This window comes from Emydura macquarii, unplaced genomic scaffold (genome assembly GCF_026122565.2).
Source record: "Emydura macquarii macquarii isolate MOO-44397 ecotype Brisbane River unplaced genomic scaffold, CSIRO-AGI_Emac_v2 contig_1263, whole genome shotgun sequence".
Taxonomy (NCBI): Eukaryota; Metazoa; Chordata; order Testudines; family Chelidae; genus Emydura; species Emydura macquarii.
Window position 1 is genome coordinate 5,573,507 of NW_027131400.1, and position 144,179 is coordinate 5,717,685.

Below are 144,179 nucleotides of genomic sequence, written 5' to 3' on the forward strand. Positions count from 1 at the left end.
GGAACTATGCAATATATGGAAATATTTGTACACTGATTTACTTACAATGCTGTCAGCCAGAGAGCTGGTATTTCCAGAATCACTTTGCAGTTCTTTTTCTCTGAGTGTCCTGTGAGTATACAAAATTTTCTAGTGTTATAACTCCTCTCTGACTGACTCCTAGCTAGCTAGCTGTCTAGCCATTTTTAGTGCAATCTTCACCAGAACATTTAACCACTGTTACTCAGCAGTACATTTTAAAGCTATGTGCACGCAACAAAAATGCATAACACTACCAGGAAGCAGAAAAGTTCCAATATCTTCATGAAATAGAATAAACAGAGGGAAAGAAATTCTAACTCAGAAGCCACCCCAAACTTAATAGGAAATTGCAACTTTCCTGTATTTGAACCAGCTGATAGAATTTAATAGATGTGTATTGCAGGAATGTAATTCTCAATAGGATCTTTCAAACCACCTATGTGGAGTAATTTCTATAGAATCCTATTGGTTTCATCCCTTTTTACATTCGATAGCGTTTTGCCATATGGCAAACAGACAAAACGTCCGGAAAGGAATTTTGTTTAGTCCCTTTGAGTCATCTGCTCCTTTTCATTTCCTTTCCTACAGGTCAGGGTTCTTCACACTATGACAACTGTCAGGTAGCTATGTTTATGTTGCACATTTCCAGTACCTCAATTCTTCACCTCTAAAATAGGAAATGTTAACCCCTTCTCTTAACCTTTGTCTGTCTTGTCTATTTAAGCCTCGATCCTGCAAAGACCTTATGCATATGCTTCACTTTACCTGCTGCAAGTCTCCCCAGTTTAATAATTACATAAATAATTACAGTTTAATAATTACAGGTCTTCTGCAGGATTATGGGCTTTGACTGAACTTATCAGGACCTGTTTGTCTGTACATATTTGTACAAGACTCAACACAGATGGTCCCCAGTTTTCCAGGGAGGCCTCTAGGTGCTATTATATAACCACAGACTGACTGACTGACTCTCTCTCAAGTCAGTTTTGAGACACAATACAAAGGTTATTTATCATGTCTGCGTTTGCTTATGACAAGTGTCTTGCTGACCTGCAGGGAGAAGAAGAGTGGCAGTGAGGAAATGAAGTAAGCAGGGAAATACGTTGAGAGAAGGAAAGAGGAACAAGGAAAAGCGTGTTGGGGTGAGAGAACCAAATAAATATTTTTTAAAATTCTTTACTTTTAAAGAATCTGTTAAAAACATTACTCCTAATATGAATTAAAAATATGTGAACACTTCACTATATTAACTCAGTAATAGGTGGAGCTGGCAGGGAAATGGAATTTCAGTTTCATGAAAAATAAGTTTTTTTGAAAATATTTCCATCCTGAATCATGATTTGGGGAGCGTGAGGGAAAATTAAAAAAAATGATATTTTTCACAGAACTGAAATGCTGCCGAGGACCTTTTCATATTTCCAAAATGAAATATGCTTCTCACAATTGCCTGACATGTTGCCCTGCTCTCCACTGAGAGTGGAGGGATTCACAGGCTGAGTGAGGAGGCAGAGATTCTGGCATGCTGGGATCCTAACAGTTGGAAAGATGGAGAGGTGGACACCCAGGCAGTGGAGCAGATCAGTAGACTCATTATCAGGCAGAGGCATAGGAAGGTGACCTAGGGACGTGGAGTTGCCCACCAGTCTTGCAGGAGGGGGGAGGAGGAAACAACCCAGTTGGCTAGTGAGCCAGATGGCTGCAAACCAGGCAGGTCAGCCTTATTTCTGTCTGAAATTTTGATGGAATCCATGTGTTCTTGTGAAACATTTTGATTCTTTCAAATCAGTATTTACCAACTGAACAAATTATCAACTAGCTCTAGTAGTAACCATAACCTAGGCAAGAAAACTCTTTGAGTGAAATTCTATTAAGAGAATAGGAGTTCTACCTTTGACTTCAGTGCGGCCAGGATTTCACCCCTGGTCCTTACAGGGTTGTTTGCCGTTATTACTGAGATGCACTCAAACTTGTTATAATAAATAAGATTTCTTGGTATACGTTGCATGCAGTGCTGTTTGCATGATTGACTGCACACAATGTAAAACTGTATTGGATTGGCATTATGCAAACCTGTTTTATATTAATGGGAATATAGTTCTTTAAATTATGCATAAAAGCTACATAAATCTCATTCTATACAAACAGATACTGAAAGGAGAGGAGGTGCCTACTCAGTTCATTTCTAATTTGTAATGCATGTTCTGCATTAGTTTTACAGCTTATGGAGACTATCATCATCATCAGAGACATATAGCCCATATTCAGTGACACTTTTGAAAGGTGTCCAGTTCCCAAGAGCAAGATGATTAAACTATTTAATATGATGTAAGATACTGCCAGTCCAGGAGACTTCATGGACTTGGATAAAATATCTATGAGTTTGCTTCTCTGGTATCTTAACATCATGCTGTTAAGCAACATTTACTTCTGTTATCTAGCCCTATTAACATTACCCCCTTCTGGTCTGCTAATTAGACATAAATTATTAAATCAAAATGCATTTACTGTACTCACTAATGCTTAAAACATGCTTGATCATATTTAAAATTACCATCTTGTTTAGGATTACCAAGCTTTTTTTTTTTTTTTTTTTTTTTAAACAATGAAAGTTGCATTCGTGGGCAGTGGAGGGTGTCTGTTCTTCACTGTAGAGTTGGATACTAAAGGATTTACAGCCATGTATCAAAAGGAGAAACATCCCCTCAGAAATTAAAATCAGTTTTCAAAGTAATAGGGAGATCAGAATTAAAACCAAATATTAGTTCTGAATGAAGTATTTAGTACTAAGCATATACACTAGACTTCAGCAACCTAGGTCTTCTTGTATCCACATAGTAAGAATGGGGAGAGGGACAGGATGTGGGGGTAGAAAAGGAATGGTGTGCTCCTTTGCATCTGAGCTCTCAAGACAGATGATTCTGCTATTCTCTGCTGGCTTTAGAATCCCACTCAGCACACTCTCTCCAAACCTGAGGCCAGCTTCATAGACAGCACAGATCTGGGTGAGAAAGAGGGTCTTTTTAATGACCATGCAGCTACTACGACCAGTCATGGGTTGCTACAGACCTCGTTGCAAGACCTCAAGATTCAAGGACTAGAGGTATGCAGCATTCTTTATTTAACGTCACTGGCTTTTGGTGGTGATAAAGTCAATATTACAAGTGTTTTGCACATCAGTTTTGTTGTTGAATTGGTTTCTTCCTCTTGGTTTCCTTCCAGCGTCCATAGCTTGGAATAGTTCAGACCTGGAGGAAAGGCATCCCTCCAGGCCACTTTGAAAGTGCACCACAAAGAGCCCATTCTCCATGTCTTACCTGAAGCAGCAGTCCCCACCCAAGGCTATACAGGTTATTGGCAGACCGGGGCAACCAATGAGTCACAAAGAGCCACTTGGAGATTAAGTGGATTGTCATCATATATTTGATCCAGTAGATTTCAGTGACATATTATTAACAATATTCCTCATTTCACATAGTGCAGGACCTCACAGTGCTTTACAAATATTAATGAATTAATCCCTGAGAAAGCAGGTAATTATTAACTACTCTTTAGGTATGAGAAACTGAAAGCATAGCGAGATAAAGGAGTTAGACTAAATGATTTGCTCAAGGTCATACAAGAATGAAATAACCTGTCTCAGGCTTGCGCCATCATCAAGAATATTCTATGATGTTTCATCTGGTACAGAGGAAGTAAAATGTTTAAATAGGGTGAAGGAGCCTTTCAAAAATAAATACATATTTGTTTGATGGGGGGGGGGATCACCAAAACAAGTAAAAGCAAAGGCAATTCCCCCCCTCCCAAAAAAAACCCCAAACAATTCTACTTCACATCTATCATTAGGCAGTGCTTGTGAGGTATGAGTAGAGCTACTGGTTAACTGACCATAATTTACAGTGAATCAAATCTGCAGCACTTCTGCTGTCCAGAACGTGTTGCCAGCTAAAGCAGGTAAAGCTGTACAACTCCCAGAAGCAGGTGTTTAATAAAAGATCAGATGATCTCTGTTCTGCCAGGTTCTGAGCACCAGGCTCTTCAACTCCTAGATCCCAGGCTCCACCACAACCATTTTAATTACTGATAATTTACTGGAGCTCAGTTGAAGCGTTGCCATTTGGACTGCTGGTTCATGAAATTTAAAAAAAATCATTTTAGGAGGCCAAGAAAATGAAATAATTTGCTTTAAGGAAGGCTGTTCAACCCACTGCCCCTTCCCATCCTTACACCAGCTTCCCTTTAGAAGACACCAACTTAAAAAAAAATCCCAAACCCTGATCAAACTTGCCATATGTCAAGGATTTAAGATAACCTTTTCTTCCTGGGGACCATCATTCTCCTTTTTTGGCACCAATCATGCAAGCCCTTATGCATATGTAAAAATGCATGTACATGAGTAGTCCCACTGAAAATCAACAGAACTGCTCAACTGTGTAAAGTTATTGTTGCAAAATCAGGGGTTTAAGGTGTAAGTTTCTCAGGGCAAAGATGTTAGGCATGACTCTGGTCAGTTCAACGCTAGAAAGATTCCAGTTAATTACATGGAGTTATTCCAGATTTACATTGATGTGAGATCATTAATCTCCATGTATTTGTGCCAACATGGACAGCGTCAAGCATGCTGTTGGTGCTTAACGAAGGGAAAATAACTGTCATATACAGACATTTCTTGCATATTTAGAGCTTTATTATTGAAACTTATGTTTATGGTCCTTGTCAACCATGCATTTCAAACTGCTTTACAACAGATAGCTGGGTTTGTGGTGACTAGGAGAACTGCAAGAACTGTCTGCTGGTTGAGAAGGTAGCAGATCTAATGAGGTATACAGATAGCCTTATAGGTAATGCTCGGAGGGAGCCCGTGGTTGTGGTACGTATAGGTACCGATGACATAGCGCAAGTTAGGAGAGAGATTTTGGAAGACAAATTTATGCTGTGAGGTAAAAAATTCAAGTCTGAGACCTCCATGGTAGTATTCTCTGAAATGCTTTCAGTTCCAAGTGCAGGACCAGGAAGACCGGCTTAACTTAATATCTAAATGTATAGATGAGACAATGGTGCAGAGAGGAGGTATTTTGATTTATTAGGAACTGGAGAACTTTTGGGGAAAGACGACTACACAGAAAGGATGGGCTCCACCAGAACTGAAATGGAACCAGAGTGCTGGCACATAAAATTAAAAAAGGTAATAGAGGATTTTTTACACTAAGGGCTCACAGAAAGCAGACAGATGCAAAGGATCACATGATTTGGGCAGAGATATCACTTATGGAAGAATTTATTAAAGGGGGAAACTATGTCCTAGTATAGAGGACAGGAAAGAAGTTGGCAAAGTACAGGTAGGAGCTAGTAAGGAACAGGCAAACACAAAAAAGTCCAATTTAAACATAACACATGAAGGCAAGTAACTAAATATTGACAAAGATTAGTGCTTATGTACAACTGCAAAAAATCTAAATATTAAGAGGGTGAACTAGAGTGCTTGACATTAAATGAGGATATTGATATAATAGGCATCATGGAAACTTGGTGGAATAAAGATAATCAATGGGGAAAGGGAGTGAATAGTGAAATGAGAAAGCTTGCAGATGAAAAAAAAATCATTCAAGACAGATAAGTCCAAAGCTGACAACGAAGAGTTACAGGGCATCTCACAAAACTGGATGACTGGGAAGCAAAATGGTAAATGGAATTCAGTGTTGATAAGTGCAAAGTAATTTACACTGAAAAAAATAATCCCAACTATACATATACATTAATGGGTTCTAAATTACTAAATGTACAGCATTTAGTACTAAATGTACTAAAAAACCTAACTGAATGTTAGGAACTATTAGTAAAGGGATAGAAAATAAGCCAGAAAATATCATAATGCCACTATATAAATCAATGGTGTGCTAACACCCTGAATACCATGTCCAATTCTGTTCACCCCATCTCAAAAAGGATATAGTGGAACAGGGAAAAGGTTCAGAGAAGGGCAATAAAGAGGACGCATATGGAATGGATTCCTTATGAGGAGAGACTAAAAAGATTAGGGCTGTTCAACTTAGACAGGATGATTAAATGGAGGGGCTGGCGATATGACAGAGATCTATAAAATCATGAGCGGCATGGGAAAAAAGTGTTATTTAACCTTTCGCATACTACAAAAAACAGGGGTCACCTGATGAAATTAATAGGTTTAACATAAACAAGAGGAAGAACTCTTTCACTCAGTACATAATTAACTTGTGAAACTCATTGCCATGGGATGTTGAGGTGGCCAAAAGTATAACTGGGTTCAGAAAAGAACTAGTTATGTTCATAGATGATACATCCATCAATGGTTGTTAGCCAAGAGGGTCAGCTCCAACTCCATTTTCAGGGCAACTCTAAACCACTGACTGCTAGAAGCCAGGAGGGGAAGACCAAGGCAGATCGCTCCATAATTGGCCTGTTCTGTACACTCCCCTGGAAGCTCTGGCTCTAGTCACTGTTGGAGGCTAGATGTTGGGCAAGATGGACCATAGCTGACCCAGTATGCCACCTATTATATTATGTTTTTATATGCAAAGGAGGGCAACTATTAATCACAAGATGTTACAGCTCTATGCCAGGATTACTCAAACTCTATTAGGGCAGGCCACCTATTTACAAAAGATCACATAGTTAAACAGGAGAGGTGATGTCCTTGAGACAGACCCTAGCCACTCCCATGTAATCCTTCTGACAAATATCTTAATTCGTTAAATGGGAAGTTATAGTAGAAAAGTATTTAATGTATGTTTAGCATCTGTTAATGAAATTTGGCAACTGGAAGCATAGAGTAGGAACCAGATCTGTGGGCTAGAACCATCAAGGAACTTAGTGTGCAGCACTCACTATTGCAGCACCTAGCCACACAATAGAACCCATATTCCCAAGTCAGGTACCCAGGCTCCTTATACAATGCATTGAAACAGATAGGTGCCTAAGAATAGGATCCACAAAAGCCATTATGCTGAGCAGGAAGCCACCAAAGCTAGCCAGCAGGAAATGCCTAGGAGAGGGGTGTAGCCTAACCCCTACCCCTCAAAAGGCACCTACATTCTGGGCCAGAGGGAAGCACCTCAACTTTCTACTCTCCTCTTCTTCCTATATTTTAACTTTTTTTGTCGTTGTGATGCTGAGCTAGCCAGGGTTCAGAAACCAGCAGTCTAAAAGCCAACCTTAAAGACATAGTCAAAGAGTATTGAAATGGTAAACAGGGCCATTCTTTGTAGATAGTTAGCAAAGCCATGTTAACTAGACTAGAGTCCTTGAAATTTGTATTGTTAGATGATTAACAATAGACACTAATTGTATTTCTTTGTTTACCTATAGCTTGTTAGAAGTTTAACAATGTGATCTAGTTAGCTTGTAGATGCTAAACTTCTGTTCCTGTCTATAATGTTTCATTACTGTGTCTGTTGATTCAGAGATCAAAAGGGGACATATCATTTAGATGGGATGTGTGGTTTAACAATATTACTGTCTTCATTTCATTTTGAAGTATTATAGAATAATAGGAAGGGACCTCAAGAGGTCATCTAGTACAGTCCCCTGCACTCATGGCAGAACTAAATATTATCTAGACCATCCCTGACAGATGTTTGTTTAATCTGCCATTAAAAATCTCCAGTGATGGAGATTCCACAACCTCCCTAGGCAATTTATTCCAGTGCTTAACTACCCTGAAGTTCTTCCTAATGTCCAACCTAAACCACCCTTGCTGCAATTTAAGCTTCTTGTCCTATCCTCAGAAGTTGAGAACAATTTTTCTCCCTTCTCCTTGTAACAACCTTTTATGAACTTGAAAACTATTATGTTCCCTCTCAGTTTTCTCTTCTTCAGAATCAACAAACCCAATTTTTTCAATTTTCCCTCATAGATCATGTTTTCTAAACCTTTACTCATTTTTGTTATTCTTCTCTGGACTTTCTCCAATTTATCCATATCTTTCCTGAAATGTGGCACCCAGAACTGGACACAGTACTCCAATTGAGGTCTAATCAGCATGTAGTAGAACAGAAGACTTCTTGTGTTTTACTTACAACACTGCAGCTAATACACACCAGAATGATATTTGCTTTTTTTGCAACAGTGTTGCACTGTTGACTCATATTTGGCTTGTGATCCACTATGACCTCCAGATCCTTTTCCGCAGTACTCTTTCTTAGGGAGTAATTTCCCATTTTGTATGTGTGCAACTGATTATTCCTTCCTAAGTGGAGTACTTTGTGTTTGTCCTTATCAAATTTCACCCTATTTACTTCAGACCATTTCTCCAGTTTGTAGTAAACTACTACCTGTAAACTGTTTGATGATTAATTGCCTTATGCTAATGAATGCAACTAGTTACCAGTGTATGTCTAGGAAACAGATTAGCTTCAAATCAACAATGTACATTACCTGTTCCTTATCCAAGAAAGGCCCTGCTGTGACCATGAGTTGCTTCAGCTATAAAGGAAGTCAGACCTTATCCTGTTTTATCTCAGAGCTGTTTAAACTTTGTCAGAGAAAGTCTAAATTGCGAGACTGAGTTCTTCAGATTACTCCGGATCCACCTTGGAAAGTCTCACAGAAGAATTTGAACAAACTTTGCCTGTTGGACTATAACCTTTCAAACTGATCCAAAAGGATTTTACAAGTCAGGAACTTCACCATATCTGCTATGAAATGGACCTAAGACCTTTATTCATATCTGTCTGTATAATGACTTTTAACCATAGCAACTCTTCCTTTTTTCTTTTTATTAATAAATCTTAGATTTAATTAATAAGGGTTGGCTGTAAGCATGTATTTGGGTAAGATCTGAAATATTCATTGACCTGGTGGGTAATGTGCCCAATCTCTTGAGATTTGAAGAACTTTATATATGGTGAATAAAGTTTTTAGTAACTCTCACTATATCAGACTTGGTTATCTGGGTGGGAGCCAAAGGCTGGATTGTTTAAAGAGAACTGTATTTTGGCTTCTTGGTAACCAGTAAGGCATTACAAAAGCTATTTTGTTACTGGCTTGGTGAATTTAAGTATAGAATAAACCACCAGTTTTGCAGGTTGTCTGCCCTATTCTTTGCAGTTTGTCCTGATTAAGCATTCTCAGTGTGGCCCCTCCAGCCACCATAGTCAAAGTCATTTATAAGGCTTCTCTTCTGTCGTTGTTGGGTGTCTTGCTAGAACAAGGACTTCAGAAAACACTGTTTGAAGGCAGTGATTGCAACTATTTTAAGAGGGCTACTGCATTTTCACATGATCATAGTGGCTCTCCTTGCAGCACAGTATCTCAAAGTGAGCCTGCAGCACTACTGTTTGTTTTGGTACTGTGGTGGGATATACAAAGGGGTCAAGGAGTTTCTCTGGGCTCAGGCAGCTCTGTCCTGTCACACCTGCGAGACATGCATAGGCTGGAGGAGGAGCTTCAAAGACAGACCAGGGAAGAGAACAGACCTTCAGCCCTCAGCTCCTGAAGAAAGGGCTGACTGAAAGCAGGAGCTTCCCAGATAGCCACTCTCTGATGGTCCCTCCCTGAGGGAAAGGAAGGACAGATTCTGATGCACCCCTGGAGGGAATCATTCCCCACAAACTCAGTTTATTTGCATTAATTATCCTTGCTTTTCATTGATAGGCTACCCCAAAAGGGGAGGGACTTTAACGTGACATGGCTGGAGGGCCAAGTCAGAGGAAGAGGAATAACAGCTACTAGGAGGAGACTTCCCTGCTTCAGGTGGCACACTTGCACATCTTAACAAACACCTTCTCCGCAGTGTCCAGGGTAGCCTGCAGCAGACATCTTCCCTTCACTCACATTTTCTGCTGGTAGCTCTGCTGAATGAGTTGTTAAAAAGAACCACGATTTGAGGAATGTATGCAGAAGTGAAGTTTCCAGTGTAATCTGTGCCCCTTGTACCAATGGGGTTGGAGGAGCAGAAAGTCAGTATGCCTATCAAGAGAGATTTACAGGTACACAGCCATGAGGAGCAGGAGGAGGAAAAATATAATATCACTATAAATAACCTGTAATGTTTAGGTAAAATCACTGAGGAAAGTTTTATGACCAGATCCTGCAATTTGACCTGTGGCGCGGGCGGCTAGTTTAGCCCTCTCGTGGGTACTGTGCCCTCTTCGGCTACGACTATGGAGTGCCTGGGTGGGAGCGGGGTGGGGGGGTGGAGGGGGGAAGGGCCCGGTCCCGCCCTCTGCCCCGAGCCCAGACCCAGGGACCCTGTGTGTAAGAGGTCTATTAGCCCCTTACTGAAACTTAGTGGGTCTTTTTGATTGGCCAACTCTGGAGGAAGCAGGACCCTGGAACGGACAGCCCCCAGGGCCAGTGGAGAGAGGCCAACTCAGGTCAGCCTGATTGACAGGGCGGGCAGGCTAATGAGAGAGCCAGGAGGGTGGGGGGAGCCCAGCCCTCCCTGTGAGCTGGGGCTGCCTGCTGGGGCATGCAGGGGCAGAAGCCAGCAGCTGGAAGAGGTGCACAGAAAGCTGAATGGAGCCAAGCTGATCCAACCTACAGCAGCAGAGCAGAGGGGCATCCCAGAAAGCGAAGCACAGCTGCATGGAGCAGAGGGAGCTGGGGCAGGAGCCCTCTGGAGCTGGGTGTGGTGAGCAGCTGGGGAGAACAAAAGGGACTCTGGGAGTGTGTGGCTACTGCCAGAGCAGGGGGCTGACTCTGCATTCCTGCAGCATAGCCAGGGCCTGGACAGTGGGCCTGCAACGTGTGACAGACTGTGAACCCCAGAGACACTGTGTGTGGTGCCCCAGGCCAGGGGCAGTGTTGGGATGTTTTCCTTTAACCTTTTTACTCTTTTCTTAATTTTTTAATTGATTTGATTGCTGTTCGTGTAATAAATTGTATTGCTTTGTATTGTATGCACTGATCAGTGGGTCAGGGAAGTGCCCAGCACAGAGTTAGTACCCCGGAGTGGGGACACCCTAGCCCCTGCCCTAAGGGACCACGGCAAGATTGGGGGTCGAGCCCCAGAAATCCTGGGCCCAGCCTTGTTGGGGTTACGGGCACCCCACCACACAGGAGAGTGGGAGGGGAGCCCTCGAGGTCAAGTGGGGCCTCTGGGTAAAGGGAGCGGGAGCAGGGACTCGGATCCTTTTGCTAACCAAGTCTACCGGGGTATTGTACAAGCAAGGAAAGTTCCCCACAATAGCGGGCCCATTTCCCCCGCTTACATGTGTGGAGTAGTCTTCAAACTGCCCAGTCCGTGACTTACTCCCTTCCCTGGGTTGCCTTTCTTTGGCCCCACTGCTCGCAGTCTGCTTCCTGGAACTGGATGGGGAGGGGTTCTCCCTCAGGCCTGTGCCTTGGGTTCCTGGCCAAAGCCAGACAGGTACCCCCCTCGTCTCTGGTACCTTTGGGGTTGTAATATGTGGCAGTGGTTGCTCCAAGTCCTGTAGCTGAGCTGAGCTGAGCTGCGCTGCTCTGCTCCGCTCCGCTCCGCTCCTTCTCCTAACTCCCTTCCAGCTGCCCCTGTCTGCCTGACAGGGAGGCTTTTAACTGCTGGGGCAAGCTCCTTGATTGGCCTCAGCTGGCCTAATTGCCCCTGAGTAGCCCCAGCTGGATCACCCAGGGAACAGGGATTTGTTCATTCTGGGGCTAATATAGACCCCCCTCTACTACTCTCCTGTAGCCATCAGGTCTGGCCCTGTCACATACCCTATACTACAAGAACGATCTGCACGTTGACCTATATTCTTTTGCTTCGATAAGATGGAAAGGGGCTTGTAACAATCATACACAAGCTCTACGTGAAGTTGAAACACATATGGGAATCACTGCTAATAACTAAAAACTTTTCTACACCAAATTATTAAAAACAAAAATAAAACAAAAGCAGCCCTTTGGCACATGCTCATTCTCAGTGAGAAATGCATTTATCAGTTTTCTGTTTCAAGTAAATACTTAACTTCAGAACATTTCTCAAGACATGAAAACCTTTCTTCCCTGCCTCCCCCAAAATCTCAAATAAAAATGGCTCATCTGATTAACCTAAAAAAAGTGTCCAAATAAATGATACTCTGAAAAAAGCTACATATGAGAAATTCCTATATGGAAAGGAGATGATTGGGTAAATCAGCACAGAATATGGCCTGTTTTTTTAAATTGCTTTTGGAATACTCTACAATAAAGAAGTTTAAATAAGAGTAATATGCTATGTTACTTGAGTTGCACTTAGAAACAGTTTGAAAATTTTTCCTAAATGTAAATTCAAAGTTGTCATGTTTAAAAAGTGTTAAATATTTTAAATCTCTATATAATAGAAACCACATAAAACAATGTAAAAAGATTAATTTAATATCAATTAGATAGTAGATAAAAATGTAAGACGTATTAACATACTGCAAACTGTGCAAGTAAGTATTTTGATAGTTATTGCATCTTAACTATTACTACAAATATTGTTTATAGTAATAAAGTGCTTATAATAATATAACTAAGAGTTATTTACATTATGGCTGTTTTAAGGTACATCACCAATTTTTTTTTTTTTTTTTTTTTAATACACACACGGAAATCAAGTATATAGCTTAATGTATATTAACTAAATGTCCATTCCAGTATATTTAGATTACAATGTAATATTGGCATTTGTTGCATTTATTTGTTGAATTTTGTTTCCACTAGCTTTCCAAATGCCTCCTCAACAATGAAGGCCAAGGTACTGCTCTCATATATTAGAATAAGAATTCTCTTCCATCACAGTTTATTTTTTGTTTCTCTACTTTAATAAGAGATGCCAACAAACTAACAAAAAAAAAAAAAAGCAAGCATTTTACTGTCTGATGGACGTTGCCTCTGTCAATTTCAAAGGTAGTGCAGAACATCTGTCAGGAGGCAAGCAACATATAAAGTTTCCCAAAAGACACACATACACCAGTCTCCAAGCTTCACTAAATAAGGTTCACTGATAATCAAGTCATTACTAAGCTCAGACAGGATCTGAGGCTTGAGTTGAATACCATTTTCTAATGAAATATATGAAGGCTGACTGTTGAAAAACAGCATTTAATTAATAGAAAATTTCATGTTTTGCTGGCCAACAATGACTTCTCCTTCAAAAGCCATCTGAACTTTACCTTTTTTAACCTTTCAAATGTCTGGATTCTTTTCATTAACCAACTCAGACACCTTGGATCTGTGCAAATTGGGGCAAATCCTGACCCTGTTACCAATGTTGTCATGCTTCCATTGGTATGGTGCCACTACATAAGGAAGGCAGAATGCCAGAGGGAATGTTCAAGGCATGCAAATCCTTGTGCAGCATGGAACTCTGTAATGCAGCAGAATACAGGGAGCATGAGAGTCAAGGTATATGTGGATTTGGGCACAAGTTGTCAGTCACTACACACATTCTCTTGCCCTATACCCAGCATGATAAGGGAGGCAAGGTTGCAGAGCCTAATGTATAACCATAAAAAACTGAACTTCTAAATTTTACATTTAGCTGTATTAAAAACACACATTGTTTCCTTGCACCCAGTTTAACAAGCGATCTAGATTGCTCAGTATCAGTGACCTGTCCTTTTCATTATTAAATTACCATTCCTCCTATCCTTGCAAAATTTCTCAATGATGATTTTGTTTTCTTACAAAAGTGTTAAACAGCACAGGGCCAAGAACCAATCTTGAGGGACTCCACTAGAGCCACACTGCTTAATGATGATTCTCGGTTTACACTTGCATTCTAGGACCTGTCAGCCAGTTCTTAACCCATTAAATGTGTGCCATGTGCCCAACTATCTGCTAGTATTTTTAATAAAAGATGTTGTGTAGTACCAAGTCAAATGCCTTACAGAAGTCTGGGTATATTACATCAACATGATTTCCTTTATCAACCAAATTTATAATGTCCTCAAGAAATATATCAAGTTAGTTTGATAGATCTATTTTCCATAAACTCATGTTGACTGGCACTAATTACATTACTCTCCTTTAATTCTTTATTAATAGAGTCTGGTATCAGCTCTTCCGTTATTTTGCCTGGGATCTGGGTAGGATGACAGCCTTATAATTGCCTGAGTTGTCTCATTTACCTCTTTAAAATATGGGTACAACATGAGCTTTCTTACATTCTTACAGAACTTCCCCAGTGTTCCAAGATTTAATGATCAGTGAGGTTCTTGGCCAGATCTTTTCAAATTCTTGGATTCAAGTTATCTGGAACTGCTAATTTGAAAATACCTTAATGTTAGTAGCTCCATTTAACATCCTCTTGAGTTACAATTAGAATGGAAAGTATTTCATTATATTTTATGACTACATCATCTAACTTTTCCCGAGCTACAGAACAGAAATATTATTGAACACTTCTTCCTTTTCTGTATTATTATTAGCAATTCTATCATTTCCATCTAGTAATGCATCCATATCATTGTTCGGTCCCTTCTGGACCATATCATTGTTAGCATTTTTTTTTTTTTATTATGTAGTTTAAAAACTCCTCATTGTCCTTAACTCTGCTGGCCATAGATTTCTCCTTGTGTCCTTTCGCTTTCTATATACATTTTTTACAATTCCTAGCTTCTGGTTTATATTCATCATCAACTTTCCCTTTCTTCCATTTGTATTTTCATACAGAGATACACACATACACATCCCTACTCCTACACCTCTTATTTGTTATAACCGCCTTCTCTTCCCCTCTAAACCAAGTTAGTTTATTTAACCAGTGTGACCTTTCTTGAGTGTAGCTTTTTTTTAGAATCTAGTACAGTGTTTTTAAACAATTCCCAGTTATGATTCACATTTTTAATCTTTCTCAACTTATCTAGCTCAATTCAGTGTTGTGAAATTGGCTCTTTTAAAGCACCAAATGTATATACTGCTAATTTGGATTTTGTTCAGTTTGCACATTATAAATGTGATCAAATCACCATCACTTGTACCTGACCTATAACTGTGATTAGTTCCACTTTATTTGTCAAGACAAAGTCTAATGTAGAATTCTCCCATGATATGAGTCAACAGTGTGGCCTTGTTGCCAAGAAACCTAATGGCTATATAATGCTATATAATGCCACCTACTCTGGAAAAAAAAAATCAGTCCGGTGTATCTCAAGTGGCATCTCCCACAGTATTCTTAACAGCAAGTTAAAGAAGTATGAGTTGATGAATGGACTATAAGATGGATAGAAAGCTGGCTAGTTCATTGGGCTCAACAGGTAGTGATCAACAGCTCAACGTCTAGTTGGCAGCCAGTAACAAATAGAGTGCCCCGGTCAGTGCTGGGGCTGTTTTGTTCAACATCTTCATTAATGATCTGGAGGATGGGGTGAATTGAACTCTCAGCAAGTTTGAAGTTGACATTAATCTGGGAGAGTGGTAGATACGCTGGAGGGCAAGGATAGGATACAGAGTGACCTAGACAAATTAGAGGATTGGGCCAAAAGAAATCTGATGAGGTTCAACAAGGACGAATGCAGAGTCCTGCACTTAGGACGGAAGAATCCTATGCACTGTTATGGACTGGGGCCTGACTGGCTAAGCAGCAGTTCAGCAGAAAAGGACCTGGGGGTTACAGTAGACAAGAAGCTGGATATGAGTCAACAGTATGTCCTTATTGACAAGAAGGCAAAAGGCATACTGGACTACATTAGTAGGAGCATTTCCAGCAGATCCAGGGAAGTGATTATTCCCCTCTATTTGGCACTGGTGAGGCCTCATTTGGAGAGCTGTGTCCAGTTTTGCGTCCCCCACTCCAGGAAGGATATGGACAAATTGGAGAGAGTCCAGCGGAAGGCAAGGAAAATGATTAAGAAACTGGAGCACATATTTATAAGAAGAGATTGATGGAATGGTGCTTGTTTAGTCTGCAGAAGAGAAAAGTGAGGGGGGATTTGATAGCAGCCTTCAACTACCTGAAGGGGGCTTCCAGGGAGGCTGGAACTAGACTGTTCTCCATGGTGGCAGATGACCGAACAAGGAGCAATGCTTTCAAGTGGCAGTTCTGAGTTGGATATTAGGAAAAACCTTTTCACTAGGAGGGTGGTGAAGCACTGGAATGGGTTACCTAGGGAGGTGGTGGAATATCCATCCTTAGCGGTTTTTAAGGCCTGGCTTGACAAAACTCTGGCTGGGATGATTAAGTCAGGATTGATCATGCTTTGGACTTGACAACCTCCTGAGGTCCCTTCCAACCCCATTCTTCTATGTTTCTTTGTTGAATGCATCTCTTTTTGAGCTAGGAAACCATCATCTATATGTTTAGAAATTCTGAGGGTGTTTTGGTACTAGCAGCACAAGACTTCCAGCATGTGTCATTCAAATTCAAAACCACTATGATCACACAGCTTTTTTTCCTACCCATTATACATAGGTGCATAAGGAGCTGGACATCCTGTTTCTTAGTGTAACATGGTAATATGCAACAGACACCAACTCGTTCCCCATCTCGTGTTTTACCAGTTAGGACAGTAATCCACAAGCATTCAAGACCATTTTCTTCTGAGTTGGCAGTGGCTCAGAAACAGTTAATGTAATCCGACAGAGTTTCATCATGTGGCATCATTTTGACACCTACATGGCTCATCAGTAGTTTGGAATCTTTAGATCTTCCTCACAGACCTCTGGCAATTGAGCTAACAGAATAACTGATGATACAACTTCATGAAATCTCCCTTTTCAGGTTAAAAATGCTGTATGGTGTAGTGTATTAGTTTCAGATATTTTAGATTTTTAATTTTGTGTGTGCTTATGTCTGTGTTTTGAAAATGGTGGCAGCATTGTGGGCTTCATTCTTACGGTGGAAAAACCTTTTCAGAAAGGTAAGTTTTGCACCATTTCTTAAAACAGTCAGACTCTGGATTAATGTGATCTCCTCTGTACGTTTGTTTCATAGGTGGATTCCCTTATGCAGAATGCTGTTTCTCCAGCTCTCACACACTTTGTCATGTGTATTGTCCCAGAGGAGTTCAGTTGTCATAGTGGTGCATAGTTAGTTTTAGTCCGTATACTTGTGTGTAGAATACATGCAAATTTATCTGCAGCAATCCAACAGTTAATACACTGGGAGAAGATAGATATGGGATCATCAGTATCTTTCTTGACCTATCCTCTTGGTTTATTATGTGCAGAAAGAACAGCTCATTTTTTTTAAAAGTCCAATAGCCTTCTCACATGTCTTATTGATAAAAATCGTTATTAAACAGAGATCATAGTTCACTGTCCCTCTTAGGGAGAAAAAGTTAAATATTCAGATTCCTTTCTGTTGACTTGGTAAGACCTAGCAAGGGGTGACAAATTAAATATTAGATTTCTTACAGCGGTAATTGTTTGACTCCTGATGCAGTAGAGCAATCTATATAGTACAGACCACGGAATGAACTCAGCAATAGACTCACCAAGTCACTGGCTATGGGAAGAAAAGCACATCTTTCAAGATTCATTACCACTTAACGTTTCAATGTTTAGGCTCTGTTCTAATTAACAATGGAAGGAGTGGCCGTTGGTGGTGATGTCAATCATCAACAAGCATTTACTCCCTATATTTTCCTTTGGTTTTCAGTCTGGATTCACATTGTCAGAGCAACTAGTTCCAGGCAAAATCAGTGTTATTCAGGTTAATGCAATGCATTAGATTTTAAGGCCACTGTAATGTAACACTTCATTACTACCTCATTCTTTTGTTTAGTTTACGTTCCAGTGTGGATGACCCAATTGACAGTGCCCCAGATTTGTACTCTGTGATCAGTATTTTTTCTGTAAAGCCAGGAATGTGATAAAATAGTTGGGTCAATGCCATTCTGATGAGCGAGAGGAAGAGAAATTTTACAAGCAAGAAAAAGCCACCTCCGCCCACCATGCCTGTCTTTTTCAGTTTGTCTGTCAGTTAGAACCAGCTTACTTAAAATCCATCTGAATTTAATTGAACACTAAACTCCAAAGTATTATTTTAAACCAGTTAAATTTTTCCACCATTGATATGGTTTATTTACTGTCTGCTTTTGAGCCTGCTTGGACATTCCTATCCATTTGTTTCACTTATTTCTAATCAGTTTCACTTCTCAGGCTGTGGCTCTAATGCACTAGCATATAGCTGCAATGTTTGAGTTGCAAAAGATGGAAGGGAATATTTAAATTCAAACAAAATTCTCATTGGATTACTGTAAATCAAATATTTCTTTTCATTTTGGATTTTGTAAAACCTTACTTCCATAAAACTTCAAATTAAATATTAAATATGACCAGTGAGAGTCCCTGTCCTAACTTCCTGTCTTTTCCAGATCAAACCCTGATCCCTTTTTGTTCCAGAAATAAAGGTTAGTTTTCTTGTGTAGCCAGACACACAGATAGTACGTTTTTTAAAGCTTTACTCACTCTAGTTTTAAAGTGTCCCATATGGAACATCTTCCGTCACTTCCCTTCAGAAGCTATTTCACAGTCTAAAAGATTTCAGTCTTGAAGTGTTATGTCTCAGTCTCCAGTTTGAGCTTTAAAAGACTATGGGACATTTTGATCTCTTTACAGTAGGAATATCACAATACATGGACGCACACACACACACACACACACACACACACACACACACACACACACACACACACTCCACTCTTATCATTTAAACTCATTTAAATCATTTAAACTGACATAAACCCAAATCTGATCTATTCTTTCCAACTTTGAATTTTGATATCTGAGGACATCTTTGTAGGTCCTTGTCTACTCTCAGAAGGTAATATCAACATCCTCACTCTGCTATATCAACCACTACTGTTCTCCAAATAGGAGTCTTGCTGTCTGTACTTCAGACATTATCACATTTTAAATAAGCTGGGGACAAAAAGTCACATTAGCCACATTCACAGACTCCTAATACATTTGTAATCTGCCTTGCTCATAGGAGGAAGAGACTCCCTGTTCCTTTCTCTTTACACCCAACTTCAATGCATTCATGCAAGAAAGACTAAACTTTTTTCCATAATATGTCCATAGGCAAAGAGCTCTATCAGACATAAACATCCTCTTTTGAGATGAGAGAATGAAACTTTCACCACCAGGTACATGTCTAAAAGTACCACAATTACATTTTACTTTGCAAAAGGCAAGGCTTTTCAGTTATCATTGCAGCCGGTAGAAATGCAGTCAGGTAAGCAGCTACAAAAAAGATAGTCAAAGTTTGTAGGAAAATCCCAATAGAAAGAGATGGGAGGAACAGACCAAAAAGGAAAAAAAAAAAACAGCAATAGAATATTTAGCACAACAATCTTATGCAGATTGTGGGCACTGGGCACTCACCACCATCAAAGAGACTAATAAATAGCTCATCCATTCATATTACAACAGATGTGAGAAATGTAACTTGTCAAGGATTATGCAAGCATTAAAACTGACCTTCTAAAAGCAAAACCTATTTACAGCGTCTACATTTGTTGATAAGCAATGAAAATGTGAAGAGAATGTATGTTATATGAACTAACTCAGAGGATTTTTAAGTTTTGCTTTTCCTTGCAGGAAACATAATTACAAAGGTAGTATATAGAGGAAGCTGAAGCCTTTGAATGGAGCACAGATAATTCTCTTAAATTTTCAGAGTTACATGGGCTTTAGCTAATAACTCCCATTAGTGCAACTCTGAAAATTTAGAGGCTTATTTATGCTCCAGCTCCCTCTGTACAGTATCATTGCCCGCAAGGTAAATACAGTGCAAAAATATTTCTGAGCTAGTCATCATTCACACTATTATATTCATATTATCATTAATAAAAACATATTATACAATACTAGAAATGGATGGGTCAAGGGCATTGGCTACAGGGCATAGAGCTTTTCACCTGTAGTCGGTTACCAGTTTAAATGCATCCTGAAATCCAGATAATAAACTATTACCATTTGACAACTGCAAGCCTACTTAAAGTTAGTTTGATGGTCTCAGTCCAGTTCATTGGGCAGGTGTTCCCATCACAAAAGATCAACACCACTGCTAGCACTGGCTGCCACCCTTTCGGGAGTCTCAGCAGACAGGCCAAGGATTGGATTGTCATGGATTATCTTGTTTCCATTGGTGGTATGTCAAAAACAGGATATGTACAGGATATGTGGAGAAGAGAGTGGACTAACACTGACCATGACACACACACACACACACACACACACACACACACCCCTCATGGATGCGGAACTTCAATCTCCAAGTGGCTAAATCACTCTTTCCATCTGCACTTGATTTAAAAATATATAGTGTGAATTAACATATTGAACTGCGTGCTCCATATTGTATATGGAGACTACTATTTAACTTCACTCAAGATATTATATCCTTTGCAAAAAATAAACCATATGCCTCCAGCATTAATCTAGGCATCCAATATGAAATATTGCAGCTGGCAAGTTTAGAAGTCCTCTCTTTGAATATTGTCTGGTTTCAGGCAGTTTCATCAAAAGGTGAGTAGCCAAATCACACCATGCATTTGCTGCCAACAGGGCTGTCCAGAGCTGCCATAAATTAAATACCACTATCCATCATTCTTCTAATCTGTATAGTTTTAGCCCTTAGTGGCAAAGGTTTGATTTGCACATGTATTTTAACACTTTAACAGTTCCTTATGGCTATTTTGTGTCAGGGACACACAAAAAATATTGTAAATGGTTTAATAAATGTTGATCCTCCCCCATTAATAATAAGAAGAAAAGCACTGAGAGGCACATAGCAGTTCTGTTCCACACAGCTATTCCTACATGGATTGAGGGCTGTTTGAATTAATTTGCTATCACCACACGTTACCACCAGCCAGCAGCAGATTCATCACCAACCTGACATAGTGGAGGGTAGAATGGAGAGATAATGCAGAGAAAAGATAAAACAGGCCCAATGCCAGGAATTTTAATGCATGAAATATCAATTGTACTTGAGGACATTAGTAAAACAATCAGCTCTAAAAGTGGCCTGTTGAATCTGTGGCTCATATTTGTGCTAGCATCCTATGGTAGGGAGGATGGTCTAGTGGATAGGGCACTGGAGTGGGTCTCAAAAGATGGGGTTAAGGTTCTAGCTCAATCACAAACTTCTTGTATAACCAAGAACAAGTCATTTATTCTTCTCTGTGCCTCAGTAAGATTAGCAGAGCACACACAAACTCTCTGGCATCCAGTGGCTTCCTAATGAATTGACTTTAATACAGCTATAGAGTTAACTCTATGCTTGTGCCATTCAGTATCTTATGGTTCAGACAGCTCAATTTTCTGTAGCCCCTGCTTTTAGATTAATAAAATGCATGTGATGTTGCAAGAAAAAAAAAAGACGAATCAAAGCATTATTATGGTAGTATTATAATTTCAGAAATACACATCTATTGCCTCGGAGGCTGGTTTATGTCTAAAGCAGCATATGTGCACACAAGAGAACATGGTCCAAGAGATGGAGTATAAAAGATAGAAGCCAGGGCATGGGGGGGTTGAGGGGCAGAGTGCCATGGCCCCCCAAACTTTTTAACATGGGCATAGCGAGGGGGAGAGGGGGCAGGAGGCGTTGGCCTCCCGAACTACAAGCTCGGGCAGGTGTGGAGCAGCACCAGCAGGGGTTGTGCTTTGCAGTGGGGGATCCGATCATGGTGCTGCACTACTGGACAGTGGCTGGTGGCACTGGGAAAGACAGAAAGGAGGACGGGCTGCGCAGCTGCTTCCCAGCAAGTCATATGTAGCCGCTGGAGGTAGAAGGGCTGCTGAGCCAAGTGCCCAGGGACACCTGTGTGGGGAGAGGGGCTAGGGCCACAAGGCAGTGCACGGTTAGAGGAGAAGGGGGTGCAGGATCCACTTCGGCCTTGGCTGCAAAGTCGATGCCGAGTGGGGGGAGGAGCGCAAGTGGGGTCACATGCCCCCACAGATCTCTCAGGACACCTCTGGCCAGGATCCTCAGTGGACAGGAGGCAGCGGTTCCCCAGGCAACTGCACTTTCTGTGGGTCCGTGCAGAGCTAGGATAGAGGAAGCAGCAGTGCGGCTGGCTGCCGACAGATCTCTCCCTTTCCTCTCCCCCCTCCCAGCCCAACAGGGCTGCTTTGCCTTCCCTGCTGCTGGGGTCCCTGGGCTGCTGCCTGCTTTGCAGACCGCCCGCTGAAGTGAGTCGGGGGAGAGGAAGAGGCAACGCATGGGGCAGTCACATGCCCCCTCAGACCCTTTCATTTGTGCCCCCCCTACCCCCACTAGCCACAGTTACATGTTGCTTGCCCCTACCCCCTTCTACAAAGGTTCTGGCGCCCTTGAGCCAGAGACTCCACAATTCCACTCCAGGGTCTGCTAATAACTGGCTGTGCTGCCTTTGCCATGTCATTTAACCACTACATGAAGGGATAACCACTGAGGTGTTCACATCTGTAAAATGAAAATGCTGCTATTTAAATATTGGGCAGGGACTTGTGAAGATTAAGTAATGTTTGCAAAATACTTTTCAAATATAAAAATATGAAGTGCTAATCCTCAGTAATCTTAATTATCTCAAACAATAGAAGTACTGACGGCCTAGTGCCCACATTCAGACTAAGGCCTGAGAAATTCACACCTCTGAGAGATGTAGTTAAATTGACCTAAATCCCCTTACAGACACCAGGAGGTCAATAAATTATTATTCCATTGACCCAGCTGCCAGCTCTTGAGGGGCTGGATTTACTACAGCAATGGAAAACCCCCTTCCATTGCAATAGCAAGCCTCTACACTACAGCAGAGTAGCTACAGTGCTGCAATTGTGATGTTGTAGTGCATTTAGTGTAGATACAGCATAGGACTGCTTCCTTGATCCATTAATATTCTTTGGCCATTTCTTCTGCTAAATACCCTCCACACTGCCATGCACTACCAGGGCAAGAGCACGTTGCCTTGACTGCCTTTTCTGTATGCTTGAGACACACATACATGGGTGAAAGGGGTGGATTCTTTTTCAGAGCAAGCCATGCTTGTGATAAGTGTAATAATCTCAATGGAGAAGACTCCTGCCTGGACAGTCTGAAAAGGTTTTCATATCTGACAAAGCTCTTTTACTTATTTTAATGTTTCCTTAAAAGTTTGGTACATATATTAATGCAAGACAGTGGTTTTCCCAAATAATTATTGCATTTCTGAAAGCTGTAATATAGTCAAGTTTTCTTTGACTGTAACATTATCTAAGCTGCATGCTCAATTGGACTAACTTTCCAAAGAACTAGAAAATAGATTTTTATGTCTCTCAAAAGGTATTATTTGTTGAGTATAAATGTGATTCACCCGAATAGGATTACATGGATCAGAATAATTTACTCTGCTTTGGGCGGAAAAAATGTTTTTATTGAAGAGTTTTCTTCATAACATGTAATACACCTCCTTCAAATATATGTTTTCACAAGCTATGAAACATTTTGTGACAAGGTTACAAAGCATATTTTATCCATAATACTTAGGGCTATGATTTCCTCCAATCACAAAAACAAAGAAAAGTTAGACCTGGTCAAAACTCCTACAGAAACCTCAGAGCTGAAACCTTGAAAAGGCTGTAAGAAGCAAAACCAAGGTCTTTATCCTTCGGAGTCACTAAAAGATCCCATTGTAGGATTTGCACAAATAGCAATGTCATCACCAATGTCCTAGCTAATGTCTAGCTTGGGTAATTACATACAGCCTGCCTAAATTCCCCTTATAGTTCATCATCATGCTAATTCCTTCTCGCTTCCTATCCTAAATGACTGCATGTTAACCAGATGCTCTATTTCATCCCCGAGGTGACTGAATTTCAGTGCTCCAGGGAAGGAAGTATAAATAGGTATAAAAAAGTTATCATGGGACCTTTCTAGTTGAAAATCAGCACAGAGGTAACATTTATTATATTAGTACACTATAGCTATGGACAATCTCTCTTTTAAAATTAGGGCTGGACATGATATAAAAATTCTGTTTTGTAAAAGATTGAGGTTTCAAAACTTGTTTTCAACATTGGAATTAAACCAAGATCTTTCAAAGTTTTTTCTTAAAAACAAACACCCTCCCTTTTCCCTCCTCAGAGCAGCCAATAGCCCAGTGGTTATGACACCCAGGTTCAAATCCAGTCTGATTTGGAGCATAGATTTGAATCTGGGTCTCTTACACCTGAAAGGAGTGCTCTAATCTCTGGGCAATGGCTATTATAAGGTCAATTATTAGCTGAAAGATTCCCAAACAGCTTTATTTAAAATACATGTGATTAATTTCAGTTCAAATCCAGAAAAAGTGTAGAATAACATGCTTTAATCTCAGTCTACTGACATCTTCAGGTTTTCATGGTACATTAATGTGGTTTTATTACACTCTCAGTACATCAAAATGAGACTTCCACAGTTAAAATGTAGTTTCTCAATAGCCTTTGTATGATCATTCCTCTCTCCAGGCACATTCCAGAAGTTTGTACACTCTTTGCTGTAAATCCAGGAGGATTAGGAAAGAAGAGAACATATATTTGTTTAGTTTTTTATGAACAGAGGAGGATTAATAGCACACTTCCTTGTTGATCCAAAAGGATTTCATAGTGTTTGGAATGGACTTTGGAAGGAATGCCTCAAACATATTGTCTTGGGCCTTTCAGTGTTTTCAAATAGTCTTCCTTACCCATCATGTCAGCCAAGCTGCCAGTATCCTGTAGGTTTTTCCAGGACAGATTTATTTTGCCCAACTAATTGCTGCCCTTGTTTTTCCTTTTCTATATTAACTTTTAACGTTTTTTTATTCCCAGCACCGATTCACAAAAAACATGTAGGCCTGTGTTTAACTCTAAACCATATGCTAATGTCCCTTTGAAGTATATTTATGTATTATTGAAATAGAGGGTACAGTTGCATCTTCCTCTCTCTGGTTTAATTTTTGAATGAGAGAAAAAACAAAAAAAAGAATGCTGAAGCTATAAAATGGAAATTTTATTTTCTCCCAGGCTCCTAAAGAAGGTTTCTTCTATATTCCCAGCTTTTCTAACTGCTTCATTATATTCAGTAAAAAATAAAATTGATAAAATGAAATTATTTTAGATGGCACATGTTTTTAATTTAAAATGTATTTAGGTATTGGCTTTCTTCTTCCTATAGCTCTGTCACAATTGTTTTTCCAATATTAGATGCTGCTGCTCTGTTACTTCTAGGGGAACCAGAAATGAAGTCAGAAAAGCATGCTGATCGCCAAGGTCAAAGATAAACAAAAATCTGTGAAAGAATGTCTCCAAAGGACTTACAATACAATACAGCCGGTACTCAAGGCTGCTATCAACATGTTGGCTAAAACTTAAGCAAGTCTCCCCCTTGTTTCCTCCAACATCCACGCTTAAGGAAACTTATTTTGATCAAATAAAAGGTTAGACATACATTAAGACATTTTTAAATGAAACATTTCAATTTGAAACCGTTTTTCATTTTAAAATCTACTTTTGAAAAAACTATTAAAATAAATTTAAAAAAAAAGCTTTAAAAACCATTTCATTCGACCTGAAAAATTATTTTCTGCCTTTTCAGTTTGCAAAAAAGCTCAAAAAAAACCCCTAGACTATTCTTCCACTCCCCCCGTGATTTTTCAGAAAAATGACCACCTCCTTTTGTGTCCCTCCTCATATTGTTCCACACTATCCCCATATCATATCTCCCCAAACTCCAGTTCTCTCTCCATTACCCCCCATTTTTTCCTCCTCTGGTTTCCCCTTACTCCTCCTATTACCCCCAATCACCACAGTGTGAAAGAGCTGCTCTTGAAACTCCTAAATTGCTGGTCTTATCTGCAAGCTTTACTTTGCCTGAAGCACATAAGTAGAGCAGAGAGCTGAGTGTCTCTCAGAGGAGATCACCAAGTGATCTCCCCTCATCCATAACCAGTCCCTCTCTCTGGCTCTAAAAATAGTTTTGTGGCGGCTGTATGAAGAATACAGTTCACTAGTAAATGTATTCTGCTAATTAAAAAATAAATTCCTTCAGAAATCTCACTTCAGTAAGGTATTTTTCTTTAAATTACTGTCTTCAGCTACCACCTTGTTGACTGCAGTCAACCCATGCACGTTTCACGTGAAAGAGGGCTGCAATTTGTTGCTGGAATAGAGTATTGATCAGTAATCATCCTAACTTTTGCCTAACTCGTGGTAACACTTTCGTGATCGGTGTTCCATTCCCCATTCTGAGTATGTGCATTAAGAGAAGGATGCTAGTGTTAGCCAACTGAGCTGAAGAACCAATTCCCAGATGTAAGTATTATTCGACCCCTCAAGACAATCTCTAAACTTGTAAGGTGCACCACAAGAGGGCTATTTACTTTTAGTGGATGAGACATTCCCAGTAGCATACGAGCATGGTTCCTATACACCTCAAAACACAACACAAACCATATTAACTAATGAAACAAAAAAAACTCTGAAAAAACTAAATAAGTGCGCATGCATACACGCACACACATACACCCCTCTCTTAAAGCAAAGTCTATAGAAGAAGAGATGGGTTCAGCACCATAACCTGAAACCTGAAGGTCAAATGTGGTGACTGGAATTCAGTTTTTCTATTGGTGCAACAGAAGCCAACACCCTACCTTTCCACCTACAGGTATTCAAATCTAGAGATAGTTAACTCAGTGCTTGGATTGATCCCAACTTCTGCAGCAGTGCAGAGGAGATTGTCTCTCAAATAACCATAGTCTATAAAGCCCCATGTAATATCGTGGTCAGTGTCAGTGCTTAATTTGTGCAAGCAGTCTAGGCTTGACAGTTCATAGCCCCAGCACCTTTGAGCTTGCTGCATCAGTTATGAATGTCAAAAAAAAAAAAAAAAAAAAGCACTGCTCGAGTCCCAGCACCGCTTTCATTACTGGTCAGTGTTGACATTTTAAGGAACACCCAATGTAGATTTCAAAGTTTATTCAGTTTTTTGGAGATATCACAGGTTTCAAAAATGTTCCAGACATTTAAAATGGGGAATACCACTAGAACTAGCACTCTCTCTAAAACTGGAATCAACTTTTTTGGTGATCCCATCATACAGACAGAAAGCCAGTGCAGCTGTGAGTCAATTGCAGTTGGTATCTGTGTCTAATCAAATATTAAGCTAGTTAGCATTTGTATTCTATGCCAGCTGAAGCTTTCAAGTGGTCTTCAAGGATTCTTTATTTAGAGTGTATTGCAATTAAGTGATATAGACATTAAAAACAAAGTTTCAAAACTTCCATTGTCTTACGGTCTCACTGAATATTACTGTAGGATCTAACTAGAGCCAGATGTGGGGAAGTACTAGTGAATCAAAATACTACAGACAAAAAATAATACAGACAAAAAATGGACTGTAAAAGTAAACGTCTCTTTCCCAAGAGAAAATCCCCTAATACTGCTTCTAAAGTATGTTAAATATTCATTATGCTGCATTGAAAATTATATTTACATGAATGGTTATAGAATTTCAAACACTACATTACTGGATCTAGGAAGTGGTACCTACTTTCTCAAACGGCATTAAGTCTAATTTAAGAAAAGTGAAGCTAAATGTAAGACCACCACCAAAATGCTTGTATAAAAGGCTACAGGAAAAAAAAATAATAACTGGAGAAAGCATTTTACTTACATAAAGAAGCTTTTAAATCACATTTTGACTCCAATAGCATTGGCTTTTGCCTGTACCGTACACTAAATTGTCTTCTGGTTTTGAATAAGCATTTTGGCGGTATGCCAGATTAAGCTTCAGTTTCCAATGATTTACTTTTATACACTGTAATTGGGGGTATGCAGATTTAACAATGCTTACCAAAATGGTGCCAAACGTAGGTTTGTTCTTTTCTACACTTGCAGTTAGACCAAGTCAAGTACCAGTGCAGCTGAACCTATTGACACCCAATATTGGTAACGGCTAATGTTTGTAATAGAGATAAGGAACATGTGTCCAGTTTCACATATTCTGGCCTAATAACTGTTCCAATAATCCAAAGCCATGGCTCCCCCAATAGATGGTCATCCTTTTCTCTCTGCACTGAGCATGGTTTAGTCCAGATTGAGTTTGCCATTGATTCTCTCTCCCTTGTTGAGCTGCTATACATCACAAAGAGCTCACTACTCAGGCTGAGCTAAAACCCAGGTTCACTGGAGTAAGCATGTCTGGAATTTTGCATCCTGACAAAATTAATCAATTTATTGTATGCTAAAACTCACTTAAATACTCTTATTGTCTGGATTGGATGTCACTGAAGCATCCAGCCCAATTTAATCCCATCTCAGGGATTATTACAGGATTAAAATATCATTTCCTATTGTTATGGAAAAGGCAATAAAAACCACTTTTTCTTTTAAATTGGTTTTTGATGTTTAAGGATTAATCTGATATTTTAAAGATATAAACCACATGGAGATGTTAACTGAAATTAATAGCCAATTTTACAATTACAGCATTACAATGTAAATGAATAAAACACAAAGCTGTGTAGAATTTGGCAGTTTGAATTCACAGGTGTTCATACAAACTCATCTCTGGTTGTCCTTCCCCTGTGCTTCTATGAATTTCATTTCACTTTCAGACACAAAAGAACTGAAAACTACTGAAACTCAGTTCAAATTACATAGATTCATCTTGGAAGAGTTCCAGAGGGGTAGCCATGTTAGTCTGTATACAGCAAAAACAACGAGATTTCTGTAGCACTTTAAAGACTAACATTTAATTTCAGCAGGCATAAGCTTTCGTGAGCTTCAGCTCACTTCCTCAGATGCAGTTGGTAGCTTTTTTGTTAGATTTCATGCAAACCTCAAAAGCCAACTGATTCACCAAAGATTTATGATTTATTCAGAATTTGGGCAGACTGACATGCGGGAGGAAATAGTCAGCACCTCTAAATCAGTCCAGTGCAGCACTGAGTAAGGAAAACTAAAGGGACCTTCTGTGGAGCTGAAGAGGACACTCCTAACTGATAGCCTGGCAAAGATCCTATCTCCATGCAAATGGGAGGTTCAGGAAAGGAGACAACCTCCCTTTGCCAACACCTAAATCCACAACCTGCCAAAATACTGATAGATTTACATCTATACAGCCACACACGTGTTGGGGAACCATCTTTACACTTCTATCCGAACAGTCAACGGGCTTGCGGGGGCACTCTCAGAGCTACAGAAATGTTTCTGGCTCCTACATGGGAAGAGAAATGCCAAAAATGGGCAAGCATGTTATATCTCCCTGCCCTGACTATAAAGCAAATGTGCAGTTATTCTGTGCCTTCTAATCATAGCCCAACTCTCCTCAGTATTAGTTAGGACAATGTGAAGTTTATTGCAGACAAATAAGAAATTACTTTCTCCCCTGTAACCAAGGGTCATTATTTAGCCTACCAATAAAATGAATAGCCACAAATAATGCCAGGGTACAAGATACCTGCCTGTTTAAATAATAATACAACTTTTTTTTCTCCTAGCACTATTCACTTTGAATCACAACACACAGTCAACCTATGTGTAGAACTTGTTGCTAGGGATGCTTTGAATGCCAAAGCTATAACTGGTTCAAAAGAGAATGAGAAGTTCATGGAGGATAGGTCCGTCAATGGCTATTAACCAAGATGGCCACCTTGCTCTGGATGTAACTAGGCCTCTGACTGCCAGATGCTGGGACTGGATGACAGGATGCATCACTTGCTTGCCCTGTTCTGTTCATTTCCCTTGAAGCATCTAACATCCACTGTCAGAAGACAGGATGCTGGGCTAGATGAACCTTTGTTCTGACCCAATATGGTAATTCTTATGTACGCAAGATTATGTCTTATCATATTGTTGTTCCTTTGTGACCTGAGTGGCAAGTCAAAGTTTGGATTCCTGGGAACGTTCCAGATGAAAATTGAAATTAATGGACTCTGATATTTTCTTTGATGCGATCTTCTTTATTTACAAGGAACGTATAAAATTGTGCATCTCTGGAGCAGGAGGGAAATAGAACGAAAGGAGCATTTTCTTTGCTAAAGAGGCTTTGGGCTGTAAGCTAACACCAGACCCAAAAGCTCTCTCTCTAGCAAGTGGCTACAGGCTGCCGCTTGGCTGTCTTGCCTCAACCTCTCTTTCTCTCTTTTGTCTGTTCTCAGTTCGTGTGTTGTGCCACTGGTTGGAACAATACCCAGTGAAACACTCCACCCAGATGGTGTTAATGCTCAGACAGACTACAGGTCTACACTGCAACTACACTGCAACTGAAAATCCATGGCTGGCCTGTGCCAGCCGACTCAGGCTCGTGGGGCTCAGGCTAAGAGGCAGCATAGACATGAAGGTTTGGGCTGCAGCCCATGATCTGGGACCATCCCAGCTCGCAAGGTTCGAAAGCCTGTGATCAAGCCCAAGCCCAAACATCTACACCACAGTTAAACAGCTCCTCAGCCCAAGCCCGAATCAGCTGGCACAGGGCCAGCTGTGGGTATCTAATTGCAGTGTGCAGACGTGCCCTAAAAGGCCTTGTTATAGGTGTGGCCCCTTAAGTGGTTTTTACAACCATCTTAAGCAAAGGGTGCGTTCACACCCAATCCCAAAGAGGCTTGTGATCCAAGCAGTCACCAGTACACCTCTCAGACTAACGTTAAAATTTATTTTGGGTGCTGGATGGCTATCCAGAGGGCCATATTGACAGTGATATGAGTGCTGTTTCAACAGCAGTGAATTCTATTCCAAAAATGCCATTTCACTCCTATATCTTCCCTCTGCACTCAGACCCAGGTATGCCATTTGGTGGGCATTTATATAAAAGACATTCCATCTCAAGTAGATCATTTTGATAGAAACTTATTTTTGCAGTCAACTGTTGCCCTTCTTGGCAGCCTCAGAAGTGAGATAAAAGAATTGAATGGGCCACAGAGACTGAATTCTGTCCTACAGCCAATAGACACTCTCTGGAAGTGGCAGGACATTGTGGAAGCTAGCACTGCTGCTGCTCATGCTCTCCCTGTTCGGTCAATGAACAGGAGACTTCACTCTCTCAGTACCACGCTCTCAATCCTTTGTAAGTACTTTGCACAGTGTGGAATCCGAAACTCAGTCAGTTGATTTTGCTTCCTTAGAAAATCCAAGGACAATCATAATCATAGGCTCCCCTGCTCTACCTTTCTCTTCTTCAGCCATTCCTGCTGCCACAGAGACAACAGCACTTACTAGGAACTGTTCCTTTGATGAATGTTGCTGCTTGAGGGCTCTTGCACAGTGTTGTACTTTTATACTCAACAGAAGAAATTATTAAAATACAGAATGTCTTAAAGATTAACATGATAGATTAAAGGATCGACTTTTCCCCTGATAGATGCGAAATTTGCACTAGTAACTCCAATGAGCAATAATGGAAGCTAACTCTGTAAATCCCAGGTACTGGTGGGAAAACACACCTTTAGATTGCCACACTATTTCGGGAGTTCTATTGAAGGGGTAGTCCTTTCAACATCCCATCACTTCAAATATGAGTGACTATAAACAGCCCAATACAGTAGAGAAAAAAGCAAAAGAAGGGGTGACTCTGGCTAAACATCTTTTCCCATAAGTACTTAATGCTGCAGCCTGCATTTGCCTCTAGTTAAAGAATTCAATCAAAAATAATTCAAGTCATACTAACATACTAATGCAAATTCAATCCTGGCATATTAAAGTATTAGAATAACATCAACATAAAGTAGCTTCTGTGTAGCCAGTAACAATGATGGCAATTTCATTTTAATTAAATGTCTGTGTGAAAAACTCCCTCAAATTTTATCAAATTAACTGTTCAGACCACAGGGGGTTGGGGGAGCTAAACAGCTGTTTTAATATGCCATTTTCATGAAAAGGAGATTGAACCTGCTGGCTTTCGATTGGTGTTTACTCCTTTTGGCATTAAAAATACCAAGGTTAATTCTTCTCACACTGTGTAGTACGATCAGTGTTGCATATTATTAACATGGAAAGCACATCAAGGCCACTGCTTGCAAAAATAGTCTCTAGCCTAATTTCAGCTGTGCTCTCTGAAGGAGATAGAGATACAGAGCTGGGTGGCATCAGCATACTGGAAGCAATTCAGCCAGTATCTCCTCACTAAGCCTTTTAACAGCCTTAGTTCCACTTTGCTGGATTCTTCTCCATCATCCCCTTTGCACAGCACCCGATATGAGAAATCCACTGAGGCAAAAGAGCAACTGCCTGATATTAGACTTGAGGAAAATCAAAGCCTGGATTAAGCAAGCAATCTGCAAGTTAAATCTTTACCTCCACAACAGTAGAGATTATGTACAAAAAAATTTTTTTTTCTTCCAACATCGCCACAACATCAAAATTCAGTTTTGGTGGCAGAATTCTGCCATCAGCCCTCTAACCAGCTTCCCTTTCAAAGCACATCAGTATACCAGGGTGACATCTGAGAACAAAACCACAGCACATGTAAGCCCAAAGCTTGATTCTGTTATATTGATTCTATGTGAAATACCCTTATTCTTTCAGTACGTGACAAACCACCACAGCAGTCTCTGTGAGGCTTTGCATTTTGAGTATGTAGGGTGATCTGTTCATTATTGATAAGTTTGTTTGAAACCACCATCTGTTTGTCCAAAACTAACATCTGTTTGTAAAGTTACCAAAGATCATTCTCTGAAACTGTTGCTATTGTTGAAGAACATATGTTTTAAAATCACTGCTTAAAGTAACATCAGCAAACGTTCTGAAACAGAAAGATCTAATGTTAAATGAGGATGTTTTGTAATAATAGTGAATGTTTTAGATAAAGAGAAATGTTATTGTTTCTGAAGGACACTTGTATCTTCCAGTTACAACTTTTAAGTAAATGTTAAGAGATTAGGGTGTGAATAGATGAATGAGTGATGTGTGTAGGTAAGAACCAGAGAGTGACGAGAAAAGGAGCCAGCCTCCATGTTCAAGGGAGTGAAGATAACTTTTATGACCCAACAGCCAAAGACTGCTCACCCTGATGACCCTGGGATCTGCCTTGAAGGACAAAAACAAGATGAACTATGAAAAACAACAATGGTCATGCTTGCAAAACACAGGTGATTGATAATCACACCAGGATGCAGATGCAGCATGATGAAGCAGAACCCATTGAGCGGCATAAGAGCTTATTCCTATAAAAAGGAGACGAAGGAGATGAAGATCGTCCAGGAGCATCAGTGCTCACCAGCAGACCCCTGCTCCTTCTCTCGTGCTTAGCCACCTGTCCAGTGGACTAACACGAGCAACTGAGGCTGGTAATTATACACCATCTTTGTAGACCTGTGTGTGTAGGCAATTGCTTTTTGAAATTTTTATATTCACAATAAACATGGCGTATTGCCTTGTCCCCCTGAATAAGATCCTGCTGTTTATTTTATTGGTATAACACGCATATATCCAAGGAGTCTTTCAATTAATATCAGAGGACAAAAACTAATTAGATAGTCTACTTTAAAAAAAATCCACTGATGGAGTGGTCATTTGGGGAGGTGGGGGGGAATCTTGTTCTTGCCCTATATTCCAGGGTCAGAAAGGACCATTGCAATCATGTAGTGTGACCTCCTGTATAACACAGGCCAGGTTATTTACCCAAATAATTCCTAGGACAGATCTTTTAGAAAAACACACAATATTGATTTAAAAGTTGCCAAAGATGGGAAATCCACCACAACCCTTTGTACATTGTTCTAATGGTTAATTACCCTCTCAAAAATTTACACCTTATTTCCATTCTGAATTTGTCTAGTTTCAAGTTCCGGACATTGGACTGTGCTATACCTTTGTCTGTTAGATTGATATAAAATATTTGTTTCCTGTGTGGGTACTTGTAGACTAATTACATGACCCCTTAACCTTCTTTTTGTTAAGAAAAATAGATTGAACTCCTTGGGTCTAAGACATGATTTCTGATCTTTTAAATCATTCTTGTGGCTTTTCTCTGAACCCTCTCCAATTTATGAGCATCCTTCTTGAGGTGTGGACACAAGACACAGTATTACAGCAGCTGTTGCACCAGTGCCAAATACAGTTCTAACTCCTAGTTGAGATTCCCCTGCTTATGTATCCAAGGATTTCATTAGCTTTTTTGGCCAGAGCATCACACTGGGGGCACATGTTCATCTGATTATCTGCTGTGGTTCCCAAATCCTTTTCAGAGTCACTGCTTCCTAGAATAGATTCCCCATCCTGTAAGTATGGCTACATTCTTTGTTCCTAGATTAATACATTTACATTTACCTGTATTAAAACACATTTTTTGCTTGCTCCCATTTTACAAAGTAATCCAGATCACTCTGAATAAATGACCTGTCCTTTTCACTACTTATCACTTACCCATCTTTATTGTCATCTGTAAACTTTATCCGTGATGTTTTTATGTTCATCCAGGTCTTTGATAAAAATATTCAACAGTGTAGGGCCAAAAATCAAACCCTAAAGGACCCACACCTGCTTGATACGTTACCCATTTACAATCAAATTGTGTAGTCTTTCAGTTAGCCTGCTTTTAATCCATTTAATGTGTGCCCTGTTAATTTTATATTGTTCTGATGTTTTCAAAGCATCATGCGATACCAAGTCAACTGCTTTACAGAAATCTATGTATATTACATTAACAGTATTTCCTTTATAAATCAATTTCATAAAAATAAAACAAAGCACATTAGTTTGAGAGGAGCTGTTTTCATTAAATCCATGTTAATTGGCATTAATTATATTACCATCCTTTAATTCTTTATTAATAGAGTCCCACATTAGCTACTTCATTACCTTGCCTGGGGTCTATGTCAGGCTGACAGGACTCTAATTATTGGGTTATCATGTTCACCCTTTTAAAATATTGACACATTAGCTCCCCCCCCCCCACCCCATCTTCTGGAACTTCACCAGTGTTCCAAAAATTATTGAAAATCAATATTAACAGTCTAATGATTTCCTCAGACAATTCTTTTTAAACTGTTTGATGCCAGTTATCTGGACCTGCTAATTTAAAAATATCTAACTTTAGTAATTGCTTCTGAGATACTAGTGGAATAGAGAGAGTTATGATATGATAAGACTACATCATCTGTTTCCCCAAATACAGAATAGAAATATTTAATACTTTTGCCTTTTCTGAATTATTGATAATTCTACAATTTCCATCTAGTAATGGACATATATCATTGTTGGCATTCATTTTTGTTCCTGGTATACTTTAAAAAACTCTTCCTTATTGTCCTTATCTATAGCCAACAGCTGTCTTCCTGCATCCTATTGCTTCCCTTATCAATTTTCTACAGTTCTTACCTTCCTATTCATATTTGTTACTATCAACTTCTCCTTTCCTCCATTTGTTTTATTTATAGATAGATATTTTACATCATCTGCCATCAGTTCCCATTTCTCCTGCAAAGCCCTCCAAACAACAGGCTCCATTAACATCCAAGTGTTTATCATCAAAATGTATCCTTTACCCTGGCAGGAGAAGTATAACTCAACCTCAAAGCACAGGAATCAATGATCAATCTATGAAACAGTAGTAATATCAAACCCTCCAATCACTAATCCTAATCCATATTCCCAAATCAGAGCATGATTTGTAGCAAACATTGAAGCTACAGCCACTCAAGCTAAAATTATGGATGCATACTGAATACACCATTGGAATTCACATACTTATCATGGAGAGAAAGTGAACAAAGAAGGGAGGAACTACAATCAGAACCTGAAAACAAAGTCAAGATTTTCAGAAACAGGTGCCTAAAGTCAATCTCTTAATAAGTGACCTGATTTTCAAAAGTACACCCCATAGCACCTAGCGAGATTCAGGTGAATAGTGGGATTCTCAATGGTTTTGAAAATGAAGCCACTTATTTTAAAAAGTCTAGCTATGGGTTTAGGAGCCTAACCATGGATACAGATTTTAAAAAAGTTTTGGTCCAAGTCTCTTTCAGGATAACACTAAGAACAAACCACTGAACTATGAAGTCAGATTTATTACACTGACATCCCAGTGACTTTGTGGGACTAGGTCTGAGGATAAGGGAGGAAGTAAACCAACATGTTAAAGAGAAAAAGAAAGCATTAGCATTGAAAAGCATTTGTTCAAAATGCACAATTAGATACCTAGATCTTGTTGGACCTTGGGTCCCTTTTACATCTCTGAAAAAGTTTCTCCCTATATAGCTAAATTTATTAAGGTTTTTGTTTTAAAATGAAAAAAATATAACTTGATATTTTAAAAGGTTAAAAATACCCAGTTGTGTAGAGAATAATTAAGTCAGTTTTTTAATATACATCTGTACTTATCAGCTGCAAGAAATTTACACATACAAATATATTTTTAAGAAAATCAGTTAATCTTTCTGGAATAAGAGTATTAAATTTATTGTGGATCTCAAATAAGATTCTCCACCTCTAGTGCAGTTCTTGAGCATGTACTGACTATTTGCATTGCTACTGTTAATTATTTATCAAAGTAATGGAAATATTTTATCTCCCAATTAAATCATCATTAGTTTTTCATTGACTAGAGAATAATAGCCTTAATATCCGTTCAGCAAATGGTGGCGTCTGCAAAATGTAGAAAAAAATCTTTGCAGATTTAAAAACACTTTATCTTAAGAGAAATACATCAGCATTTGCTTTAAATAGTATAAAATAAAATCAAGGTTTTTTGTGAAATCCATGTAGAGAATTGTTTCACTGAAAAATGCAGGAAACCTTTCTTCAGCCCTGATCCTGCAAAAATATAAATTTTGAACTTTGAGTGAGAAGTTCCAGAAATTTTAATGTAACTACTCAGATGATTAAAATTAAGCATGTGATTAAGCACTTGCAGGATCTACACATTAAAGAAGATACAAATGGCTCTGCCTGGTTTAAAAAAAGTTATCTTCTGATGCATATTAATATATGAAAGAGTCATATCAGATTGGATCCAGTAACTCTGCCTAAAAACCTCTTTCCTCTTATTATGGTAATATTTATACCCACAGAAGTCACTGAAAAAGACACACATAGGAGTGTGCCTTGTACCATGGAATATGGTAATCTCTGTTATTTAAAATGCAGAGTGCCATTCTCCATTTTCCAGTAATCAGCTGGGAAGTACACTGCTTAAAACTCGTAAAATAAAAGATGAATGCTGAACAGGTTTTAAGAAGATTAAAATAAAATCTTCCAAAGAATAACATTATTTCTGCAGGCAAGAAAAATGTATATATATATTCTAGGTGGGGCTGATGATGCTACCTATTATAAAGGTTGGCCAACACTTCCTATTATAAGACTCTTTTCAGTTGCTTATAGCTTTGTGAAACTATAAGCATTTGGGCTGGAATTTTTCCGTGACAGAAGTTGCCTGAGACTCAATTTTTTTAAAAAAAATTCAGCAAACATGGTTCAACCCTTTCCAACAATGTGGCTAGGGAAAAATATGCTATGCGCACATCTAAAGCATTACAGCCAACTTTTCTTTAAACAGCTCTAGCACACCCATGCTTTGGAGCTGGGACCTGAAATTTGGCCTGTGTCAGAGATGCACTTTTTTTGCTATGGACTGTGAGCTCCTCCCTACCCCCCCACCCAAGTTATAAGCCCTTTGTGGGGGTAGCAGGAAGGGGTGGGAGGGGAAAGGAAATCACAACTTGTACATGCCCAATAAAAACACTTCTTTGATTTAAGTAACCAAATTCCAAAATTCCATCCACACCAAGCATGTTCCATCCTCTCAGTTCCTAGTTTTGACCGGACTGTGCACACACCATCTGCCACAGAGCAAATGAGTATTATTCTCCCTTGCACAGGGCTACAGAGGTGAAGATGGACTCTTCCCCTGTCAGTCAGACTTGCTCCAGGATGGGGTGGGCCCAGCCCCTTGAACTGAGAGCATGGAGCCGGTCACGCCTGAGCTCTAACTGACCCCCTTGCTGTCCCCCAGGCAGCATGGAGAAGGAAGCTGCCAGACTCAAATGCAGAAGGGACAAAAACTGGACCCAGGGGAGCAAAAGATGTAGATTTGGGCAAGGAGCCTGGTGCGACAGACTGGAGTGTGGAGTGGGGGGAATGGGACTGTCTGGGCAAGGAAACTAGGAGCTGGAAGGAAGGGGAGACTAGGATTAGAAGCCAGTTAGGGAAGTGAAAAGGGTAGGAGGGCTAGGGGGTCATGGGAAGAATACTAACATAAGATGAGAAGCTGGGGGCAGGAGGGGAAGACTGGCATTAGCTAGACAAGGAGACTGGAACTAAAGTGGATGTAAGAGGAGACGTGACAAGGAGCTGACTGCTTGGGCAAAGAGACTGGGCTACGGAATAAGTGATAGGATGTGCGGAGCACTGAGTTTGAATAAGGAGCTCAAGGAGGGAGAGAGATCAGATGGGGAAAAATAGGAATGGTGGGGCAAAGAGATTGGGGACAAGTTATTGGGGCTGGCTTCACAAGGAGACTGGAAGTGAGTGTGTGACTTGGACAGTGAGCCTGGGGAAGGTGAGAAGGAGACTGGAACCAACTGGATACGAACACTACAATGAGAAGTCTGAGGAGCGGAGACTGGGTAGGCAAGAAGATGGCAACCTGGACAAGAAGCCAGAGATGTAACAGAGACAGGACTGTGATGGGGCATAAGAGTTGGTGCCCACTGGAGCACACACTTTTTCAGAACATAGTCAGGAACCCAAGATTATTGAGTCTCACCATTTCTCTGCTATCAGAAACCCACTGGCAACGATCAAGTCTCATTCCACTCCAGTGCTTGTCCACATACGGGATGACAATTTAATTCTCTCAGTCCCTCCAGTAACTCACATGTCAAAGGTCTGTGTGATGGATCTGAAGGTTCCAGCCCTGCTCTCATCCCTTATGGGTGTCAGTATGATGACACACTATGTATTGTTTTTTTTCCAGATGGCTTTTTTTTGGGGTGGGGGTGGGGGGGGGGGTAAATGTCTAGGAATTTATATTCCAACTTTGTGTCTGTCTCAGAAACACTGAAGGTACAAAGGGAAGCACTCAAAAGTTAGGAAATGCTAGAATTACAGTTCCTTGTGCAATATTAATTCAGCTTCACTGTGCATATGCACTATGATACAATCCTCAATTACATGGTCACATGCTATTTTTTTCAGTAAGGACACTTGGCTCATTTAGTGTACACGACAGACACTGCTTCATTTATTGAGGCCCCCTGCCTTATTTACCACACACACTATTCAAACCCTGCTCTGACAGAATTATTAATTTCATCATGGTTTTTTTAATAGTGTTCATCACTACAGTCCATGTGCGTTTTACAAACAATTAATTTATTTTCCCAGGAGCTCTGAATCAGGCAGAGCACAGACTGGAAGCTGCGTCTCCCACAGGTGAGCATCCCAACCAGCAGGCTGTTATGGGTTACACAGCTTTCTTTCTCCCATCTCCACCAGAGCTTCTATTCTGGATCTGAGAAAACTTCCCAACCAAAGTTTCATCTGAACTGGATATTTCCACAACAAGTTTTTATTTTGACAAATTAGTTTTCTTATAAGAAATATTTCATTGGAAAATTCCCAACCAACCCTCGTCACAGCTACTGCAACTGAAGTCAATACGAACTGTGATTTGAACATATGAAGTGCTAAATGACGCCATCTCCTCTGAAAAAAAAAATAAAAAAAAATCAGGTCTTGTGAATCTCAAGTGGCACCTAAAATTAATGGGGAAACTTTTAATCTTAATCTCTGTGCCTTATTTCTTCAGCAAAATGGTGAGAAAACTCCTCAGCTTTCAGGGATGTTGTGAAAAAATAATTAATAAAATTCAGGAAGTATTCTATTCACACACTGTAGTGATAAATGCTATTAAAAGCCCATGAGAATATTATTAATTCTGCATTCAGAGCCAAGTGTGAATAGTGTGCAGTAAATAAGACATTGAGCCTCAATAAATGAGTGATGTCCATCTGTAGAGAGGGGGCGTGGCCTCCCTCAGAGATGGTCCCGCCTCTGGGTGGGTGGAGCCAGAAAAACCCTGCCTGCCCCACTGGAAGCAAGGGGGGGCAGAGCAGGAAATATAAAAGGAGAGGCCTTCTACTCAGTCAGACCCAAACTGCCGGAGAGGAAGGACGCCTTTCCACCCGCTTTGAGGACCCAGTCTGACATCCACTGAAGGACTGCTGGCAGCCTGAGCCTGAGAGGGGCTGCCGAAGCTACTGGCTACCTACAACCCTGCATAGGAGCTGCTGGAGCTGCCTAGGACCCGGAGCAACCACTGGCTGCTTGTGACCTGGAATGGGTGCCTGCTGCCTGGGACCCCGAGCAATCATTGGCCACCTGAGACCTAGAGGAGCTGCCATCCACCAGCAACCTCAAGGAGTTACCGGACCTGCCACCGGTCAATGCCGGGTAAGGTTTTTGGAACCTAATCCTAGCTGAAAACCCAGAGGAGACCAAAGGTGATCCAGGGAACCAGGTACTCCAGGGAAAGGGGAGAGGAAGTAGCCCAGAGGAGCTGGACAACAATCCAGTTGTGTTGTGGCCTACAGCCGGGTCAACAAGTTGTGGGTGGAGTCCTGCTGACTCAGTGGCAGATCAGTCTGCCACTGATAGAGACCTGGACTGGGATGCAGTGGAGTTCGGAGGGCCTGCATCCTCCTGCCCCTCTCCCCTCACCCCTGGGGTAGTCACCTCCTACCAGCCAGTGAAGCCTTGGAGACCATAAACTATTTGATCGCTCTGGCCTGCTGCAAGGGCCAAGGCTAGAGACTGCTAACTGGTCCTGCCCAGGACCATCATGTGTTTGTTTACCCTGGCCAGGGCTAGAGACCATTTACTCACCCTGACCAGGGTTATAGATTGTTTGTCTGCCCTGCCTAAGGCCTTGGACTGCTGACTTGCCCTGCCTCAGGCGGGAGCCATTTTACTTGCCCTGCCCTACTAGGGGTGTGACCCTTCCATGCCTGGGGCAGCCACCTGAAAATGCCAGGGTCAGGGCAGGCTGTAAAAAGGGAGCAGATTTTCCCAGCACTGGTGGGTGGCACTGAAGCCAGACTTCCCAACCAGCCACAAACTGTGCTTCTGATTCCCCCAAACCGGTTATCAAGAAGCCAGTACATTAATACACACATCCCCCTTTACTGCATTCCAGTTTCCGGCTCCCAATCAGCCACTAGGTCCAGTAAAGAGACCAGTTGTTTAAACTCTATGCTCTTTACTAAAAAGTTTCCTTCTGACCCCAAAAGGTCAGCCACAGTATCCAGATCAATATAAGTTTGGATCTTACCTAAAATACCACGCTGCCAGCCAATCCTTTAGTAACTAAAATTAAAGGTTTATTATAAAAAGACAGAAACAAACCATAAGAGAAATGTTAAAGGGTCAAAGCAAATCTGATACATACAAATGATTGAAAGTCCATATACATCAAGTTTCTGGGAGAATTGTGGAGTTGCAGGCTTGTACAGTTCCTCTGGCATACATCCAGTATCTGGATGGGTCTTAGTCCTTCGGTTCAGTTGCAAGTGAATTGATCCAGAGGTATGTGTCTGAAGCTGAACAGGAACAAAAGACAAAATGGTTTCCCAGGCCACCGCCTTATATACCTTCTGGCCCTGGCCATGCTGTCTTGTGGAATTTCACAGGAACCAAAATGGAGTCCAGAGTCACATGGGCAAGTAGTCCAGAGTCACATGGGCAAGTCCTGGTGACTTACCAGGTATATCCTTTGTTTCTCCCCCTGGGCCCCTTGCACCTGGGAATGTCTTAACGGGCCATTAAGCAGGCTATTCTTCTGCAGCCCTCCTGTCTGAGTTGTTACCCAGACAGCACAATTTGAAATGCTGACATAATCAAACATATCCATAACTTCCATTACATGTATCACATATGAACATAAGTATTACCATCTTACCTAATACATTTTAACCTTTTTAACAGTACCTGACATGGCATATCCCATATGGATTATTATGATTTTGACATATTGATGTTAAACAATATAACAAGTACCCCATCCCTCCCCCCCTTTCAAGGCAACCAGCATGACAGAGGGCTTGAGCCATAGATGGTTGACTCGCCCTCCATAGTGCTAGGGACTGTTTTTATTTGCCCCACCCTGCTTGAGGGCCAGGCCCAGAGACTCCTCCCTTGCCCACCCTGCCAGAGGGCCTGGGTTGGGAAGCGCTTCAGTGTTGGTGAGTGGCAGAAGGGGCTAGGATCTCGGCCCACTAGCTAATTTCCCCAGCTGGTTTTCTGCCTGCACAAGAGCGTCTGAGCGAGAGGGGGAATGGTCTCCCTCCCAGACAAACAGGGAGGGACAGCCCGCCACCTTACACCATCCTGTGCACTAAATGAGGGAAGGACCTGTGTAACATTGGTCCACCTTCCATGTGGAGAGGGGACTGAATGATTTGGATAACTTCCACCTCAGTAGAAGGGGAACCATTCTTCTCTGGGAGACGCTGGCTTGAGTAGTCAGGAAGGCATTAAACTAATAACAAAAGTGGAGGGTAAAGAGAGGGAAAGTATGAGCACTCATTTAGTAAAATATTGAGATGTAGAGAACAAATTTAATCACGGAACCAAAGGATATGAAAACAAGAAATTCTTTAAATGCCTATACAGCAATACTAGGAACATGGCTAACAAAAAAAGATAATTGATACATTGATCATTTATGTGCGTGAATGTGATCTAGTTGGTATTACTGAAACCTGGTAGGATGATTCTGATGATTGGAATGTTAAACACAGATGGTTAACTGCTTACGAAGGATCAACCGGCAAAATGGGAGAAGAAGTTGGCACTCTATAGGAAACAGGTAATGTTAATTTTGCAAGTCACTGACAACTTGGAAGAAAATATTCTTGAATACTTATGGATAAATGTCCTAACTGACAAAGCACAAGATGGAATATTAGGTTTCCTAGTGTGATTTGGTGATCTGTAGCAGACACCGTCTACCACATATAATGTGTAGGAGAATAAGCTGGGTGAATCTTGGGAGGGAGGGACTTCAGTCTGAATGGCATATGCTTGAGGTCTCATGATACCAATACTAGAACATATTTAGTATTTCTATATATTATACATGACAATTTCCTAATTCAAAAACTGTTACATCTGATATGGGGGATTCTCTCTTCTTGACAGATAAAGATGAACTGATCATAGTTTAAAAAAAAAAAAAAAAAAAGTTAGTTTAGGTGCAAGTGATCATAACTTGATCACATTTATAATTTGCCAGTAGAACAAAGTCCAAGCTACTCATATATGCTCTTGATGCTTATAAAAGGGCCAATTTAGCAAAGCTGTCAACAATTATGCGTCAAATCAGTTGAGAGAAAAACATGAATGATAACTGGGAATTATTTAAGAATATCACATGACAAAAAAGCCACAATTAAGAAAGAAGACCACACAGGTTAAAAAAAAACAAACAAACCCTAGTATTGAGGGGAAGAGAAGGCAGTTATAGCAAATAATGAATATACATACATAACAAATGGAAGAAAGGGAAGTTGATAGTAATCGATATAAATCAGAAGTTAGGAATTGTAGAAAGTTAGTAAGGGAACCAAAAGGACAAAAGGAGAAATCTATGGTCAGCAGAGTTAAGAAAAAGTAGTATATTAGGAACAATGATACAGGTCCATTACTAGATGGAAATGATGAAACTGTCAATCATGAAGAAGAGTTCAGTAAATATTTCTGCTCTATTTTGGGGGGGGGGGGGGAATGAAGTATTCATATCATTTGATTATGAAAGTCTTTCTACTCCAACATAGTTAAGGATGATGTTAAGCAGCAGCTCCTAACATTAGACATATATGTCAGCAGCTGCACATAACTTGCACCCAAGAGTTTAAAAGAGCTGACTGAGGAGATTGGACTATTAATGCTGATTTTCAATAAGTTTGGAACGTTGAGGAACTTGGCTAATGTTGTGCCAATATTTTAAAAGGGTAAATAGGAAGACCCAGGTAACTATAGACCAGTCAGCTTGACATAGATTGTAGGACAAGGTAATGGAGCAGCTGATATGGGACTTCTTTAATAAAGAACTAAAGGAATGTAATGTATTAGTAATGTAATTAATACAAATCAACATAGGCATCTGGAAAACAGATCCTGTCAAACTAACATAACTTTTTTTGATGAGATTATAATTTTGTTGATAAAGGAAATAGAGTTGATGTAATATAGTTAGACTTCTGTAAGGCATTTGACTTGGTATCACATGACACTGATTAACAAAACTAGAAGATAGAAAAATCAATCTGGCTGTGGATTCTCCATCACTGGCAAATTTTAAATAAAGATTGGATTTTTTTCTAAAAAAGATTAGCTCTGCTTTATTTTCGGAAAGTTTTATGTCCTGTATTATACAGGTGGTCAGACGGGATGATGACAATGCTCCCTTATGGCTTCGGAATCTTTAAAAATAGTATGTTATTGGTAATTAAAGATTATCAGAATGCATACACACAAAGGGGTCAAAATAAGATGTCACAGAGAATGTTTATTCTGGCATTTCTTAACTTTGCAACTTTAATAATGTTCTTTTAGTGTATTTTTGTGTTGCAATATAAAATATATTTGAATCTCAAACACACACACACCCTTCCTCAGCAGTCTCTTTCCCTTATCTCCATTGTATTATTTTTTTAGCATTGATAAAAATATATAGTCTTTTTTTTTCCTCCCTAAAGCATTCATGGAAAAAATTAAGACTGCTTGATTTGATACAGAGAACTAAACACTTTGTACAATTATTTACTGTTTTGCTTATTTCTAAGTCAAGTCAAAGCGGTTCCCATCATATCAAGTTTTAGTGTCCATGAATACCTGATAGCTCTAAAAACTGAAGTACCCTTCTCTCAGAATAGATACTCCAATAGATACTCCATGGGATACTAATGATTCTTATTCTCCTGCAATAGCTTTCACTGTCTAACTGATACTTTCTGCAGATTCCTGAAGCTATTTGAGTCAATGGTAAAACTCCTATTGATTTCAAATGATACCGGAATCTCACCTTCTGTCTTGGTTCTTTTGTTAGGGGGTTGGAGGAAAGGGTTGTTTACTTTGTTTTTATTTTAGCTCTGCCATGTTGATTTCATAGGGCAACAGAGTAGATGAATGGTTTGGTAACAAGATATAATATGAAGGATTCCTGTTTCACATGCGTGTCTTACTGATGGAGTTTTCAAAGTCTGATTTAGTTTTATGTCTAAAATTAGACTCTAACCTTCACTTTGCAACCACACCATTGTGAAAACAAGACACAGCAATTCCCGCAATGAAAGCCTGAACAATTCATAAAAGCAGAAATGCAGGAAGAGGGAAACCTATTCCTCAGTCCAGACAAAACTGTGTACCCTCTCTCACATTATCTCAATTGTGTAAGTTAAAGATTTCACACTCTGTATCTAATCAAACATCCCCATTTTACAGTTTGTGTTGATGACTAGCACACCAGCTAAACTACTGTTGATTACATATTAGCTCATGTATTTGTCTCAACATTCTGGGGCGGGGAGGGGAGGAGGGAATTCAACCCTGTGCCGAAGAACAGCTCAAGGCCCATACATCACGTATGACTTATTTCAACACCCTAAGAGGTACTAATGGGGTGCATAGGCACACTGATCTTCTTAATTTCACCCCTTTTTGCATTACTAGTATTTCAGGGCTAGATCCTGTGGGATATTGATCTCCATGAACTCAAAGTTAACAGGCATAGAGACTGCATAGTTCCTCACAGGAGCTGTTGAGCGTCTCAGAGGATCAGACCCAAATCTCTTACGTTACCTTGATTAGAGAAGTCTCTGTTTGAGAGCTGGGCCCAAAGTAAAATCCTGTACATGAACATAGATCTTTGGGCAAGTTCAGATCTGAATCCAACTTTCTGACTGTTCCTTCTCTCTCATATTAAAATTGATATACATTATATAAAATCTTAATACCCCCAAGTTTGGGATAGTCCCGAATTACATTCCAGCCTTGCAGTTTGGGCCCATTTCCGCTTTACATAAAATCCCAGTGTAAGGGAAACAAAATCAGCCTAATGAATACTTCCTAGAACTATTTTACAACCAGCTCAAGGAGCTTTACTTAGCTAGTTAGTTTTCACTCATACACTTCAGCATATATTAACCATCTCATCTGCCAGCACCACCGGAGAAGTGTGGATTTGCCAGGTACGCATTTCCTCATGTCACCAGCAGGCATCTGCACCAAAAAGCACTACAGAGACAATGGGCCTAATTGTTCCAGGGGCTGAGTGCCTCATCACCCACTGCACGATGAAGGCACTCAGTACCTTGTAGCATCATGTTTCAACTGTGGATTACTCAGGATCAAAGCTTTCTACAATATAGAAGTAATCTTTCCCCAGCCAAAGAGAGGAATAGCTAAACTGCCTATGGTATGTAGCTTCCAGTTATCTTGTTAAATACCAAGCAGCTTTTACTATGGTTTATTATGCATCTAGGAACTCCAGTAAAGGATTCCATTGCACTAGGCACTGTACAAAACTACTAACAAAGAAGACAAGCTCTCCCCCAGAGAGCTTAGGGACAAGCAACTGTGTGACCCTGGGCAAGTCCCTGAGTGTCTCTGTGCCCCAGATTCCAATCTGTAAAAGGAGATAATAGTTCAGTGATGTTGTGGGGATTCAAATATGTGAGGCATTCAAACACTATGATAATGGGTGCCAAATCCAAGTACCTCAGCCAGACACACACAGTGCTCAGCACCACACAAGAGAAAGCCCTTTATGTAGAGTCCCACCAGCTATACATTAAATGCCAAAATCAAGAAGCAATCATTAGAAAATTAGAGCTACTGACAATAGAATTATTCAGTAATGATTTTTTTCCTTTATATCTTGAGGAACAATTCAAAAAGCTCTTAGTCGTGCAGAAAGATTCTAATGGACTGAGTTATCAGGATGTACTGGAAGACTAGTTAGTTATTAATAGCTTCATTTTACTTGTTTGGATAAGAAGAGTATTATGGAAGCCTTATTTTGTGTAATTAGCGAAAACTATAGAAAAATAGGATTAATTAATTTGCTTCACTATATACTTTAAACTGTTTATTTTAAAATTGTTTCAAGTAAGTGAAATATCCTAACAAAAGAATCTCAAAAAACAGTGAGTATTAACACTGCCAATAGAATCAGTCTTTAAAATAAGCTCAGAGAAGTATTTCCCTAAGAAGTTATATAAATACAAAGCTGAAGAAATACCAAAGCTTTAAAAACTTAAAAATATATCAAATTTTCAATGTTTGAGAAACTTCCTTCAACTATTTTTTTAAATAATTAAAATTATGGAAAACAATCTTTTCCTTTCCTTTCCCAAGTGTGCATAATCAACACTGTATTATTACAGTGTAACAGGAGAATCATCATGCGAATTATATCTCAGATTTCACGAAAGAATCAGTGTGATTTCTTAATGGACTGCACTGATCATTAAACTTGGAATTAAAAAAATTGCACTTGGATTCTCTGCACATATTCACAGCAACAGGAGCTTTATGAATTAATGACGGGTCAGCTAAATTGGATTTAATACTGTTACTTCATTTGGCAACCAAAACTGCAAGGAATTAGAGCCTTTGGAATGCTACTAAGATAATAATTTTTGCCAGTTCTATTGGTATATTGATTGAATTCTGTCTCCCAAGTGTTTTAATTCCCTAAAATATAGTTAACACACTACACGTTCATATAGATGAACATGTGCTCATGTGTGAGGAGCAGTGGGCCGTTTTCTACCTTGTTTTCCATTTTATCTAATAGAGGTATCTTGCTCACCAGGAGAACGAGCAACTGAAAAACACAAGAGACCTAACTGTCCATTACCCTGAATGTTGTGTAGTCATTTACCCCAGTGCAAACTGTAAACCATCACAAAATGACAATGGTAAACCATTTTGAATTGGTGTAAATAGCTACAGAAGATGCTGGGTAATGGCAAGTCAGGCTCAAAAGTCAGTTAAAGGCAAAACCATATTCCCACAAAATCCAGCCTCCTAAACTATCCCCTAAAAACCCAGAATAAATAGATGGACCTTGCAGCATTCATTGAAGTCAAAGTCAACAAACTCAGGATCTCTTGTACAAGCAGTGTAAGTTATTTCCAGTGTTAATATTCCATCTTTGAAGAGATCCTGCTTCCCACATCCACATGTTTCCCTCTGGGGAACTGTTAATTTGAGTGCCACAGCTGAGCCTCAACTGTCAGAATTAGACAAAGACAGATGTGGTCTCTAAGGGTATGTCTTCACTGCAAAATGAAGGTCTGATGGTAACTCTGGAAGGCATATCCATCCTAGCTTTAATCTAGCTAGCACAGCTGACAATTGTACAAGTTGAGTAGCCACACGAATACAAGCTCACCAGGGACCCTGAGCATGTAGGCTGATTGCTAGCTCATGCCACCACATCTTCACTACTGTTTACCTGTGCTAGCTAACCAAGTTAGCACAGGCATTCCTCCCCACACAAGAATCGCACCTATTCTAAGGTAACCACAATCTAACCCATTTAGGCCCCACTTCAGCAAGTCACTTAAGCATGTGGTTGTGCCCCACTGAAGTCACATGCTTCAGCTTGCTGAATCAGAGTCACAGGTCTTTAAGGATCAAGAGCAGGACCTGGACTTGTGCCTACTTCAGTACAATACATTTTGATTAAATTTGTATCATATCTGTAATATTAAACAGTGCACATACTTTAATATGATACCCAGCCCATGACACAGGACCAAACCACCAGCAAAATACAAAGTCATAAAAGTCCTCAATTCCTACTGAACTGAAAGGGAGTTAAGAGAGCTCAGCACATGCAGGAATGAGCCCAGGAAGTTTTCTGTAGCTAGAGACAAGATTACTCATTATGCTATTCCAATTAATAGATATAAAGCATTTCCCCTATCTACCAAGGCTGGGGGAAAAAAAAAAAAAAACCTAACTGGTCTATTTCTAATTAAGTCTGGAATGGTGCAGTACACTCCCATTGAATGCCCATTGACTTTTCCGGTAGCAGGACTGTACCCAAAGTGAATATTTCAATTTATGTATTCCTGTGCCTCTGGTTCTCCATGAAGAAACAGCCCTTGTTTGTTCTGCAGAATGCAATAGCCTCTTATTTCCAGTTCTGTGGCATTTTCACAAATAAGCAATTTCTATGGGCATAAAAATATGCTGCTTTGGTATCTGGATCAACATTTTAATAGAAAAGCATAAAATAAGTATTCTGAAATCATTTGATTCTTCTGTTGTGGCACCACACATTTATGGAAATAATTCCTCATAAATGCTGTAGTTTTCTAGACTAATATTTTCCTCTTCTATCTGCTGTTCATCTCTCCTTTGTAATTGCATGAGTCAATTTTTGATGGAAATGAAACGTTTGTCTAGTAATAAGATTTATTTTTCTTTTAGTTTTGAATTCCTTACTTTTTCCCCTGCCTGTGGGTTACTTTCCTAATTATGTAAAAAAGGAACAAAATAAAGCAGATATCAAAATATGGTCAAGTGTAATTAAAGAGCTCCACATCACAATTTTGAAATCAGAACCCTTAAATTATATTTGTTCATCTTTGCAAGCAATGGGATTTAATTAGATTTCACACATAGATTAATATTACAGTGTCAAAAGTTAAAGTTAACAGAACAATTATTTCTTAAAAATTTGCTGTAAAGTCAAAGGTATTTTTTTTTAAATGAGAGGATTGGCAAAGAAGTTACAGATTTTGACAACCTCTCTCTTTCATGAGAAAGATATAGATCAGAAAATACTTTTTATACAGCTCATTATGATTGCTTTACTTGCTGGATAAAAATAAAATTCTGTAGTCTCAAAATATATTGTAGTCTACACCATCTGTAAACAGAAAAATGTTTTAAGTGACATATGATCCCAAGTTCATTTGTAGGATTTCTTAACAAGAGATAAGATTGTACAGATTTCCCTGGAGTACTTTTAATCTTGATCCTCATTAAAACGCAAAAAATACAGCATCTTTTAATATAGGGATTAGTACCTAGATTGAATCCTTCTCTTTTCCCATCTCTGAACATAGAAGACCTTAAATGCAGCTCCACCCACTGTGGTTCCATCATATGCATATGCACAACTGTGTGCCAGTGCAGGCAGAATGAAGACAGACAACTCTGCACTTGTACACGGGGCAGCTATCGCCATTTCTTTTAAATTGTTATGTTGAGTCCAGGGATGCAGATGAGGCCAAATGAGTATGAGATTATAAAGGTTAAATTCCTCCACATAAGAGTAGTGTATGTTTCAGGGACAGCTGGGTCACAACTGCCTGGTGGCTATAAACAGCAACTGGAAAGTGTCCTGGAAAAATAATAACTTTCCTCCTTTCCTTTCTTCAACCAATCATTTCATAGGTGACTAGAATTTAGCACATACTGCATATAGTATTGATGGATATCTTAATATTCAATATCTAAGACAAGGCAAAATGCTAGAATCTATGGGGTTTATATGATGTATAGCCCCCTTTCAAAAAAATAATATGCTGGATATCACCAAAACAGGAGAAGGATTCACAAGACTATAGTTAAACATCTGCTTGATGATGACAGCTGAACAATTTCCCAGATAATGCATGAGAAAACTAAAAAAAAAACAATTAAACAAATTCAGGAAAAACATGCAATTGCATTAGTTCATTTCATGATCTCCCACTGTAGAGCTAAATGAAGTCCTGACTCTTCACTCTAGTTTTGCTAAAAAAAATAATTGAAAATCATTTTTGCAAAAAGATGTCTTTTCTGGAAGATTGGTCCCCAACTCGCAATGACAGAGCACCTTCATCTTTTACTGAAGTAAATTGGAAGGTGAAGATGTGAAGCACCACACACAAGAGGCGCACAATACATCACAGAATTCAGTTCAGAATATCTAGCATACTGTGTGCTCTGATGTGAAAAGCACCATTTAAATAGCAATTCATTGTGTGTGTGTTTTTTTTAATTAGTATTAGAAATTCCTACAAGGAGCTAGTTTATATAGATAAAGTGTTTTTATACACAGCAACTTGAAGGACACCTAGGGTTTCCAAGATTCTCACTTTTTGCTTCTGCCCAACTGATGAAAAGCAAGTAGCAAGGACCTTCCTTATTGGGGTCAATGAAGATATAAGCATCTGTTCCAGAGTTGGGTCTAGAGAAAAAAGATTCTTTACCTCAGTGACTCTTCATTTTTATGCTTTGTACAGCACTGCACATATTAGACTGTAAAAAATAGATCGCTCTATCTGATCTATGTCCATGAAACTGAGCATCTTAAAATCAGTAGATTTATGCTAGAGTAAACACACCAAGAGACAAGTTTCACAAATCCTTCCCCCTCCTCTTCTTTTTAAACAAAATTCACAAAAATATCCATTGACAACTGTCTAGTTTTATGCTTAAAAAAAAAAAAAAAACACGTGTGGGTTTGTAACAACCAAGTTTAACACAAACCCAAAATAAAACTCATTTGAATATGAAAATGTGAGTTTTGTATGTTTTTAAAGCAAAACCATGAACTAAGTCAAGTTCTTGAACCTTTTTGCTGAATCTGAGTTGAGTTGAATTTGGAGTGGGTAAGGAAACCAGATGAGCTTCAACTGGTATCAGGAAGCATAATAAAAGTTTCATTTAGCTCTTATTGAAATCCCTCTATTATCCTTTTTCATAATTATAAGACTTGGGGAAAATCATTCTCAAAATGGAGAACAAAAAAGTTACCTAAAAACTATTGACCTTCAGAGAATATTGTTAACATCGGTGCCATTGGCACTGGGCATCTATGCAGGCAATGAGGCAAAGCAGTTTAACAGGAAGGAAAAGCTTTGAAGAAAATTATTCACAAGTAGAAAGTGTCAAGCAGTTGTTACCAGACCTCAGCAGTAATAGATAGGTAAAGAAGGAAAGAGTATTTTGAAAAAAATATTGTTAGTCTGAGTGGTGCAAAGACGTGTTTGACATTGTTGTCAGACCATTGCATATCTGAGGACAAAAGGTTACTCAACACTGGCAGCCCCAATCCCTAGGGTGACTCTGGTAAACTGTGCTTGAGAAATGCAAAATGTCACTAGCATTAACAAAGTGCAGGGAACTAAATTGACTAGGAATAATCTGAAAATTAGGTTCCCAGTAAGGCGGCAAACCACCAATAGAAAAAAAGACCAGATTCTGATAACTCGGATGCCTGTCTTTCACTGGAGTAACTCCACTCAAGCCATTTCTGATTTATACATTATAAATGCAGTCGGAATCAGTCCCACAGAGTGCTTTTACTTTGGGTATTTTGCAACTAGCTAAAAGTAGCTAATTTTTAAATGTTGTAAAGCTTCAATCAAATTTTCATTTGAATAAGCCTCACTTTAGAATTCCACACAGTTCTGCCATTATAATAGAATGTATTTGATATTGGAGTGTCAGAATAAATGGTTTTAGCGAGAATAGTCTTGCTCCTATTCAGTATCTCACTGTTGAAGAAGATGTCTCCTTCCCTCCCCCCCCCCCCTGAGAATTTTGATCCTAGGCTAATCCAATGCCTTCGGAAAAAAAATAAAGAAATGTGGGTTCAGGGAGACATTGGGTAGTTATAATAATGACAAACTGCAAAGTGTTGAATTTTTCCTGACCATATTGATCAAATTATTGTGTGCACTATTTTTTAAATCACGTCAGCAGGCGTGAGATTGTATGTTGTATTGAATTACAGAGAAAAACATACATTGTCAATTCAATTTTTTGTACAAATGGAGAAAGACAATCACATCTTCCTATTCTTCATAAGTTTTAAACACAAAACTACTTTTGCTAGAAGTAGTAAGTGAATATACACTAAAGGAGTTCTAATGTTTAGCATTCTTGCTTTGTTAATTTGCACTCAATGTATGTATTAGTGTACCTGGACAGGATTTATTGTGAAAGAGGTGTGTCCAGAGAAGCAGGGAGGTATAATGAATAGGGCACTGACTCAGGAGATCACAGTTCTGTTCACAACTCTGTCATTTACCTGCTGTGTGACTATCACGGAGCAACTGACTCTTTAGGGGTTACCAGGGACCATTCTGCCTATCACTGCCTTCCGAAGGCCATCTGGGAGTATCTGAATGCCCTGGTGGCCAATTAAGAGTTAGGAAACAAGCACTTGTACCTAACAAAGGTGACCCACACTCAGACGGCAACAAGCTAAGCAGAAGATGTATTTCTAGAAACAGGGGTGCACACCAGACTAAAGAGCCTAAAAGGGAGGTTCCTAGAAATAAGAACTACATTTGAAAGACACTCAGGAGGGCATGGCCTCAGGAGGGGGAGCCCCCATAACAGTGGCAGGAAGCCCAGCTTGCCAGGAATGAGTGGCTCTTTGACAGACCTCTACAGATCCCTGATTCCGGAGGACAACTCTATCCAGATAGTAGAAGGAGACTCCTCCAGAGATAGAGATGTAAGGGGAGAGAACCTAGGTGAAGAGCCTGGATGGAAGCAGTACTTGACTCTGATGGGGGCAGATGGACTGGTACTGACTAAGTCTTTCAACTAGAAACCTAGGATGATGGTTTTGTTATGCTTTGTGGTAGACTGTATTAAATTAAATTAAATATTTAAATAATTAAATATTAAATAAATGAGACCTGCTGAAGGGGTTGGGTTCCCCCCCTCCCCCGGTTTTTTTTTTTTTTTTTTTTTTTTTTTTTTTTTTAAATGAAGGGAAATCAAGGTAGGCCTCACTATGGCTGACCACAAATGGGCATGGTAGGGCAGTCTGCAGAGTGACCTCAGGCAAGTCACCTCCTATTTCCATGTCTCCATCTCCCCTGTCAACATTTGTCTTATCTATTTAAACTGTAGTCTGTTCAAAGCAGGGGTCATCTCTTCCTGTGTATGTATGTATATACATGTCTAGCAGAACAATCTTGCTAAGAGTCTAGTTGCTACTGTAATACACAAACTGTTTAGACAGACAACTTCTGTTGCTCTTTAAGAGTAGACTTTTCTCTTTAAAAAAATACTGTATGTTAGATGGACTTCCAGCTAGGAAGAGTTCAGTACAAGAACTATGAGCTGAAGAAGCAGCAAGCGTTTATTCTGCTCTCCCCAGGATCTGATCCAAAGCCATTCATTCAATGGAAGGACTTTCACTGACTTCATTGGACTTTGGATCAGGGTCCATGTAGCCACTAAACATCCTTCATGGAACAGCCTCCCAATTAGGGCAAGACTCCACAGCAGTGGTGTACAGATCAGACAGGCCAACTTAGGTTCAAGCGAAAAGCTAGGTAAGTAGTCACCTTTGGAAATGCTCCAATCTCATCTCTGCACAAAAGTGGCTTTGAGCTTCAAATTATTTTTCTTTAAGTGGAAGGGTGACTGGGCCAACTCTGTGCATTCCACTACACGGAGGTAGTGGACAATTGTGGAGATTTTCAGGTTGATTTGCACCGGAGGCAAGACACTGCAAGAACTGGGCTGCTAAGTAGACTTGTTTTATGTGAGCTTTACTATTCAATAAAACAACCTAAATGAAAATAAATAAAGCTTGTATGCAGAAAAGTCAGCAGAAGATCATAGTGCTACTCATGAAAAGGTAAAGACAGCTGTTCGGGAGGTGATGTCCCTTCTTTTTAAAAATAGTATTTATAGTTATCTGGATAGCTCCCATTAACTTTAAGTATACAGCTAGAATACCATTCATCACTTAAAACATTACTGAGTATGAATTCCAGGAAGGATTAAAATAATAACTACAAAATTATTGTAGTTGCAGGGGCTTTTGGTATATTTATGCTAAAATATGGAATGAGTCACATAGTTCAAGGCCAGAAGGGACAACCAGATGCTGTAGTCTGACATCCTGAATACCGCAGGCCAACCCCCCAGCACTTCCACATTAATTCCAATAACCACAATTAGACAAGTGTTGCAGCCCACAGAAGACTAGACAATTACGTACCACAGGCAGATAATAAAAGGGACTGGGGTGTACCAGTGTGTGAGGAGCCCAAATGGCAGGGAAGTGATTAACTGGGAGAGATACTCAGATAATCCTGACACGTGACCTGCATCCAGAGGCTGCAGATGAAGGCAATAACAGGGGGAGAGGGGGGAAAAACACACCCCACCAAACACCCTAATATGTCTGCTAATCTGACATGGGGAAAAATTTCTTTCTTGCTCACACACTCAGGGTCTGCTTGCTATATGTGGGATCAGGATCAGCCAGCCTGCCACCTCAGAGCCCTGTCCAGTGTCTCATCTCCAGCTGTGGACGTCTCTAATGCTTCAGAAGAAGATTTTATTTCTCGCTCTCTCAAAAGTGAGAAATTCTCCTACAATGTATGTTTCCTCCTCGTTCAATTCTTCATCCATAAGAAGACTGACTCCACTATAGCCCCTGTGTGGCTTGTGGCTCTTTATGGGGGTAAAATCATGTAGACACCCCTGCACTAATTACACTTGCTGAACAAATAAGGTAAAATGCTCTCCCAGAAGGTTGATTAATACATCTTAAATTAATATTGCCCTAAGGTAGGCATGGTTCTCTCTCTGAAGTTTGATGGGGAATTTTAAACATTTAACAAAAAAAAACCAAAAAAACAAAAACAAAAACAAAAAACAACGTTTTATACTCCACTTTTAGTTTATTTGTTTTCTTAAAACCAGGAAACCAAGAGCTCTAAAAGCTGCTGAGAGTGAAAGTGTTAAGCAGACTAGGCACCACAAATGGTACTTGAGGAATGGATTAGATACACTGGGCAAAACACACTTACATTGCTGCCCAGCATCTCTGACATAGCTTTATTAAAATGCCAATGCTCAATTTGAATATTAGTTCTTGAAATGAATGTTATTGGATGTCGTGATGCAGAGCAGCAGTGTGGAAACATTAGGTATAGAAAGTTACTGGCCACAACAGCTGCTGCAATGCAATATTCATAAGATACAGCACAACTTTTACAACGATATGGGGCAAGCTCTGCTAGAATCATCAACATGCAGGCATGGGAGTGCAAGCCTAGTAGCTCACAACCAGTAGATTGAAACAGAATGCTGAGCTGTATGGGACGTCTTTGCTCCCCAATTCAGGGACAGCATGAGGGAAAGCTTCTTCTATTTTTAGCAGATACGGGGGCAGTTGCACTAACTTCTGCTCCCCCTTATTTGACCCCTGCTCAAAGATCCTAAGAGCTCCAGATTTCTGATGTTGCTTTGTATTTATTTGGCTGTTTCTCATTTTCTAATTCTTTTTGGGCAGAGACCTCCTCAAATGTCCTGGTGTTCATCATAGTACTCAGTCCATAGCTCACTCCTACAAAATAATTCTTCTTTTCATACCAATCATCTTGTCCCCTGGTTAATCTAGGTGGTTGGCAATGCTGCACTGGAAGCTGGATTTCATATTGCCTTTCAGAAAGAATTTGGGTTTGCTTAATAGCAGCGTCTGACACAAAGAAAATTTTTTTACCATTGCTAAAGAGGACATGAAAAGTAAACATACAAATAACTAAGAGGGCAAAGTGTGATTTTTTTGTGTTTAGATACGTACAGTGCTTGAAACTTCTGATGTTTGTTACTACAAAGGAACTGAAGAAAGGTATTAATATTAGCAATCCATATGCTAGGACTGTTATTCTGATGGGGGAAATCAGAATAAGAAAAAAATCTTAATGTAGAGAGATCTTCAGAGAACATAAGGGCTGTGGTAGTTTGGAATTTATTCCTCAGTTGATGCAAAGAGTGTGGGGATGTTGAAAACTCTTTTCCCTGACTCATCTACCACTGGTGATTCCCTTCTCCACAAAACTCAATAGGATTATAGTAAGCAAGTTCAGAATTTTGAAATTCACCTGAAGTATTTGAGGCAGAGTGGAGCTTTCCCCTAACCCTGTTGAGACCCTGCATGTACAGGGCAAGCAATGCTCAGGCACAACAGTGATGACAGCAGTAAAGATAGTTCAGAGGGAGAGAGAGAGCGATCACAAAACTTTGTTTAAAACTGTGGACAGGGGCATGTCACAGTGCTACCGACTCAGCCTGGATTCAGTTTGACCCTGGAGCTAAAGGAGAACTGCCTGCCCACATTCTCCTGCCCTTCCCAGGAAGAGCTCACTGCCACATCCAGAGTCTTTCAGGCCTTTCTGGGCACTGGTTTATTAATTCAAACACACTCACAAGTTAATCAGTGCGGGCTGCTTACTCCCCCAATATCGCCAGTACACCCCCCTCCCCACCCCAACACACCAAGAAATTTGTTCTCTGCAGCCAGGAATTCAGATACCACAGAACATGCTCTGAGGAGAAAGTCGGGAATATACACCTTAACATATTCAAAACAGCCCTCAAACAAGAACGTTTCACCAGAGAAGTAGATTGCATTATGGAACAGGCCACCAAATACCTAAAAACAACCTGCTTCAATATAGAAACAAACCCCTCTGACCACTCACACCTAATTGTCACCTACCACCAGACCCTCAGTGGGTTCCAGTGTATCATCAACCCATATTCAATGGAAAGCCCATCCTGAAAAAAATCTTTCCTAAATCCCCCCAACTCTCCACAGACCAGTACATACCACCAAAGTGGCTCCAGACTACCACAACAGATGCAAAACCTAAAGACATTGCTACAATGATCAACATGATCTGAACACACACCTTTCAAGATCTTTGTATCCTACACATGCTTATGTAGGTCCTACAACATGTGGTGTACCTCATCCAGTGCACTAAATGCTCTAACGACAACTATGTGTAGACAATCACTACACTCTCAAATGAATTTGCACAAGAAAAAGATTAAAACAATTCATCACTACTGGGTGAACACTTTTCACAAAGATCACTCTATAGCTGACCTTTCAGTCCTTTTCTTCAAAGGAAACCTGCACACCATTTTCAAAAGACAAGCCTGGGACCTGAAATTCATAATTTTGCCAGACACTCAAAGTCACTAAAGACTTAAGGTTTATTACAATCTGTAACCCTCTAAAGCTTGTGTTTCTCACCAACAAAACTACGCCTTTGTATGTTCAATAATTATCATCTTTGACCAAAAAAATCTGAAAGTCAAGAGGGAAATGATAGTTTCTTTGAGCATGAGTGTTTCCCCAATTCACTTTTCATCACTTTAAATATTTCTTAAAGATGATTAAGTCTAAGAATTTCCTCCCTTACGAAAGAGAGAGCCTAAGGACTGGGAGGTTAGAAATATATTTGTCACTTATCAAGGCCTGACTTTGATCTATATATAACTGCTTGAAATATTTCTGAAATAGCTTATTAATATCATTTCAGTCTTCCCGGACAGCTTATTAATATCACAGATATGTGTGAATCTCTCCCCTGTGGTGGGTCTAACAGTAGCTATTACTGCAGATTTGATGTTGAAACTCAGCAGCTGAGCATAAGAACCTCCTCTTTGTTTTCCCTTCTAATACAAGTGGTGACACTTAATGTGATAACAATGACTTTTATATAATGGAAGGGAAAAAAATAACCTTGCATTCACAGTAATTTATCTTGGTAGACAGAATTTAGCTGATATTTGGTCACAGAAGGATTTTTATTGGCAAAAAGTGGTCTGGGAAGATTGAAATGATTAAAAATGTTTGTTATTATTTTCTCACTTGCTTCTAGCATTGTATGGTCTCATTTTGTTAATGAAAGTTTGTAAAGGAGAAGGGTGAAGAACACTACCCTGCTATACACGTGCTCTGTAGTGTTACTACATCTTATTGAAGTTGGTTGGCCAGGACCTACCTAATGTTAGACTAAGCTATTAACTAGGGTAGTCATTGAAGTAAAAAAGCAAAACCAATCAATCACCAAAACAATGACAGTGTGTGTGTGTGTGTGTGTGTGTGTGTGTGTGTGTGTGTGTGTGTGTGTGTGAGAGAGAGAGAGAGAGAGAGAGATAGCTATATAGATAAAATAAATAAAAGGAGTAAGCAGATAAGGAATAAATCATTTTGGTAACATTACTGCAAGACAATATTTATCATTACTTATGTACATATTTATTTACAAATTACACACTTACTTACTCCCAGCCCCTGCAATTTAAGCATTCAAACTCCCATAAGCACAGGGTCTGCTTTTGCAGTCATGAAGGGGCTAGGTTTGGTTCTGTAAGCAGGCTTCAGCATAATTTGGAGGGTTTTTAAATGTTTGTACATTAAGTAAACATGCGTTATCTGTGAGATATCTTGGTAACAGACACTTCATTTGTGACTCATATGTATGCCCAATAAACCCAGAAGGATACATTCATTAAAAATTATAACTTTTACCTACAACCATGAGAAAAAAGTGATAAAATCCAGGTTTCTATTGAGAGACGCCTACATGTATCTATTCCCCCACCTTCCTACTCTTGACTCTTTGAGCAGAGTAAGTATTGCCCCCTCCCAGAAGCATCGATCAAATGAGTTCTACTTACTCAAGTGAGGCAGTAACATCAAATTCTGACTGGCTAATAGTTCAAGGGCATTTCCAGCACATAATCTTGTAGAAGCAAGATGCTAAAAAGGTCTTCAGACTTTTATTTGTGTGTATAATACAGTAGTTAGCAAAACAGTGGGTAATTGCAAATAGTTAACATTTCAGCACCATGTTGGCTATGCCAGGACTTGCTTGTGGAAGGCATTGTAACTTCAGGCTCTCAGAAATAGACTGACTTCCTGTTTCTCATCTCTCCTTGGTTTAAACACCAATAATATCACTCCCAATTTACACAGAACAGAACCAGATGCTGTATACAATACTGCCAAGCTCTTCTGGTGAATTGACTTAAGTTATGATGTTTCATAGTAATAAATAGTTAGAAGCTTTGTTAATGAACTATTCTTGGTAAAAAAAAATCTCCAGTTAGGAAGTAAAATAAACTTTGTAAAACTTTGTGAAAATCTTTGTCTCAGCACATCAGTGTAAACATAGAAAGTCAAACTAGACAGTGTTTGACAAATCAAACAGCCTTGAACAGGATTTTAAAATTATTTTTCAATTTCCAATATTATAGCTAACCTACTACAGTCATCTTTCAAATAAGGAATACAAATCCTAGAGTGCTTCCGTAATCCAGGAATTTCAGAAATATATATATAGTTACATAAAAAGATTTATAAAATGGGATGCTCTGTCCATTGCCCCTAACTGTTTTATCGAAGTTTCCTGTCAGTAATGTAGATGTATAGCATTTCCAGCAGTTCCCAGTTTTGGGGATCTCAGAATTACGGATAGATTCTGTGTGTCTGAAGTCAGAAACCCTCAAGCAATGTTACTGTTGTACTTTCAAGTGGCATAAAGAAAAAAAAATACAACCATTTATAAATCTATGTATGGGGAAAGCTGAATGTAATAATAGAACATCAGGAATATCCTTGATGCCACAAGGCCATGTTGTCAGAAAATCCAACAAACTTTAGCCCAGCTAGAGCCCTCAGCCAATAACGACTGTCTGGGTTACAACTGTTGAGAGGTGACTTCACCAAATGCTCGCTCAATTCTCTTTCCCCAGGATCTTTCAAATCTCATCCTTCTGCAACCCAATTAGTGTGGAGGGGAGGGATGTGGAGAAACCCTCATCATATACAGCACAACACAATCATTTTTGTTGTAAAATGCTTTATAAATATTAACTAGCGAACCATCACAGTGCCCCAGTGAGATAGTCTCATCTTCATGTTACAGCTGTGGAACTAAGAGAGACTTTCAGTGTCACAGCCATAATAATTGCACAGGGCTTCACTTTCAGACCCAGGTTCAAGATTCAGTTCTTGGCTGCCGCTCACATACTCAGTGTGCTAGAGCCAACTTGCTTTGGACTGAGCAAAGCTCTTAGGATGATTTATTTTCTCTCCAAGGGCTCAACTGGAAAACATGGGCATGTAAAGTTAGACATCTAAATCCATACTTGGGAAACCTCAACATGTGACCTGACTTGTAGAAGTCATCTTCAAGCCATCTTCCACAGAAATCAGTTGAACTCCTGTTAGCTTCAAGTCACATATACAGGATTCAGTTTAGGCACCCAGATCTGAAAACTGGGCCCCCCAACAGCTCATACAAAAGCCCCAGAAAATCTAAGACCAAGTATTTCAAATAAAAGCTGTGGCTTAGTATATTTATTTGTGTGCTATATTCTGCATTATACACTGAAATGGATCCTTGTCTAGTGTAACATGGCAGAGCTCCACCCATATCACAGAATGTCAGTTTACATGAGCTGAGAATGTGTCCTTTGTACTGAAAACAAAGGAGGCTTAACTCTAGGATTGGGGATCTGAACTTCCCTGAAATGCAGGTCAGGGAAGGAAGGGTGGTCTTCAAATGCAGGTTTGACTCATTGTATATATGCTGTACATTTCACGTGACTGATCTACAAATCACTGCAAAGAGAACAAAGTCTTGTGGCCAGTTAGATAAGAATGTGTTCAAACTTTAAAGGTATCACTTACACCCTTAAATCTACACCCACAGCAGGTGATACAAGTTTGTCTTTGGGGCAGATATGGCTATCTATAGGAACACCTGTATTTCAATCATTTTCAACAAGCTTTCACTTTCAGTGCTGCAGCTTGATATTTAAACTGGGGATAAGCAGGAAGAAAGAAAGCACCTTGTAGTCAAAGTGATGCTTTCATCTCAATCATTCATTAGATATTAGAGCTGATCAAAATAAATTTGGACCAAAAAATACTTCACTATTTTAATTTTTCCAGTTTTCTCCCTGCAACAAGACACAATCAATTTCATTTTTTTTTTGTTTCATCAGTATTTGTTTTTCCTCTTTCTCAGTGACACAATGGAAGAGAGGGAGAAAGGATGTGGGTGGAGCAGAGGAAAAGGAAAAACTGAAAATTTAAGACTGAAAAAGTTTTGTTTTAGTAACTGTTCAAAGTGTTTGCCTTTTCCATTTTTCAAAAATTACTGCTATATGGTAGCCTTCAAATAATGCTAATTTTCTGTGCACAATAAAATGAAGGAATAAAGCAGTTTTAAAGTGCCTTAAACAGCTAGATGTTATATTAATATCAGAAGGTGATACTGCTTGTGCCTTTTTAAAAAAAAAAAGTTCTAGCCTTTGCATTGTGTGGGATAAAGTCACTTCTCATTTATTGATGTTTTTACATTAACTGCCAGCGATCAAGCATACAACTGCTAACGAACAAGTAATCCCTTCAACAGTAGCATACAACATTAAAACTGATGCATCTTTTCCTCATCTCCTACCCAATGAACATATTTATGGAAAATTTGTTGCTTAAAGACTAATAGAAGCGGTGGTCTCATCTGACCTTTATTTCCCCCATTAGGTTCCTAACACCCAGTGTGACCAGTTCAGAAGAAATTACGTTAGTTTTAAATTATTACACTGAGACAGATGTGTGGAATCCAATGAAAATGACCAATGCTCATTAGATGATCTTTTATGAGGTCAAATTTTGTTCCTCAGATTTTTTTGTATTCAGCAGCCCATAATGAATAAATGTCCCAAACTTCAAGATGCTAGTTTAACAGGAACATGCAAATTATTTGTCAGTCAGTGAGTGAGTGGCATTTTACTGATGTTTGTATTAAAGACTCTTTACCATCTGAAAATTTCAATTATGAAAATTGTGGAGATAAAAGCTTAGCTATACATTTTCTAATCATGAATATAAAAGTTGAGCTTTGGGCAAAACTCAGGTAGTTTCTCTTCCAGCTAAGATGGTTCACTTTTTCTTCAGTCCCTTGGTTTTCATGGTTGCTCATGACACAATCAACAGTTGCTGCCTAACAGCCAGACTCTCAACCAGGGTAAATCTGTACAGCTCCATTGACTTTAGAGACATATCAGTTTACATCAATTGAATACCTGATGCACAAATCTCACATTCACATGTGCATACAGACACTTCAGGACAGATTCTTGTCTCACTTATCCCACAGAAAATTAGAAGCAACTCCACTGAACTCAATTAAATTACATCAGTGTAAATGAGATTAGAATTGGTACATTAAAACAAACAGAACAATTGCCTATTTGTAAGGGCAAATTAATATTTAAAGGTGTAATTTAGACAGACAGCTGTCTAAAATGGGGCACTGCATGTAGTGTGGGCAGGGCAACAGGAATCTTCCCGAAACGTTTTACAAAAATATCCCCACCTTTCCTCCTCCCCCACACACACCCCTACTTCTTTTGTTTACCACATCTGCTCTTGTAGGAATTAAAGGACAGAATTTCAAAGATATTTATGTGACTAAGATGCAAAAAGATGCTTAACATGCTTTTGAAAGTTCCACTAGATGCCTAAATACCTTTGAAAATCTGTCCTCAGACACCTTGGGTGAAATACTGGCCCCAGTGAAGCTGATTGATAAAATTCTCATTGATTTGAAGGGGGCCAAGATTTTATCCATTGTGTTTTACTTTGATGGCCAATTACTGGAAGGTAAGACAAAATAGATACCCTCTATCTTTTAGATAAGCAAAATGGTATTTCTAACAGACTTTTTCCCTAACAATTGAATAGATAAAAGAAGTCAGAAGTACTATTTTTCCCACTCCTGGTAGATGAGGGAAAAAGCTTACTACTGGAGTAGGAAAATTAAAATGTTGGCAGAATAAGTCATAAAGACATCTTGTCTTACCAAATCAGTACATGAAAAATATGAAGTTTTAAAGAATCTCAAAAGCAAGATGTTTTGATGAAAGTATTGGATTGCTTGAAAATATTTTCATTTTTATTTCTTTGTGTGTAGATGCATATTCCTTATTATATTACAGTAATAACTTCTCTTTTCTTTGTTAACAGGATGTCCCTGAAAAAATAAGATACTGCTTTTCAGTTTATATGACATGCCTCATTTACATTTCTTTGTGAAACAGACAACATTAATCCAAGGCACTTTCAGGTGAATAGCAGACATGTTTGAAGAATATATACAGCAGAGAAGAATGACAGCAAAAGGAAAAATATACTATGTTCTAAATATACTTAGAAAAATGGTTTGTCAATAAGTACTACATTAAATTAAGATCCAATTTAAAAAATGACTTTTTCCAAGACTGGCTACAAAAAGATATGTTCACTGTTATTTCATCTAATAATGTCCATTTTCTTCATTTATGTCTCCCCCGCTCCAAAAAAAGGGTTTAGTACATTCATAAAAGCCTTGTAGATTATTTTGTATGCATCATGCTTCTCAGCTACCTTTTCATAAACCTATACATTTTATTCCTTAAAATATAGATTATAAGAATCCATATTTTAAGAAGTTAAATGTAGAGATTTATATTCATGAACTGCAAATGAATTATATACAAATCATTTTCTATTCAAATGCCTCCTGCTCCGACATCCTCATCCACTGTAAGATCCCAAATTAACATTTCTTGTTCTTTGTTTTTCTCTTTCTAAAGAAAAGTACATCATGTCTTTTGGTAAAAATAAATGGATTCTAAATCTTCTAATCTAATGGAGGGACAAGGAAATAAATTGTCACGTTTCTTTAAAAATTAAAAAAAAACAAAAAAAAAACCACCCTGAACACACATTTGTTCCGTGGAGAGTGTAATGTTAAGTTTCTAATGAAAAATTCAGCATTTTGACAGGTTTTTAAACACTTATGTGAAAACAAGAAAGGTAAATTTAAGACAGTACTGATAAGATCAAAAGATATATTAGCACCGAATAAAACAGTAGAAAGAAAAGCAAGACAGCAGATAAGAAATTAATCTCAACGTTTGTAATGATAGAAATCACAACAAACTTCTGTGTATTCATAACAGATTTTAATGAGTAGACATATTTTGCCTAATTCAGGTGGGATAAGCATTTAATAGAGATAGCAATCTGACTTCCAGTCTGTTTAAATCTGGAGCTTTTACTGAATGTCAGTGGAAAGACTTATCCTATCCAGTTAATAGGCTATGGCCAGGTGAAATGTAAATTCACTACCAAAGTCAGCTCTTTTCTAGAGACGGACTGAGGGTAGTGGTGTTCCACATTGGTCATAAGCAGCAGAGACATTTAAAAAAAATATATATCACACTCTGCTGGTCATGGTGTTACCGTGAAAACAAAACCCACAAATTTTGATAGAACTGGATTATAGTAAAGAGACATACTACTGGAAAATGACAGACAATCTAGGAATGCTGCTGGAAAAGTCCTTGAGCGGGTCTTCATAGGGTAAAGCCAACTGTTTGCCAACAGTTTGCTATTTATGATCTAAATTGAACAATAGTGATTTAATGACCACTGAAAAGGATGAACAAATAAAAGGCGAAGTGTATTTTTACCCCTGACAATTCAGCCTAGTGGTGATTCTACTCATTCTACCCAAATTCTACTCATTTTTGAGGGTACCTTCTTAGAATTCAGTTCAGGAAAGGACCCCATTTCACAGAAGCATATGCTTAAACTTTAAGCAAGCATTTAAGTCTCATTGAAGCCAGTAAGACCCAAGCATATATTTAAATGTTTTCCTGAATCGGCAGAAATCCTTTCCCCGGGCAAAATCCTAAACCTCTCTCTTATCTGAGTCATGGATTAACAATGTAGGTAATAGGGTGCTACTATTATAGCCTATGGCCTACAATAAGCACAGTTTCTGCAGAAGTTCTTTTATAAGGTGAAGGAGAAGTGATGTGCTTCTTTTAGGAGGTGAAGAACAATTTGTGTAGTTTGCTCCTACCTTGCTCCTCCAGTCAGTCCCTGCAGAGTACAAAACCATGAAATGCATGGTTGTACAGAGCCAGTTGCACTCTAGTTTTCCTGCCTTCGGGACCAAGCACCCAGGAAGATGGGCCAGAATTCAGAGTTTATATTTTGACTCATCTAATTTTTATCTCTTCATAGCCTGGCATTCTAGACTTTATATGGCTGATAAGGATGGTCCTTTTTTGAGGTTTCAAAATACCTTGAGCAATAGTTTACTATGTGAACACGTCTATTCCCTAGTACTTGTTTCTATGATCTAGATTTTTATTCATTGTTTCATCTTTGATTTAATCTTTAATCCCTCACATTTAGCACTTCCTCTGTCATCTTCCCTAGACTAAAGTTCTTCCTATCACCATCTTTGGAATGTTAGATTATAATTCCAGTGCATTTTGCATTAACTATTGCAAAACCCTTTTTGAGGCCAGACTGTGAGCCCTTTATTCCCACTGCTATTAATGTGACTACTCAGCTGAGTAACTTGTCTAAATTTAGGATGCAAAGTAATCAGACATCATTAATTCACTCCATATATAGGACAGAAAGTCACATTCTGTGCATGCGAGCCGCGTGGGGGGAAGGAAGAGGAATTAAAGAGAGGCAGACAGATCAATCCTCTATTGCTTAGGGTAGTTTCCCATGCTTCTCCAAATCTAATTCAGACTTGCCCACCTGAGTTTAAAAATAACCCTTGGACTTATCTCATGCTTGACTTCACTATTGACATGTTCATCTGCCTACACATTCAGATCTTCCATTCTTGGTCTCATTTGCATGTCTTCTCCCTCCCCTTGCAACTTCTTGCAGATACATCTCTCACTCATGCTGTCTCATATATCTGTGATTCTCTCTGACCAAACCATTTTCTCTCTGAATCCTTCCTAATCACTTGATTTTATGACTGACACTAAATCACCACTGTTCCTTCTATTATCCAGTCAAAGTAAATAGTCAGCAAGAGGACTTATTTGCATCATTACTGTTTTTGAATTTCAGGTCCTTTCATTCTGCTATCTTTGTATGTAATTTTCCATTTCTGCCTGTTAGTGTTACTGTACCTAACTCTGCAAAAATGTTATCATTCTCTCCCACATCTTCTGTAAAGTGTTTTTTGACACTTAGTATGAAGAATGATCTGTAAAAATCATCTGCCCTGTACATGTGGTAATTCACTTTGGCCTATTCTCTTTTACAGTGTTTTGTCTTGCTGCATTGTTTCTTCTACTCTGAGGTCTTTATTTTTCCATTTATACAGGTTTTGAAGTTTTATCCACCTCCACCAGATACCATCTTCCTTCTGTTCAAAGGTTATCTACTTAGCAAGGTGAGGTGAATATACAACTGGGTGGAATCCTGGCCCCACTGAAGTCAATGAGAATTTTGCCATAACTTTAATGGGGATGTCACCTCATGTTAAAATTCTTATGTTTACTTCGGACACCATATCCTATTTCTAAACACAAAATTTAACTACACTTTAGGCTTTTCCATCACAACCCATATAAAAGCCAGATCATTCTTCCAAAAATTCACTTGCACAGAGGCATTTCTCTGTGCCCACACTGAAGGATATTATCTTGTCCCTCCTGGTTCTTGTCTGGGTTGCATGAAGATGAAATTTTCACATACAAATTGTTTGAGAGATATGATAAGTTGGAGGCAAAGAGTTTTTACAGAGGGAAGGCAGGATCTTCATCCCTAGTATATATTTTGAATTGTGTCTTTACCTCCTCAGTCACATATAATAGTGTAGAATAAGTGCAAATTGTCAATTTGGCTTCGCAAATATTGTATGCGCCCAACACATTTGAGAATCTGCTTGACCATTTCTGTCACTTCTAAGGACCTCTGCCATCCTTACTGACAGAAAATTTTGGGAAAGATTCAAACACCATGCTGCTTTTTGTTTGGCTGTTTCATTATTTCTTTCAGACTTTACACATTAACATATCAAGAGCAAAGTGCTCTTAAAATTTTTAGAGAAATAAAGCATTAAGCTCTAGTTTTCTTGTTTACTGAAACATACAACATGTTGCCTTCATATAGGACATGCAGATAGAAAGTGCAAAAAGCACTTAAGTTTTGGTGGACGTTAGAGTGGCAATTACAGAATGAGTCAAATGCTGTGCAGTGTTACTGCAGCTTCCCAAACAATTTCAGAAGTAGAAACCTACTCTCGTGTGCATTTTGTTTTCTAAAACTCTGTCTCTCCAGTCATTACAACAAAACATGTTTGATAGGCTTTTTTAATGACTGAAGAGCAAAAACCTGTCTACTACAATTCGATCTTGCTTATGAATGTTGTGCCCAATCCTTCAAGATTCTCAGCACATTGTGTGTACATGCAATACATGTCCTCAACTTGAACTCCAGAAAGGAGGGTATTTTTTATCTTGCAAATAAAGGTCTTTGATATAGAAGATGAACATCCTGCAGACGTGGGAGGCTTTTTTCTTCATCTTTTAACTCCTCTGCCATATAAAATCAAATCCCACCATTTTCAGTAATAGGTTAAATATTTGGGAAATGAGTAATGCTAGCTGACAGCTGCCCCATAGCAAGTCATTGGCAGAAGAGGATAAAAACACATCAATGAACCACCAATGAAAATCAGCATGATAAGAATGCAGTGTAACCCCCACATTCTCTAGGCATTCCTCTCCCACCCCCATATGTGGGGGGGAGGGGGCAGCTAAGTAAAACAAGGGATCCTGCTATAGAAAAGGTTAAGAACCGTGATCTTGCCCCTTCCCTACCCCCATATGCCACTGCAAGTTTGTTCCTACACTATATTCTCCATTGCTGTCTCCTGAAATGTTTAAAATCCAGACAGATTTATTACTTTTCTATTGCATGCCCACATGTGCCATTTAATTTGAAATAATAGGAACTACAGTATACTTTCATATATAGCTCCAGCTTCTGTTAGACTGAAAAACTTTACTCTATGGCTTTAAAATGAGACTTCCACTAACAGATTACATACAGTCCTAGTGACATACAGCATGCTCAACGACAACATAGGCATGCACGTATGCGAATATTTGGAACATTCTTTTTATGGAAAGCAGCAGGGGTTCTTTAGGATCAGATTTCAACAACTGTGTGTCTGCAAATAACTGCAGGCTTCAACTGGTTATTTACCTCCAATTTTAACATTTGTACATACTGGCCATATACAAATATCAGATTTGCACATGATGGGACAGCATTCGGGGCACAAATGAGGCACACACCCAGCCCTGCCAACATGGTTCTGGAAAAGAAGGAGCAAGAATGTCCATGCAGAGGAGCCAAGATTAAGGTTTTGGCAAGGAGCCAAAATAAGATTTCCCCACACACAAAGATGAAGAACTAAACTGGCTCTGCCAGGGGTTGAACCTATAATCCAAAGGACTCTTGGTCTATCATATACCTTCACCATAAAATGAAAGGCCTGACTAATAAAGGAGTTTAGTTACTAATCAAAGGTCTCATCCATCTGCTATTCAAATCAAAGATGGGAGTCTTTCCAATGACTTTTCAAAGCAGTTGAATTAAGCTTCAAATGTAGCTTCTATTTGAAATACAGAAAACCTGCACCTTCCCCTTAAACAGAGCATAACTATTATGGCGTTAACAGCAAGTTGGCTGAACTGAGGCTGTCAGTAGCTGAATGCTTTTGTTTCCCATGGACATCCTGAGCAGCACTTGCTCCACTTAACATCCAACATTGCTTGATGCCACAAGCAGCCTTGAAGTATTTTAAGCTGTCCTTACTGGTGTGAACTAAACACAGTTCCATAAAATGATCTCTTAAGTTGGTTAAGAAATAATATCCATGGTTTATCACAGATGTTTATTTGCATAATGGCATGACAATGGGATGGCAGCTCTGCAAGAAGTGATTACTGCCAATATAAATGAGAATGATTTAAAACAACACTTTAGATGAGTTGTTACCCATTTTGCAGTTGATTATTTTGAAGTGATAATACTGTGCATGCATAAAATATTGAGCTGGCTTGTTTTCCTAGATACATACTAAATCTCAAGTGTGACAAATGTTAGTGGTGCTTTTTTTAAAAAAGCAATTGTGACACTTATGCTGATGTACATGGTTACTGTTTTAACTAGAGTGGAGCAGGAAATTGTTTTCCCAGCCTGTAAAAACTCAACATACCAAAAAATATTCCCCTGTCCCAAATTGAATCAAGATATCAGTTTTTGTGAAGCAGAAATCTGGAAGAAAAAAAAAAATAATTTCAGGTCAATTGAAATGTTCCATTTAGATTTTGACCCTTCCCCACAAAGACACATTGCAGTTAGAACAAAAACATTGTTTCAAAATCTAAGATAACACAGAAAATCCAAGTCTTTTATTCTGAAAACATCAAAAGTTTGTTTTGATATTTTCAATTTCAAAAACATTTTTCAATAAAAGAATTTACCAAAAAGGACCCATTCTCACAAAAAAGTTTCAATTTTGACAAATTGACAATTTTCTGACAAGTGTTTCCTATCTATTTATGATTCTTCCACTAAGTCAAATCACATGCTAATGATGGAGAGGTTAGAAATAACCTACCCACGTGCTTGGAAATACCATGAATTCTATGTACAGTTTTCCACAAACTGCTCTCCTCGGAAATGGAGTTTGTGTACCCCATTATCATGGAATTATCAGAGGATTCTGCCTCCTAAAGCAGTTTATCTTGAAACACCTGCTGCCATGTGCAGGAATATCTGCACTCAGCATTCCTGTCACAGCATGCAGGCTCACCTCTCAAACAAGTTCCCCAAGACAGCTCCAACAAGGGTTGCAGCTGCAGAGGGGAGTTTATTACTGGCTCAAACAGAATTACCTTCCAAGCATATTTCTAATTGGCAGTTGCCCAGGACCCAAGAGTGTCTGGACTAACTGTCACTGTTGAGTAAGGAGGTAGCATGTGGCTGCAGAGACCAAATGACATCCTGCTCCAGCTTGAAACAGATTTGAGCTGACAAAGCAGTTGGACGCTCAGGTTCTGAACTGTAAGAGGCAAAACACTGACTGACCAAAGCTTACAGCAGACTCATTTTTGTGTTATGTAATGTTTAAAATACATATAATTTAGCTATTCATAATAATAAGCTCTCCAAGCCTTATTAAGGCCCCACCAGAATGGGGAGAATACTGTGTGGAAAGGTTATTTCAGTTCCACCTTTCCCCCTAGTTTTGCTAATCAGAGATCCATGCACATCTAGCACAATAGCTTTAGTGGTCTCCTATGGAGGAGACAACGCCAAATAACCTCCCTCTGCAGCACTATACTAAGATCCACCCAATCTGAGTCCTCTGCATGTGGGGGGATAAAGGGTGACAAAAGCTCATTTACATGTAAAATTAGAGACAAGCAAATTCCTATAAAGATTATAAATTGTTTCTTCATCTGATACAAGAAGGATGCCTTTTGATTTTTATAATCACTTTATAATACAATAAGCAGCAAAAAAGGGGATCTATTCCTTTTTTTCCCCTCTAGAAACAGCAGAGAGGTAAGACATGCACTTTAAACACATAAAAACTTCCTTTTTGTCAACTTATTGAAGAATATAGCTTGCGCACACACTTATGGGTAGTTGAACTCTTAGGCCATCTTTTTTGTTGCCATACAGGTCTACAGCTCCCAGCACTCCTCATGGTTATGTCAAGGGGAACTAAAAAGTGTATTTGGCTTGGAGTATATTGCACTAAGGTAGGACATGCCCTAAAAAGGAATGGAAAGGTATCATTTTCGTAACCTATTTATGCAGCTGCATAGGGTGATTTATCCTCATAAATCAAGTATTGCAACATAACTAGAAGAACCAAGTAACTAAACCTGAACCAGACTCCCATGAAGCTCCGCATAATTATATTAAGAGAAATATTGAAAAATTCCTAGCGGATGAACTTTGCATTGCACATGAAACAATGTATTCAGAGATGGAAACATAGCACATGTTCCAGGGAAAACTGAACATTATACAGTCAGCCACAAAATGTAGAAAGAAGTAAACAAACAGGGTAACCAACTCGGAACAGATTTGAAGTGACTGGGCTGTTTCCCAAGTATTGGTATGCACCTCTCTGTGTTGATTTGTCTCTGACTAATAAATAGAGATTGAACAGAGTTATCTGGAGTCTCACTTGTCATTAATCTAAGTCAAACCCTAACACTTGACAGTTCCGTTTAGTGGCAACTTTCAAAATTTATTTTCGTTTTGCATTGCAATGAAAACAAGACCTTTTGAACATTTTCATGACAATTATATTGAGTTGAAATATCCATTTTCATATTGAAACTTGAGCTTTTAGATTGTGTGTCCGTATCTATAGATTAGAGGTTAAGGTGCTAGCCTGGGATGGGATAACTGCAGAGTACTAGCTTGAATCTGGATCTCCCACATCCCAGGCCAGTACCCTACACATTAAGCTACGGAGAATCTCTCTCTTACTACTAAAACAATAAGCTTCTATTAACCATTCTGGCTTTGATTAAAGTGTGGAAAACGTTCTATCCAATTCTTAGAAGTGCAAAGGAACAAGCAAACAATTAAAAAAAAAATGGAGAAACACAAATACTACCATTCTGAACCACAAATTAGGGTGTGTTCAAGTTCTGGCTCCAGGTTTGGGGACAGTTCTTAATTTGTCTGAAGAGGCTCAGCAACCCGTTCTTATAAACAAGAAATAATTTGCACAAGTCATTTTTCCCCCCTCTGGGAATATTACTGACATTTCATTTACCAGTCAGAATAAATCAAAATTTGCATTAACTTATGGATATTCATTTGAATACGTACCAGAGGAAGGTTCTAACTCAATGGTTAAAAAAACCAAGGCACTAGTTACCTTCTAAATGCCCAAAGGGGACAGGAGTTGGTGCCCTAATGTTTCTGTTGAGCACAATATTTTTTAAACATTCAGTGTTGACCAAAATTCCATAGGGAAAATAAGATTGGCAGTGTTGCGATAGCCTATTCAGAAGGAAGATTCAAAGTACTATTTATGTATTATTCCCCAAGAAAATGTTACCAAGCACTAGCAACTTCTTAAATAAAAGGTGAATTATTTATTTTCCTGGGCTTAACTTCTTTACTTAATGCAAGTTATTCAGTTCTTTTAAAAAAATATTTTAACAAGCACAAGAACCACACACTGTGTTTGTGATCCTGCAAGTTGATGCACACACCACCCCAGTGAAGTCAATTTGGGCCCATCATATACAGGGGCCATTCATGTATATCATCTTGCAGAATCAGGACATTCGTTTTTCTGAGTTTAATGAAATATTTCATCTGTAGGACTGGATCTTTTTATGGTTTTGAAATGATAGCACAACTCATCCTATTGATGTACCCTGTGGTTTGACTGACTGAAGAAGAGGTTTTAAACCCTTGTAATTAATTATTGTGTGTGTGCAGATGTCAGGATTGTAATAGCTGAAGAGGCTTTATATTACTACACCACTCCATGCACATTTCAGTGAAACTTTCATGTAAGCATTAAGAGAATCATAAAAATATATTGCATTATTTATCTAGGCTGGAAAACAGTGTAACTTCATATTAGGTCCAGGTGGGGAGAGAGATCTTCCATAATTATAAAGGGACTGTTGCACCTTGCAGCAGATGGAATGGGAGAATGGGTGATGAAATATAGGCATCTGTATACTGCCAGAATCATACACAGATCAAAAGGTCCTGTCTCTGAGATGTCTAAAATTGCTTTATTTTGGTCGAATAGCAACTTGCAAGCTACTAGCAGGACTTTTTTTTTTTTTTTTTTTAAATCCGGAAGGTAGTTTTTTTAACATTGGTCAACCTACATAGGGACAAGTTTCCCTAGCTATGCAAGTGATGTTTTAAAAGCAGATCTTTTCGTTTCCATTTCTTTAGGGTAGAAAGATACAGAATAGCAGGTCCTATTGCTTTTCTTCCAAAAACTGTGCCGCCTTCTCCCCCTCCTCCCACGCCTCCCTGCCTTGCACACACAGCTGACAAGAACATCAGGCTTGATCTCTTGATTTTTACATTAGGGACTAGCCATGGCTGACTTCAGATCCATTCCTAAATACACTTATACATCTATTGAACTTTAAGCATGAGGATTTGCAGGACTGAAGTTAGCAAATATTTTTTAACATTGACAAGTGCAGAATGTGTCTTGACATCCATATTAATAAGTGGCACAGGCTTTAGTAATGAAACTCCATCATATGCTGGGGACTCTAAGCAGTTAGTTAATACATTAATTATATTTAAATGTGCAGACATGAGGTTTTACTAAAAGCCCTGCTTTGCAGCAGCACAGAAGTATATGAATATGGACTGGTAAACTTCTACTATAACTCAAAAACCTTAACTTGTCAACAGTTAAAAAAAAAGGGGGGGGGGGGAAGGAGGGGAGAAAGATATTTCTAACAAATGTTACTCCAAAGAAAAGGAGGCATAGCGTTTCTCACTGAAGTTAAAAAGCAGTCTCTGGATGGAAATAAACATTCAATATCATCTAAGGTTTTATACTATCCAATGTTTCTCTAAAGCACTGTCACTTAGATACTTAAAGTGCTACAACAATTAAAGACAGAATGGAGTGTGCACTAAATTACAATTTTCTCAAAGCCTACATTGTTGGAGTGTTCATACAGGTTCATGTTTTGTTTTATTCTCCTTTCTCTCCTCCTATGTCCCCAGTTGTGGGCAGCTCCTGGGAAGATGCCAAGAATGGGGTAAACCCTCGTCAATGAGGCCATGTCAAACATTTATACCTGAAGACCTTGAAAGCTGACTTCCAGGTGATCTCCTTGAGCAACCCAATCCTGAGAATCCTACCTGGGCCAGCCCATTTGCAGCTGTACTCCTCAGGGTGACCATCCCGTGGTTGTGAACTGAGATGCTCTGAAGTAGTGTCACCCCTACCTGTTTCAGCCCTTGGAGACACTACTAGGACTTTTAAGTCAACTCAGAAAGAGACAAGCAGCTAGAGGAGTTCTGGTGCGATGTGTTGTGGATGTGTGACAGAACAAATAGCCACCACTCACTTATAGCCTTTTCCCCCCCATATGTGCTATCAAGCTACTGATTCTAATGAAAGGTGTTTTTTTTTTTAATTTAGTGGATGTATAATCACCATCCCCAAAGTATGCTAAATTACGTAAGTCTGCCTCAGAGTGTAATAGTTGCACATACTTTTCAATTGTAATGCTTCAGTAACAGGTCAACACTTCAGCTCTAAATTTGTGTTTGGTAATTATGACAACCCTTAACTATGAAGAATTTCTTTTTGGCTGGTTTTGTTTTTATTGAGGACCCTTCATGTTGGCAATGAGGGAATGAACATCAAATACATCAGTGTGGACAAAGCTATTTGCTATCACTTGTATAATAATTATGTGTATGAACAATGGATTTTTATGAGACCCTGTTACTTAAATATACAAAAGATATGTTCTCAAAAAATGCCATCTAATTACGCCACATGGCTTTTTCCCCCCCAGCATCTCACAGTCACTAAACAATGGGAACCCATCACTAGAGCAGACAAAACATAAATTCAATAGTAAATCTTAACTACAGTTTGCTAGGCGCTTGAGCTATGAATTTCAGCCCAGATCCAAACCCAAAATTTAGAGCAAAGAGAGGGAGTTTTAGGTACTAATTTAAAAAATAATTATGTTTTTGTATCATACCATTCAGCAATGGAAAATGGTTCTGTTTTCAGCTGCTAACCATTAAAAAAATGTGCCATCACAGTGCCATTCCTGTCTATGGTGATCATCAAGAGAAGAAAAACAAACAAGTTCGTTAACCAGTGAAGGAGAAGAATAAATTAATGATTGCTCAAAAGTAGCTGAGATACCAAACTTTAAAGACTTTTTTTTTTTTTTTTTTTTTAAACTTCTAAAGTTGTGCTGTCTGTGAGGATAATTATCACCCGAATGTGCCTGGGGCTGCTGCTATTGTGCTGTATCTATTGGTATCACAAGGAGCTTGCTCCTGCCTTTTTAACAGGTCAGTGTGAAGGTGGGGGCATATCACTGTGAGAGTTTACCTTGCTTCCACCAGCTGAGCCTGTTTGTTTTTTCAAGATTGAAAAGTGCTGAGAGGCTCCCAGCCCTGCTATTGGATCTACCACCAGCTGCATTCTTATTGGCTGAGCAAAGACTAGGCCAGTAAGGAGCGGGAGGGGGGGGAGAGGAGCAAGCAAAGTCATTGCATTGTTCTAAGTCCTGGCTGGTGAGGGAAGCCCAGGGGAGAAGAGGCAAATTATATAGCTCCCAGCTGTTGTTATATAAAAAAAAAAAATCAGACTAGGGAAATGCCATACCCTACCTTACCTAAATGGCACCACTTGCAGCAAAGTTAAAGAGGAGTGGGGAAATCAACTTTCCATTGACTTTTCAGGACTTGTTTGAGAAGATTTTCTACAAGTTTCAATTCTCACAGGAATGAACTCAATACAAAATAAAATATAAAAATATCCATGACAGTCAAAACACACCTCTAAGTAATGTTTTATATATCATGAATATCTATTTTACCATAACACTAATTAAAATGTGAAGATAAAGGCACACAAAAAGCAAAGACCCATCTAACAGAAAAACAAAAACACTCTCTTTAAAACTAGACACAAGTAATCACACTACAAGAAGAAAATAATGAACACTGTCATAACTATAAAAGAAAAAAAAAGAAAAATCATTGTTTTCAACATAGACTCAAGAGGCTTAAAAGAGAGTTAGTGCCAACACAAGGGGCTAATTTAAAGTCTCATGGGTGACAAATGTTCCATATGAATAGAATATACATAGAAGTAGTTAAGTGAAGAGAAAGCACACCTACCTTATCTTGGTTGCCTACCTGGTATAACTAAGAAGAACAGTTAAAGTAAATGATGAGTTTAACAGAAAGCAGATCCAAGTATTTCTCTGTTAAAGAGGCTTTTTTGTTTTTAAAAAAGACAGCTCCATGTTCACTGCAGGGTGCAAGTCAAGATGCAAATAGTGATTTTTAAATCTCTATACCTTCTGAGAGCCTCTTCCATCATAGTTCATCATGTAACCATCAGAATTCTTATCAAAAATACATCTCCTTGTACTCAACTGCTCTTCCCACCAACACTGAAGGATATCTGTTGCTTCTTTCCAAACCCTCAGTACTGTAAGGACTAGCTTTTAGCTGCATTCTATTTCCCAAGTTCCAATTACAGGCTCACTCAGTTACACTTGTGAATACTCAAGACTGACAAGTGGGTTCTATAGGTGTGATTAAGGGGTGGGTTTGCTCTGCAGATGTATAAGGACCCAGCCTGATACAGATCTCAAGCTGAGTTTGTAGGCTAGACAGTAGGGGAAAAAATATTTTAATTGTGAATTAAGCACATTTAATTTTGAAATTACTGAGTGCCTATAATCATGGAGTCCTGCAAAGTCATTTTTCACAGAATTTCTTCCTTGAATAGAACTATACTTCAAAATTGACATATTCCTGGGGTGAAATCCTGGCAGCACTGAAGTTAATAGTAAAACTCCCATTGACTTCAATAAGGCCAGAATTTCACTTTTTTGTGGGGGGGAAAGGAAGGAAAGAGAGAGAGAGTTTTCACACCCCCAACCCTTAAAGTTCCTGGGGCTGTGAACTCAAACTAGAAAAAAAGATTTAATATTTTAGGATTCCTACCTCTGGAACTCACTCTGGTTTGAGGTCTATTAGACTGAGAAGTGCCAGGGCATGATGGAAGACATTTATTTAATCTTTATTTTGGTGTAATTCACTTTCTTCTTGTTTGATACAGTGTTATCATGTCTTCTAATATTTCTAAAAGAAGCAATAAAAATGTAAGTAAGTGCCTAGAAATTATGATGAGAAGTGGTCTAGAAATCAATAAAACAAATGAAGTGGATTGGCAACCTTAGTGAATATGAGATTGCATATGGAATGTTTTAATTACCATTAAAACCTGACAAATTCTCATTCAGAACAGGCAACATTAGAAAGTTGTACCTGTCAACATTTATTATATTTTGCATACAAAAAGGGAAATGGACACAAATTGGGTAAGTGATGTTTTGCCATCTATGCCAAGTACATCTATGAAAAGAGGCTTGAAAAAGAGGCTATGAAAAGTACTTGCCAAGTACATCTATGAAAAGAAGCATTCTGCATGGGAGAGGAATTTGTTGAATAAATTACATATATTTTAAAAAGAAATTAAAATGTTTGTAGTTGTTATTTCTTCTAATTTGGCAGGGCAATTTAGAAATATTTTAAAAAATCATCTCTCCAAAAAGAAAAACCTACTTGTACATTGAGATTAAATAAAATCTAGAACAGCTTGGTACAACTGGGAAATTTATGGGAGAGTACTAAAATATTTTGTAATCATATTAGTAATTAGGTTCACTTTCTCTCTGATTAAAAAAAAATTCTAGAAACCAACATCAGGACAAGTTTTCATTTTGTTTGATTCGTTGAATTGCTGTATACAGATTAGCTCCTACAGCATGAATATTTATTGGCATATGTATTCCCTCTTACACTAGTATAGAAATAAATGCCATAACCAAACTCTGTAAATATTACTGGGCATAGGGTCAGTTTCACTTGGTCTTATACCTTGTCTAGTCCCTGATCCTGCAAACAGTACACATGTGGTTAACTTTAAGTATGTGAGTCCTTTTACTTCAATAGGAATTTTCACATGTATAAAGCTTTAAGGACATGGAAAAGTATTTGCAGCACTGGGGCCTTAGTTCCATGGTTGAACTTAGACAACCCAGGGCCCAAGGTACACCATGACACTGATTCCCTTGCAGACTCAGCTCTGTAGCCTTAACCTCCCAGAAAGGCAAACATTTCAACATTGGACGCCCTTCTTTTGTCCCAGGAACTGCAGCACGGGCCCCCACGCCTTGGAAACAGTAGTAGGAACAGGTCACCTTCCCCACTTTGCGAGAGAGAAAGCAGTGCTAGCAGTGGGGACCCACTGGTACTTACTCCAGCAGCCAGGATGTGTCTCCTTGGCTGGGTGGGCAGGGCCCAGTGTACTCTTCAACTCTGGTGTTTGTGAGGACCACCAAGGCAGTTAATCTCAGAGGCAACATGCCACAGAAATGCATTCATAGATCATAAGGCCAGAAGGTAACACTGTGATCATCTAGTCTGAATTTGTCTAGATTTCAACTTCCAGCCATGTGATCTTGTTCTACCTTTGTCAGTTAGATTGAAGTACCCTCTATTATGAAATTTCTGTTCCCTATGTAGAACCCTACACACTATGATCAAGTCAATCAACCTTCTCTTTATTTAGCTACATAGATTGAAGTCCATCAGTCTATCAATATCAGGCATGTTTTTCTGGTCCTTTAATCATTCTCATGGCTCTTCTCTGAACCCAATTTATTAATATCCCTCTGAACTGCGAACACCAGAACTGGACACAGTATTCCAGCAGTGGGTGCACAGAGATAAATTAACCTCTCTACTCCTACTTAAGATTCCCCTGCTTATGAAGCCAAGGATAGCATTAGCCTTTTGACTACTTTATCACACTGGGAGGTTATGGTCAGCTGATTATCCACCATGACAATCATTTTTCCCCTTCTAAGTCTCCCATCTGGTAAGTATGGCTTGCATCCTCTGTTCCTAGATATATAATTTTATACTCCTCATTATTTACCTCTCTCCCAATCTTTGTGTCATCTACAAATTTTATCAGTGATTATTTTATGTTTTCTCTCAGGTCATTGATAAAAACATTAAATAGCATAAGGCCAAGAACAGCTCCCTATGGGACCCAGTAAAAACACACCCATTTGCTGATGATTCACTGTTTACAATTACATTTTGAGACCTATCAGTTAGCCATCTTTTGATCCATTTAAAGTGTGTCATGTTGATTTTCTTCTAGATTTTTAATCCAAGTGTCTTGCAGTACCAAGTCAAATGTTTTACAGAAGTCTGTAAGTCTATATTATAGCCACACTATTTCTTTTATACATCTTTTTTTTTTTTTAATTACAAAACAAAAATATCAAGCTAGTTTGATTTTCCATAAGCTCATGTGGACTGGCATTAACTATAATACCCTCCCTTAATTCTTTATTAATCAAGTCTGGTATCAGTGACTCCATTATTTTGCCTGGGATCAATGTCAGACTGACAGAGCTATACTTACCCAAGTCATCCTAGCTGCCCTTTTAAAATATTGGTACAACATTATTTTTCTTCCAGTCTTCTGGGACTTCCTAATATTTCAAGATGTATTGAAAGATCAACATTAAGAGTTCAGCAAGTTCCTCAGCACTCTCTTTTACAACTCTTGAATGTAAGTTACATGGACCTGCTGATTTATAAAGGTCTAACTTTAGTAGCTGCCATTTAACATCATCCTGAGTTACTTTAGAATGGAAAGTATTTCATTATATAACATGACTACATCTAGTTTTTCCCAAATACAATTTATTGATACACTTTTGCTTTTTCTGTATTATTCAGAATTCTACCATTTCCGTTTAGTAATGGATCAATACCATAGTTAAGATATTTTGTTCTTGCTATGCTTCAAAAATTCCTTCTTATTGTCTTTAACTCTACTGACCATAATTTTCTCCTTCTGTCCATTGGCTTCCCTTATCATTTTTCGACAATTCTTAGCTTCTGGTTTATATTCATTACTACAACTTTTCCTTTCTACCATTGATTATGTTTATTGAATAGCCGCCTTCACATCCTTTCTAAGTCAGGACTGCTTGTTTATTTGTTTAAACCAGTACTATCCTCCTTTTTAATTGTAGGATTGTGCAATTTGGGGCATCTAGTTTAGTGTTCTTAAACAAATCCCAATTATTGGTCACATTGTTCTGTTAAAGTTCTTTCTCCCTGCTGATCTGGCTCTTAATTGTTTTCTGCTTTGTGAAATTGGCCCTTTTAAAGCATGCGTGTGTGTGTGTGTGTGTGTGTGTGTGTGTGTGTGTGTGTGTATTAATGATTTAGAATTTATTCTGTTTACACAGAAAAAATATGATAAAATCATGACCCTTTGTACCTAAACCATCAGTAATTTTTATTTCTGTGATCAGTTCCTTTGTCATCTGTCAAGAGTTCTAATACACAATTCCCCAGCATTGGCTGCAACACTTCTTGCGTTAGGAAATATTCATCTATAATATTTAGAAAGTCCAAGGATGTTTTATTACTGGCACATGAGACCTCCAGCACATCACTAAGACTGAAGTCCTCTATGACCATGCAGATTTTTCCCCTACAAAATATGGGTAGGCGATTTAGGAGTTGATCATCCTCACCCTTAGTGTGATTTGGTGATCTATAGCAAACATTATCTAGTCCCCCATCTTGTACTTTATCTGGACATTGTTCCATAATAATTGAAGATCATTTTCTTCCAAGTTGTCAGTGACTCAGAAACAGGTAATGCCAGTTTTTACATGAGTGTGCTTCCCCTCCCCTTTTGCCTACTCAGTCCTTCCTAAACATGTTATAACCGTTGATTTTAACATTTTAATCATGTGACTTATCACACCAGGTTTCATTAATACCATATATTGACTTTATGATCATAAATGAGCAATTCCAGTTCCTTCGGTTTGTTACTCAGGCTTGTAACATTGGTGTATAGGCAGTTACATAATTTCTCCTCTTTGTGTTCTTTGATTTCTTGATTAATTTTGTTCTCACTATCCTGGTTTTGTGCTAAGTGAATGCTCATGTGTCCCTTCACTTCAGCCTCTCCTTTTGTGATTACTTCAATAACCTCCTGTCATCTCCTCCTGAGGTGAAGGTTATCCAATGCTTGTGGTGGAGGTGGAGGTTAATCCAATATCCACCTATGCCGTCCCCTCTTCACATTGATACACCTTCTATGTTCCACAAAACCAAAACCCTTTACCCTACACCACTTTCCTTGCCAGCGGTTCATTTCCAGAATCTTGCAGAGCCAATCTCTGAGAAGATCACTTCTCCTTCAGCACCTTTCCAAATTCCCTGAAGTTATCTATAATCTGTGAGATATCACCCAACATTGGGTCAGTAGTGTTGATATGCATTATCATAAGTAGATCTTTGCCTGTTGAAATCACAAGGTTATCCAGTCTTAGAATGATGTTGTGTGTCTTGGCTCCAAAAAAAGAGCACACCATTCAATTGTCTGACTGTCCTTGCAGAATGCCCTAAGAAGAATGGAAAGAACATGTCTACACTACAGCCGTAAGTCGACCTATGTTAGATCGACTTACAGCTACCACAGTAATGGTGGCTGATGTCCACACCACCCTCCTTCTGTTGCTGGTGCGTGGTGTACATCCTCACCAGGAGCACTGCAACTGACTGAAAAAGGGCATTGTGGCCGTGCAGCTCCCCGCCAGGAACCCAGCTGCCCCCTGACTCTTGCCTCCCCCTGCTCCCGGTTTGGAGCAGAGTCCGAATTGCCAGTGCTTGTCACCCCAACTCCCAGCTGGGTGTGGGAGTGGGGATGGGGGGGGAGGTCTGAAGCCATCTCGGATTTCCCTCTCCCTCCCCAGCTCCCAGTGAGGAGTGGGGCAGGATGGGACAGGGAATAAACCACCTGGGCTTCTTCTCCCCACTCCCAGCTGGTTGGGGGAGAGAAGACAACCCATGTAAGGGACTCAGTGTCTACACACACACTGCATCGCCCTAACTACACTGATTAAGTTGGAGGTGGAGGTGGAGTTATGATGTTGGTGTAGTAGGGTATTTACATTGGCGGGAGGAGGTAGACACTGACATCATTAGGTCGACATAAGCTGCCTCCAGCTCTTAGTATAGACTCACCAAAAAGGATAGTCCATCTTCCTTGGAAAGTTGAAGATCTCGCTGGATAAATCTACACTGTGCACTAAGCCTGGGCTCTGACTCAAGTTTGAGACCAAGCTTCCCTTCTACCCACCCACAAATCACTCTGACTCAGGGCATGAAGCACCCAGGATCAGGGTCCTAGAACCTTGCCAGGGATGGGGTGTGTGAGTCAGAGCTAGAGTCCTGATCTGGCTTTGTTCCAAGTCCTGTCATTTTGAAGTCTGGACACCGATCAAGCTGTAGACCCAACTCAGAAGGTTTGCATAGTGCAATATGGATGTCTTAGCATGGCTATGAGATTCAGTTCAGCAATTGTAAACCTATGCAGCCTGGCTCTTAGAATCATAGAAGTGTAGGACTAGAAGGAATCTCGAAAGTCCCCTGCACTTAAGGCAGGACTACATAATAATTAGACCTTTCCTGACATGTTTGTTCAACCTGTTCTTAAAAACCTCCAATGATGAAGAGTCCACAATCTCCCTAGGCAATTTGTTCCAGTGCTTAATTACTCTGACAGTTCGGAAGTTTTTCCTAATGTTCAACTTAAACTTTCCTTGCGGCAATTTAAGCCCATTGCTTCTTATCCTATCTTCAGAGGTTAAGGAGAACAATTTTTCGCCCTCTTCCTTGCAACAAATTTTTATGTATTTGAAAACTGTTTTCATGTCCTTCTTCAGTCTTCTCTTCTCCAGGCTAAACAAACCATTTTTTTTTTTCAATCTTTCCTCATAGGTCATGTTTTATAGACCTTTAATCATTTTTGTTGCTCTCTTCTGGTCTTTCTCCAATTTGTCCACATCTTTCCAGACATGTGGTGCTCAGTACTGAACACAATACTCCAGTTGAGGTCTTATTAACATGGAGTAAAGCAGAAGAATTATTTTTCATGTCTTGCTTATAACACTCCTGCTAATACATCCCAGAATAATGTTTGGGGTTTTTTTTGCAAATGTGTTACACTGTTGACTCATATTTAGCTTGTGATCCACTGAGCACAGGCTTCGAAACACAGAGTCCACAAACATAGGTCCCATAAACCCAGGCTTAATGTGGATTATATATATATATATTTTGTGTGCAAGCTTCATTTTCTTGCAGTGTGGGCTGAGCAGCCACCCTCAGGTGTGTCTCATACATCTCTCCATTCCATTAGACCAGCTGGATTTTCAGAGATCCATGGATGAGGCAGCTCATCTCTCTGAGCTACTGTTTCAGGCAGTTGTAAACACATGCAGACATCACTGCATTTGTTACACTCAGGTCAGATTTTCAAGATTTTCTTCACAACCATGAGGATTAGAAACTTACTTGTGTGTTTTGGGCTTTTTTTTTTTTTTTTTTTAAGAAAACTGAAAGTGTGATGTAAGCACATGATTCCAGGAGCTAGAGCTTTAGGCACAGGTCTAAAGTTTCTAAGCCATAATCCAGTCCAGTTTAGTTATAGACACCAATGCAAAGTAGATGTAAAATGCTAACATCCTTTGCTAGAATTAGTTTCACCATGATTATTCATTTTGAAAACAAAGTGATTTCTTTTAGTTTAAATTTTTTATTTGTAGTTTTGCTTCCTCCCACCATCCCTCCTTCTCCAGTCCCAGAAAATGGAAAAAGATAGGGGAGTGGGGAAAAATCAAAACCCCAAAATGTTCAATACAAAATTTTGCAAAAATCACTTCTTTTCAAAAACTTTCAAAATGAAAGCATTTTTTAAAAATGTCACAAATTTTATTTTTTTAAGCCAACTCCGCCAGTTGTACTGTTTTGCATCTTCTCTGCACTAATGTAAAATAACTATATAAGGTTCAGGGCAATGGTGAAGCTAATCTGTAGTCGTTGCTACCATGAGTTATTCCATGGTTACGACTGTTGTGATAAATATACTGCCCAATCCTTTTCTACCCACATACTTTTAAGTCAAAGGAAGCCATGTGGTAAGTACTGAAGATTACTAAAAAGAGGCAAATGGACAGGGAATAGTTACATTAAAAATTACATTAAAAACCTTTCAAAATTATTGCATGGCTGTTTCCATACAAATTTAATTATTTATATGAAAATATTTGGAAAATTACTGAGAATGTTAACACATCTAATTAAAATTTGTGCTGTAAAAATAGCCAACATATTTCAAAGACTTTTATGAGACAATACTACTAGATTGGATTAATAAAGAACTACAAGCAACAGTTTTACAATGTAATTATTATAAAGAGGAGCCTGGAATTTAAGATATTAATGAAGTGAAGTTCTCTCTATGCCTTCTTTTCCCCACCTGCAAAACTGAGCAACTCAGGGGAGAACTGAGCATTAGCTTGTTGATACTGGACACTTAGTGATCAGTGTGAATACCAGTGAGACACGGTATGACCGATTTGCAGATCGATAAAAGTTTAATGTGCAAGATTTTCTATAGATATATTACTTGAACACAAAGCCTAAAATTAACTACAATATATCATACTCACTAAGCCTGGAGAGCTAAGCAGTTACTCAGAAGGCTGTATACAGGAACGGCTTTCTTCAGGAGCCCCGCCAGGGAGTCAGTGGATCCTCTGGTCTGACCGGCAGCACCTCCTACGGAGTCAGATGTTGACGGAGCACACCCCTTTGTCTAAGTGGTAACTTCTTATACCTTCCATAAACATCTTTCATCTAATTACCTCTACTCCTTATCATTTATGCTAATCACCTATGTTGGATTTTCACCTGTGACTACATTCCATTCTCACCATGGTAATTGGGGTTGTCGAAACAACATCTGGTGATAGGAGGGGCGGTGTAAAAATATGCACCTTGGCAGTGAAAAAGTGTACCCCCAGACGTTCAAGGATAACTTGTTATTTCTATCACCATTATCTGTGTGCAGCTGCAAGCATACATGTATATTTCGTCTTATGTGCCGTGGTATGCAGAAACTGAGACATCTGCAAAGTTACTCAGTAGTCCTCTTCATCTCTGCCAACTGGAAGACGTCATGCTGCAGGGGTCAGAATAGTCAAGCAAGCAACTAAAGCTATTCTAGGTTTGTAGGAGAGGCAACTCAAATTGCACTGGGCCTCCAACATAGCTCACATTATACTAATTAATAAAGTCTATTTTGAAAATATGGTCTCCCTTCTCTCAGTTCCCTTTTGAACTACTGTAGTGGGGAAAAGAGGATTTAGGTGGTGAGTTGAAGATGTCGCAGTGGGTCTGTGCATAGCATGACGCCACTGACAAAAAGCCTTGTGTGGTTCAAAACAGCAGGACATAACTGCTTCTCCACCTATGCCCGGGTTGGGCTATGGATTCCATTTCTCATCTCCTCAGTGCTTTGGTGCAATGCAAAGTCCAATCATGAGCTTTGGTGTATGCAACAAGATGCAGCCCATAGTGGACAAGTTGGTTTCAAAGTAATTTATTCACAACATAAATTTTAATGTCAGTTTTAAATGTTTCTTATAAATTCATTTTCCCATCGTCTGCTTATATTGCAGTGAAAGGTAATCTATTTTATTCTGCTCTACAACTTCTGCATATTTCCACTTGGGAGCTTCTTCTGTGTATACTGAGTTTTTATGCAAATGATGTATGACAAAGTTAAGTCAATGTCTAGTGAGCTGTTATGTCTTGTTGATATTATCGAACTGAGCAGATTTTCTGTTATCTTAAAAGTTGAGAGTGAGACACAGAATGTGAACTTGTGAGTGCATGTCTAAGTGCAAAATTTGACTGCAGGAGCGAGGTGGGGCAACAAGACAGTCACAGGCACTATAACAAATTTATTCTAGGAGAATAAGTTTTAAATATTTTACTAGATGTTAAAAAGGTAACAGAGGAAAAAAGCTTTTATCAACCTGAACATTAACAGTAGAATATCTGTTACTATATTATTTTTTCCTCAGAGAATTGATAAATATAATTCACTTTATTTTTCTGCTTGGATTTTAAAAATAAAATAAGTCAGGCAACGTAACAATTCCTTTTTCCAGTTGTATTATGCTATTATAGTTGATACATGAGGGGGGAAGGACAATGTGTTTCATAATCCCCAAGTTTGATTGGTTTCTAATATACTAACTTCTTGATATTACAGTTCTTGTTCTTTATCTGCTTCTGAATTAATACTCTTCTAAAGCAATCTGAGTATTTTTGAAGACAGTGGTCAAGATTTTTAAAAGTGATCAGTGATTTTTGGTACCCCACTTCAGGTATCTTAAAGTGGCCTGATTTTCAGAGGGCGGGTGCTCAGCACTTTCTGAAAATCAGGCCCCTTTAAATGAGTCTCAAGTTGAGCACCAAATAACTGAAGAATCCCAATCACTAACTGCTTTTGAAAATTTTGGCCATCATATATTGGTGACAATCACTACTTTGTATTATGAATTACAGAGAATCTTTAATAAACAGTTATTGTTAATAAAGTGACTGCCGTTAATGAAGGATACGCTGCAATTCCTAATATAGAGGAGAGAGGTGCTTCATCAGTATATGGACATTTAACAGAACATAAAGTTTATCTTACAGAGAGAATGACAAGGTCCCTGTTAAAACTGCATGTTAATGTTTATATTATGCACTTCATCCCTTCAATAGTATTGTTTGTTTAAAACATGAGGGAATTCGACCCACAGATACATGCACACAACAGGGGTTGCATGCACGTATCTAACTTTGGTTCAAGGGTAGAGATGTACCTTATACTTTAAATGACAGTCCTAGGTGACCCTACAAAAATAAATAAAGTGGACTGCAAATACACTCTGTAAAACAAAGGTGCACTTTATGTCCTAACACAGCCTGCCCTACCTCTTAAAAATGCCAAAAGGTTCTAGCTAGTCACAGACAAAATACACCACCATTCCTGGACTGAAATCAGAATCTTGATTAAGTTGTGGTTTGGTATTATTCAGAAACAACTTTAGTTTTTCTGATGCCTCCCCCAGCCCACCATAGTCCCTCATTATTTGTCTTTTCAACATCCTTTATGTCCTCCATCTCCCTCCAACCCCCACCCACCACTGCTCCTTTGTCCAGCAGTGCTTTCCAGAACGACTCCAGGACACAGATGAATCTGCTTAGCCACATATCTCTGCTTTGAATGTTGCATGAACTAGCATGCTGCAGGATCTGGTGCTCCCTAGCTCCCACTGTGGGTCAGAATGTGAGAATGCAAGGTATGGGTGCAGGTGCTCTTGCACAACTCAGCTGGATCCTACAATTTTTCTCAAAAGAGTGACAGAAAATAAGGAAATGCCAGATGTGATCATGAACTAAACACTAATATTTATCCCCTTTCTTTGCAATTTGCTTAGAGATGCCAATGAAACCCATGCTATAAACAAAAATGCTATTATATTTTATTTAAAATGTTTCAGTCCTGCCGCTTTGATAGCTTCACTTTTACTTTAAAAGGACTAATCTTGCATCATTGAAAATAATAGGAGCTGGATCAGGTTCTAACAGAGTTCAGCATGTGCCCATGTCATATGATTTCATAAAGTTAATCTGACAGTCAACAGATTTTCAGTATTACAGTGTAGCTAAAGGAAAAATACCAGTATGAAAAATACAATAAATAAACTGTTTATCAGCCATACCTTCCCTCAGAAGTAACTTTCAAAGAGAAATATTTACATCTTGTTGAATTCAGCTAAAGGAACAACAAAGCTGAATCAATACCACAACGTAAGACCAGAAACTCTTCCAAAATAAGAAAGCTAAGTGCGTGGCATGTAGGTTTCTACTACACAATAGCGTAAGAATTAATTGATTTTTCCTCTCTTTGATTTGATGCTATTGGTAAATAATGGAGTTTAAAAAAGCAAAATATCTCTTGAAATGTTGCACCTGATTCAGCTACAATTTGTTCCCATTTAGGTCTTTATTCAGAAACAAACATAGCACTTTAGGCCAGGATGAACCTTAAATATTTATCTGAAGTCCAGAGGAGTATCCATGTGCTTAAGTGTTTGCAAAATATTACATTTAGCGCCTAAAAATGCTGATATAAGAATAATCATTCCCATGATACAATATCACTGATAATCTTCAGTCAAATTTTCAGAGAACTGCCTTCTGAGTCATTGCTTCTTAAAGGCTACTTAAGTCCATGATATTTAACTATGTGATCTTCAAAGATTTGTGTTCCTGTGTACAATAAATCCCTTCTCCATGTTAGTTTCCGTCTATATTTTCTTGTTTTGCACTGAAAACTTCACTTTGTCGGAAAACGTAGCAAGTTTTACTGAACTATTGCCATCTAATTGTCTTTCCATATTTAGTTTTGATAAGGAATAGGGAGACAATTACTAGTAGTAAGCATGCTGAGCTTTTGGAGTTAAGCAATAGCAATTCATTCCAACTCTTTGCTACTTGTTTTTGACCAGAACATGACACAGTGCAGCTGTGATCCTTTATTGGGAGCATAGCCACTACTGCAATATTATTAAAAATAAAGCTATGTGTGAAGGGTTCATAGAAAACTTGAGAAAATGTATAGCAAAGGGTGAAGTAAATCAGGAATCTTCTCTTATGCTTATTGGGTTACTCTAGTGGCCCCAGTTGAATGTTACTGTGCACCAGAAGACACTACCAAACCCAGTGCACCAAAGTATGTTTTCTGCTGAAAATCTTGCTTGATAGTTCCAATATATTAAGCTGAAAATATGTGCTCTCCTCATCTATACCATCATAGGAAAAGTTCATCCAATTCGAAATAAGAAGACTACTCCAAGTTTTCCCACAGTATACCACACATTTACTATTGATTCAGTTCAGCACATGGGTTCAGAGGTGGTAAGATGGTCTGATACAGTATCAGTATTGCAGAAGTGATACCATTGTCTGACAAATTCAATCCTCTAATCACTTTCTTGATAATTGTTACAAAAACCAGGCATGACTGTATAATTTTAGAAAGGATTACAGGTCATATGGTTTCTTGAATCCTTGTTCCTGGCAAATTTTAACTAGTTTCAAAGCAGGAATGTGGTGTGATTCAAATGAAGTCAGGTGCTTGCTTAACAGATTTATAATATCTTTACAGGTTATTTTTAATTTCTAAATGAGTTTGGCAATTGCAATGATAGACACACTGGCTGCCTTGAGAATGGAACTATGTTTATATCCACAGAACAAACAGGGCAAGCTTCCCCTCCACAGCCCTATTAATGTGCTTCAACCCTAATCTGCAGGAACAGCCTAGAAGATGGTTAATTTTCTGTGCATGTGCAATCCTTGGCCATTCTGCTGAGCGTGCCAAGATGTTGACCATGAATGACTGATTATTGCAGTGGGTCTTCTGATGTGGCCTGTATAAACAAGGAAGCATACTGAGACTACCAACTCCTATATATACGCTAATGATTTACAGCTGTTTTCATCTTCATATCATTTACTGATTAATTAATCACCTTCAAACTTGAAGCAGAGAATATAAGATTGCCTGATTAATCATAACAAGCAACAATCAATCTCATGTTAACTCTCTCATCAATTAGAATTCTTTGTGTGTCCTATCAAAGAAGCTGTGCAGCATTTAAATATAGTGTCTTATTAATTCATCAAATTGAATAACAGTATTTTTAAAAAATTATTAGTTCCTTCTTTCCAGTAGGAGAAAGTAAGTATGTTGTTGCTGTCTACCATAGGTGCTACCTGCTAGCAATGCAGTTATTATTCCAAAATAACTTATGTTTGCATAATACAAGAACTCATTCAAGTGACTATTGAAAAACATTTCTAATTATGATTTATTCTATATTTTATGGTATTATTTCACTGTTAAATTTAATTTCAATATTTATATTGCATCAACACCCAAAAGATCCAATCAAGATTGCTGACTCATTATGCTAGGTGCTGTACAAATACATAAGACAACACAGCTGGGGTTGGTCAACAATTTTCCTTTTTCCTCACAGGAAAATATTCAAAATAATAAAAATTGTCTGTTTTTTAATTTTCAAAATAGAAATATTTTTCATTTTAGAAAATATTTCATTATTTCCAAAACCTGAAAACCTTCCAAACCTAAAAACTTCTGGGTGAGCCACAGATGAAAGGAAAATATCAAGTAATTTATGTGCGTACATCCAATGAAAGAGTCAGTAAAACACCATATGAAACATGTCAAATATGAGTCCAATTAAAAGCTACACAATGGCAAATCAAAACTTGAAAATATGTTTGAAAACTGTTTTTCACATAAAATAAAGCACTAAATTGACAACTAATGTCATACAACTGGAAAAATAATCATTTATACTGAAAATTTTCATGAAAATATTTGTTTTCAAAGGAAAAAAATTGCAAAAAAAATGTGATGAACTCTGACATATATTTGTCCCAAAGAATTTAACGGGTAGTGATGACCATATATGTTAGCAAAATTTATTTCTTATAAAGTTGGTTGAAATTTTTCAGAACAACTTTTTCTGGGGGAAAAGAAAGGAATGGGTTCAGGAACAGGGAGCTAGATAAGGGGCAGAAGGAAGCTGGAGAGGATGGAGTGGATCAGGAAGACTGAAGTTGGCAGTGGAGGGACAGAGATAGAGGGGGCCAGAAGTGAGGGACAAGCAACCAATCAACAGTCAGAAAATATCTAGAGTTCAACTTCTAAAAAGCAGTTTGCTGTTGTCCAAAGGCTGTGAATGTATCAGGTGGGGGAGTAGGGTAAAGAATGGGAACCCCACCTGAGCCTATCCCTGCTCTTCTGATGCTGATACTGCCATTGGTTGCTGGGGAAATCCCAGATTTTCCCAACGACAGGATATATTGTTCTGCTTCCCACAGACTACAGCTTTTTAGTAGCTCTCACCAATGCTATTAGCACTAAACACCCAAAATGGAAATGCAACAATGTAGAGACACCATTAGGTTTGTAATGTCACTTACCTATACATAAATTATACTTTATATGCATGCCAGTGACAGAAAGCTTGATTCTGATCTAATCCCATTATTACATGGGAATAACTTTCATCTGTACTTGAGTTATTCCTGATTTAAACTGGTGTGTGAGATCTGAATTAGGCCCTACATTTCCAAAGGATTCTGCACTTGAGTGGAGCCTCTAACTATCATTGTTATATATTATGTATATTGTGGCAGTGCCTAAATGCTCTAGAGTACCTAGAGGAATCACAGCTCCAATGTGTTAGATGCTATTCAAATAAGTAAACACAAGATCTGTTTTGTCTGGTACTATGGCATGAAATTATTAGTCGCTATTGAAGGCTCTCAACTTGCTGCTGTTCCCTCATATAAGATCTTCCTAAGACTGATAAATAGAAAAATTGCTCTGTCAGTTCTTTAAGAGCTTTAAAAGCAAAACCACTCAATTACATTTATTTAAAAATAGCATGATAATTGCAACTGTTGGATGGTATAATGCTCCCACATGGGAAAAAATAAATTAAAAAAAATTGATTTTAGATTTGTTTTATTAAGCCCAGATTCCATTATCCTTTGTCTGAATTTAGGTTCCATGAGGAGTTCCTTTGTAATCAGTGAGCTAATCACAAGGCAAGGTACTACTTAACAGGGACAATGGTAACATAATCTGGCACATAGTCAAGAATGAACATCTAAATAGTATCTATCAAACATCTTGCTGATCACTCCTTCAGCAGAATAAAACCCAATACTTCCCATGCTTCAGAATAATAAAAAGAACCCTCTTTCTGCGTGTTATATTTATTCATTGTTAACTCCTGTAGTGACATCATTTGAGTAGTTTCCAAAATAATGAGGCTTGATTTATAATATCCATGCTCTAAATTTAGTTAGTTAATTTTAACATGAGTAGCAAATAATGTTTCCTCTTTCAACTGAAGGTACCGGAAGTACACATTTAGGACAATGAATACACATGAGTGTGTGTATCTGATTGGAGGACAGACGATGTAGGTGAACTGGGAAATATAAATCCAAATGGAACATATTTATAATTCAAAAAACAACAACAACAAAAATCTGAATTACATATTTTATTCAGTAGTCCAACAGGTTTGATTAATCATATATGAAGTTTTGGTCATTGATGTTGTCAGAAATAGTTATATGAAATTATCAGGAATAATTTCCAGGCAGCAGCCACATCAGTATCATTGGTAAAATAACTACTGGTAGTTGATACCATTGATGGCTAGAGAGCAAGTAGAAATAGAATGATTCATTGTTTTATTAATAAGTTGCTTAGTTAATGTTTTAATATATTTTGTCTTTATCTTCACCTTGGAACACAATCCTTTGGTGACAAGAAGCAGTCACTCTAAGTGTATCACTGAAATATAAGGTTTTTATATTAGCGACATTTAAGGTCAAGTATTAAAGATGCATGGTATAACAATGTATCCAATATATCAGAAGACAAGTTAATGTATGCCCTTTATTTTGATCTAGACTTTCATAAAACCAATTTTCATGCACATGAAAATGATTAATTGTACACCCTAGAAACATCCTGCAACATTTACAGGTGTCCTTTGTTGTTGTGTGTGGGAGAGGAAAAAAGTATTTGATTACTTTTTTTATTATTAAAAAAATGTTGCTGGTGGTTGTAAGTGCTGTTGTTTATAAGCTATATTAAATTATTACTTAATTAAACTTTGTGTCAGATAGGAAAAGAGTGTGTGTTTGTTTTCCTCAAGGAATGAATTTTTATTTCAAATGATTTATCTAAAGCTAATAAATGATTACAGTTTATTACTGATTCACTCCGAGGAATATCCTTCTTAGCAAGGAAGAAGATTGTCTTGCTCATTAATATATCTCAATTCTGTGCATGCAGTTCTGGTAGCAACAAACATAAGCACATTCAAGCAACTTGCTTTACCAAATGTATTGTTGGTGCATAACTTGATATATCTTTGGTGGGAATATTTAAAACGGTAGTTTCAAAAATAGGACTGTGGTAGTTTCTTCATACCCCACACTTAATGCTGGTAAATTGGCATTGTAGACATCAGCATAGCTATGTCATTCATAGACGTGAAAAATCTGAGACATAGTTACATCAGTCTAGCCTCATATAGCATTAGGCCAATGGAAGAATTCTTCTGTCAACCTACCTGCAGCCACTTGGGGAGAGAAACCCTCTTGTTCACTGCAGTAAGTGTCTACACTGAAATGGTATAGCAGGAAGTTGCTGCACTGCAGCTGTGCTGAGTGTAAAAGAGGTTATGTATCTTTCACAACTATTAGGCAGAGAGCCCCATCCAGGGGAAACTGTTCACTCTGATTCCTAGAAAAGGAGAACTCAACCTGAGATAATCGAAGCAGGTATAGAAACAGGAAAGGGAAGTGGATCACAGGCTCTCAAGGTGATGAGAAAGTGCACTCTCCCACTCACATCTGTGGTCCAGAAAGGTAGAAGCATCCCAAATCAAGCCCCGACAAGAAGGCATGAGGGCCCTGGGAAACTTATTTCTTAGTCACATTAGGTATGTCTCATGCTCTGTTTCCAGCCTACTGAACCAGGAAGATCACAAATATATCAATAACTATTTTGGGGGGTTTTCTGCCAGTTCAAAACAAAAACCAACAAAAGCCACCAATACCACCTTGTTTTTTAGTTGATTCAAAAAAAAAAAAAAAAAAAATGTTGGCAAACCAAATGGTCCAAAAAAGTTGCAGATTAAAAACTTGTCATAATTGATTGTTTAAAAATGCTCATTCTTCAACTTTATTACAAAGGTGAAGAAAATTTTGATACTAAATACTTTTGAATCAAAATATTGCAACATTTTGTTTAAAAAATGTAGAAATGAAAAGTTTCAGCTTTTTCTGTTATTAATGATTAATTATTATTATTATTACACTAACAATTTGGCAATACTGACACAAGTTTGTAAAACATTTCAGTGTTGTCAAATCTGCATTTTTCACTGAAAAATATTTTGACCAAAAAATGTTGCCCAATTTTAGAAGCCAGGAGACTTTGAGATGTGTGCTGTATACAAGGCCTCAAGAAGTGCTTTTCTTCACAGCCTGGTTTTCTTTCTCTGAAGTCATATTGCACTGTCAATGGTAAAACTGCACTGGAAAGTTTTGTAATGTCACAATTTAATGACCTCACCGTATGATCAAATAGAAGAAGCAAAACCCTCTTGTTAATATTGATTAGCAGCAGCTATCATACTAACTCTTATCAAAGCTTGTGCATGGCAAATACATGTTGCCCTCATGTTAGGCACATTAAAAAGTTTTCTCTACTATAAAATCCCTTTAACAAAGGAACAATATTTGCATACAATTAAACTTTTGCCATTTTTGCTGTGTTCTCATCAGCTGTAGTTTTGACCAACGCCAGGCAAAACTGCACAGTTTCAGTCAAATATTTTTTATTTTGAGTTTTCAAGTTTATCTGAACCCTATATATTAATAGAAACAAATCCAAACAAATAAATGCAAAGAAATTTTTGTAATCATCTGTGAAAAGAAGTCATCAGTTTCTTTCCTCTGTGTGTATGTGACAGGGAGTTCGGAAGACCAAGCAGCCTAGATGTTAGTGCATCCGACTTCCAGCCCCTTGGAGCTCTCTTCAGTAGCGTACCTTTTCCTGACCTTAAATAAGGGACCTTTGTCTTTCCATCCACATCTGAATCTAGGCCCTTAAGGGGTTATTGTGGAGGACCCATGCCCTACATCTCTACTGGGTCCCAGATGAGGGCCTTGTGGGAAGCAACACTGGCAGGGTCCTCCTTGCAATTAGTACAAGTTGCTTCCCTGAGCTACTTCCTTCTAGAGATCCCTTCAATCTGGGGCATGACCCCCATAGCCCAAATAGTTAATCACCTTACAAAAAATGAGTCCAAAGAAGCAGGACTCTGAAAGAACTGCTGGTTATCAAAGATGGTGGTGGTTGGAGAAGACTCTTCCTGATGGCCTTATCTGTTCTAAGGTCCCCTCTCAGACTCACCATTCTGGCTGGCTTCCTGGAGAAAGATTCCCCTCTCCTGCAGCCTGTCCACCAGCCTTTACCTGGGCCTCTGAGCTCCATTTAACTTGTTCCTCCTTGCTGCTCAGCAGATCTGGAGGGGTGGACATACCCGGACCCAGTACTGCCTTTTAACCCCTTCCAGCCCAGTGTGGAGTTTGTATACCCCAATCACAGTGCATAAGCAATTCATTTTCCCTGAGGACAGAATCCTCTTTTAAAAAATGAAGCATGGTAACCAGATATTATGGTGTATCCATGGAAATCCTCTTTACGAGTAAAAGGAGATTTTTATATTTCTATAGCACCTTTTATTTGATGATCTCAAAGTCTTTAGACGTAAGGGTAAAAACTTGTCCCCATTGAAGTAAATGGCAAAACTTCTGCTGACTTCAATAGGGCCAGAATTTCACACAAATCAATTGAGCCTTGCCACTCCTGTGAGGTAGGTAATGATATCCCTACTTTACAGCTGGAGAAGTTGAAGCAAAGAGACAAAGTGACTTGTTCAAAGTTATGTATGAATCTGTGGAAAAGCAGAGAATAGACTACAGCTCTCTCAGCCCCATGTTTTAGCCACCTGTAGACTGATGCTAAAAGGTGAAAACGTGGCCCCATTTAAGTCAAGTGTAAAGGTCCCAGCAACTTCATTGGGGCCAGGATTTCATTTAGCAGGACTCAAGAATGGATTCGACATTTCTATGAATAAGAGTATTCAAAGTTACATAGAAAAAAAATGTTATAATAGATATAAACACGATTCATGACATGAGTTAATTAATAGGCCATGGGAGCAACTTTGTTGTGTGCTCATTTGTGGCTTTCTTGCACCTCCCTTTGTAGCATGTGGCAGTGCTCCATTTTAGGGCTTGTTTACACATTACCCTGCAGTTTGGACTACAAGGGGTCTGAATACGAGTGTGCACCAAAGTGCTGTGCAGTAACTCCTCCATGTGGATGTTGCAGGTGCAAACTAGAAGTTTCCTTGTTCCTGTTAATGAAGTCCTCTTCAAATAGGATTACATTAATGTGAAGTTGGAATCTTTTAATTTGCGCCCACAGCATCCACATGGGGGAATTACAGCACAGCACTTCGGTATATGTTGCTATTCACACCCTATATTCAGAACTGTGGGACAGTGTAGATAGGCAAGTGTAGATGTAGCCCCAAAGAGAGGATCATGGTCTAGACAGACCACTGGTCAGATATGGTGTAGCAATTGTCATTTTTCTAAGCTAGATTACCTCCTGATACAAGTTATGTACTGAAGTCAGTGATGGTTGTTCTGTATAGAACTAGTCAGGAATTTTTCAACAAAACTGTTTTTCCTCAGAGAATAACCATTTATTGAAAATGAAACTTCACAGGAAAGGGTCAGTTTCAATTAAACTTTTGTCAAGAAGGTTTTATGGATCCAGGATGGAATTTCTGGCCAATAGCCCAGAGGTTACAGCAATCAATGCAGGACACCCAGGTTCAAGTCCCCAGTCTGTCTGACTCAAACGAAGAAGCTGAACCTTTGTCTCTTACATCTCAGGTGAATGCCCTAAATAGGCTATTGACTATTCTAGGGTGGGCCTGTCTCAATTTTTCTTCTTGGAGCTGTTCCACTTTGCATAAATATTGCATTGGACCAGAGAGAGACTGACTCTATAGCCTGGTGATTAGGACACTGGTCCTTGCTCCAAAGACGACAAAACAGGGACTTAAACCTAGAGCTCCCACATCTAGGTGCATGCCCTAAACATTGGACTATTGACTGTTCTGGGGTGTGTGTGTGTTTTTCTCTCTCAACTCCCCTCACTCACCCCAAAAAGTCTCAGGTTCATCCCAATGCAAAACAAAAAAATATTTTGAAATCTTGAAAATTTGTCAGATGAGAAAACAGTTTCCCACCCAGCTCTATTTTGTGCCCTGTTTTACAAGGTTTTTACCACTACAAGAAATGTACAAAACTCACAGAACATTTAATTTTACAATGTTTCACCAGACTTCAAAGGAAAATTTGATAATGTTGTATTAATATCATAAACAGATAGAAAGGCCACATTTTAGAGAGAAAAGAGGCCTTTTATTAGTAACAGTAGGTATATTTTAAAGGTTGTGGGGGATCCGGAAGCTTCAAAATGATTATTTGTTTTGCAAGCACTTGTGATAATAGAATGCAGAAAGAAATGTAGTTCTTCTCGCAATTTCATAAATTGAGTCATCCACAGGGAATGTCATTAATTATGTTAAGACTGATGGGGCTTCATTCATTTGATTTCTTCCTGAACCACTTGACTCCACACTGTTTAATTAAACAATAGTAAATGTGGTGGCAAGGAGGAACTCACACTGTCAGTGAACAATACCAAAGACTTCTTGGGATTACATACTTTACACAAATCTGCCTCCACTTTAAGCTTTGTGCATCTTAAATAAACTCCTATTGATTATACTACTAACGACCCCATTATTATGGGGAAAGCTGTCAGGTATATTACTGCCTTCTAAATATGCAATTGAAAAGCAGCAAGGAGGTACATATTATGCCATTAAGTAACAGCTCTAAGTATGCCTCTGACAACTGTCTGACATATAGGGCAAGTGTACCTTGGGCACCACTCTTTAGGAGCATCCAATACCTCGTCCCTCCTGCAGCTCTCATGACTGATAGAGCCCTCATTCTTGCTGCTCCCAACCATTTTTAATGTAGCTTGTGTCCTAGAGGCTGCTAGCAAGGAACGATCCTTGTTCTTTGCTATGTGTAGGCTCTATCCTTGTAGCTGCTCCCCCTTCCTCCTACATGCATATAGTGCAAATGGGTGGAATGCCTTCTTGTGTCCTCTTGGTTTTGCACATCCATGAACGGCAAGGTTGGCCTGGTACTTTCTTGTATTTAGTACTTAGAAAGAGGCATAGTCTCATGATCTTATTACAGGACAAGAACCCCAGCACATCGGAATTCCAATTTATGTTGTGAAACTGACTCCTTCTAGGGACTTAGTCACCTATTCACTCAGTGCCTCAGTTTCTCTTTATGTAAAATGGGATAACAACTGATTTCTCAGAGGTGTTGTGAAGAACAGTGTGTGTAAGAGTTTGAAGATGAAAAATGTGATATAAAATGTAAGTATCTTTTAAATCCACATTGTATGCACTTCACTTGCATTACTATTATTACCTGTAGGAACTGTACATACATCTCATGGGGCATAACATACCCTTGAGACATTACAAATACTATATAGAAGTTCATCATAATTCTATATTGATCAATGCCACAAAAATCACAACTGAGTTTCCAGGTGTACAGTTAAAACATTGTATTTAAGTAATTTTAACTACATATTTTATATCTATAGTAATAACTTGCTAGTATAAATGTAATTCTTTCCTATCATCATACAGCATGGGTTTAGATTACAATATTGCTTTTTTCCCTTCTTTTTCCTCTACTTATTTTGGCACTAGGGGTCAGTATAGGCACAGAACAAGTCTGGGTACTGTAGAACAAAGCCAGTTTTTGAGCAATTTTCTTCCAGTGGCATCATGCTCATTAGTGACTTTCAGAAACAGTTGTTTGTGTTGAACAAAATAGGCTTTTTTTGCTGCACTAATCCCAGATAGCAGGGGTGGCCAAATTTACTGACCCCTCAAATCCTCAGCCTCCCTGCTGGGCAGAATCTTCTAGCCCTCCACACTCTGCCACAGGGCAGAAACTCCGAGCTCCTCACCCTAGTTTGGTAGGCGGAGAATGGGAGGAGCATAGGGGGCTCCGTGAGCCACACTTTAATTGTAAAAGAGCCGCATGCAGCTAACAAGCCACAGTTTGGCCATCCCTGCCTGTCTGTCTGAGAACAATTTTTCTCATGTAGGAATCTAAATACACTCACTTCTTTCACCTCAGATACTCCCTACTGCCACTCCTACTTCGTACCATGATAGGATAACAAAAGAAAACTTCCAAAATACATACAATATCCAAGACTGCAATCAAAGTGTATGCAAAACAAAAATGATTTACCAGTAGCATCTCTATTTCTCTCCTTGCTGTCTTAGACTTTTTAAACCATTAACCTGAACCTACATAATATTAGTGATGCCTTTCTTAATACTATGTCTAAATTAGATTGTAAATTCCTTGAAGAAGGACCTGGATTCTGCTCACAACTATGCCAGTGCATGTAAGGAATAATTTTATTAAGTCTTTGGAGTTACACCAATATAAAAATTGACTTGAGATTATATCAAGCCCTTTGACTTATTTCATCTCTATAGTATCATGAGCAGCTGTGCGAATGTACAAACAACATTAATTAGAAAAATATTTTAGTGCATGACACAAGGCTACATCCACAAAGGTATTTAGGCAATTAACTCACACTATATGTGGATAAATCCAAAATTTAGATCCTGAACACCCACATCCTGCCTCCTAGCCCAGTAAGTGATTCAGTTTCCACCAAAAAGTTTCCTAAGAATCTGCCAGTGATCATGTAAACAAATAACTAAGTCCTGACATCCAGCACCAAACTCATGCCTACGCCCTGGTGGGAATCTCAAACCAAAGATTCCCCTGCCTATCTCACATGTGGGCCCCAAGCAGATAGACATGTTCAGAGGCTGATCGACTATGCCAACTGAAGTGGGCTCTGCATAAAACAGCTGAAAGAGCCAGTGGTGAGCCCCCTATACTCAACAGTCCAGTGGTTACAGCACTCATCCAGAATGTGGAAGACCTGGCATCAAAGTACAGCCTCTGCTTGAGAGCAAGGACTTGAACCAGGTCTCCCACCCACATTCTGGGTAAGTGCCCTAACCACTGGGATGGCTTGCAATCGCTCCTGTGGAAGCTGTTCCACTAAGTATAAAAATAATTAAATATTCTTCAGAGCAGTGACTTGAACATGAAACTCCTAGGGAATGCCATAGAGGCATTTTCAGACCCTTTCTGGCAAAATGAATATTGCACAGTCTATTCAGTTCCTTTTAAGAAGTAAATGGTTTGTCCACAAGAAACCAGAAGTATTCACGGTATTGCTCAGATTCTATGAATCTGTCCTGGTCTACACTGACCTGGTGATTCAGCGGCAGTCAACGGGAGTTACGCAAGCTACACATAGTAGCTTGCGTAATTCCCGTTGACTGCTGTGCTTCCCTTCTGCGCGGTGTCTTCACTGCATTGCCCCAATGGGAACTGCATTGCCGTCGACGCAGCACTACGCCACTTGAGGGGGTGGTTTACCAGCGTCCACTTCTGGATCAATTGAGTGGGTCTTCACTGACCGTTCAATCGATCCAGATAGGTCAATCTGACAGCGGCGACTTTGCTGCCGTCCATATGGACATAACATCTGTGGGGGGAAAAATAGTAGGTTCATCTCTTAACATTCTGATAGCATGAAAGTAAGATATTTTCCCCAAGTTACTAATTTGTTTATAGATGTAATCAGTAAAATGATCATTAACATTGAAAACGAAACTAGCCAAAACTGATAAACATGAGACCTTAAAATATAGGTGGTTATTATTAAAAAAGGTGAGCATTTCCCCCACAACTATCACACAGTGGTGTCTGATATAATGTAGCATTTCCCTACACTTAGAACTGGAAAGGTTGAAATAATTTCAGATCTAGTGTTTCTATTCCTAACTTGGCAGAAATACTGCCAAGCGCCAGGAGAAAACTAGACCTTGCATTATTACAGTTTCATACAATATTGGCTTCCTAATGCAAAAATCTCATTAAATCTTCAAACCCTGATAGTAAGAGAAACAGCTGTATTTTGCAAAAACAACTAGAATCCTGTAGCACCTTAAAGACTAACAAATTTCTGCGGGCATAAGCATTCGTGGGCTGCAACCCACTTCATCAGATGCATGAAGTGGAAACCACAGATAGGAGGTATATACAAACATCCAAGGTTGAGAAACATAATGGGGAGGGCAAGTGCTAACAAAGTCAATTCAGTTAGGGTAGATGAGGCCTATTCACAACCGTTGATTAGAAGGTGAGAATGTGTGAACAGTGACAATTACTTCTTGTAATGAGATAACCATTCCAAGTCCCCATTCAGACCCAATCTGATTGTGTCAAGTTTGCATATGAGTTCTAGCTCTGCAGTTTCTCCCTGAAGTCTGTTTTTGAAGTATTTTTGTTGAAGTATGGCAACAACAACAACAAAACAACAACATGTATGGCAACAACAACAACAAAAACTTCAGCAGCTATAATTGAAAGGACCACACTAGGAACCGGTGACATACCCTTACTCATGTGGCTATCACCTTAGACCACAATTAGTCCCATTGACTGCACTGGGACGATACGTGACCTAAGGTATTACTGAATATGAGTAAAGGTCTCAGAATCTGTCCCTTAGAGATGAAAGTTTTATGCCCTCACTTTTAACTACTACAGACAGATCTATAAATTTGTCTTTATATGAATTACATTTAGTTGAGGGTCTGTTACATGACAAGTTAAAACCAATAAATCTGCTGCCCACTTGTGGTTATTCTGCATATCAAGTTACATTTCCATGTCCAGAGCCTTACTGTTTGTGTGTGATGTTGTTGGGCCTTTTCATGGCAGTAGCACCATTTTATGCATTGTTATTCTCTGTTCATAGTAAGCTGCGAGAAAATTAACTTCCATGTTTTCAGAAAAAGGAAATTGAATGAATTTACCAATAGAGGTCATTGTTTGCTGCATTTCACAGTTTTGTTAAGAATACTTTGTGCAGTACAGTTGAGCATAAGTAAACTGCATTCCTAATTTTAAAACAATATATACACATGACTCATCATCATTCCTATAGGTTACCAGGTGACTGATCGGAACAAAGTCATGTAACATATAAATACCATTGTATGCCATGTCCACCTGGGTTGATCAGGAAAACAATTTCCATTTGTCAGATATAAGTCTTATTATAAGGATTGCATTGTGATAACACCATCTGAGTAAAATTCTGATACTGTTATCTGCCTTTAACTCCCATTGTCTTCAACAGGAGCTGCAAATGTTTGACGCAGGGCAAAATTTGATGCATCTCCTTTAATTAGGAATGAGGACTGGGCAAGATTGAAGCATGAGCACAACTGGGGTTCTGGTCCTGGAGTCATGCTTTTAAAAAGAGTTTCTAGCATTTGTGGTTATTGTTTGTGACAAAAAAGTTGAAAACATGAAGTGAGTATAACTAATATAATTAATCTGCCTGAGTCTGTAGACAGCTTGAAACTATAGCTCTGAGAGGTGTGAGCTGCCCTATGCATCTTACTGGCATGTTAAGTCCAAAACCTAGTGCTTTTGGGGGGACCATTACTACTGCAGAAGAGGACTGGGAGTGGTCAGCAGAATACAGAGGGTCCCATCTTCCAAACAGCATAAAGTGGGTAAGACTGGTGCTACTTCTCTCACCAGAAGAAAGGATTATCCTGGTGTCACTCCTGGGAAGGAGAAGTCTACCCCAGAGCCATCTCCAACTCTCCAGTAAGGGAAAGTGGTCTTCTATTACTCCTAGTGAGAAGATGTGGCCACAGTGAAGGCCTGTGCTATGGTATTCTAAGGGGCCTGAACTCTCAGTTGAGCCTTCAAAGGATTTGATTGAGAGTTCAGTTCTGCTCAGCAACCAAAAGCTGGATGCACAAACCAAGTTTGCCAAACCCCCTGAATGCTAACTGAGGCTGAACACCTCATAGAGGTTCTCACAATATTTACAACATTTCCCATTCACTAGAAATACAGTGATAAATGGCTTCCTAGTGATATTTTTTGCACTTCTACATACACCCAAAATGGGAAAAAGGAAATCTAGCCATATGAAATTTAAAAAAAAAAAAAAAAAAAAAAAAAAAGGTAGAAAAAGTAGAAAAAAAAAAGTAGAAAAATCTATTCTCTAGGATAGAATTCAAATTGGGTTTGGGGATGAAGATTAAAGTCACTAGTTTTATCCAGACCTCTCTGCTCATCCCTATTTTTTAATAAGTTTAAAATACAGATGTATGTTTTAAAATGTTAACCAACACTGGAGGCATAAAATAGCATTATCGTAATACTTAAATTGGAAGTCTAACTCTTCTGGAAACAATAAATCAGGCTCGCTGTACTTAAACTTTCAAGCCTTGAGTACATTTTAAAACAGATTCATAAAACAAAAATATAGTGGCATTTTTAAAACTACCACTGACTACTCTACCTGACTGAGTTTAAATTGTAAGGGCACTGTCATACCTTAATTTAAAAACAAAAGAACCAAAGCAAAACACTGCAATTACATACCTGATTTTCTAAGGTCAGTTTCACTATCAATCAATCTTTGGAGAAAAGGTATTTGAATTTGTTTGATGAAAAACCTTGGCAATTTTAAAAGGATATCATAAAGACAAAGGGAACTTAGGGAAGTAAAGTTCCCATAGCATTTCTTAGGTTTTTCTACTACAATTTTAGACCTTGATCCTGCAAATGTATGTGCAGTTGAGTAAATTGATATTACTTAGGCCTTTGGGGAAGGGGCTGGCTTTTCATTACACATGTGCACAGTGCCTGATTGATGGCCTTTAGGTGCTACCAAAATGCATATGAAAAATATGCATATGAACAGTCCCTGTGAAATTAGTAAGACTATTCATGACAGAAAAAAGTTTGAATGACTGTGGCCTTATTTCATAAGGCAGAGGAAACATGAAAAGAGATGGGATTTGTTTTTACTTGAAAGTTTCTTAACCATTCTAGCTTTATAGGTTTGATTACATCAGGCATCAAGATAAATAAATAAGATATTAAAACTCTTTGAACATAGCATATATAGAAGCTGGCCTTTGCAAATTGCCCAGAGTGGAAGTCTCTTCCCAAGAACTATGCAGGGAAGAATAATATAGGCAATAAAAAATTGACTGCCTTGGAGAAAAGAACAATATAATGATATTAAAAAAAAAAATCAACAAACCATCACCGAATAAGGTCAGGAAACAATATACTGCATTTCTGAATAAGAGAGAAAAATTATTCCTTCTGCTTAAAAAATTAATAATTTATACAGAGGGAGGGCTGAACCAGAATTATCTCCCATTTAATCTTAGCAGCTCAAAGCACATTTACAAACATTTAAGCCTCCACATCCTTGTAAGGGGGTATTGTTAAACCTGTTTTACAGATGGATATAGAGGGATACAGATGGGCATGGAGGGATTTAGGGACAAATATTGGCATTAATCACATATTTCCAGTTTCTTTATTTTTCTGCATCTACAGTCTGTTTATGGAGAATCACAATGCAACAACTGAGTCACAGTTGTTATTTGACATATTAGATTACTGCCCTTATGCATGGCTTTGTCATTAAGAATCTACTGATCACAAAATTTTGACATCCAATTCCATTTTATGTTCCATTGCAGAAAGCTGCTTCAGGGCTCTGCTCCACAGTACACTAGAGTGAACGTTGACCTTTATGTGCCCAGGCAGGACCACTCAACATTTGGCCCAATGTAGACAAGGCCCAAGTGACCCATCCTAGAGCACGTTCCTGGTAGAAGTGAGACTCCCTTTCCATAATCACTTGATAGAACAATCAATCAGTGTAAAGATGCAAGAGTAAAGTTAAGATCTAATTTCATCTCCTGCAGCATTTTCATACCCATAAGCACAATTAGGATTTAGAAAACAGCAAGACGTCATTGTGCACCTTAATTGGTCACTTGAACATGCTGGAAATATACTGGAGAAAAAAGTAGAATAATTCTTCAAAGGGTATTTCACCACCTGCCTTTCTACTGGGTGATGTAAAAAGATGTGAAATATATATTTCCAGATTGATATCCCAACAGTATGGGCACAGTCCTGCACTGCTTGAGTGTGGAGTGTGGCACATACACACACTATATATATATATATATATCAACAGAGCTGGCTTAAATTTCCTAAATTGTGAGTATGATTAAATTTCAGTTTTTTTAAATTAAATTTTGCATAGAAAATACCCTGAATTTTGTGACAAAATTTGGTCAAAATAGGTTTTTCAGGCACACCCATTCTTTGTTGCCATCCCCCCTTGCAGACTTGCTAGTAATTAGATATGGTCAAACCCCAAGGAAACATTTTGTAAAACAAAATTGTAAAAAATTCCTCCCTTTGTTTTTTGTCAAAATTCAGTTTTTTTCAATAAAATTTTTCCTTGACATTTTGAAAGTCAAAAATTATTAAGAAGCTAAGAGATCGCTTACAGGGGGATTGAATGAGGCAACTTAATGCATAACTTTCCCTGTGCCCAAGAGTAGCCTCCACTGATATTTGCACAAGAGCTAAAAGTCTTGTGCGCTCTGTTACTCCTGCACAAGGAGACACAGGACCAAGGGTTCCAGGGATTCTAGTTTGCGTTCAGCTCATTAAAGCTTGGCAATATATTCAGATGACTAAATATTTTTCTTAATGTACATCTATGACCTTTTAGGTCATAACTTTAGCATATCACTATCAGTCTTTCAAGGTGTCTAAAAAAGAGCAGTATGTTCCAAATTTGTCGTTAGCTAGTAAAAAAGAAAAATAAATCAGAGCCTCTTCAGAGTTACAGGAAACACAGCATATGTTATTGATAAAATGCCAAGACTTAAAAATGTATATTTGCCTAAAGTGGCATGATTAGAGATCCTATCTCCTTTTCCAAGAAAGTATGAACTAATCTGAATTTTTTAACATCAGATTTCTGTTCTCATTAGTCAGTGTCTGTATGCTGGAGAATGGAAAGATTGTTAAGGTACCCTGTAGTCATGAAAACAGCAGAAGCACAGCTGCATGGTTTACTACACCCAGATGATTCAACTGAAGCACAGAGAATGTAAATGATTTGCACCAGGCCACACAAGTCAGTGATAGATTTAGCAGCAGAATCTAGACACTTATTTTACAATTCTTTCAGTTATGCCCCTTTAAAAAAAGCAAAGGTTTTAAAGCAAGTTACATTCAATGGATGAAAGAGCATCTTTCAAGTAGTTTACTACTTCTGTAATAATTTACTACTTAATTCCTTTTGAATAGGTGTATAGCATCTTCGGCTGCTTTATAAATGGTCTGCTGCTCCTTTCCAATTAGTTAATAGATTATATTTAAGACTTCTGATTTTCAGTTTTAAGTGACAAACACTGATAAAACACCCGAGACAAAAATAAAAAGATATTGGAATTTATCCAATAAATAAAAGAAAAACACCAGAAATGCTTACTTTTATTCACGGACATGTCTACATGGAGCAGTAATGAGGAGTGGTGGGCGGGTGAATTCAGAAGCACACTAACATGTTGCATATTAATTGGTCTGAGTAGATCCTGCTGGTGCATACTAAAGGTTCCCCAGTGAATTATAACGTAGTTTCAAACAGTACTATGTTAAAATGCACTAAGAGACATTACAAAGGTTAATTTATATTATTATAGTAATGAATAATGTATATAAAGAGTAGTCTATAATATAAATTAATTATTATATATACAAAGAACCCCCACAAAATAATTTTTGGACAGCTACATAAAACTCAAAAATTGCTAAAAAAATAAATCCCAGGAGATTAAATTTACGAACTCCAAAAAAAAAGCCCTTTTTATATTCAGCCTGAAGTAACTCCCCACTATTCATTCCAATAGCAAAAGGAACATATATATTTCAAGGAGTACTGATGTAGCCCCGAACATTTGAGACATCTTAAAAAAATACTTTCTTTTATTTCATACTTGCAATATCAACTACTGAAAGTTCCCCTTTTCTGTGAAATCTACAGAAGAGAATATTTTGTAATTCAAATTTTTCTTTCATTACCTGCCGAATCTCATAAATCCCATCTGTAGCAATTCAGTTTTCAACAAGTCTTTATTGAACTGGTACATATAGTTCCATTTCCAAACTAGTCTGCTTTCCATTTTTAGCTAATTCATTCAAATAGAGCAGCATTAATATATAAATACACTCTCTCTCTTTCTCTCTCTCTCTCTCCCGCACACAGACACTTATTTCAACCAAAGTGTGGTAAAATTCTTTTTTTGTATCACACTATGCTAGGCTAGGTTCTCTCATTACAAAATCAAGTTGATATGATTTTCCCTTTGCTTCTGAAAATGTAACAAATTTTCCTCCACTGGCCAAATATTTCAGTCCTTAATCAGATAAAAACCCGCTGAGTTAACTAATAATTTTGACTGAAGGACCCCTTCTGCCATTCTTCCTACAATGAATTAAGTTGACCAGTATAAAAAAAGAAATCCCTACTCTCTTTCTGTATGTCAGTCCTTACATTATAAGATCCCCAGGACAGGGACTATCCCTTTTTGAAGGTGCTAGGAGCTTTCTAGACATCATGTGTGCCACCATTAAAAATAGAATAAAATAAAAAATAATGAAAGTGCCATGCCCATGAAGACTTTTGATGTTAATCAGGTTTATGCCCCCAATCTCAGTAAAAAGGAGATTCAGACAAGTTGCAGGTGATGGTTTCTAGTGTGCATGCTCAAGATGGAATGCTTGCAACCTGCTAAGTAACTGTGTACCCTTCACTGCATGTCACAGAGAAGGAACAAGTAGAGAAGAACAAGGAAGTAAGGATGGGGAGATAGAAAATAATATAAGTGGCTAAAATAAATGGTAGATGCAGAATTCTTTTACCATAAGAGCTTGTTGTCATCCTTAAGTCTGTTTTCACACATAGCTACTATTTGGTACACTATGAATAGCTAGACAAAGTCCCCAACAACTTTTCTGACCTAACTCAGCAGGAAGGAAGACTGGAAGGTATTTTATACAGGAACTCTGTGTTATTCAAATTCCCCTGAAGGATAGGTAGAGATTTAAAATTCCAGGACTGTGGAAATATTGATATTTTATAAACTATGTAACCTATGCCAGAAATCTAGCTGCTATCAGTCCATAGCAGGAGGGGAAAAATGCTTTTGCAAATGCCTGTGTCTCATACAACAGTATCTGCAGCACTGTTTGATTTGTCACCTGTGTTGGCGAAGCATGATAAATTGCTTGCTTGCAACAATTCAAGACTACTGACAAGGAATTTGGCCTTGGGATGTTGTTTATTCCCTGTAAAGGCTGTAGAAGGCCTTTATATGCTGTTTGTCAATCAAATCTGCACCAGCAAATTACAATGTTGAATACCAACAAAGAAATTAATCCTCTCTATAAGCGATGTGTGTAGCATCCCACTATCTACTAACTTGGAGTCAATAGAACTCAGATTGCTACCATACATATTCATCACTGCCAACTGGGGCCAATTCGATAATCCTCTGGAAAAACTTCATTTAATGTCAACAGGAGTTTTATCTGAAAAAAGATGTCAGGACTGGATCCACAGGTAGTATAAAATATTTATTACTCTTATTTTGTCTTCTGCTAACCAGCATTAACAATGGAATGGGGATTTCACGCCTATGTTATAAGCATGTTCAGCTGTGCATGTAATGAACTTGAATATATTGAAACTACAGCTGGCTAGAAGAAGTCCCATTGTTCCCACACACTGTAATATGCAAACTGAAATAGCACAACCAAGCTTAGAATGTGAAATCCTAGAACTTGCGAAGGGCTCATCACAGTGAATCCACTGAAACTTCACTACAGGAAGAGAGGAAAGATGTGCTGTTTGTGCCTGGAGACTCCACAGTAACCTGCAGAGCTAAAGTGTGTAATGCCCTAATCTGTGGTAGCTCAGAGGAGAAAGGGTACATCATGGGGTCAAGGCCAATTGGTGAGCAAGCTGCGTGTAACCAGTAACCCACACATACACGTCTGGGATATCAGCAATTCATGCACTACTCCTGTCCATACCTTGCAGCAAAGGTCACTCAGAAGAAATGCAGGTTGGTGAGGAGGATTATATTCCTAGATTTCATGTGCTGGGGCCACAGTCTGTCTGTTCAGCCTTATTACATGCCATTCGATCAAGCTGCAGTAGAAGCCCACCTTGTTGTCAATGAAACAAGGAGGGAAAGAGAGGAACTGTAGAACAGGAAGTTTATAGGAACTGGACTATAAGAATTAACAGTGCTAAACTGAGTTATAAATACTACTAACTTAAAATGACCCAAGGCCCAGCAGCATTCGTGCAGGTTCATGTGACTTAACTCATATTTTCATGTTTTCCTATATAAGCAATAACTTCCAGTTTGCATATCATACAGGAGACTGCAGGTGCTACATCACATCTGTCAAAGGAACAGTTCATACCACCATTAATATAAAGAGAAGGTCACAACAAAGTTCCATAATAAGTCCTGGTTTAGCCCTCCTTTAAGTCTGGTTATTAAAATTAGATTATCTTGAAAACTTCCAGATTTATTCTGAAAGCTAAGGAGATATTTTTTCCTGCAAAGTTTGAAGAAAATACATCAAACTTTTGCCAAGTTATGGCTCCATTAGTAATTATCCTCATTTGAAGTTTAATTGTGTCTAAACTTTGTGCTCCAGTCTAGCTCAGAGATGCCTATTACTAGCTATTCAAGCTGTCCACTTAATTAAATGTCTATGAAACATGTATGTAGACCATATTTGAAGAAAGATTGTAAGAAAGAAAGATTAGCAGCCATTGCTAATGAAAGTGTTTAAGAACCAGCTTACTTCCTCATGGAGTAGTGTGGATGGACCCTGTGTGGGAAGGGTATGTACATTATTATACTAGGAAGCAGGGAGGAATTGTGACTTCCTAACCCCCAATACCTTCCCTGCTTTGCTCTTGGGGAGGTTCAGCAATACACTGCGCTTTATGATGAGCTGTATCTTTGGTACACAATCTAATCCTTGAATATAAAGGACTATGATTCTAGACCTGACTTTGCAGGTTATCATGTTGCATGTCTTTTGTAGCAATGATCTGGTTGCATAACAGAGCCTCTTATTTTCTGCAAAATTGGACAGAGCCTTTGAATTACAAGCTGTTAAAAACAATCCTATATATGAATCCACCCAGAAGCAAGCTCCATAGTTCAGATTACAACATGGGTTCAATTCTAAAACACATATTCACTCCCCTTGTAACTTGATATAAGAAATGGGATTTCAAAATTAAGTCAAAGGCAGTCAGTCGGTCAAACCACATATGGATGCTTAAAAAAATAATTATTTAAAAAGTTTACTCAAGGTTATCTAATCTTTGCATGTCTAGTTAAACCTGCAGCTTGAATGCAAAATTCCAAAATTTACATGCAGTAAAATATTATTAAAAGGAAGGGCCTAACCAATATTTAAAAAATTGCATTTACAAGAATTTGCCTAATTTATTGGTATAAACACAACTCCATTTTAAAATTCTCATGGTGGATGCACATCTGTGCAAGGCTAGGAAAACAAAGGATAAATGGGAACTTGTGGATCACTCTAGGAAAATGTGAAGGTACTTGTTAGAGATGCAACCAACTGATAAACTTCACACAGTGAGGAAGCCATGGGTGTGACAATAGGAGACAGAAGGTCAGCGAGGGTGACTTCGATTGTGGAATGTCTTAAAAGTTAAGACAAGAAGCTTGTGTTTAATGGGGAAGACAGTGAAAGAACTCATAAACAAGGTGACATGGTCATAGAAATGAGTCAGGAAGATTTTAGCAGCAACATTTTGAATGAATCTGAGAGGATGAGATGGAAAGATGAACAGACAGAAAGACTGTAGACAGAAAAGGGCCTTGATAAAGTTTTTTTGTGCTCCAGACAGAATGAAGAGTCCTTATCTTGCAAACTGTATAAAGAAAAATAATGGTAAGATTTGTATATGGACCAAATGTGTGGCTAGACAGAGAGAGAGCAAAAATAACACTCATTTTATGAGTGTCTGGGTGAATGGGATTGATAGGGGATGGATGGATGGAAGATGAGAAGTTTTGTTTTGGTCTTCATAGGGAGGAAGAAATGCTGATGTGATAGAATGCCAATCAGAGCAAAGAGTTTATTATGATCTATGACTGAAGAAGGCCCTGCTATATTAAAAGAAGTTAATGAACAGGATGATGTGCCTTGGCTAACATAGCTCTTTAATACATGGTAGTAAAGCCTTCTATTATGAGTCTCACATCTCTGGAATACTTACATTAATAGTGTGAAATGTTAAATAGCTCTGCCAGGTGAGAACCATTAGAGTTCTCTGATTTGGTGCACTTTGGTACATCCATTTGATGCAAGGTGCAAATGTAATGATTTTTTTATTATGATATGTTGCTGTGGGCATTCTGGAAAAGACTGTTTTATTTTTAGATGACTATATCTTTGGAACCATTATGGCTCTCATGCTGAAATTCACTTTGTGAATAGTATTGGAGAACCACTGAAACACAACTATCATGTGTTACTTCTGTACATAAGTCCTAGAACAAGAAGCGTTCATGTGCTCTAATTTTTCTGAGGGCTGTAGCTGAATCATGAAGCACGCACACCTTATCTGGAGCTCTTAAAATAAAGCAAAGGGTTATTCAGTAAGAGAAACCCAAACCCATTCTCCTATTGTAAAGAATGAAGATACTGATAAAACAAATCTATTCCAGTAACATACTGTATTCTGCCTTTCTAAAATATTCAGGATCTTCTCTTACCAAGCACCGATACACTTGGGATACTATAATACAAGGTCACATCAGGCAGAAGATCTCTGAAGCCTTTCACAGGTTAAACTCGACTATGTAAGATGGAATGTGATGTTTATATATGTAAAAATTCACATTAGGGCCAGCAAAGAAATTCCAGTTTCAGCTCAGAATTTCTTACACATATTTCACATGCAGCTTGCCTCCTCCACCATCATTGTGAAGTGGGCAGTGGCATGGCCTCAAGGGCTCTGTGGAGATGGCAAAAAAAAAATAAAATCAAGTGCTCTCAGAGACTCTGTGGGGGCATACAGATGTGCATATGTGTCCAAGGGTAAGAGCAAAAAGTAGAGGAGCTGTTTCCCCAGATCCAGCAGCCCATTCCAGCTTACTAGAAGCCCGGTTCAAAAATGCCCTGAGAAGATGTTTTTACAATGAGCTGTAAAATTCTTGCATGTGAATGCTGACAGAACTGGCTTGGTCTTCTGAGAGGAAATACTCCCAAGAATGATGCTGGTAACATCTGTCCCCCAGCCTTACCTTCCTGTCTTCACCACATCTACCTGGACATCTCAGGTCCTCAAACACAGGGGATTTTCCTAGATTTCAGAAGGAGGGATGTTGATGCCTTAGTTTTTTAGCCTTCCTCTGATGCCTTTACTACTTACTTACTGTGAAATGGCTCTCCTCATTCAGCTCCCTATTATTGTAGTTCACTTCTTAATTCCTTCTAGGTATTTCTAGCACAAGGGTGTTCAGCTTTTTTTGGCTCTGTTACAACCTACCTGCTGTTTTTTTGGGTCAGCTAATAGATTGTTTGACTTGAAGTGACCCTTCTATTGATTTAACTAATGTGGGTTTACCCTTATGAAAAATGTAACACTGTAAAAATTGCTCTAGTTTGATTCAGTGATCTGTATAAATTCAAGAAAGACGGTTGATTTATAGCCAGAGTTTAAATATATTTAAAACTTTAAGTAATATTTTAATCCCTCTTTCTTATAATGGCAGTCACTAAAAGTACTTATTTTCTGTGATCTCTCTCTTTGTAGGAGACACTGTTCAGTTATTCATGTTATCTATTCCATACCTGTAGAATCTTGCGTTTCTCCCTGTAGTGGTTTCATTTTTTTTTAAGCTGTCTTCTCTATTTTGGCCACTGAACTCAATGGGGCTACTGAAATTTACATTAGATGCAATTAATGTATCTATTTATGGCCCAGTCCCATAATTCTTATGCAAGTAAAACCCCCACAGCATTTCAGGAGGAATTCCCCCTACATTTGGAGCACAAGATAGGACCCAGAGTGTTATTTTAATGGCCATGACAAAAGTGGATTAGTCCTGCTGGAGGTTTGAAACAGGAAGGGCGTTAAAGCTTTGCCTGTGCAGCCAGGCACTCCTGCTGGTATTGTAAAGGGAAACTATTGCATATGGTTCTAGCTTCCTTTAATATATCTGCTATAATAACCTGAATGGACAGCTGACATATCTTGAGGGAAATGGTATCATATCTAGGGCCCAATCCTGCAGCTTTGTGTTCACAACTCCCATTAATTTTGAGACAGTGTCACATATAGAGGAGATACAGGTTCAGGCTTCTAATTTTTGGCCAACACCAGATTATCTTAAATGTTGGAAGGATGTAGCAAAAGGCAGTTCACATGGTTGTATTCTGAAATGATACCAGTCTTCCCCAGGAATTTAAATTAGAGGAGGTGTTCAAATTTAGAGGGCGGGAGGGGAGGTGAGGAGATTGGAAAACGATTAAATTGGCAACACTACAGTAACTAGTTGACCCACTGGGGGTGATGGAGGAGTTAAGGGAGGTGGGGGGTTGTAGGAAAATCTCTGTGTCTGATTGCTGAAAGCTTGCACTTTACTATTTTGACATATGACAAACCACTTAGATCTGACATAAACCAGCTCTGGGGTTTTTACTGTATCTCCCTGCATGAATAGCTACCACACTCAACTCTATGGCACTGTGTTTTTCTATTATTCCAATTCCTGGTGCTTTGCAATAGAATTATAATCTGAGATGTGAATTGTTCATATATAGAGAACTGAGAAATATTTGTATTTTTAAAATAAATAACACAAGCCCGTTAATGTATCTGTGTGATATTACCCGGCCTGGAAGCATAGAATTGGGTCAAAAGGCATTGTTAAAGAAACCAGGCAGCAAAGGAAAAACAAATGTCCTACATAAGGGCACCTCCTCAAACAAGGTTTATAGCCCTGAAGAGGTGTGACTCGGACAGCTGTTTGTCAAGGCTGAAAATCTGAAATCTGTGGGTATGTACTTGGAATGGTTCAGCCATTCCTTCGCTGTCGCTACTAGTGCTCCCATGACTACACTGCTATTTAATACTCAAGCTAACTCAACGAGAGCTAGCACCAATATGGGTTCACAAGCAAGAGAATCATACTCCTAGTACATAAGCTATGTCTACACTAAGTATTCGGGCAAAATGAATCATATTGTCTTTTGGAGAAGCTGTTTGTGTGTCACTGTATACTACCTCAGTATACAGGCTCTTGAAGAAGAACTCTTGCTGGTGCCAAGTCCATTGGGCCTGCTAAGTATCACAACTGGCTATCAGGTGGGTGCAATATAGAGACAGAGTTAGAGAGTGGTTGGATTGCAGGATCCCGTCCAAAAGAGCAGTGAAGGCTTGGGCCTGCCACTTGAAAGGGGCGCACCTGACTAGGGACTGGAAAAGGGTCTCAGATGGGGCAATCTGCCCAGGGACTGTGACAATATGATTCTGCAGTAAAACATATTCTTACACATTTATTGTTAAAGGGCTGTATCAGTATCATCAGTAAGTGGGAGTAACATGCATCCCAAAGAAGTAGATGTGGGGTGTCATAGTAAGGAAAAAAAAAGTACAGAAAATAAGAGAAGACCTGAATCTCATTTACACTAAAGTGGCTTGACACTGCTCTTGCAAACACTCTATAGGCTAGACACCACTTTCGATCCATATGCAGATAGAAGGACTGTATGTGATCTTAAGTGATCAACAAAATCCCTTATACAATATCATAATTAAGAATTTATTTTATGTATATATTTATTTTATCTCTCTTTAAATAAAACCTTTTCTCCCAAGGGATGAGAGAGCTATGATATACAAATGCACACTGTACCTATGTTCTACGGTAGAGGGAGGCAACCAAAGAGTGGTTAACCTACTGCAAAGCATTGGCAGAAGGGGAAACTTTGGCTGAGGACACCGGATAAACCCCTTGTGACCCTGGGTGTAATATGAATGGCCCATCATAATATTATTGATATAATATTGTAAAGTTACAGTAATTCATACGAGATATGCCATGTCGGGTACCATTGGAAAGGTTGTAATTCACTAAATATGATGATTTTCTTTATGAACATGTAACATCTTGGTACTGTAAGTTATGGATGGGTGTAATATATCTGTATTCAAACACTTGTGAGGTGCTACTGGGTACACAGTCTAGGCAGATGGGTGTCAGCCTTGATGACTCACCAAGGGCAGTTACCTTTACAATGAGTCTAGGGAAAGAAGCCAATATGGCATCTTTTATCAGGATATGTAGAGACATGCCTGTAATCAGGGGGACTACAAGAGCTTTTCCCTGCCTATGTGCTGTGAGCTTGTGTTTGAAATAAACCACGTGGCAGACCAGAGACTATAAAATACAGATGCACCATCCCCATGTTGTCTTCTTTCCTGCTTTTTACCTCTGGATCAACTCATCTACAACTGAAGCTGTGAAACAAAGAGTCCGACTGAGACCCCTCCAGGTACTGGATGTACTCCAGAGGAGCTGTACAAGTCTGCAAACTCCACAGTTCTACTGAGAACCTGACTTATATATGGACTTTGAAGTCATTTGTATGTATCAGATTGCTCTGGCCATTTAACATCTCTCTTCTCTTTGTTTTCTTTTATAATAAACCTTTAGTTTTAGTTACTAAAGGATTGGCTGGCAGCATGGTATATTGGGTAAGATCCAAACTTGTATTGATCTGGCAATGTGGCTGACCCTTTGGAGATCAGGAGAACCTTTTTGGTAAAGGGAATGGGGTTTTAATAACTTATCCCTTTACTGGACATAGTGGCTGATTGGGAGCCTGAGGCTGAAATGCAATAAGGGGGCTGTGTTGCTTCTCGTTTTTAAACTTCTGATAACCAGTGTGAGGGATCAGAAGCACTGTTTGTGACTGGTTGGTGAATTTACTGCAGTGTTAGCCATCAGTTTGGGAGAATCTGCTGTGCTTTTGCATCCTGCCCTAACCTAGGCATTTTCAGATGGCTATCCTAGGTGTGAACAGTCACACCCTTAATCTTAAAATGGGTCATTAAACTCTTCATTATAACTGTGGACTTTGCATTAATGCAAATAAGATTCATGCATAATGGGTAGAGAATTCACCTATGTGTCTGTGGGGAAAAAAATTGCCATTTGTAATCACTAATCACTAGTTGTTTCACTAATCATTTTAACACTGAATTAACTACATAGGATCAATTCTAAAAAATAAACTTAATCTAAACAACTTCCATATTAGGCAATTAATATTCTTCTAGCCATAACTAAAGTGATTCCAAAGACCGACCAAGCAAAAAATAAAATAAAATAAAATATAAAGCACCCTGATAACTTTTTCTCAACACAATCTAATCAAGAGAGTTTGTGGCAAATGGCAAGCTTAGCATGAAGTCATTAAAATCCCAGTACCAAACAAGCTTTTTCATCATCATTCACAATACATTCAAGACTATTTTTTTCCACTGTGAACCCTCACTGCAGAATCTTTTAGCACAGATAAAGATATGAAATATTAACAAAAGGCCATCTGGCCCCAAACAGCAGTCTTTTTAATCAGACCCTCCTGCACATTCAACATACTTTTTAACTCTTCTCCCAAAATAAGCCAAAACCGGTCTCCTGATGCTTTAAAATAAAAATATTAATACATTGTGCTTTATTCTCACACTACTAACTCTGTATGTTTGTTACTTTACTTCAAATACAGATGCTTCTGCTCAAGTTCCTTATTTACTGATAGGCTTGACTCTATACTTCGCAAAATTCCCATCAAATACAATTTTTTCGAGAGGACTTCAAAGTTGGAGCTTCATTTAATTTTGGAAGATATGCAATCTCTTTACTGTAATTATGAGGTCCATTTGGTTCTTCATGAAGTGTCCTTTTTTATGGATGCTGGATTGTCTGCATTAGAAGTCAAAAGGAGCCAGTTTGGGCCAGAGGGCCCTTCTTAACATTTCAAGCCCCCTTTCACTTACTTCAGTGGGCGTTGTATCAGGCTCAGTTAGAATACTCCCTTACTTTCTCCTTGTAATTTAGCTTTTTCGGACATAGTATCATTTTCTATTGCTTAATGCTATAGTAGTTTGCTGACCCCTTAATTTTTCCCCTTCCCCCCACAAAATTTTAAATGATGTGTTAGTTTGAGGCATTTAGATGTCATTTAGGGCCCCAGTGTGTGACACTAACTTTTTGTCTAAGTTTAAGGAGGTTAACTGCCTCAAAATAATTGTACAATATGTTTGTGGTCACATGTAAAATATTATTTCATAGGATCTCTGATAACTCCACTTGTCAAACCTTGAACTCAGAGATATTAAATTAAGAATCATAATTGAATTAGGGCAGTTACACATGTTAATAAAACTATTACCAGGAGATTATATTATACCATTAATGACTCTTACCACATGTTGTATGGGAAAAAAAGACTTGTGATAAAGCAACATAAGGCGTGATCTCAGACTGAAAAATTTACACTGGATCTTACAATGGATGTAAACTGCAACTGGATCACCACCGCTATGACTAACTCCAGGCCAGGTTCTGCTAGCCTCACTTACACTGATGCTTAACAAGTACTTCTTTCAGATCAATGGTATTCTTGCAGACGAAGGAACTATTCAACATAAGTAAATGGGGAAGAATCTGGCGCTAGGAGAGTTATGACTATTAATCAACTATCCTGAAAAATACAGTTAATATTCAATAAAATATAAAGAAACAATTAAGAAAATGAATTACACCAAGAAAAATGCCAAGTATTTCTTTAAAAAGGATTTTGTATGAAAAATATCACGTATCCTGCACTTACTGAAGAACTATAGCTTCCCATTTAAAGTGTTATGAACTAGATGATTAAGAGGTAGTATTTTATAAACTGGCCTGCTTTTTTGCAACCAAAATTTTGCATTTGCAAACTGTACCCTCAATAATTTTCTTGTACATCTTATGTAACTTAGAAATTTAAGGGACATACCGTGCACACAAAGAAATGTATAATTTTTCAAAGCTATCAGGGGGGGAAAAAAAAGGAAGGGAAAGGGAAGAAGTCTTATCTCCTGTGTCTACTGAGATGGGTTTCAGCCCACCAGTTAACTGTCTCTTCAATCTTATCCTCTTCTGGAGGCGGGAAGTGGAGGGGCTCACCCTAAAACATTCTCCAAAAAACAAACCTAAAAACAAACAATTCCCCAGTTTTCCAGTGAGGCATTCCTCCCCTTTCTTTCAGGCTTGGCTCCCAATCTGATTTGTGCATCGCCCACTGTTCCCTAGTGGCTAGTCCAACTAGCAGGACAGTTTCTCTGTAACACTGCAAATAAAGGTCTCTTCAGGCAGAGTTCCATCCTCCTTCCTGGCTAGTCAGCCATGAACTAAGCCAAGCTCTCTCCTTTTATTCCCTCTGCATGCTTGGTATTGGCTGTAGAGGTAGGCAGTATGGGGGCCAGCTGGGCCCATAATATCTCCTTATCCCCTTCTCTGTTGGTGTGGAGCCCTATCATACACAGTCACAGGCCAACCGAGAATCAGGCCCTAAGGCACCAGAGTGTTTACAATGCTCAGCAGTGAAAAAAAGTGTAAAGAAATATATAATTTGAACTAAAATGATTACTATTCATTATTTGTATTACTGTAGCTCCTATAGACCCCAACTAAGATCAGGTACATTAGGCAAGGTGAGCAGAATAGTCCCCTAGTCAGAGACAGAATGCCTCAGAATGCCTACAGTCTAATTAGAGAAGGAGGATAAATGGTGAGAAAAATAAAAAAGTGATATCTCCATTTTACAGAAGTGGAAGTGAGGCAAGGTGAAATTAAATAACTTGCCTGGGTCATACAAAAAATGGCTGAGCTAAGAACTGAACCCAGATATTAGGAGTCCCAGTCCAGTGATCATCTTTCCATTAAATCAGGAAACAAGTTTTTGAGGAACATCTGTCTAAAGCAGTGTTTCAACTGGTGGGTCATGACCTTCCTGGAGGCCATGTAAAGCAATGGGGAGATGGGGTTTCCAGGCATTGGAAACTTTATTACAATCTTAACCAAGAAAATCTTTCTCCCTCAATCCCTACACACGCTTGCCCTTCAAGATCAAGTAATCTCTGTCAGACTCTTGAAACATACACACACATAAATTATGTACAATTATTATTTTCATTGATACATTTACTACAAAGGAAAAAAAAAGTAAGGGAGTCATGAAAAATTTTGAGTTTGAAATAAGGGGTCACCAACATGAAAAGGCTGATAAATACTGATCTAGAACAGAAACAGCTGCCTTTGCTTGATTTGGCTCTGTACATATCTTTTTATTTTTTATATCTTCAACCGCCATGAAGAAGTGACAATAAGTTGAGAAAATTCAAAAATTCATACGGACGCCAAACCTGAGAGGGAAATTTGTCACATTAGGCTTTTGTGACACAGACCTTATGTTACTTACAAACAATTCAAAGCAAATAAAGAGCCAGTTTTTATGAATAACAGAATATCATGACTCCTTTTCTCTCACAATTCAGAAGTTCTCCCATAGTAAATCAATGTTTTGTTTGTTTTATTTAAATTCAGCCAACAAAATCAGTCTCTTCAGGAGACCTGTCTGGCCCCTCCACTCACTCCAGACTAACAACAACTCAGGGAAATACTTTAGACATGACAGTCATTCAAAATGCCTGGATCTACTGAATGAGACATAAAGCATCATTGCAAATCATGAAAGCGGTAATTATCTAATAGATAAGTCACTCTGAAAGAAGATGCAGTGGTCATAGCATGCCAAGAGCATTATAGAATCTAACAGCAAATCTATGATTCTGATGGCATGTCTATGCTGTCCCTCAGTTTGGACTACAGGAGTGTCAATAGCACAGTGCACCAAAGTTTTGCATTTTGCCTCCCAAGTATTGATGCTACGGGAGCAAAATAAAGGGTTCCTAGTTCATGTTAATGTATTCCTCTTCTAAAAGGACTAGCAGGGGTGTGCACAAGGAAGGGCCAGGGGTATAGGCCCCCCAATAATCTGAGGGGCAGAACAAGCTCCTCTGACCCGGGGGCCACAGCAGAGGCACACAATGCGCCTCCCCAAAAGCAGTCAAATTTAAATTCCTGCACATGCCCCTGAGGACTACATTAATGTGAACTAGGAACCTGTTAGTTCACACGTCCCCACAGGTGAGTTACAGCTCAGCACTTTGTTGTGTACTGCAGGGCAGTGCAGACACAGCTTGATTTTCAAGGAGTCCTCCACCAAGCCTTCTTCTAGGCATGTATTAGGGCTGGTTGAAAAATATTCTGTTCTTCAATTGAAAATTGGGTATTTGATTGAATGAATTTTGCAAAAAAAAAAAAAAAAAAAAAAGTTTCCACTTTCTGCGAAAAATTTAATTTATTGGTAAAAAAAAACCTGTGTCTTTGGTGTAAGCTCTAGGGTACCAACTGATCTGGGGTAAGTGACTGGTCTCTTGGGACTGGAATCAGCCTAAATATGGTGTGATTTTTGGTGTAGTGACCATTTATCACTAAGACCATTTTGTCTCCCATAGTCCAAAGGCCTAAGGGGACTGTCTGTGACTCTGTGGTAAGACTGTTACAGTGATCTAGGAATTCACATTTATTAGTGGATTTATAAAAATCTAATCATAGAACACGCCACCAGTTTGAGGTATCTGCTCTGTTTTTGACAGTCTGCCTGAGGTAGGCCCTCACGGTTGTGAACCACTCCAGAGAGTGTGACAGTAACCAATTGTTGCTTGCTTAAATATATAGGCAAGTGGCCTCTCTAAACCATTCCCCATATCTAATAAGGTGAAACAAGGCTACATGTTATGCTGGCACCAATCCTCTTTGGCACTGACATCAGTGCTGTTCTGAATTATGCAACTAACAACTTTCAAAAAGTCATCTATATAAAGTACAGAACTGATGGAAAACTCTTCAGTCTCTGAAGACTTAATGCAAAGAAAGATCCCTGAGGAACTCCTATGTGAAGTCCTTTTTGCAGATGATTGTGCTCTACTAGCCATAGAGGAAGTGACCTACAGCTTATCCTTCACAGGTTTTCTGAAGCAACTAATTAGTTTGGACTCATCATCAGCCTGGAAAAAAACTGCAGTCCTTTTCCAACCAGCTCTAGCAACCATTCCCACTGAGCCAAATACCACTATTGATGATGGTACAGAAGGAAAGAGCATCAATCACTTTACATACCTTGGCAGTACCATGTCAAATAATGGCTCCTTGGATGAAGAACTATTAAACAGAATATAAAAGGCAATTGTTGGGGTGCAATATGCACTAGTTACAAATAACAAGTTGATTACTCAGATAGCTATATAGAGTTAGTTAAGAGGATGAAACTGATGAAGCACACAAACTTTGAGCTTTAATTAATACAAAAAAATATAATTGAAATCAAAGGAAAAATCAATATACATAAGTATAAGAATACGGTAAGTGCAGTAAAATAGTTTCCTCATTATTCACACTTGATAGACAGACAGCCTCAGATCTATCAACACATCTGAAGCCTCAGCACAGGCAGAGGGGGGAAGGGGATTCATGAAAGGCTGTTCAGCAGGGTTGAGAACAAGAATTTTATTTAGATGAGTTCCCTATTGGGGTACATTAAAAAGCAACTAAATATCCAGTTTCTAAAATTAAGATATCCCTCAAAATGCATTAACAGTAAAAATTTCTAATGAAGTTTGTGTTATGATTTGGAAATAAAACTGAACTTTGAGTGGAAAAAAACCGTACATTTAAAGATGAGAAACATTGACATTAAAGAATTATATTTTCCATAATTTTCCTCCCTTTTCAATAGATTGAGAGTAGCACAGAATAACACATACTGATTTAAAACATTGAAATATAAAATGAAGCATTGTTAATGATAAGATTAAAATCTTTGAAAATTACAAATCATTTCAAATATAGCTATGTATAATGCATGAGTACACATGAGGAAACACTTAGGTCAAGTCCTTACTGGCATAAGTGTGTTTTTGCCAATTCTTCTTTTACATAGAATTGCTGGTCTGCTTAAAATGCTCTTGCTGACCAAGCAAAAGCAACTTGTGTTGGAAGCTGTAAGTAAGATACACAAATGTGATTAAATAATAAACCCCTTTTTCTGGGAAGACCCAAGGCAGCGTGACAAAAACAGCATGACCCAGAAACTGCAAAACCAAGAAGAAAAATTCAAGAGTTGGATAACAGAAGCTTGCACATGCATAATATATGGGTTACCTAAAATCCAAAAGGGTTGATATGCTAAAAGCCAATGGAATAAAGATTTAGTAATCTGTAATGTAGAAATGTACAAGAGCTGTAAGGGAACATGGGCCCAAATTGGAGAAACAACAGACCAGAAACTGAAGAATGGGACTGAAGAATGAAACCAAGGGATCAGAAAAGGCCTTTCTGGAGCCCTAGGCATAGCTAAAGGTATGAACCAAAGTAGGAATAGTAACACCAGGTATGACTTAACACTAGCAAACAGAACACACAGACTTCTCAAATAACTATGTAAGCGTATTCCTAAAAGGATGGCACAGGAACACAGAGACCCCTGTAAGATAAGGATTAGATGACAGGATAATGGAGGAGGATGTTTGTTTGAACTATCAGGTATACGGTACACTATCTGGATCAGGGACGCTATCTGGAGTGTAATATGTAAATTTTTTGTGTCAATGTACAAAAGGAGAAGTCACAGGAGGGACAACTTTGTATTGGCATGGGGAAAACATTATGCTGATTGAGAGGAGCATACATGTGTTAGTGAACTTGTAGCTTGGTATGCAGGACACTAGTACTATGCTTTATTTACAATAAACCTGATTGAGCCTTCACCATGGAACCAAGCCTCTCGTCTTTATGACTAACATTGAGGTCTGCTGAATCAACAGGTTGCAATCTACGCTTGTGCAGAAAACACAGGCACTCCAAGAACAGCAGCACTAACAACAGCGGTAACTACCATGGAAGGTGGAAGAACTTCCTGGTGCCCCAGTATGTGGTAAGTTGGACTCCATTTACCAATTCTGTCTTGTCTTGTATTTGTTGAGCATAAATGCATGTCCAGACACTATTTCTGTCAGAAATTGTATAAATAAAGGCAAAAATTGATTAAGCATAAATTGGGCGGACTTGTGACTCAGTTTCCCATTTTTATGGTCAACATCCTTGTCACCTCTCATCAAGAAGCAACTGTAAATTCCTTCTACGTCCAATTTGCACCAGACCCATATTTGGGATCAGCAGGACTAGGGTTTGATCCTGTAAGACTGCTGGATCCTGGGCATTCTGGCCCTGATACAGCCAAATATCTAAGCATATGCTTAACTCTAAGAATGTGAGTAATTCCATTAACTTCAGTGGAGCTACTGACATGCTTAAAGTTAAGTTTAAGTGTTTTGTTGTTTTGTTTCGTTGGAGCAAGGTCAGAATGGATTAGTCCCTTATAATATCAAGCCCAGAGTGCACAGCCAAGGTCTAGGTTAGAGAGGGACTGTCATGACTCTTAGCATTACATTAATTAATTTAAATATTTCACCCAAAGGTAGTAAGATCCTAGGACAGAGCTTGAGTTCTTTGTTTACCATATTTCTGTAAATAAAGGACCATAAACAGCTACAGTGCTATGTAATTGATAAATGATGGTAATTTAGAACTCTAACTGGGGATGAACAAGAAAGATGATCTAAAATCATGAAATATTTTCAATTATGATAAGTAATTGTGGTTTTGTAAAACTCTGTCCTTCCGGGCTGTATTTATTTATTTGTCCCTGTTATGAAAGTACTTAGAGTGCTTGAGAGGTAATCTCCCCCCTATATTCCCATTTCCAAATTATCAATCTATTTTATCACAAAGTTTAGCTCAAAGTTTAATTTGTGGCTACTAGAACTTGGTTCAGAAATCTTTCTGCATTGCAAGTTAAAATGCAAAAGAAAAAAATGGGAGCAACACAGCTGGATATACAGATAAGACTAACATCTTTTTCGGTCTTGCCCTTGAAGTCTATACACCAGTCAAAGGAAAAATAACACTATGGTGTAGGTACAGGACTGAAACTCAGGAAATCTGTGTTTTGTTCTCAGCTCTGCCATAAGACTTCTGGTGTGACGTGGGCAAGCTGCTTAGTGTCCCTAGGCTGCAGTTCCCTTATCTGTAAAATGGGAGTAATATTATTCCCCTGCCTCATTGGTTTAATGTTAATGTTTAAGAGGTGCTCAGATACTATGGTGACAAGTGCCATAGAAATGACTATAAATAAGTCACACATGGCCAATTTCCATTGTTTCTTAATTCCTGTAGATCAGTCTCTTTTGAAGTAGTGCCAGTGCCACCGGCAGGGCAAGGAAAAATAAATCAGGGCAAAACCAAATAGGAAGAAATGCTGTGGTAGAATGCAGCAGATGCACATGATGAATACAGTGGTCTGGATGCTATGGATGACATTATTAATTTACTTAGTGGACAGGGTTTGGAATGGGAATAGGCATTCATCTATCATCCTTGCATCATTCATCAGCTGTGTGTTTCCCTAAGCAGTTGGCATACTGTTGCTAATTTTAGTTTGCTTTTGTAAAATATCAGCCAAGAAAGGCTTGGCTCACAGACAGACCCTGGTTTCCACTAATTTCCTGCTTTTTAATTGGTTTTACCAGCAAGTTTAACTAAGGCACAAGGAGGTCAAGTGACTTCATTGAAATCACACTGCAAGGCAGTAGCTCAGCCTGTATATGAAACTAAGATCCTCTGGCTACCAGGCCTTTCTCTTACCTCTACATCTTTTAAAGCATTTACATCAGTGGCACAGTTAACACACACATTGTTTCCAGTTACCATGAAAAATGGCAAATCTCATCAGAGCATCATTTTCACAATGTGTGAAAGACTCTCTTGGGAACTTGTGATAACCAAAATCACTGTAAAAGAGCAGGACTCTCTCTACTCCAACAATTTTACACAAGTATATTGTCATGCTGTGTTATAATATAATCAAGAGGAAAGAGATGCATATTTCTGGTCTCACAAGGTAGTGTGGCTCACCCTTCTTAGTAGTTGCTTTGGGTATTGATGCTTAGTAGTTGCTTTGGGTATTATTATTGGCCCTTATCTTCTTCCTGTAATTTCTGTTCATTGCAGGACTACATATGGTCAACATTGTGTTTGCAAAACTAGTGGCAGGAAGTAGGGTAGTTTTAACCAGTTATTGAAGTCTCAGCTACTTAGGTATGCTGTGACTATACATGTATGTCCCCTGCACAGTACCAAAAATTAGATTCAGATAAGGGCCAAGGCCTTCTGATCAATAGTCAGAAGCGTGAACCAAAAGAGGCCTTCTCTCAATTGCGGTGGCGGAGAGGAGCTCTGCTACTGTCAGGGAGAGTTGGTATCTTCCCTATATATACTAGACCTTCAGTGACTTCCGTATTTAAGCTCCATTTTGTGTGATAACTGATCAAACCAGGAAGATGAAGACTAAGGTATTTCTTCATGAAATGTTTGATGTATTTAATTTCTTCCATTAGAATTTCATTCATCTCAGAATATTAATACTAATAAAGATTTCAGATACGACCTACATCTAAATGGAAATACTGTTACTGACTAGACCCTTCATCTTTTCCCTCTTCTTGCACTACTATGTGATAAGTCTCAATGCATATTTGGAAATGCCCATATTCCAACTGTTCAGTATTTTAGCCAACTCGTCACAGGTGATCAGGAACAGTCAACATGGATTCACCAAGGGAAAGTCATGCCTGACCAACCTGATTGCTTTCTATGAAGAGGTGACTGACTGTGGATGTGGGAAAAGCGGTGGACGTGATATACCTTGACTTTAGCAAAGCTTTGGATACAGTCTCTCACAGTATTCTTATCAGCAAGTTAAGAAAGTATGGGTTGGATGAATGGACTATAAAATGGATAGAGAACTAGCTAGAGCATAGGACTCAATGAGTAGTGATCAATGGTTCGATGTCTAGCTGGCAGCCGGTCACAAGTGGAGTGCCCCAGGGGTCGGTCCTGGGGCCGGTTTAGTTCAACATCTTCATCAATGATCTGGAGGATGGGGTAGATTGCACCCTCAGCAAGTTTGCAGATGACACTAAGCTGGGTAGATACCCTGGAAGATAGGGATAGGATACAGAAGGACCTAAACAAACTGGAGGATTGGGCCAAAAGAAATCTGATGAGGTTCAATAAGGACAAGTGCAGAGTCCTCCACTTAGGGTGGAAGAATCCCATGCACTGCTACAGACTGGGGACCAACGAGCTAGGCAGCAGTTCTTCAGAAAAGGACCTGGGGGTAACAGTGGATAAGAAGCTGGATATGAGTCAGCAGTGTGCCCTGGTTGCCAAGAAGGCTAATAGCATATTGGGCTGCATTAGTAGGAGCATTGCCAGCAGATCACGGGAAGTGATCATTCCCCTCTATTCGGCATTGGTGAGGCCTCATTTAGAGTATTGTGTCCAGTTTTGGGCCCCCCACTACAATAAGGACGTGGAGAAGTTAGAGAGAGTCCAGCGGAGGGCAACAAAAATGATTAGGGGGCTGGAGCACAAGACTTATGAGGAGAGGCTGAGGAAACTGGGCTTGTTCAGTCTACAGAAGAGAAGAATGAGGGGGGATTGGATAGCAGCCTTTAACTACCTGAAAGGGGGTTTCAGAGAGCATGGAGCTAAGCTGTTCTCAGTGGTGGCAGATGACAGAACAAGGAGCAAGTTTCAAGTCTCAAGTTTCAGGGGGGGAGGTCTAGGTTGGACAGTAGGAAAAAGTTTTTCACTAGAAGGGTGGTGAAGCACTGGAATGGGTTACCTAGGGAGGTGGTGGAACCTCCATCTTTAGAGGTTTTTAAGATGCGGCTTGACAAAACCCTCACTGGGATTATTTAGCTGAGGTTAGTCCTGCTCTGAGCAGGGGGTTGGACTAGATGACCTCCTGAGGTCCCTTCCAACTCTATGATTCTATGATAATATCAGAGGTCAGAAATGCATCACAAACCGTATAAAGCTGTCCCAACATCTAAGCAGCCACAAAGTGTTTGGACACCAGGAGTCGGTTTTTTCCTTCTGGGAAATTGGGGAGTACAAATACAGGATATTCCATCCTACCCTATTTTTATTAATAATATGCACAAAGTTCCTATAATTTGAACAAGAATGGAGAAAGACAGCAAAAGCAGCAACAAAATATACACAAACATAATTCAAACAACATTTCAAATTCAAGCAAGAACATCTGTGTGTTCAAGTGCTCCAGCCCAATTGCTTCCTCCTTTGTGCACCTTTTGCATCTTAACCAGTCCAACAAAACACATTATAATCCTATGTGTCGAGGCTTCAGTCAAAGTCCTTTCTTCGGATAACTAGTAGCTGTCAGTAAAAATCACACCCCCAGTTCACGACTTTTTGCCAATCCATCTGGATTACCAGGTTTGACAGAAATTGAAGCACTTTAAACCCAACAAATTCAAAAGGAAATTCTGCTTTTCAGACATAAGTGAGCTTGGAATCAGGACCCTAAAGTCAATGGTAGTCTTTCCATTGATTTCAATGGGCTATGGAGTGGCCCTTAAGTAAGGAGCTTTACTGAAATGGTTTACCTAAGCAATGAGTCATTAACTTCTGTGAAAATTCCCTGTAACAATATCTTCTTTAATCCTTTGTAAGGAAGATCATTTCAACTACTTATTTCAAAACAATTACATATCTTTACAATTCTTGTTACATATATCTGATATCTTCTGTTTGGTCATTCACTTAATTAGAGCTAGGCAGTATTCCTTCCCTCTCCTGCCTCTCTGTGTTAAATTTTGACTTTTCACTGAAAATTTTAAAACTGAAAATTTGTCTGAGAACTGGAAGTTTTCCATTTTGGACCTTTTTCCTTCATATTTTAGCCAAATACGTTTCAACAAAAGTTCAAATTTCCTTCCTCAAGGGTGACGAGATTGGCATATTGGGGAGCCATCCTAGTATGTGAGGCTGTTCCCATGGTTTGGACATCGCAGTCTGCCTCAAATACCTACAAGATAATGTATAATACTCTGAAATCCATCCAAAACACATAGCCAAACTCACCCAGAACAACTTCACATTTAATAACCAACACATTCTCCAAACCATGTGAATGTATGCCACCGTGGGGAAGAATTTCTGGAAAAGTGCACCATGAAACCAGCAATAAACCTGAGATACTATGATGATATTTTCATCCTCCAAACAGATTATCTAAACTCCGTTAAATTTCCTACACAATTTCAAGCATCACCACCCAACCATCTAACTCTCTCTAGAACACTACCTCTCTAGTATCAGCTTCCTGGACACCATGATCAGCTTCAACAAACAACTACGTGCAAGAATACATGAATCATCACACTTATCTCCATAAATTCTGTAACCAACCCCAATATACGAAGACATTTGTTATATACAGCCAGGCACTCAAATACCACAAATTTGTTCCAAAGAGGACGTCTGGGATACACACCTGAAAACACTTAAAACTACCTTCACTAAACAAGAGTAGACTGCACCATGGAAAGAAATTCCCAAATACCCTGCGAGAACCTGCTTCAACACAGGAGATAAAAATCCCTCTATCCCTAGTTGTGACCTACCACACCACACAGGGTCTCATTAAACAATTACAACCCATACTTGATGGGGACTCCATCTTGAAAGAAGTCTTTCTGGAACCCCCTCTTCTGGCCTTCAACCAATGCCTGAGCCTCTCCATACTCATCATAAGAACCAAGCTCCCCACAGACCAGGGCTCACCAACTCAAAGCAGCACCAGACCCTGCCAGAACTGATGCAAAACCTGCAGACATATCTCCATTGCTATGATGATCAATATCTCCCACAACGTACCTTTCAAGATGCCTGGGCCCCATACATGCCTATAACATGTGTACATCTAGTACATCAAATGCCCCAACAACAACTATAAACTAAGCTCTTGAATGAATTTAAACAGAAAAATGACAAAAGAAAATAAAATCACATTACCTGTGGTGAACATTTTTAACAAAGTGATCACTCCATATCTGACCTCTCAGTCCTCAACTTCAAAGGAAACCTGTACAACATCTTCAAAACGTGAGCCTAGGAATTTAAATGAATAACTCTGCTTGACACTAAAAATCATGGACACAGATAATGGTTTTATGGTTCTTTACAACAATTAAGGTATGTCTATATTGACAGTGGCAAAGTCGCCACCGTCAGATCGACTTATATGGATCGATTGAGCGGTCATTGTAGACCCGCTCAATCGATCAGGAAGTCGACGCCGGTAATCCATCCCTTCAAGTGGCGTAGCGCTGTGTCGATGGGAGCACAGTTCCTGTCAGTGCAGTGCAGTGAAGACGGCGCACAGAAGGGAAGCACAGCAGTCAACGTGAGTTATGAAAGCTATTCTGCGTAGCTTGCGTAACTCACACCGACTGCCACTGAATTTCCAGGAAAGTGTAGACCAGGGCTTAGTAATACACTCCACTACCTGCCAACCCTTAATTGCCCACTTCATTTTCACTGGATTTCTACAGTGGGTGTGAAACCTTATGCCTAAAAATCTGTCCCAATTTGTATTTAGCTTAGGCACTCTGGTTACCTTCCCCAGACCCAAACAGCTCTCAAAAAGTCCATACTTGCCACCAGCAGAAGTTGGTTCAATAAAACATTATTTTTCAAATAGAAAGTATGTTCATCACATACGCATTCATAAATGATATGCATAAATCCTGCTGACTTCAACTCCATTCTTCATGAAGGAGTATAAAGGGGTTTTGTTTGTTTACAAAAAGCTCAGTGTTATTCAATGGAAATCATCTTGCAGGACAGATAGAATTTTAAATGCAATTAGTAACCTTCCTTTGCTGTTATTATAGGACAACATTTTTCTATCTGCTGAATACTGACATTCATGACATGCATGCTACCAAGATGAAGCTAATGGGGAGAACAAAGGATTCAGTACTGTAAAGACAAACTTTAAAGACATGACTTTAAGGATATTGACTTCAGTGAGACTATTCAGTGTTATTAGAATTGATCTACGTTTTTTGCCAAAAAATGAGGTATCATATAATTTACTTTTTAAAAAATGTTCAATTTTTTTTGTTTCGCCTCCCAGAAATTCAAAATAAATATATTTAATTTCCCAAAATACGTTAAAATAAAAAAATGTAAAAAGGAAAACATGATTTTTTCTTTCATTTTTGCATCATAAGGAAATGCCGACCATTTGTTAAAAAATATTTTTAAAACTTTTTCCGTTCTGGAAAATCAATGAAAAAATAAATTAAAAAAGAAATTAAAGAGAAAATAACATTCACTTATGAAAGTAATATTTTCACTTTTTAACTCTCTCTATGCAATAGGCAACACAGCCTCCCAGTTATAGAAAAGCATCTGCAGAAATCATTGCAGGATTGGGGCCTTATTTTTTTCAAAATAGATCTCCCCAGTTAAGAGACCATTACTGTTCCATTTAAATTAATGGGAAAGCAAACCCATTGACATTATGGCACAAGAACAAGCCCACAGTAGGTCAGCCAAAAACCTGGTTGTTTAGGTTTTTAAGTGGACAAAATGTAAACTTTTCAAAAGTGTTTATGTGATTTGGGAGCCTTAGTCCCATTTTCAACTGCAATGTGTGCTTAAGATATTGTATACATGTTATGTAATAGAAATTCAAGATTGTATTTTATTGTTATTTTCTAAACATAATTGTACTTAAAGCATATGAACACTTGCAATTATTAGTTTGAAAATATTTTAAGCTTTAAAGCAGTATTTTCAAAGTTGGAACATTAAGAAAATGTTATGCAATCAGACGTTCTCTTTCCAGACGTTACCATGACCACAACTTTCAACCTGCTTTTACTTCCACTATCACTTCTAGAGTGTTTACAATTCTACCTTATGTTTTTAATTAGTAAGTGATACTTAAATGCAGTTTCACTATGGCATTTATTTTCACCTCAATCTATCCATCTATTTGTGATAACACTGAATTTCTGTTAATTTATATTCATATTTAGATATATTATTCATTATTACTTCTACGCAGATTTCTCATAATTAGAAACCATTTTTATTTACACTCAATATATACATATAAGAGATATAAATAATAATTTTTCTGTTGACAGTTACAGAACTTCACTCTGTCAGACTCTGAACATATTTCCAGATTATACTCAAACACTTTTAATCACTGAAATCTCAGCATTTACACTGCTGCAAAACTCACTAATATGCTGTATTTCAATAATTATCAGAGTTCAGAAACCCTGAATACAAATTATTTTCAAAGGTCCCTATTTATGCTTAAATATAAGCATGTTATGTGCTGAATCCCACTCAAGTCAGTGGGATAAGCACATGCTTAAGTGCTTTGCTGAATAAAGATAGACTTTAGCACTTGCTTAAAGTTAAGCATGTGCTTTGTTGAATCAGGCTTAAATGATTTCCTTTCTATGCTCACGCTTGTTAAATGGAGAGAAAGAACTTGAACGTTTCATAAAAAACTCTATGATCCAATTAAATGCCTCCTTAGAACCAGAATCTGTCCCACTGAATTCAACAGGCTGCTCATATGAGTCATTACTAGTCTACCTGAGGAACAGTGGCAGAATGTAATCCTCACCCTTGTGGAGCTATACATCCCAGCTATACAATCCTTAAGGCTAAAATTACTAGCAATAATAAGATAATTACAGTTAGGAAGATATGCAGTAGCTAAAGTTTACTTAATTTTCCTTTTTCAAATATACTTCAGCAACACTCAAGTAATAATATTACTGCACAGTTAATAGACCTCCTGTACAAACCACTTAAGAAGAGATGTATTTAAGGTTTGCACCTTGAGATGCATCTTAGTTACACCTGAACTGCACCTACAATGTGTCTGATCAAGAGTAATTGACCTCTTACCTATAGTTCAAAATATTCAGTCAATCTAGCAAAGTGATGAGTTATCATTTTAAACTGGTTTATCATGCATATTTCTAATAGTTCAAAAATCAGGAACTAGCCTTTGACATTTCTTCAATCTGAACTGCTTGGTACTCAGCACTGATCTAAATAAAATCAATTATGTTTTATACATAATCTATTGTTAATTGTTTGTTGGCATGCATTGGTAAACAGCATTTTGTTTCTGTAAAAATGAGCATATGAACTACTGTAATAAAAATAGGATATAAACAAAAGTGAAACAGTCATTGCATTCCTAAGAGAACCATTAAAAATATTACAAATCTTATTAACTTTAGCTTAGAATATAAAAATAATGCCAGACAGACTTGAAAATAAACAAACAAAAACATCTTGTATTACCAAACTACATTTTGAGTAAATCTTTTCATCATATCCCATTCATCTCATGCCCAACTTCTGTTTAAAGACTTTGCTATCTCCAAAGCTAATTCATTTGTTATATTTAATGCTCTCTTTATATGCTCATGAAGTGGAGAGACCTCAGGAGGTAAAAATGGGCAGAGCTATATATTTTAATACTTGAATGTGTACATGGAAGTTCAAGACTTTCTGTGCAATGGTATGATAAATGTCCAGTTTTTAATCTCCATGATTCCCCACAGCAGTTTGGTACAAGCCCCCTCTGCTGGCAACAGCCTGTAAATTTGCCCCAGATTAGGTACAATTTTAAATTGTAAGTGATTTATATACACAGAACCTCCTTCTGCTGTCTTTATGCAACTAAGCTGCCATTGAGTTCAAATGGGAGTTTTGTCTACCTGATGACTGCAGGCAGATGTATGTATGCAATTCCAATTCTATACAAAAATAGTTGTGATTCAAGATGTCTTTCTTCTATTGCCTCATAACAATATGCTTTATAACAAACAAACCATACCTACAATCTAACATATTGTAGCTAGGAACTATAGTTTTACATCCTGCAAGGATTATAACTCCTCTGACTTTAGATAAACTGTGTCCTATATGTTTCTATGGAGTTTAGTTCATTAAGGACAAGAGACGATGCGCTGAAGCTATTCAGAGGCATGTGTCTTTTTATTGTGGAAAATACAGCATGTATCTGTCTCTTATATTTCTAAAATAGATTTTATTTAAAAAAGCTAATCAGTATATGTTGCTATCAATTTCTTTAAAAAGCCAAACAATTTAGGGACTTGTCAGGTTATTGAAGAATTTCATAATTAAGAAATTGGTCAGATTATAATCGGTATTTCTATTCTAAACTTTCCTATCAATTAGAAATGCTTTGTTTTCTTGATTTTGACTGTCTGGGTACTGTCCAGCTGTTAAATGATTGCCAGATTCTCTAATCCAAGTTTTCCAGATTGAAAGCACACCCTCATGACTTTCAGAACAGCTAACTGTAGTACATGTGATGTTTGCATTTAATACATTTAATAAATGCACATGGTCATATTGTGGCTGATTCCATGCAAGTGCAAAAGTGACATGAGAGAGCACAAAGGTCCTGCTCCAGGTTTCACTGAATTCAGTGGGAGCAGGATTTGGCTGAAAAGCATTCACTTTTGGGCCTCTGCAGAAAGGCCTATCACAACGAAGCTGAAGAGCACAGTGCCTGCGAACAGCCACTTAGCTGTGGTGCTTGCCCTCCCGAAAGCCATGAAATAGGGGAGAATGACAAAGGAAAAAACGTCCCTGTCCATGTCTACAGGGGTGAGTAGAGCTCAGTAGGTGCAAAGTCAGTGCACACTTTATCCTTTCACAGCTGCAACTACTCAGTGTGCTCCTTGGGAGAGCTCTTAAACAATTCTGATGAACTACACCAGAATTTTTCTGTAGGGCTCCAACTGCTGCCCTGTACACTGTGGGCGGCGGCTGTAAACCACAATCTAGCCCACAACATGTTATTGTGCCATATTTAGTATTTTAAAACAGGAGATTTTTTTTTAAACCCAATATTTTGAAGAGTAAAATATTTATATTATATGAGAAGACATATTTAAAGTTTAGGAAAGAGGAGCTACTTAATACTTCTGAAGGTATTTCTGTTTTGCTCATAAACAAATTATTGTGGAAAAAAATACTCCCAGATGCCTTCTTAACAGGCTGTAAAAAAAAGAGTTTCTGGGTGACAGCTGTTATTCAGGTAAAAGGACTAAAGAAGGAAGATTTGACAGACCACTGCTAGTTGGCTTACTGAGTTTGCTACTAGAATGCATGCTTTTCTAAAAGAAGTGCTCTAGTTCAAACAGGAATTAATTCAGGGAAGTCCTACAGCTTGTGTTATACAGGTCAGACTGAAGGAGCACAATGATCCTTTCTGGCTTTGTAATCTATTAATCTGCCCCAGAGGCCCTCACAATTCTAGTCTTTGACCTCTGGGAAAGAAACACCTTGTCAATACAATTTCCCAACAGATTAAACAAAACAAAATGAAATGAAACAAAACAAACCAATCAAATAAAAATAAAATGGATTGATGGCCAACCAGTTTAATCTAATTATCTGGATGATTAAACCATATCAAACAGCTTTAAACCATATTAAAACTTATCAAACAGATTCCTTATAGGTTTTATTTAATACTTTGGGAAGCCAGCAGATCTTGTTTAAATAGCAGCTCTAACAATAGCAGACCATTATCAGTCTCAGTGCAAATGATTGCCATGTGTGAAGTTGGGAAGGAGTGGCAGTGAGCGTGAGCGGGTTTCACCTTCCTCTGAAGTATATCAGTGCAGATCACTTGCCAGGATTATCTGAGTATTTCTTGCTTAATCATTTCCCTATCATTGTAGGAGCCTCAGGCACTGGTGCACCACAGTCCCTCCTATTCTGTCTGTGGTATATAATAGTCTAGTCTCCTGTAGCCTGTAATACTTTGGTCTAATTTCAGTTGTTGGGTTTAGTTGTGGATGCTGGGTGGAGTTGGTGGACTGTGTGGTACAGGAGGGCAGACAAAATGATCTGGTGGTCATGTCTTCTGCTGTTAAATGCTGTGAGTCTATGTCTGGCTCAAATATAACCACATCTTAGAGTCATAAATGGCTTATACAAGGAAGATCGAATCACTTCCAGGCTGAATATATAGACTACATCTCTGATATCATTTAAGACAACCTGCCCATTTTACAGGTGGTCTGGGGACATCCAATCTTCCCTCCTCTCACCCCCAGAAGATTACATGAGTGTGCTAATTCAACTGAGGATAAGATAGCTTGTTACATTTACCTAGCAGACAAAAGGTGAAAAGCAACATTTAAACACGCCTCCCAACACATAAAATAGATGCATGTGTAAAAACTTATAGATAGTAAGATTGTTTAACTTAGACCAATTTTAGATTTTTGAGAAACTATTCTATAGATGCCATTCTAAGATAAAATCTGAGGGTTTTGGCCTTCCCGCACTCCTGTATGCACATAAACACTCACTACCTGTCACCTGCCAGAGTTAAAAAGATGAGTGCAATAATATTGAGGAAGAGGTACTCCTCTACTAACAGAAAACAAAAAGTTGATGTCCATACAGAAGGGTTGTTGTGACATTTGTGGTTTCATTCAGTTTCAGGTAGGTGGTGTGTGGTTAAAAAATTAGTCAATGGCTTTCCAGCTCAGCTGATTAACACAGCAGACTTGCTGGCTGGCTGTTTGCTAACAGATGTCAAATAGATTTCTCATGGCTGCTACTGCTCAGTAGCCAACCAAGAAGTATGGAGGAAGCACAGGCCTCCGTTAAGCATGGTGGCATTCCATGTGCATAAGCAGCGTATTCTTTTCCTTCAGGTTATGAAGATGGTGTTCTGGAAGGTACTGTACTACCAGAACTCCTTCTCGAAAATATTTTAGCAAACCAGTATGGGGCATTCTCCTACTGAAATTATTATCATCATCCAATGTGGTTTGAGTAGGTCTTCATATGCGAACAAAGATCTCCACCTTCCAGCCTGGAAAATCCAGAAAAATCTTTGAGATGCAGGAATCTCAACTCCTTTAATCTGGAGAAAATGACGTCAGTTTATTTCAGGCATGAAGTCTACCAACTTGCAGAAACTAGTTTAACCAATTCTCACAAAATAGTTTGAAAGCTAGTATGAAGTCAAAAGTGAAATCATAAGAAAACCACTCATGCATACTCAGTAATGCACAAAAGGAAAACCCTTTATTAAGATTAAACTGTTCTCTTTCTCCACTGACAGATGCTTGAGTTTTCTTTTATATTTTGATACTCTGGATCTATCTACAGTTCACCTTTGTTCAGGATTTCTGACATACCAAATCTGGTTAAAATGCTGGTGGTGAGCTCTGTCAGAGTAGTTCCAGAGGGGTAGCTGTATTAGTCTGTATACAGCAAAAACGACGAGAGTCCTGTAGCACTTTAAAGACTAATAAATTTAATTTCAGAGTAAAGAGTCTTTTAACTCAACAACAACAAAAAAAATCACAAGTTTAGGTTCAATTTTAATAAATAGACCTTTGTGCATCACAGAGACTTTTTGCAAAATATATTATATGTACACCCCAACCCTACAATTTAAATCACTTGTTATCCATGTGCACTTGTGTTTTAGAATATTCCCTTTTTTCTGATTAAATTAAGTCCTTCCATAGTGACAGTGTGGTGACTAACAATTACCCTGTATTACAAAGAGTACTCTGTATGATTCCTGGAACAAGGTTAATTACAATGGTTCTCTTCATCTATTATACATGGTGCTTTCAAAGATCCCTGCTTTTCTTAAGTAAGCCATAACGCACGTGCATTATTTTGAAAGAAAAATTTGGATCCTGGGACAAGCCTCGGTAGTATACCATCATTATGAATGAGGGAATTAAAATTATTCCATCTATAAACACATTGGTGATTACTGTTATGTACTATGCCCCTTGAGGTCTCAAACAGAAAGAACTTAACCTCCTCTATATACAGGAAACAATGTTATGATCCCTAATTCAAAAAAATTGTTAAAAGAGTACTTTTAAATAGCAATAAGAATAGGGTGGGCTCAGTGACCTAGCTGGTTATTATAACAGACTTGCAAACTGGAAATCTGACTTTGAATCACATCAGCCTCTTGCTGTCTGAGCTGGTAGAAGTTTAACAGCACTGCAGAAATGAAAGGCTCAGCTGGCAGGGAACATGAGCCAGTGTAATTCAATAGTCATACCTACTTGCTGATTACTAATGGCATTGAAAGAGCTTTGGAAAGATATCAGTCCTGCATAGAGGACAGTAATAAAACCAGTGCCTTTCTGGAGGAAAACATAAGGTTTTGCCAGCAGATCGCGGGAAGTGATTATTCCCCTCTATTCGGCATTGGTGAGGCCGCATTTGGAGTATTGTGTCCAGTTTTGGGCCCCCCACTACAAAAAGGATGTGGACAAGTTGGAGAGAGTCCAGCGGAGGGCAACAAAAATGATTAGGGGGCTGGAGCACAAGACTTATGAGGAGAGGCTGAGGGAACTAGGCTTGTTTAGTCTACAGAAGAGAAGAATGAGGGGAGATTTGATAGCAGCCTTTAACTACCTGAAAGGGGGTTCCAGGAAAGATGGAGCGAGGCTGTTCTCAGTGGTGGCAGATGACAGAACAAGGAGCAGTGGTCTCAAATTGCAGTGGGGGAGATCTAGGTTGGACATAAGGCAAAAGTTTTTCACTAGGAGGGTGGTGAAGCACTGGAATGGGTTACCTAGGGAGGTGGTGGAATCTCCATCTTTAGAGGTTTTTAAGCTGTGGCTTGACAAAACCCTCACTGGGATTATTTAGCTGAGGTTAGTCCTGCTTTGAGCAGGGGATTGGACTAGATGACCTCCTGAGGTACCTTCCGATTCTATGATTTTATGATTCTATGTTTCAAGATACGTAATTTCCATTTGGGAGCCTGCCTTAAAAAGGTCCTGAAATTCATTACTTATCTAGAATTAGCTCTCTCAGCTTGGAAGGCCCAGTTTACATGCTGATTTTTTTGTTTCACTAGCAGTTCCCAAAAAAGAAAAAAAAATGGTGCAAGTTAAAACAAATCCAAATGATTTTTGGAATTTTAAGGGGATAAAAAAAAATCTTTTGTTTGAGCCCAAACATTTTTCTTCTGGGTTAGAGTCACAAAATGAGGAGGCACAAAGCTGGGATGCAGCAGTCCTAGTTCAAATCCCTATCAGCTTCCTCATGTGGAACAGTGATTTGAACTTGGTCTCTAACCACTAGATTATATGAGGTATTCTGGATCAGCTGTCTCATTCTCTGCTTTTGAAGCTGTTCCAGTTTGTATGAAATACATTAATAGTCACTGTATCAGACAGAGAGGGTGAGAATGACTCTATAGCCTGGTAACTAGGGCATTCTCCTCGAAAGAGATAGAACCAACTTCAAGTCTCTTGTCCATGAATATTTAATTTATATGAAGTGAAACAACTTCAACAAGGGAGCTGGCGAAAAACCTGGCCTATACCCCAGTGGCTAGGGAACTCTTTTAGGAGATGAGAGGCCCAAGTTCAAATCCTTGCTACAAATGAAAGGGGGGAATTGAACCATGGTCTCCCATTAGTACCTTAACCTCCTCTTTCCCCGCCCTGTCATTGTGAATGGCTTCCAAGTTCCTGCCTGAATCTAGCCCAAAACAAATTGTTTCAGTTTAAATGATTCAGCAAATTAGCGTGAAAGTCACAAATGGTTTTGGATTGGTCAAACAGCATTTTTCAGTGAATAAATTATTTGTGCAAAAGATTTCACCCAGTGTTAGTGGGAAGTGGTGCCACAGGAACCATGCAGGAAATGCATGGAGCTAGAAGAAATGAAACTTTGGAGGAGATTATAGCATATTCAATAGTAACTTTAGTCTAATATAGTTCTAAACCAGGAGGAGTGAAGGAGGTTAACATGGAGAATATAGACCATGAAGATCCCCATGAGGATCAGGTATATTTCTATAGTAATGTGCAGGATACATACACAGAAACATTGTAACAGAATAACTCCCAATGTTTTAGAATCAGCTTTAGATGAGGAGTCCAGCCACCAGATAAATGAATTTGCTAATCGGTGAAGTTCTTTCTAGGATCTCTCTGTGGGACCAGCTATAGACATATGAACAAATCCTGTAGCCCTTAACTTGAAATTAATAGGACGTTTTGCCTGATTAAGAACAAAGTACTACAGGTGTTTAACTGATTTAGGATTTATATACCGTGATCAACAACAAGTTTTAGGCACATATAAAAATTTAAAACACAAATAGTTGAACATGTAAATTATATGAAAATAATTCCCTTAAAATGCTTTGCAGCCTCAAAACAAACTCCTCCCAGTCATCCATTATAAAACTCCAGTGAAATTCCTGCCTCTCAAAAGCATGGGTAATTAAGCAGTATGCACTGAAGGAGACACAATCTGGGCTCAAGAAGATACGTTGTCCATGCCTTTTTTTGAGTAAAAGTGATTTAGTATATTCCACAAACAGAGTTCATTACAACATCAACAGAACTATTTGGTCATCCATTTACATTAGATATTCTTCCATATGTGAATTCAATCAAATTACATCAGATACGGCTAGAATTCTTTTTAGTAGCTTTTGCTGGGCATTTAATAACTTAATTATTTAATAATAATATTTAATAAGCTTTAATAATTACATTTTATTTGACAATTTTTAGCCAGTTGAACACAGTACCGGAATAAAATAGCCTGCAAATTTTCTCATATTGATAATTAGCAGTAAAATATGAGTCACGACACACTTTCACAAAGTACCTTGTCATTGTTTAAATGCTAGAAAACAAACATACTGATCCTGAATGTTATCACCATTTTAGTTTTTATATTTTCCAAGTATAAGCAAACCCATTTAGCTGGTTTGGATTCAATTACTGAGCTCTTTTATCCATTGCTAGTGAATTTTTTCAAGAAGAAACGATTTTTTCCAATCAAAGCAAAATGTTTCTATACCCACTGACTTGCCACATGACACTGGAAATTGTCTGCACCTGTTTCTCTTTCTCTTTTTTTTGGGTCACATATTTAAATTTTAAGCTCTTCAGAATAGAACTGTCTCTTTTCATGTGTTTGTACAGTGTCTAATATGGAATTCTGAATTCAGTTAGAGCATCTATGCATTACAGCGATACCAATTAAGAAAATAATAAAATGATTACTAATTTTCTAAAATGGGAATTATTTTTGGTGCTGGTAGAACACAAACAATATAGAATCATATAAACAAGAAACACCACAAGAATAAAGACAAAAAACAATCAGTTGCACACATACAAAATGGGAAATGACTGCCTAGAAAGGACTACTGTGGAAAGTGATCTGGGGTCATAGTGGATCACAAGCTAAATATTTCTTATAGGTCTGATGCCTTACTCTCCATTTAGCTACAGTACCTCCCTATCACAAGGCAGCTGATTACACACTTCAGTGTCTTAGATCACTTCCTGTCACATGGTGCAGGGCAAAGGAAGGGGGCACTGAGTTAAAGGGGAACTAAGGGAAAGGATATGGTCTCTCTTCTGCTGACTAGCTAAAACAAGGAAAGCCTGTGGGAATTATTGTTTTGTGTTTTCACCTGATTTATTTGGTTTTGTGGACAATAAAAAAAGAGCCCCAAGGAAAGGGCCTTAAAAAAAAGTAATGCTTGGAACTTCATTTCCTCTTCTCTGGCTGGCAAAACTGCCCTCTAGCTTATACTCCTTTTCCATGAAACTCATCATAAACCTCATGTTGTACATGAGCAAAACACATCTCCTAAGTGCATCCTATTCCAGCTTTAAATTATCACTTCCTGCCTCCCTACTATTGCTAATTACATTTCAAATACTACTAACTGAGATGAAGACTTTTCTTATGTCACATAACCGTTGCTATCAAGTTGTTTCTGAATGGGACTTCACTTGGCCCTTCCTGACTCACAAAGCTACTATCCTACCTCACACTTAGACATTTGTGAAGGATCAGAAGCAAGTTTCCTCAGAAAGGTTCCGGTAAATATGATCTTCTCTCGCCTTTTTAATCATCTCTCCCTGGTACTCTTTACCTTTTTGACAGTACTGACTTCCCTTCTCCAAGCTGTAATGATTTTCTTCTTGTTCCTTCTTGTACATCCCACACACTTGTGGGCTGGGAGTTGTGCCACTGGGACACACAAGGTTGAATCCCACTCCAAAATTGATGGGAAAATCATTTAAAAAAAATCATAGAATCATATAGCTGGAAGGGACCTCGAGAGGTCATCTAGTCCAGTCCCCTGCACTCATGACAGGACTAAGTAATATCTAGACCATCCCTGACAGGTGTTTATCTAACCTGCTCTTAAAAATCTCAAATGATGGAGATTCCACAACTCCTTTAGACAATTTATTCCAGTGATTAACCACCCTGACAGTTAGGAAGTTTTTCCTAATGTCCAACCCAAACCTCCCTTGCTGCAGTTTAAGCCCATTGCTTCTTGTCCTGTCCATTGAGGTTCAAAAGAACAATTTTTCTCCCTCCTCCTTGTAACAACCTTTTATATACTTGAAAGCTGTTATTATGTCTCCTCTCAGTCTTCTCTTTTCCAGGCTAAAAAAACCCAGTTCTTTCAGTCTTGCCTCATAGGTCATGTTTTCTAGATCTTTAATAATTTTTGTTGCTCTTCTCTGGACTTTCTCCAATTTGTCCACATCTTTCCTGAAATGTGGCACCCAGAAGTGGATACAATACTCCAGTTGAGGCCTAATCAGCATGGAGTAGAGCGGAAGAATTACTACTCGTGTCTTACTTACAACACTACTGCTAATACATCTCAGATTCATGTTCGCTTTTTTTTTTTTTTTGCAACAGCATTACACTGTTGACTCATATTTAGCTTGTGATCCACTATGACCCCAGATCCCTTTCCACAGTAGTCCTTCCTAGGCAGTCATTTCCCATTTTGTATGTGTGCAACTGATTGTTCCTTCCCAAGTGGAGTACTTGCATTTGTCCTTATTGAATTTCATTCTATTTACCTCAGACCAATTCTCCAGTTTGTCCAGATCATTCTGATTTATAATCCTATCCTCCAAAGCACTTGCAACCCCTCCCATCTTGGTATCGTCTGCAAACTTAATAAGTGTACTCTCTATGCCATTATCTAAATCATTGATGAAAATATTGAACAGAACCGGATCCAGAACTGATCCCTGCAGAACCCCACTCATTATGCCTTCCAGCATGACTGTGAACCATTGATAACTACTTTCTCAGAACAGTTTTCCAAACAGTTTTGCACCCACCTTATAGTAATTATGTAACCCTTTTATTCCAGTTCTGTTTTCAATTGATCAGTCAGCAAAATTGCTCTTCCTCATCTGATCCAATTAGAAGCAGCTGCTTCAGTAAGTCAGACTGTGTAATGCATATGTCAGCATTCCAGAATGAGGTTCCATAGCAATGCAACAAGTCTTCATTTAATACGCTTGGAGTGAATACAGTGAGGGGCAAATTTTAAAAATACCCTTAATTAATTAACTAACACACTAATATTTTGACCAGTATTCACCACTAGCTCTCATCCTATTTGATTTCAATAGGGCTTCTACCCCATCAGATATTTTTAAGCTCCTCTCCTGCTTTGAATCATGCCATTCTAAACATTCCCTTTTTATAACTGAAAGAAGTTTCACATCTTCCCCTTATTCGATCAGACTACAGAATCCATGCCCATTGCCTTCTCTAGTTATTTTCTAGTACATCTTTGATCCTACATTTTTACTTTGGACATTACTTCTATGTGAGACTCAAACTTGTATATCCTTAAGCATATTCTCTGATTGTCCCTTACCTGGTTGCTCATTTTGAGTGTTACACTAAATGAACTACAATATAAGTGCCAATTACTGACTGCTCCTAGGACCAAAATCCTCTTTTTAGAAACAAAGTCCTCTTTGCTCTATGATTCCATCACACTCCTTAACTCACACCTTAGCTTTACTCTAAGATCACTGATTTTGGAGTGTCTTGAACCAGAATTCTTTATAAGTCTGCAGGTTACCACCATTAAGACATTGGCAGAATTTGTCTTTGCTTGATTTTTTTTATTCACTCCACTCATTCCATTTTAGGCTCCTTGCCATCCCCTTTTTATCCGTGTCCCTAGATTGTGGTTAATCTTTCCTTTGTACCTATCAGTCTATCTAGAAATTCCCCTGCACTTATTTCTCACTACAAACTTAGGTTGAGTGAAGCTGTCTTATGTAGCCTAATAATGTATGTGTCTATGCTACCAGGTCCTTTCCGCTGACCTAACTTGCCTGTAAAGTTGATTCAATTACTCCACTTCTACAAGAGGCATAGTGCTTAATTTGATATTGATGGGTCAACAGAGAGGCAGTCTAGTAGCTGCATGGTGTAAGTCGACTGAATTGGCCTCCAGGAAGGGTGCCACAATACTCTGCTGTGACCGCTCTAGAAATGATTTTCAAACTCTGCTGCACAGCAGCCAGGTGCACAGGAAACAGCTCCTCTCCTGTTAAATCTCTGGGAATTTCCTGTCTGATCAGGGTGGAGAGTTTGCCAGCCCAGCTGATCATGACGACTCAAGGCACCCCAAACGCACGCCATCCTGAAGCATACTGAAGATGGTGGATCTTACTGGTCTATGGGGAGAAGAGTCTATGCTGGCACAGCTCTAATCCAGCCGAAGAAACAGATACCTACGAAAAGATTGCACGGGATGTAAGGGAGAAGGACTACACCAGGGACATGCAGCAGTGCCATGTGAAAATCAAAGAACTTCGGCAGGCATTCCAAAAAACAAAGGAGGCGAACAGTCATTCTGGTTCTGCACCACAGTCATGCACCATCTACAATGAACAGCATGTGACCCCACCGCTACTCCCAAATGCAGCATGGATATCCCTCAGGCATCTGAGTCGCAGGCCACCTCAGATGACAACGAGGAGGAGATTCTGGATGAGGAAGAGGAGAACAAG

At 38.7% G+C, this 144,179-nt stretch overlaps 2 long non-coding RNA genes across 2 annotated transcripts; both read right to left on the bottom strand.

Moving 5' to 3' along the window:
* Positions 1–24,201: 24,201 nt before the first annotated feature.
* On the bottom strand, positions 24,202–76,759 carry LOC137154669 (uncharacterized). The gene is made up of 2 exons (XR_010920270.1): positions 76,639–76,759; positions 24,202–24,386 (listed from the first exon to the last, which is right to left on the bottom strand). It is a non-coding gene; the product is annotated as an uncharacterized lncRNA (long non-coding RNA).
* On the bottom strand, positions 63,627–76,628 carry LOC137154670 (uncharacterized). Its single transcript, XR_010920271.1, has 3 exons — positions 76,457–76,628; positions 69,768–69,826; positions 63,627–63,701 (listed from the first exon to the last, which is right to left on the bottom strand). It is a non-coding gene; the product is annotated as an uncharacterized lncRNA (long non-coding RNA).
* Positions 76,760–144,179: the final 67,420 nt, after the last annotated feature.